The sequence below is a fragment of the Prunus avium genome, chromosome 3 (genome assembly GCF_965620075.1).
Source record: "Prunus avium chromosome 3, drPruAviu1.hap1.1, whole genome shotgun sequence".
Lineage (NCBI taxonomy): Eukaryota > Viridiplantae > Streptophyta > Magnoliopsida > Rosales > Rosaceae > Prunus > Prunus avium.
Genome location: NC_142286.1, coordinates 8,141,263 through 8,268,690, shown reverse-complemented (window position 1 = coordinate 8,268,690; position 127,428 = coordinate 8,141,263). Strand labels below are relative to the sequence as shown.

Sequence of the window (127,428 nt, the reverse complement as noted above, 5' to 3'; positions counted from 1 at the left end):
CTCTGCTTCTTTTGAAAGCATCTTTAAAAAGCAACTCAGAGCCTGCTTTTAAAAGCTGCTGTTAAAAGGCCACTGCTTTTAAAATAATCGGGATATTTTATTTTTACCAACCACCTTAAACTGTTTAACTTTAAAGTGAAGCAGGTTTTTGGCGGAAAAAAGCAATCCCAAACGGGGCCATACTAGCCCCTTGGTGTTGGTGTGTTTTTTTTATAAAAAATTTATTTTATTTTAGAATTAAAAAAGATAATAGGTAGTTGTGTTTGATAAAATGCTTATTTATGTACATGCCCCCTATGCTTTCAAAGTTGTCTCAAATTACCACATGTTTTTTCAAACGTCTCAAAATACAACATACATTTTTAATAACTGTCTCACGTTACCTATTCCGTCAGTATTAAGAGACGTTTCGTTGACAAAAGTAACAAGCTTTTCTCTTCTTCATCGCCTCTTCCCCATCTCCTTCTTCTTCTTCTTCTTCTTTATAAAAAAACATGCACAATTTTTAGACGAACCAATTCCAATAATCTCCTTCTGTCCAAAGTCCAATCCACAATTTCCATATGTGCCCTTTTGGTCTTCATCACCCTCATCCTCTTCACCCTCTCAACCTTTGAACCCACAACCACGCCTCACCCACTCATCATAACAACCTCCAGAAGATTTCTCTCCCAAAAATCTCCACCCACCACCAACACAGACCCCAAATTACTCATAAACTCATCAAGTAATGGAGCGTCTCTTAATACTGACGGAATAGGTAACGTGAGGCAGTTATTAAAAGTGTAGGTGGTATTTTGAGACATTTCAAATAACATGTAGTAATCTGAGACAACTTTGAAAGCATAGGGGGTATGTACATAAATAAGCCTTGATAAAAATAGAACTCATGATATGATTTTGTTTTTAATTTTTAATTTTTTTTAAATATGATAAAGTGTGAATTTACCATGTTATCCTCATTTAATTAATAATTTCAATTCTTAATGTTTGCATTAACTAATGATATTTTCTAGTATTTTGCATGTTCTACCATTCCCTGCTATTTGCTTTTTATACAGATAAGATATATATATATATATATATATATATATATATATATATATATATATATATATATATTGTATTTCTCATAATTTCCTCACTTATTCATTGAATTAAAGGCTAAGGTGCATTTTTTTTGTAGAGTTTTGCTAGATCAATTTTGGTAATGTGTTTTTATCTGTGTCAATTTTGTCATTATACTGTGTTTGCAAATCACACCTATTTTCTTTTTTTGCCATAAATCAAGCCTACTTTCTAACTTATGTTTGTTTATGTGCAAGTGATGTTAGCTTTAGAAAGCAAACTAGTAATGGTGCCGAGCGATGCTGCAGGTTTTGAAATTGTAAGGAAATGTGTATAAAGTGAAAATATGCAAGGAAGATGATACCATTTATATAACCATGGAGATCTAAATAGTAGGATCATGCTTAGTTTAGCAAGCTTAAATTACAAAAAATAAACTAACATGTTTTATGTGCTGCTTGTTATTTGAAAATATCGGGCATATTTTAATAAATTAAGCAGCTATAAAAACATCAAAATATGAGCAGTTTTCAGTTGTTCATTGTTCAAAAGAGTTTGAACAGGTGTTTATATATGGTACTGGGTGGTGAAAGGGGATTCCTCTACTTTGATGTATGTTGGAAGGGGATCTAGGTCTTGTTGGCTTTGCTGTGCAGGTGACTTACGTTCTTTCTCCTTCTCTGCAGAGGTTTTGACTCTGTTGGCATAAATTTGGAAAATAGCAGGTGTTAGTGTATATAAATGGAAAAATTTGGGCGAGGACAATAACTATTATGACATAATTAAGTTTAAAAAATTGAACAGGACAAACAACACTCTAGATACATCAAGCATTCTATTAATCTAATGGACAAAAGTATAAACTCAATCTATTGAACCAATTGAAAACAAATGTAGAACAATTGCAACAATGATTAAATAGGTATAGAACAAAGACTCAAATTGTTGCCTTATGTCCTTGAGTTTGCACAAAAACGCAAGTGCTTTCAATACAAAGTACTAATCTTTTTAAAACTTCAGACAGTTTTATAAGCATAAATAGTGAATTCCTACCCACAAAACAACCATCAAATATTTAAAGAGATGAATGTTCTATTATTTCTGGCATTTCTTAGCAAACAAACAGAGGGTAAGTAGGTTATACATTTTTTATATAGTGTTAAATCAATTTTGTTTTTTGTTTTTTTTAATGATTATATATATATTATTTTTTTTTGTAAAAGTTAGCAGCTCCCTCTCTCTAGCAGACCACAGGTCCCCCATTGAGAGCTTCTCGTGCTGATAACGAGTTGTAAAATGAACGGTATATGCCGGAATATTGAGCTGCATGTAAAGTAAATGAGACACACTATTTAACGAGGTTCGACCATGCCTACGTTCTCGGAGAGCAGCAGTAGTAACTATTCCACTATGTAAAACAATAGGGTTACAACTTTAGTGTTTACAATCTTTGTGGCTCACTGATTTTTCTTTCTATTCTCTTTTCTCTCCTCTCACTTTCCTTTCTTTCTTCCTTCCTCTCTGCCTAGGCTCTCTTCTCAATTGGTTTTTGTGTCTTTGCAAGTAGTGAGGATGGCCTATTTATAGGCTAATTGAATGGAAGCAACCAAGCTTCACGAAAATTCTTCCAAGATGTGACTAACAAAGAATCCAAAATGTGGGCCCCACCCACTATCTTTACTACAGAATTTGCTATTTAAATGGAAAATTTGAATCAAATTGAATTTTTTTTTGTCAAATTGAAATTGATTTATAAGTTTAGGTGACATTTCTACAAATTTTGCATGAAGTCCACCCTAGATATATTTATAGCACAAAAATGTTTTTGTTATCTAAAAAATAACAAAAACAATAGAAATTGTTCAATCAACTTGTCTTTCTCATCTTGATAAAACCTCTTATTTATAGGCTTACAATGGTAAGAAGACATTAACAACTCATAAGTTACAAGCCCATAACTATGGTATTTAGTGTATAGGTTACATAGAATTAGAAAGGGTGAATGCTAAGAGGTATGGTGGTCATCCACCAACTCATGCATTTACAACACTCCCCCTTGGATGTCCACCATACAATTGACATAGTTGCCTCATTAAAAACCTTGCTAGGAAAACCCAGTGGGACAAAACCTAAGCAAAGGGAAAAAGAGTGCAACATTCTTCTGGATCATTGATATGGTGTTGGACGTGCTTATACTGCCTCGTTAAAACCTCGATAGGAAAAACCCAGTGGGACAAAAACCTAGTCCAAGGGAAAAGAGTACAGCGCACATATGTCCTATATGTAGAAAATTGTTGAATTCTCCCCCTGATGAATTACTCCCCCTGATGAGGACAAACTTGAATTATTTGAAGATACAACACAAATGATATTGATATCTCATTTTCCTCTGACAAAGCAAGCTTTGGTAATGCTTTGTGTAAAAACTTCTTCAATATCATCACTGGAGGATGTATGTGTGTCATTCCTTTGAATCCCTGTTGAGGTTAGAGTAATACCAAAAATATCTAGACTATTTTCACAAATCCTTTCACATTAACAATTCTTAAAATAACATCATATTTTATAATATCATAGTAATATAAGCAAACTCATACGTTACCGTTACGAGGACAAGAGTATAAAATTGCATGATGTAATAAGCTATTCATATAAATTTTGTATACTATGCTAGCATGTCATAGGCTCTTCAAGAGACCTAAATATTCTGATAACTTCTTTAAAAATCTGAATACGTTGCAACGATATTGAACTTGATCTTGAACTCATAATTCAATCAAAGTACTCACTGAGGCAATTAGATCACTTTCATTTCATGATATTTAAATACATACATTGAGCTTCGGGCTCCTTAACTTCTTTAGAAATTTTCCTTCAATAATTTATATAATGTATGACATTTTACATCTCTCATAAGTTATTCCTATGTATTCTTCAAAAGATCCCTTTTGGCGATATGCTTAACTTCATAATCTTTTTAGATTTTTCATCTCAAATTCCTTTATTAAATCAAGGGAAGCCTTTGCAAACTCTTCAAGAGTTCTAACAAAATTCTTCATATATATACTGCAATGATGGTAAACTCATTTTCAAATTATTTATATATCCCTTTTGTAATAGATATTCATTAAGACGATTATACCATATTCGTCCACAATACTTTAATCCACACAAGGATCATTACAAGCCATTATATTTTAAATCATTTGCTTCAGGCATTCTGAATCCTTCGGGAATTTTTATACACATAAATTTTTCATAAAAATGCATAACATAGCTGCATATGTTTACCATCATAATCCTATGTCTTTATTGGGAAACGTTGTGCCATATCATCAAGTGATTTATTTCACTTCATCTCAAACACCAATTTGTAACATATACATTTTTATATCCTTTTGGTGTTTTAACTATAGGTTCAATCATTGCACTTTTTTTTTTCCGGAAATATTCAACTTTACTGGACTGCCTCTTCCAGTTGGCCAATCTTTATTTACATTTGTTGACAATTATAACAAGTGGTGCAATATCATCATGTATAGCCCTTGATAACTTTAGTACGTACTATAAACCAATATATCATCAATTCATGATCCCACGATTCTCATGTGCATGCGCATGCATAATTTATAAGCATCTCATTGCTTTCATTATTTCTGGTACCAGTGCCACTTCAGAGGCTTTCATTGTCACTTCATGGACAAATATCTCTTTTAAGACGTATAATTTATAGAATGTGGATCATAACCTCTTCTAGAGTGTTATTTTGAGTAGGGCTTAAACTTTGCAATTAATCTCATCTTCTGAGGAATTAAGTCTTTGTAACCTATATATCTGTCATGCTTCAGGCATCCAACAACTTTTTTTGGGGAGTTCAATTTTTGCAATCTATAAATCTATCATGCTTCAAGCATGCAACAAATTGGTTATTAGTAGTCACTAACTTTGTGTCTGTATTTGCTTCTGGTCATTTGACTTACAATCTTTTTTGTGTTTGAATATGCTTCTGACATTTATCTTTTATACCAATTTGTTTGATGAGACAATAATAAATATATTTCATAATCATTCACGTCGTTTTTTGTTCTTTTAGGAACAACCAAATCTTCCCCTAACGACGGGAATTTTGGTCTCATCAAAATAATACCAAGAATGTCATAAGTATTGTCCTTCGGGGACCTTATTTCATGTCATAAGTATTGTCCTTCGGGGACTTTATTTCATGTCATAAGTATTGTCCTTCAAGAACCTTAATGCATTCGGCGTGCATCATATTAATATTGACATGTTAATGGGTTGTCCTTCTAGGACTTTAATCTATCCAGTGTATTACCAATGTATTCCACTTGCAATCTTCAGAATTTGCATTGTATTTAATCATTTAGAAATATATACATATCAGGATGATTCAAGCCTTTCCTCTAGAATGGTCTTTTGTATATAATCCAAGTCATTCTTCTAGAATGATATTTTGTACATAATGCAAGTCGTTCTTCTATAACACTCTTTTGTACATAAAACATGTCGTTCTTATGGAACGATTTCTTGCATGCCATTCTTCCAGAATGGTCTTATCTTCTCATTTTGTGCTTTGAACTACAGGTTCAAATTAAATATAAAAATAATTAAAATTAAGAACCAAGGAACTTGAAAGTTCCAATTAGAATTTGGTTACAATATTTTGATTCCATTGTGGAAAACATGATAAAGATAAAAGAAACAACGTTTGATTCTGAACTTCAAGTTCAATTTACATCTTATATATGTTATACTAAAACTGCAGGTTCTTGACAGGATATGAACTACAGGTTCATATTAATATTAATCTCAATAAAAATGATGAACTTTGGATATATACTAACATATATCTGGAACTACAGGTTCAAGTACATATATCAAATTTAAAAAGAATATTTGGTTTTGAACTTCATGTCCAAATTTGTATCAATATGATATTTTTCAAGGCAATAAAATAAAACGATAATAATAAAAAATTTAGAAAACATGAAATCCAAATAATGTCGAAACTTCAAGTTCTTGACATGATGTATATTTTTCAACCCATATTCATAATACATATGCACTTGTTGAAATATCAATTTGGAGGTTGACACAATTAGAACTTCAGGTTCTAGAATTTACCTATTTTAATGCACATGTGGCCGAAACTTATAGTTTGGATTAGACTTAATAAGAACTTCGGGTCCTAAGATATTTGAACTTCGGGTCATATGAAGAACTTCACGTCCTTAAATATAAATTATTGAAATGAAAACAAATAACTGAATATAACAATAAAATAAAATAAATTGTTGGAACTTCTGGTTCCAAGTTAGGGAAAAATCAAAGAACTCCAAGTCTTGATTTGCTTTCTGAGAATTGCAGAACTCCAAGTCCTTATACAGATATTATATGGATTGAGAACTAAGAGACTTCGGGTCTTTATAAGAATAATTTAGGGACTTCAGGTCCTTGCATAAAATAAAAATGAAACCAAAGAAAAGAACCAAGTAAAAGTAAAATACAACAACAACAAAATAAATTGTTGAAACTTCTGGTTCCAATGAAAAAAGAATCAAAGAGCTTCAGGTCTTCATTTGTGTTTTAAGAATTGGGGAACTTCAAGTCCACAAATATTTATATTATAAGGATTGCCTTTTAAGAACTGGTCCTTACATATAAAATATTGACAAAAATAAAATACAACAACCAAAGTTAGACAATAATTAAATTACTGTAAAATAAATAGTTGAAACTTCTGGTTTCAATAAAAGTGATTGAAGAACTTCTCGTCTTTTATGCCTTTTGAGAAAAATGAGGAACTTCAAGTCCACAAATAGTTATTTTACAAGTATTGATATGGGAGATCTTCTTGTCCCAATTCATTGAAAATGAATTTAGGAATATGTAAACCTTAATTGACTATAAATATAATATAGTATGCACCAATAATTTCCTCATATCACTTAGAACTTTTGGTTCTATAATTATCACATTTGTTCAATATTTAAACTTCAGGTTTAAATTATTATGATATGGACTTCATGTTCCAATATTTGAATTAACAAAATCCCTTTTTCATTCAGGTACATGGTGCTAAAGTTGTTCACAATAAATTGAACACATTACTGTCCAGTGGGATTTACAGCTCAAACGAGACTACACACAGCTTATGAGTGTCTTCAAATTTATAAACCATAACAATGAGATAACCAACTAATATTTGGTATTGATCAACGTGGTTCACGTTAACATTTAATCACCTTTTCACTTTGTGAACCATAAAATTATATATGTACATACACATATATAAAAGGATTTTCTTGCCTTTTTAGATGTATAGAAATTGTAGCTTCTGGCTCATTCCTTTACATGTATAGAATTTAGGATTTTCAAGTCCTTCATTAAATATATTGAGGATCAAGATCTTCGGGTCTTAATTCCCCCCTTTTTTTCAGCTCCATCATAATACACATAGAGTGTAACCTATATTATCTTTTCGTTTCGTATAAATGGGCATTGATTGCTTCTGGCAATTATGATTTCAGTTATATATATAAAATAACCATAAGTATCAATATTATATTACTATTGTAAAACGAAATTAACTAATAACCCAACATAAATAAAATAAAATAAAATAAAATGAGTAAAGTGGTATAAATGAGGAATAAAATAAATAAATTAAAGACTATGAAATTCTAAGATAATATAATATTAATATGGATTCAATATGTAGATAAAACTACAAGTTTAAGAATTGGATTTCCAACCAATTCAGGTTCATATAGGCACAAATAAGTAATGAACTTCAGGTTCATATATAGTATTAAGATCCATGAAAAACTATGAACTTCAAGTTCATATCAACATATATTCGAAACTTCAGGTTTGAATACATAGATCTAAATAAATTGAATTAATAGTTGTGCTTTGAACTTCATATTCAAATCGATGTATATGCATTCGAAACTTCTGGTTCGGTTTCTTGACATATGTAGACCTCATGGAATTCTGATTTTGATTAATACAAAATCAAGGAGTTTCATGTCCTTATGTGCTCTTTAAATTCACGAAACTTCACAACCTCAATTATTTGGAATCAAAGAACTTTAGGTTTTGATTCAATTAAAAGGACTCTAGGTCCTAATCAAGTTATATGATGAGGATCGAGGGACTTCGGGCCCTGATCTTTTGTATAATACAAACTCATTATAATAATTAAGATCATACTTAAGATCAAATAAACAAACAAATAAAAAAAACATGGCATTATATTCATGTGTAATAAGAATAAGGATTTTTTTTCTTAAACGAGCATGATGAAGTCTGATGGTGAGTACAAAGACACTCTATACCATGTGATGACTGTGGGAACCGAATTAATTCGTAACCCTAGGTCAAATAATTCCTTCCATTTGGGGATTATTTGACCTAATTGGGAATTATTCAATTTAATTGGGGATTACCCAATTAAATAGAATGTTACCTAATTAGGTTGAGGATTGATTTGATTCCTACGAATATTCTCAATTAATGGAGGAGTTACCTAATTAAATTAGGTATTGATTTGATTGCTACCCTGATTAGAGATTTGATTTAAATCAAATAAATCAAATCTCTAATTAGTCAAATCTCGCCAAATTGGGGAGGAATAATTCCCTTTCATCTACGAAATTATTCCTCTGAAACCCTAGCCCCCGAGACCTCTATAAAAGGATGGCCACACACAAGGGTTGAGGTACGTCTAAACTCCTACTGAAACTCTGCAGAAATTATCTCTCAGAAACCCTAGCCGCCACTCTCTCTCTCCCTTTTACACAAGGCCCCGGCCACCACTCACGGCTCCGGCCACCCGGTTTTTACCACACATACATATTCCCGTACCCTATTTTAGCTATCGTTTCTCTTCAGATCGATTGAACTGACTTAGGCATCGGAGGGCCTTTGGCCAACACCCCCCAAGTGTGGTCCTCTTATTTCTATTCGTTTTGCAGGGAGAAAGAGAGGCGGAGAAGACGAAGGAATCTTTCAACCGAATATTCCCGTGGGAGGAAATTTGCTCCCACAAATTGGTGCTTTCATTGAGAGCACGAGATATACTCAAAGCGTGCTCAAGGAATCCGTTCCTCCTATTTTCCAATCCACCGAAGCCTTCCAAATAACCATGGTTGGAAGCCAGATGACGAGAGGCAAAGCCGCCGCAATGGCTCAATCCGCGACGGCCCAAAGCCACTCCACCCATGATCCCGCGATCAACATGGTGGCGCCACCACCTCTCACCACCACGCTGGCTACCGCAGTCGCCCAAGGCCCTTTGGCCGGATCTAGCCACCCTCCTGGCTCCACCGTCGAGTATGGTGGAACCTCCCATCAAGGTGGGCTCGTTACCACCGCCGACTTAGGCCCAATCTTGGAGCAACTTCAAGCGTTCCCTCCGTTGCCTCCACGCTCGACGCACGCTCCCGCGTACACCTCCCAGGAAACCCTAGCCCGTATGCAGTTGGGCTCCACACACTTCTCTCCTCCCAATCCACGAAGTCAAGCAGACCTCAATTTGAGAGTTGACCAGCTAGCTCTGAGAATGGACGACCAAAGCAATTTGATGAGGCAGCTCCTCAACCAAATCAATCTAGCTCAAAACCTTGGCCTTGGACCACTGGGCGAAGAGAGAAGGATGGACGACTACGCCAACAGGCAGATCGACGGGCGCCAAGCAGGTCAAGCAGGCATGAGCAGACAAGGAGAGGGACAACAACGTGATCAGCTCGCCAACATGTCACAAGCATCCGCAAGCCACACTCAGAGCAACGTGCGAGGAAGGCAGGGCCCACGACTCCACGTCCGCGACCGCCTAGGCCTGTAGAGGAATGCTCCTCAAGGGCTAGGCTCCCAGAGAGATCGGCCTGACGACCATCGCAACGAGGATCGTGAAGAAAGGCGCTCTACTGTTCACTCGTCGAGGAACATTCTTCAAAGGCTAGGCTCCCAAGGAGGTCAACCTGACAACCTTCACGGTGAGAACTGCGAGGAAAGGCGCTCTCCTGCTCACTCTCGAAGGACCGATTCCCGTCGACAAGCTGAGGAGAATCACTCGCAAGCGCAGTCCACCAACACGCCGCCTAGGCAACGCAGCCAAGAAGCTCGAACTTTGCGAATCAACGAGGAGGTCAATCAGCGTCGTCCAAATCGCGAGGGTCGCCGACGTGTCCAACCAGCAATGCGTTCAGAGGACGTCAAGAAGCTTGTGAGTGACCAACTACGAGACTTGAAAGCCGGCAGGAACTTCGAAGATGCCCTACGCAAGGAGATGGACCAAGCTAACTCCACTCATTTCATTGTCGAAATTGAGCAGGTCGCTCCCCCGAAGCAGTTCTCGACACCTTCGTTTACACCCTTCAAGGGGGACTCCGATCCCGAGAGCCACCTAAAACACTTCAAAAGTGTCATGATCCTCCACAAAGTCGACGACGCGTTGATGTGCAAGGTGTTTGTGATGACCCTGCGGGGAGCAGCTCAGGACTGGTTCCACACCCTACCATCGGGGTCGATCAGCAGCTTCAAGGAGTTGGCATACGTCTTCGCGAAAGAATACACGTCTTACCGGACAATCAAGAAGAACCTCGACCACCTGTTCAACCTACGCAAGAAGTCCGACGAATCCCTTCAAGGCCAACATCGTAGGATGTGACGACCGGATCGCGTCCTCTGCTTTCAAGAAAGGCCTTCCAGCTGAACACGACTTATACCGCGAGCTAACTATCGCTCCCAGCCAGACCCTGGCAGAGGTCTTTGTAACCGCGGAACGCTATGCGCTCTGGGATGACGATCGAATCACCGCAAAGAAGTCTACTAAGCATGAAGATCAACCAACCAAGCGGGCAGGCCAAAAGAACAACGGGTTCAGCAACAGAAACAAGGACAAGCGCAGGTCACACCCAAAAGAGGACGCGACGGCAGGAGAGAATTACACCAAATTCTCCATCCCCATACACCAAATCTTAGCCCAAGTGAAGGACAAACCTTGGGTAAGGAAGCCGTCGCCCTTGAAAGGAGATCCAGACAAGAGGGATACCAGAAAATATTGTGCCTTCCGCGGGACGCACGGGCACACAACAAACAACTACTTTGCTTGGAAAACGCACCTTGAGGAACTCGTGAGAGAAGGTCACTCAATGGAGTTCATTGCGAAGCAAGCCATCCAGCGGATAGAGGATCGCGACACCACCAAGGAGCCGCCTCAGAAGGTCATAAGGATTAACACAATCCTCGCTGCCTCCGAGGAGTCTGGGTTGACCAGCAAAGAAAAGAAGAGGAAGATCAAACAGGCCACGGTGGTCTCCCAAGTCTCGACCGACCTTCTGATCGGTTCATAATTGTATATCATTTTGTACCCTTCTAGCTTATGATTTGGTTACGTTTTTGAGTTAAACTAGTGCTTTTAATCCTTTTTGTGTTTATCTTTCAGTTCATTGAGCTTTAGGTAATAATGATGGCTTTAGAGAGCATAATTCATGCAATTCAAGCATGTTAAGGCCTAATTTGGATGAATGGATGAAGAGCTTAAAGACAAACTCATTTTGGCTACAGCCCCCTACCAGTCCAGTTCCGTAGGTCATATTGCAAGCTTTGTTTCAACAACCTACATAGCTCGAATGAGGCCACATTCTTCATGAAAGTTGTTCCAATTGGTGTGTACTATAACATATCCAAACTTCAGCCCCATTGGATAAATATGGAGTCCGTTACCTAGCAAACACAGAACCATGCTCAGGATGGATCTTATCAGCGCGGAAAATGAGTTAGCAATTTGTTTCGGCCTTAACTTCTTCCTCCGACCTTGGATTGGCCCACATAACATATGGCTGGAAAGAAGACATTCTGAACTTCAATTTTGAGTGCTTAAAGTCTTAATTTGATTAAGAGAAGCCCAAGTTGTAAGCCCTTGAAGTTGCTGGTCATGCTGACCTCAGCATGTGCTGGTTGGATGCTTGGTCATGGTGAGCTAGGTATGAGCTATCATTTCTGGTTGGAAGCTTGGTCATGGTGACATGAAGATGAGCTAGGGCTGCTTGTGGGATCTATTGGTGAATTGCATCAACCAATTCAAGATTTTCTAATACAAGTGCATCACCCAATTTAGATTTTCTAATACAAGTGCATCAACCATTTCAGATTTTATAAAACAAGTGTTGTATGCATTAGCCATATTGAATTCAGATTTTCACTTCCCCTAGGCCTATAAATAGGGAAGTTCTCTAAGCTTGTAAACACACCCCAAGGGGGGGAGCTCTCAAACACTTTTCTAGAGCTCCCTTCCCTTCTCTCCCTCAAATTCTCTTAGTTTTCCTTTCTAGTTCTCAATTGATTGTAACAAAAATCCTTTTACTAAATTTTCCTTTAAGTCTTTCCAAGTTCTACTTTAATTTTCATTGTTATGTAAATTCTTTTCTTTAGTTTCAAGTTTGATTAGTTTCCAAGTTTCAATTATGGTTTTTGTTCTTATTCATTATGCTTATAAGTTAATATGCTAGTTTGAATGATTGATCACCATTTAGGCTTGCATGTTAGCTATCTTGGTTTGAATTAAGAGTATACACCATGCTTTAATTCGAATTGAACTATGAATAGGAAGAGTATGTATGGACATTCGACAACAGGGATTAGATACATGCTTGGTTGTTTAAAATGTTCTTCTATGCTTAATGTGTTCCTAATGCTTAATTTTAGGTTAGACAACAAATGATCAAATTAGGGAATTAGGAACACAAGGTTATGACCAAACACCATGGCTTAATCATACATTAGCTAGAATCAATCCGTTAATCTAATTGAACTTGGGAACTTATCTACTTGAGTTAGTTATTTTCTTTCTTCCTTGTTTTATTTATTTCCTTTCTTTTTCATTTCTATTTTGTGTAGGAGAAATGAATTGGATCATTCAATCACCAATCCTCGTGGGATCGACCTCGCACTTACATACGCTATACTACCGAACGGCTCGTGCACTTGCGAGTATCACAAGTTGAGGATGCAGCTTAATCCATTTTGGTGCAGCTGTATCTACACAACACCTTCCACCGGCGGAAGACGACCCAGTGATCGGCTTCCAGAAGAAAGATCTGATCGGCCTCGACATGCCACACAACGACGCCCTTGTCGTCAGCATTCAAATCGATCAGGCCATGGTCGACCAAATCCATGTGGACGAAGGCAGCGCAGCCAATATCCTGCAGTTGACTGTCATCCAGCAGATGGGCTTGGAAGCAAAGATCAACAAATCAGCCAGGTCGCTGACCGGCTTCAATGGCGCAACGACAGTTACCGTGGGCACAATAGATCTCGACGTCTACTCCCCACCTGTAATCAGCTCACAAACATTCATGGTCATTGATGAAGTCTCACCCTACAATGGCATCCTGGGCAGACTATGGATTGGTAAGATCAACGCCATCACCTCTGCCATTCATCAGAAAATCCGCTACCCAATTCCTGGGGGCGGTGTCGGCCAGATCAACAGCGACCAGGCAATGGCGAGGAAATGCTCAGCTCAAGGGCTGAAGAAAAGCAAGCCAACACAGTTCCTCCCTGTGAATCAGGCAGATCTGGAGAGAGTAGAACAACTAGATCCCGTTCCTAGCAACCGAGCAAGCCAGAAGGGGAAGGGTTATCCCCTTATAGCAATCAAAGCATCAGGACCAAGTCGAGGAAATCCGTCCGGAGGTCTCCCCTGAAGAAGGATGGAAACCCGAAGAGGACGTCGAGCTAATACCCTTGGAGCTGACCACCTTCCTCCAGAACAACAAGGACATGTTCGCATGGTCACCGTCAGACATGCCAGGCATCGACCCGAACATCATCTGCCATCGACTCCACGTCAACCCTGCCAGCAAGCCAATGGCGCAGAAGAGATGCAACTTCGCTCCAGAGCGGGTCGCAATCATTGAAGCCGAGATCGACAAACTTCTAGCAGCCGGCTTCATTGAAGAGGTCTCCTACTCGGAGTGGTTGGCCAACGTTGTTCTGGTGGCGAAACAAGAGAAGGGCAAATGGAGAGTTTGCGTCGACTACACTGACCTCAACAAGGCATGTCCTAAAGACAACTTCCCATTGCTGAGAATCGACCAACTCGTGAATTCCACCTCCGGCAATCAGCTGCTCAGCTTCATGGATGCCTACTCCGGCTACAATCAAATCATGATGCACGAGTATGACAAGGCGAAAACTTCTTTCATCATCGAGAGAGGGACCTACTGCTACAAGGTCATGCCTTTTGGGCTAAAGAACGCCGGAGAAACATACCAAAGGCTCGTGAATAAAATCTTCAAGGAGCAGATCGGCAAGACTATGGAAGTCTACGTAGACGATATGCTGGTCAAAGCCCCCAAACGTGCAGATCACACCGAAAACCTTGCCGAGGCATTCAGCCTGCTACGCCAGTATCGCATGAAGTTGAACCCAAGTAAATGCACGTTTGGTGTATCGTCCGGTCGATTCTTGGGATACCTAGTGACGCAACGAGGCATCGAGGCACACCCACGACAAATCAAGGCCATTCTCGAGATGAAGTTGCCTTCCACAATGAAGGAAATACAAAGTCTGACGGGCAGAGCAGCGGCCCTCAACCGATTCCTGTCGAAATCTACCGACAAGTGCAGACCATTTTTCAAAGCTTTGAAAAAAGGACAAAGAGACAAGTGGGATGAGGAGTGCGAAGTAGCTTTTCAGAATCTGAAGACTTACCTCACTTCACCTCCCCTGCTCTCAAAACCAGTTCCAGGCGAGGATTTGTTCGTGTACCTGGCAGTGTCCAACTCGGTCGTTAGCTCAGCTCTTATTCGAGAAGAACTAGGGGCCCAACATCCGGTATTCTACACGTCAAAAGCTCTCCTCGATGCAGAGACTCGCTACCCGAAATTGGAAAACCTTATTTTGGCACTTGTAGTTTCAGCGAGAAAGTTACGACCCTACTACCAAGCTCACAGAGTCATCATCATGACCGACTTTCCTTTGAGATCAATACTTCACAGCCCTGACGCTTTCCAGCGACTCATGAAATGGGCTATAGAACTAAGCTAGTATGACCTCCTATACCGGCCAAAGACTGCAATAAAAGCCCAGGCTCTAGCAGACTTTGTGGCAGAATTAACCTCATCAGCCGAAGAAGAGAAGCTGGTCAACCATAAGAAGGAAAGTTCAAAAACAGATAGCACATCCGCCGAACCTGGCCAACCCACAGACATGTGGCAATTGCGCGTAGACGGAGCGTCGAACCAAAAAGGAGCGGGAGCAGACGTTGTCATCATCACCCCAGATGGGACCCTATTGGAGCAGACCATCAGGCTTGGTTTCCCAGCCTCAAACAACGAGGCAGAATACGAGGCATTGCTCGCTGGCCTGCTCTTGGCAAAGGAGCTAGCGATCAAGAAGCTAGCCATCTACTCAGATTCCCAGTTGATCACGAATCAAGCCTCAGGTGAATACATGGCAAAGCACCCAAGGATGATCTTGTATCTTGACAAAGTCCAAGAGCTATTGAAGGCGTTTCCTACCTTCACCATCCAACAGGTGCCTCGAGCAGAGAACGTGCATGCAGATGCCCTGGCAAGCCTAGGGTCCGCGCTAGATACCCAATTCAGACGCTCCATCCCGGTTGAACACCTAGACCGACCAAGCATTGAAGAAATAGAGCCAATCGACGCAATGCAGATTGACGAGGACCCCAGCTGGCAAGGCCCCATCATCGACTACCTGATGAATGGAAATCTACCAATGGAAAAGTCCGAAGCTAGAAAAGTCCAGCAGAAAGCCGCGAGATACTACATGCACGGCAACAAGCTCATCCGCAGATCATACTTCGGCCCTCATCTCACCTGCATAAAATACTCTCAAACACTTGAGGTTCTTTGGAAAATTCACAACGACGAGTGTGACAACCACTCTGGGGGCATATCACTCACCTAGAAGGCTCTAAACATAGGCTACTTCTGGCCTACCATGCGCCACGACTCCTAACCTGCCTGCCGAAGTCTACCATTCGCAAAACAATCCATGGCCATTCATGCAATGGGCCATTGACCTAGTGGGTCTCTTGCCACCGGCGCCCACCAAGAAGGACATGATGATCGTTGCCACCGACTACTTTACTAAATGGATTGAGGTCGAAGCTCTATCCTCTACTAAAGAAGCCGATGTGGAACGATTCATCTGGAGAAACATCATCTGCCGATTTGGCTGCCCACAACCACCAGTTACTGACAATGGCTCACAATTCATCGATAAGCAGATGACTGAGCCCTGCACATTTCTGAAGAAGAGAACCATCTACTGCAAACTCCAGAATGTGCCACAACAAAAGACAGTTGCCCATAAGCAGCGTCCTAAGGGAGACGCAGGGTGACGACTGTTGTGTAAATACAGCTGCACCAAAATGGATTAAGCTGCATCCTCAACTTGTGATACTCGCAAGTGCACGAGCCGTTTGGTAGTATAGCATATGTAAGTGCGAGGTCGATCCCACGAGGATTGGTGATTGAATGATCCAATTCATTTTCCCTACACAAAACAGAAATGAAAAAGAAAGGAAATAAATAAAACAAGGAAGAAAGAAAATAACTAACTCAAGTAGATAAGTTCCCAAGTTCAATTAGATTAACGGATTGATTCTAGCTAAAGTATGATTAAGCCATGGTGTTTGGTCATAACCTTGTGTTCCTAATTCCCTAATTTGATCATTTGTTGTCTAACCTAAAATTAAGCATTAGGAACCCATTAAGCATAGAAGAACAATTTAAACAACCAAGCATGTATCTAATCCCTGTTGTCGAATGTCCATACATACTCTTCCTATTCATAGTTCAATTCGAATTAAAGTATGGTGTCTACTCTTAATTCAAACCAAGATAGCTAACATGCAAGCCTAAATGGTGATCAATCATTCAAACTAGCATATTAACTTATAAGCATAATGAATAAGAACAAAAATCATAATTGAAACTTGGAAACGAATCAAACTTGAAACTAAAGAAAAGAATTTACATAACAATGAAAATTAAGTAGAACTTGGAAAAACTTAAGGAGAATTTCAGCACAAAGATCTCATTATAACAATTGAAAACTAGAAAGAGAAACTAAGAGAATTTGAGGGAGAGAAGGGAAGGGAGCTCTAGAGAAGTGTTTGAGAGCTCCCCCCCTTGGGGTGTGTTTACAAGCTTAGAGAACTTCCCTATTTATAGGCCTAGGGGAAGTGAAAATCTGAATTCAATATGGCTAATGCATACAACACTTGTATTAGAAAATCTAAATTGGGTGATGCACTTCACCAATAGATCCCACCAGCAGCCCTAGCTCATCTTCATGTCACCATGACCAAGCTTCCAACCAGAAATGATAGCTCATACCTAGCTCACCATGACCAAGCATCCAACCAGCACATGCTGAGGTCAGCATGACCAGCAACTTCAAGGGCTTACAACTTGGGCTTCTCTTAATCAAATTAGGACTTTAAGCACTCGAAATTGAAGTTCAGAATGTCTTCTTTCCAGCCATATGTTAGTTGGGCCAATCCAAGGTCGGAGGAGGAAGTTAAGGCCAAAACCAATTGCTAACTCATTTTCCGCGCTGATAAGATCCATCCTGAGCATGGTTCTGTGTTTGCTAGGTAACGGACTCCAGATTTATCCAATGGGGCTGAAGTTTGGATATGTTATATTACACACCCATTGGAACAACTTTCATGAAGAATGTGGCCTCATCCGAGCTATGTAGGTTTCTGAAACAAAGCTTGCAATATGACCTACGGAACTGGACTGGCAGGGGGCTGTAGCCAAAATGAGTTTGTCTTTAAGCTCTTCATCCATTCATCCAAATTAGGCCTTAACATGCTTGAATTGCATGAATTATGCTCTCTAAAGCCATCATTATTACCTAAAGCTCAATGAACTGAAAGATAAACACAAAAAGGATTAAAAGCACAAGTTTAACTCAAAAACATAACCAAATCATAAGCTAGAAGGGTACAAAATGATATACAATTATGAACCGATCAACGACCAAAGCGTCCTTCGGGAGACGCAGCCCATAAGAAGCTTCCTAAGGGAGATGCAGGGTGCGCCAGGAATTTCCTAAGGGAGGTATCCAGGTTCCTATCCGTTTCCTAAGGGAGGCAGGATAGTCACACAGTTGCCCATAAGGAGCGTCCTTCGGGAGACGCAGGGCGACGACCAAAGCGTCCTTTAAGAGACGTAGCCCATAAGAAGCGTCCTAAGGGAGACGCAGGGTGCGCCAGGAATTTCCTAAGGGAGGTATCCAGGTTCCTATCCGTTTCCTAAGGGAGGCAGGATAGTCACACAGTTGCCCATAAGCAGCGTCCTTCGGGAGACGCAGGGCAACGACCAAAGCGTCCTTCGGGAGACGCAGCCCATAAGAAGCGTCCTAAGGGAGACGCAGGGTGCGCTATGAATTTCCTAAGGGAGGTATCCAGGTTCCTATCCGTCTCCTAAGGGAGGCAGGATAGTCACACAGTTGCCCATAAGCAGCGTCCTTCGGGAGACGCAGGGTAATGACCAAAACATCCTACGGGATGCGCAGAACACGCCCGGAGTCCCTCAAAGGGGACCCTGGCCCTCGCCAATTTCTTAAAGGGAAGAACATCCTACAGGATACGCAGAACACGCCCGGAGTCCCTCAAGGGGGATCTTGACCCTGGCCCTCAGCCACGTTCTCAGCAACTCTACCTGCTTGGTACGCGACGTCTGCCACTACCTCATATGCTACATCCTCCTTTGCTTCACTTGCTCTTCAACTACCGCTTCTTTGGCTGCCTACTCTTCAACTCCTTCCATGTTCACAGCATTAACCTGCTCACTTTGCACATGGAGCAAGTCAGAACAAAGCATCTCGATATCTCCATATCCAATGGCATAGAAGGGATCATTTCCATTTGAACAGTCTAAGTAGCCCAACTTGTACGCATTCATGGTAGCTTAGAACCTGGACTTCTCAACAAACTTATGATATGCGCCAAATCTAGCCAAAAGTTTGTTATGACTAAAGGAGACGTCAGCATTCTTGTGCTCAAGACGGAAGTAGGCATCTTTTCGACTAACCAAGTCAGCAGCAGAAGAGGGGGCAATAACAGACGAGTTTTGGATAGTTTCAGCAACAAGAACTACTCCTTGAAGCAGATGAAATGTTGCTTCATTTTGTTTTTCCAAGGAAAGACTCGAGAATGTGCCAAGATCGCCGGCCTGACGGATGTGATCGACCAACTCAACACAGGAGGCCGAGTTTGATAGGATGTTCGTCTTGCGCAGATCAGACATGCATGCATCCCCTGCAGGGCTAGACTTGTTCGCCTTGGGATCAACCGCCGACACTGAAGAAGAACCCTTCGCCTAGGCAGATGACTATCTCATCTTCTTAGCCACCGCCAACCTCACCTCCAAAAGAGTCAATGATATTGAATCAACTCCACGCTTGACTGCCTGTGACTCAACAGCTAGATCATGAGCAGACCTCTCGCTCCGATCTCCATCTTTTGACAGATGTAGACGACTCGAACTTCGAGGAGGAATGTCTGCATCTATTTGACGCTCGGCAGAACTAGATTGGGCACGACCTGCTTCATGAAGCAAATCATGGTTTTCAAGCTTGTCAGCAAGAGGCTCGGGCAGAACACCCCGAACATCGCACATGCCACCAATCTTCGTACTATATGCGTCCATAAGATGTTTGGCCCTGGCGACTCCTCTCTTCGACAAGCAGTACAAATTCTCCAAGATCTCTCTCAAGCTAGAAAGTAGAGAAGTTAAGTTTGCGATGTGAAGAAGAGTGAAGAGAAGCCCTGCATTTACACATGTTCGGCATCCTGGGTCAAGAAAGAATCGCAAGCCCATTCCTACTGGGAACCGAACTCCAAGTGCAAGTCATATACTTCCTCCACTCAGGAGCCCAAATCCAAGAAGGAAGCCCAGTTACAGCTGGATAGCCCAACAGATGATTTACATCTCCTACATGCCACCACGCGCCATACAGAAGCTGGGGGTCATTTGTGGGAACCGAATTAATTCGGAACCCTAGGTCAAATAATATCTACCATTTGGGGATTATTTGACCTAATTGGGAATTATTCAATTTAATTGGGGATTACCCAATTAAATAGAATGTTACCTAATTAGGTTGAGGATTGATTTGATTCCTACGAATATTCTCAATTAATGGAGGAGTTACCTAATTAAATTAGGTATTGATTTGATTGCTACCCTGATTAGAGATTTGATTTAAATCAAATAAATCAAATCTCTAATTAGTCAAATCTCGCCAAATTGGGGAGGAATAATTCCCTTTCATCTACGAAATTATTCCTCTGAAACCCTAGCCCCCGAGACCTCTATAAAAGGATGGCCACACACAAGGGTTGAGGTACGTCTAAACTCCTACTGAAACTCTGCAGAAATTATCTCTCAGAAACCCTAGCCGCCACTCTCTCTTTCCCTTTTACACAAGGCCCCGGCCACCACTCACGGCTCCGGCCACCACTCACGGCTCCGGCCACCCGGTTTTTACCACACATACATATTTCCGTACCCTATTTTAGCTATCGTTTCTCTTCAGATCGATTGAACTGACTTAGGCATCGGAGGGCCTTTGGCCAACACCCCCCGGGTGTGGTCCTCTTATTGCTATTCATTTTGCAGGGAGAAAGAGAGGCGGAGAAGACGAAGGAATCTTTCAACCGAATATTCCTGTGGGAGGAAATTTGCTCCCACAATGACTCTAGCTCATATAAAAAGAAAGAAAATTCAGAGAAAGAATACATACCAAGAGCAATGTCGTGTTGATAACGTGTTATAAAACTAAGGGAAAATTGTAGAGAGAATTGGGAAGTAGAGGAAGACAATAGAAATTGTTCAATCAACTTGTCTTTCTCATCTTGATAAAACCTCTTATTTATAGGCTTACAATGGTAAGAAGACATTAACAACTCATAAGTTACAAGCCCATAACTATGGTATTTAGTGTATAGGTTACATAGAATTAGAAAGGGTGAATGTTAAGAGGTATGGTGGTCATCTACCAACTCATGCATTTACAACAGAATTTAATTTATTATATGATTATCATCTTCAAGCGCGAATAATGGAGTGATAGATCAAATCAAATTCAAGGGATTATCATCTTCAAGCGGGATCCAAGAACAATAGAAAGAAATACCAAATCAATTTAGGGTGATGTATTCAATTAATCAAATCCAATGGGGGTTGTAGTAAAGGCGTGGATGATTTGCGATGAGACCAAGGAGACAACTTTTGTCACATGCTTCATCAAATGCATTGAAACAATTTGAGTGAAATAGTGTGGCGGTGTATGTGGGGTGATGATCGGTTCATAATTGTATATCATTTTGTACCCTTCTAGCTTATGATTTGGTTATGTTTTTGAGTTAAACTTGTGCTTTTAATCCTTTTTGTGTTTATCTTTCAGCTTTAGGTAACAATGATGGCTTTGGATAGGAAATGATGCAATTCAAGCATGTTAAGGCCTAATTTGGATGAATGGATGAAGAGCTTAAAGACAAACTCATTTTGGCTACAGCCCCCTGCCAGTCCAGTTCCATAGGTCATATTGCAAGCTTTGTTTCAACAACCTACACAGCTCGAATGAGGCCACATTCTTCATGAAAGTTGTTCCAATTGGTGTGTACTATAACATATCCAAAATTCAGCCCCATTGGATAAATCTGGAGTCCGTTACCTAGCAAACACAGAACCATGCTCAGGATGGATCTTATCAGCGCGGAAAATGAGTTAGCAATTTGTTTCGGCCTTAACTTCTTCCTCCGACCTTGGATTGGCCCAAATAACATATGGCTGGAAAGAAGACATTCTGAACTTCAATTTCGAGTGCTTAAAGTCCTAATTTGATTAAGAGAAGCCCAAGTTGTAATCCCTTGAAGTTGCTGGTCATGCTGACCTCAGCATGTGCTGGTTGGATGCTTGGTCATGGTGAGCTAGGTATGAGCTATCATTTCTGGTTGGAAGCTTGGTCATGGTGACATGAAGATGAGCTAGGGCTGCTGGTGGGATCTATTGGTGAAGTGCATCAACCAATTCAAATTTTCTAATACAAGTGCATCAACCATTTCCAATTTTATAAAACAAGTGTTGTATGCATTAGCCATATTGAATTCAGATTTTTCACTTCCTTAGGCCTATAAATAGGGAGGTTCTCTAAGCTTGTAAACACACCCCAAGGGGGGGAGCTCTCAAACACTTCTCTAGAGCTCCCTTCCCTTCTCTCCCTCAAATTCTCTTAATTTTGCTTTCTAGTTCTCAATACTAGCTTTCCTTTTGCTTCTTAGTTGTAATTTATTTTTCTTTGTTATGTAAATTCTTTTCTTAAGTTTTCAAGTTCAATTAGTTTCCAAGTTTCAATTATGGTTTTTGTTCTTATTCATTATGCTTATAAGTTAATATGCTAGTTTGAATGATTGATCACCATTTAGGCTTGCATGTTAGCTATCTTGGTTTGAATTAAGAGTATACACCATGCTTTAATTCGAATTGAACTATGAATAGGAAGAGTATGTATGGACATTCGACAACAGGGATTAGATACATGCTTGGTTGTTTAAATTGTTCTTCTATGCTTAATGGGTTCCTAATGCTTAATTTTAGGTTAGACAACAAATGATCAAATTAGGGAATTAGGAACACAAGGTTATGACCACACACCATGGCTTAATCATACTTTAGCTAGAATCAATCCATTAATCTAATTGAACTTGGGAACTTATTTGCTTGAGTTACTTTCTTATTTTCTTTCTTCCTTCTTTCATGTTCTTTCTTTTTCATTTCTGTTTTGTGTAGGGAAAATGAATTGAATCATTCAATCACCAATCCTCGTGGGATCGACCTCGCACTTACATACGCTATACTACCGAACGGCTCGTGCACTTGCGAGTATCACAAGTTGAGGATGCAGCTTAATCCATTTTGGTGCAGCTGAAATCCAAACAACAGGTGACATAATGTGGACGATGGTATTCCTATCACCAAGTGTTTCACATTATTAACAATGCATGTGGAGTTTGATTTTCATCTTCAAGCATTGAATGCTATGTTTGTGATCTCCACATATATAAGGGATGTATGTTGTAATATTGAGACATTCCATTTACAAGTTGAAGAATTAGCCTAAATTCAGATAAAGAAATAGGGATCTTACTATCATATTATGCATATTTTAGAACAATTATCTTATTGTGGTCTCAAGTTTAAATCCCTATAACATCTTGATAGTGTGTATGAGAAACCCTTGTATTAAAAAAAACAATCATCTTACTTTTAAATTTTTATATTTTCACAAAAAATTGGTTTTACAAAAGAGATTAAAGCATTTCCAACAACCGCTTCAACTTCAGTTATCAAAGCTGCAGCATCTTTCTCTCTCTTCGAGACTGGTAAGTGCCAAATATAGTGTAATTGAGAGAGTTGAGAATGTATAACAAGATAGGTTTTGCAGAGAATTCAAATCTGCCAATTGAATTACTAACTTGGAGAGAGTGATATATACAATTGTACATGACTGATTATTAGTTACAAACAATGCACAAAACATGGAGGGAAACATGGAGAGTTTCCATCCCTAAAACATGGAAATGAAAACAGGGAAATATGTCTCTAGGTGGCAGACAAGCTTTTCCTTGTTTGAGGTAAGTTGTCTTCTATGTCTTGACTAACACTCCCCCTCAAGTTGGTGCAAAGATATCACGCATGCCCAACTTGTCCAGTGAGTCATGGAAAACTTTACTTGATACGGCCTTTGTCAGGATGTCAGCAAGTTGGTTTTCCGAGTTTACAAATGGAAACTTGATTATACCCCTTTCTAGTTTCTCTTTGATGAAGTGTCGATCGACTTCCACATGTTTGGTACGGTCGTGTTGTACTGGGTTATGTGCTATCTCGATAGCAGATTTATTGTCACAGTACAAGTTTGTAGCTTTTAATGGTTTAACTCCCAGATCCTTCAGTAATCTCCGTAACCATAGCAATTCACAAACTCCTTGAGCCATTCCCCTAAATTCTGCTTCAGCACTTGATCTAGCCACTACTTTTTGCTTCTTACTTCTCCAAGTGACTAAGTTGCCCCCTACAAATGTAAAATATCCAGAAGTAGAACGTCTATCTGTGATGGATCCTGCCCAATCCGCATCTGTGTATCCTTCTAGGTCCATATGTGTATGTTTGGAGAACATCAACCCTTTTGCAGGGGCAGCCTTCAAGTACCTCATAATCCGTGTTACTCCATTCATGTGTGCCTCACTTGGTCGGTGCATAAACTGACTCACCATACTCACAGCATAAGCTATATCGGGGCGTGTGTGTGATAGATAGATTAGTCGCCCAACCAACCTTTGATACCTTTCTTTGTCTGTGGGTACTTGATCTGGATACATTCTTAACTTGTGGTTCTGCTCAATAGGTGTGTCAGCTGGCTTGCAATCAAGCATTCCAGTTTCTGTTAACAAATCTAACACATATTTTCGTTGGGATAGAAATATGCTATGTTTTGATCTAGCAACTTCTATGCCAAGAAAATATTGTAACTCGCCTAATTCCTTCATCTCAAATTCACTAGCAAGGAGTTTCTGCAGATTCTTCATTTCTTCATTGTCATTACTGGTAACCACCATATCATCAACATAGATGATAAGGGCCGTAAGTTTGCCACCACGACGCTTTAAGAATAAAGTGTGATCTGAGTTGCTCTGAGTGTACCCAAAGCGCTTCATGGAATCGGTGAATCTTCCAAACCAGGCTCGTGGTGATTGCTTTAGCCCATATAATGATTTTCTCAACTTGCAAACGGTGTTGGGACTGAGTGTCATAGAGATCCCTGGTGGTGGTTCCATATACACTTCTTTTTGTAAGTCCCCGTGAAGAAATGCATTCTTTACATCATACTGCAGTAGTGGCCAATCAAGGTTTTCAGCCAATGACATAAGAACACGTACAGTGTTGATCTTGGCAACAGATGCAAATGTCTCATGGTAATCAATTCCATATGTTTGTGTATACCCTTTGGCCACTAATCGAGCTTTGTATCGGTCTATGGATCCATCAGCTTTGTATTTTACAGTGTATATCCACCGACATCCAATTGGTTTCTTCCCTTGTGGTAATTGAACCATTTCCCATGTAGAATTCTTTTCCAAAGCTTCCATTTCAATTGTCATTGCTTCAGCCCATCTAGAATCAGTTATAGCATCCTGCCACTTATTTAGAACACATACAGTAGATAATTGATTCACAAACGATGCATATGACTTTGACAATCTATGAGTTGAAACATGGTTATTAATGAGATATTTTGATTTGGCAGTAAGGTCAGGACAATATTGAGGTTTAGGTTTTCCTCTAGTGGTCCTAGGTGGGAGAGTGTATGGTATAACATTAGGTGGTTCGGGAATTACCTCGAGTGTTTCTTCCTCACGAGACGATTGGTCCGATGGTTGAGAAGGAGGTGTTGTATTTTGTAGTTGATCACAGCAAACATTTGGATTGTCTCCTCCGGGATCGTCACCAAATAAGAACGACAATTTTTCAGTACGTTCATCACTATCCAAATAGCCATCTTCAAGTTCACAGGGGATCGGCGACCGGTCGCATGGTTCTGAGCGACCGGTCGCTTTCGGACAGATTGGTATTTCATCGCTGGAGCCATGCGACCGGTCGCTGAGGTCCGTACGACCGGTCGTTTCCGAATCTGTGCAAAATCGACCGGTCGTTTCTGGGATGCGACCGGTCGTATTTGGACAGATTCGATTTTCAGAATTACTGGAGCCATGTGACCGGTCGCTGAGGTCCGTGCGACCGGTTGTTTCCGAATCTGTACAAAAGCGACCGGTCGTTTCTGGGCTGCGACTGGTCGTTTCTAGACAGACTTGAATTTCTTCTTGAACTTTTTCTTCCTTCTCTTCATTCCTCCTCTCCCCCTGAAGAGAAGGGGATGTAGAAGCTTCAAAGTATGATAAATCTTCATGGAATGTGGCATCCATGGTGACAAAGAGCTTACGAGTAGGAGGATGGTAACATTTGTATCCTTTTTGATTTGATCCATACCCAACGAACACACAACGAATGGCACAAGGGTCCAGTTTACTTCTTTGATGAGATAGAACATGAGCATATACAACACAACCAAATATGCGAGGAGGCAACTTGAGGACTGTAGGAAGAGAGACGTGACGAGCCAAGGTGTTTAGTGGAGTTTCAAACTTCAAAACACTACTAGGCACTCGATTAATTACATAGATTGCAGAAAGAAGGGCATGTCCCCATAAGTAGTGAGGGACCGATTGATCCAGCATGTATGCACGAGTAACCTCAAGTAATTGTCGATTCTTTCGCTCTGCGACACCATTTTGTTGCGGAGTATAAGATGTGGAGGTTTGATGAATGATACCGTGGTCTCGGAAGAATTGTGCCAAGACATTGTTCACATATTCCCCACCATTATTAGACCGGAATACTTTGATGGAGGCTTGGAATTGTGTGGTAATCATAGCATGAAATTCACGGATTGCAGCGGAAACGTCACTTTTATGAGCTAGTAAATATACCCAAGTCATGCTAGTGCAATCATCAATAAATGTAACAAACCATCTTTTGCCATTGGAAGAAACTTTAGCAGGACCCCAAACATCAGAGTGAACCAAATCAAAAGGGAATTCCGTTTTATTATCACTTAAGGGAAAAACAGTTCGATGGCTTTTGGCCAATACACAGGTTTCACACTGAAACTAATGATTATCTAAGCCACGAAACAAAGACGGAAACAAACGTTGAAGATAGCCAAATGATGGATGTCCTAGGCGACGATGCCAAAGCCAAATTTGGTGTTCATTGCGAGCTAGAACCATGAGTATGAGCTGCCCTTGGTGGTGAAGAGACCGTCAAGGAATACAACCCCCCTCTTCGTTTACCATGCCCAATCGTCGCGTGAGTCGTGAGGTCCTAAAAAAGACAATGGGAAGGATAGAATCTGGCATAACAATTATGTGAGTCAAGTAATTTTCCAACAGACAGCAAATTGCAATTGATAGAGGGAACAAGTAATGTATGAGATAAAGATAAGGAAGGGGAAAGTGATATAGTTCCTTCACCAGCAACATTAGAAGGAACTCCATTGGCACTAGTGATGTAAGGATGACGAGACTTAGAAGATAATGTGGAAAACATAGTAGAGTCAAAAGTCATATGATCAGTGGCACCTGTGTCAATTATCCATGTAGTGGGTCGTGTACCTGATTCGGAGTCAGAGAGTAGGGTGGAAGATGGAGAAGCATCGGTAGTTATAACACATGCTGCCTTGAGTGTTTTGTTGCGGGACTTGAGAGCATCCCACCACTCAAGATAACCATGAAGCTTAAAGCACTTCTCAACAAGATGATTACCACCATAATGAGTGCACTTCTGAGTTCCCTTTGCATCGTTAGTTTTGGGACCCCGGGGGGGAAGTCCGGAGGACGTACGGTGTGGTGGCCTATATGGCTTGACCGCCATTGCACTTCCACCGCCAAGCATGGAAGATTGGCGATTATCTTATTCTACCACAAGTGCATAAGCTTCAATGACTGCTGGAAGCGGGTTCATAGCAAGAATTCGACTACGAATGGAATTAAAGTTGGGATCGAGTCCTCCCAAAAAATCGTACACATGTTCAACTTCAAGTGCTTGTTGGTGAAGAGCCACATCATCGGGATTGGTATGTTTGCAGGGACGGAGGCTGTCAATTTCTTGCCATATTACGTGTAATTTTTCATAGAAGACATTCACAGGTTCACTACTTTGAGAGGTGGTGACAGACTGACGACGGAGTTGGTACAACTTGGAGCTATTCTGAGTAACAGTGTATGTCTTCCGAGCTGCGTCCCACACCGCATAAGCCGTTGAGCAATGATCAAATAAGGCACGTACATTTTTTGTCATGGAGTTGAGAAGCCATGATTGCACCAAACAGTTGTCTTCATCCCAAGCTTCATAGCTAGGATTATCAATGGCAGGGGCAATCTTTTTACCATTAATGAAACCAGCCATACGACGAGCAGTAATGGCCAAGCGAACACTACGAGACCATGCAGGGTAGTTGGACACATCCAACTTATCAGGGGTAATTTGAGAGAAGTCATGAGAGGACCGGAGTGGTGGAGTTGTGGAGTCAATCTTGGTGGAGTCGATCTTAGAGGAGTCGGCCGTGGAGTTGATTGTGTCGTTGGTGTCACCCATGATGTAAAATAGATTAAGAGAACAAAAAACTTAGAACTTCAGCAAACAAGAGCACAAATAGGACTTGGGATCAAGACCAATTTTGAGGCAAGGCAAAGTATGAGATAATATATAACAGCAAATTATGAATAAGGATAGGTAGAGATTAGGCAAGAACAAGGTTATGCAGGGGCAACCAAAATCGATTGCTCTGATACCATGCCAAATATAGTGTAATTGAGAGAGTTGAGAATGTATAACAAGATAGGTTTTGCAGAGAATTCAAATCTGCCAATTGAATTACTAACTTGGAGAGAGTGATATATACAATTGTACATGGCTGATTATTAGTTACAAACAATGCACAAAACATGGAGGGAAACATGGAGAGTTTCCATCCCTAAAACATGGAAATGAAAATAGGGAAATATGTCTCTAGGTGGTAGACAGGCTTTTCCTTGTTTGAGGTAAGTTGTCTTCTATGTCTTGACTAACAGTAAGTTGATTTTGACTCTTCAAACATTTAATTTTACTTTGAAAAAACAAAACCTACCTTGCAAAAGTTAAAAACATGCATTTGTTCTTTTCATATAATAAATACATAGACATTTTTCATATATTTTTCATCATTTTTCATGATATTGCATTAATTATAAAGAGTCGGTTGGAGCAAAAATTATTCAAGTAGCCTATTTTTCTTTTTAAATTACCACGTAAATCAATAAACTTCAATTTAAAAAAATTTATTTACTACTATTGTTGCGTTAGGGATGCTCTTAATAAGAATGTGAGGAAAAGATGAATGCTTTCATAAATTAAGTAGGTAGGTACAGAACAAATACAAACAAAAGATACTTATAAAAAATTAAAAAGACAAAACCACCCTTTAAAAATATATGAAAAAAAAGTAAAAAAATCTAGATAATTGGAGAACAGTCCACAGCTACATTTTGCCGCCGTATTAGTATATCGCCTCTTCCGTCTTCAACCTCACATAAACCCTCTCCTTCTGTGCCTCTAAACCCCAAAACCCAAACGTCGCCGTTTTCTCCCATGGCTTCGATATCGGCCGACCTGGCCACGACCCTTCTCGGCCTCACTTCTCGCCACTCAACCCGGCTCCCCCGGGTCGGAGCCGCGGCTCTGTTCCCTCTCACATGGAGACCAAGAACTCCCCCTCACTCCCAAAGCCTACGCTACTCGACGTCGTCGTTTTGCCGAACACTCGTCGCCAAGCCTAAGCTCGGCTGCAGAAGGTTCACCGTGTCTGCGACCGCAACGACGTCGCAGAGCGAAAGCTCCGACGTTTTGACCCAGATTGTCCCCGATAATCGCATTCCCGCCACGATAATCACCGGCTTCTTGGGCTCCGGAAAGGTTCGATATTTTCTACTCATACTCTCTTTTGTGATTTGAGTCGCTAAATTTATGGCCGGTTTTATCCAAAAGTTTCATTGTTTGAATGCCACTATAATCTTCATTATTTACTGAAATGCACTTGTGAAATGAAACTGGCAGACGACATTGCTTAACCATATACTAACTGCGGAGCATGGGAAGCGAATTGCGGTGATTGAGAACGAGGTATGAGGCTGAATTTTGCACTTACTTCTTGTCGTTTCTTAATTTATGTTATGTATGTGAAGGTTTTGAGTTTTTTGTGGATTTTGCAGTATGGTGAAATAGACATTGATGGTTCTTTGGTTGCTGCAAAAACCACTGGGGCAGAAGATATTGTTATGTTGAATAATGGGTGTCTTTGCTGCACTGTGAGGGGTGACCTTGTTCGTATGATTTCAGACTTGGTCCATAAGAAGAAAGGGAAGTTCGATCATATTGTAATAGAGACTACTGGTATGAAGTTTGTTTTGTTTTAGTGCACTAAATTTTGGTTCGTGGTTGTTTGTTTGCAACTTGTTTCGTAGGGTGTATGAAATCGTTAATTCAGTGAATTTGCTTGGCCTTTCTGGTAACTATCGAACTTCATGTGAAATTTTTTTCTTCTTATTTATTTGTAGGATTGGCAAATCCAGCACCGATCATTCAAACATTTTATGCTGAGGATGAGGTTTTTAATGATGTCAAGTTGGATGGTGTTGTCACGTTAGTTGATGCTAAACATGCTGTTTTTCATCTGGATGAAGTTAAGCCAAAAGGAGTTGTCAATGAGGCTATAGAGCAGATTGCTTATGCTGACCGTATCATTGTGAATAAGGTACACATGATTACTATGATCTATTTGTGTATCAGGTTTACTCTGCTCTGCACTCAAATTGAATAGTTATGATTCTTGAAAACTGAAAATATTGTGGCCCTAATATTTCAACATGAACGTTTTCTATGTGTTTGTGATGGTGTGGTTGCTATTTTTTCTTTCTTTTTGTTCTTTATTTTTTTAAGGCATCATTAATTGATAAAAAAACACTTAACTTGAAAATTATTATAGAATATTGGATGAAGAATATGTTCAAAATAGTTACAGTTTTTGCTGTATTGGCTGACTAGTGTACTTGTCCTTTCTTATCCTAGACCGATCTTGTTGGCGAGCCAGAAATTGCTTCTTTGGTGCAACGAATAAGGGTTTGTACCTTGCTGCTTTTTGGTTTTCGTCATTCTTGTTAATGATTATTGTATTAAACAGAATATGTTATATTGAAAATAGAACATCAATGGCATGGCTCAACTGAAGCGGACAGAGTTTGGAAAAGTTAACCTGGATTATGTTCTTGGTATTGGAGGATTTGATTTGGAGAGGTAATTTTTTACACCCATTTCATTGTTGTTGGGTTTAGACAATTCTGACCTTGCTGATGGTTGTTGATTTCTTGTTGCTGCTTATTGGACATTACTCCCATTTATTTAAAATTAGGTTCTTAATGATGATTAATGGCTTTAAATGTTGTGCACAATTTGCATGTGAAAAGAAAGGTGGATAGTATCATAGTATAAGTTTTGAATCATTTAACTATTTCTAACAAGACCATTGAATTATTTGTATCTTTGTGTTTGTCTAAATAGAGGAGGGGGACTTGTGAATCTATTTGTAAAAATTAGTTTACAAACAGATTCATGAGACCATTGGAGTTATATATGAAATATTTATTTCCTTTTCTTTAGATTTTTTTTTGGGTATGCATTTGTTCTAATCTCCTTTTGTATACTGCTTCAAACACGTGTTGTTTACCATTGGTGCTGATTAATAAATGATACACTTATAAATGAGAATTATTTTGGGAGCCCAAGCTCCCTCAGTGTGTTAATTTTCTTTGTTCTTCTGTGATATTGCTCTGTTATTAAATTGATCTATAATGTGCAGAACATGCTTCCATGCTTCATAATTTCTCACCTTGTGTTTGGAATCTTGATATCATTTCCTAATCTTGGCTGTAATCTTGCCAGGATAGAGAGTGCTATTGATGCTGAAGGTGAAAAGGAAGATCATGATCATCACCATGATCACCACCACGATCATCATCACCATCATGATGAGAAGCACGACCACAAGCACGGTAAATCCTTCTGATCATTGAAACACATACTCATCATGACATGTTGCTTCTCTGTGAAAGATCCGCTGTTCTTCTTCCTACACATTGAATATGTTGATGATGGCTTTGTGGGTACTATTGTTTATCTGTTGTCAAATTAAAACTGAAAAGTCTACAAAATCTGTTTGTTGCACACAAACAAATGCATTTGTGGAATCTTGGGTCCCAGAGGGTGTTGTGCTTGGAGTTTGAAAACAAACCATTGTTAGATATGGGTGAGCATTATTGCAGGTGTGGCGGATTTAACTTTTTAGCTATTAAGTTATAGTATCACTTCGGAGCTGAGTCTTCTGCTTTGCTGATACCTACATTACATCTCTTTGTAAGCTTACTACAGGCATATAGATCTTGCAAAATAACAACTAATCTTCAGAACATCTGGATCTAAAAGGGAGGGCATACGGTGGGTCCAGTTATATATCTATGGGGTATTATAAATGGATACTATGGGTGCTATAGTGTTTAGGCAGAACTGGGAACTTGTTCAGCTTCCTGTAGTAAGGAAGTATTTTTGAACTTTACACACTATCACACATGTGGGCATTAAAATATTTCTTTCTTTGCTAGATCATAATGATATCGTAAGAACAAAATAAGATATCTGCTCTGCCATAACATAGTTTCATCTTCTCATTTTCATTTACTTTGGGTTTAGTTTAATCTAGTCTTTGAGGCTTCAGTATTCCCATGGTTTAGAAAATCATTGCTACCATTTTTGGTGGTGTAGATAAAGGGAATGTGTAAAAGCTTGTATGCTTCCCTTGCCCTTTCGTTTCCATTATTCTTATGCATTTAATTTCATATGAGGTTTTCAGTGTGTAATATAAGTCCTACTTGCAACTTGGAGGCAAATGGTTCATGTGAGGGAAAAAGTATTGCAGTGTACTTCTTGGGGGCAAGAAGTAAAGCAAGAAGCATGAGTAGGTTGGAGTTCTGGAGAAGTGATTATTAAGTGTTCTTCTTTGTATTCAGTTTTGCTGCATTGGGTGGAAAAGATTGAAACTTTAACTGCAAGCAGCATGGTGGACAAAAGTGTCCTCCAAATTGTGATGTTGTAGCTATTGTTAAAAAATTTCCATTGCCATCCCTGGATCTGTGGGTGCTGTGGTTTCAGTCCTGAAAGTGGCACTAAGAAAGGTGGCAGGGATAGCTCCCTGTCATTTGTTTACTGTTTGTTTATGGCCTTGTGTGTAAGAAAAGTCGTGGCCAGGTCGGCCAATAGCTTTTACTGGACTGCCTTAACCACTTGACATTGCTTCTATTTTTTATATAGAATTATGAACTGATATCCTTACATTTGGCACTGATACGCAGAACATCATGATGATCACCACACCCATGACCATGTTCATGATCCTGGCGTTTCTTCTGTCAGCATAGTTTGTGAAGGGAACTTAGATCTTGAAAAGGTTGGATCTCTACTTTGTTGTAGTTTATTTGCCCTCATATATGATAAATGGCCTTATGATTTTAGTAGTACCTGTGGACTTTTTTATTGACCTGTTGCTATGAATGACACAAGTACACATTTTATGGCCAGTTGCAGGAATTATATAATTTAGATTCTTTGTCTGGAATGTATAAAAGAAAACCTAACAAAGATTGTACTGATGTTGTCTCAATATGAAATATAGACAAGAAAACCTGACAAAGATTGTACTCATAATTTCTTTCAGGCTAACATATGGCTCGGTACACTGTTGTTGGAAAGGAGCGAGGACATATATCGTATGAAAGGTCTTCTATCTGTTCAGGGAATGAATGAGAGATTTGTCTTCCAGGTGAGTTAAATCCTGAAAGTGTTAATAATTGGTATGAGATCTCCTTATTGTATAAGAATGTCCGTTTCTCTATTTGAAATTTAGCTGTGAGGATATTGAAGTTGGAATTTCTGAGCATTGCTCTTTTCGTTGGCTACATAAATTATTTAGCTTCCTGCTTGATCTAGGGTCATGTTTCCTGTCAACTTTGAAGCTATATCATGCTTGTTTTCTTCTCTGTTTTTTCAAAGCAATGGGCGATCCTTGTATTTGTCTTAGAGTCTTATATGATGCTTTACCTTCAATGCTTTATTAGTGGTCAATGCAAAGGAATAACCAAGTAGAATGGGATTTTATCGTGGAACGGTTCAATTTAAATGGGGGGAGATAAACTTGCTACTAATGTACATTGGCATTTTTTTTTATGTACTGGATTTTGTTAATCATCTCTACTCATTTGATATTCTTCTTGCATGTCAAGTTATGGGTTGGTGTGATGTTGCTGATAAAGGAGTTAGAAATATAGTTCCAAGCAATTTTAGTCAATGATTTTTGTGTGGGTACTGTATATTTAGCGATCGTCTTTTTGTTATGTAACAGGGAGTTCATGATATATTCCAAGGCTCACCTGATCGGCTGTGGGGCCCCAATGAGCCAAGAACAAACAAGATTGTTTTCATAGGGAAGAACTTGGATGCACAAGAGTTAGAAAAGGGTTTTAAAGGCTGTTTACTATGATTACTTACAATTCTCATACTTCTATTTCTCCAACCCCCCCAACCCCTATTTTTTCTATTAAAATTTGGAGGGATGTTTTAACATTATGATGTACATGTGGAGTCTTCGGTTATAGTGAACAAGTCATGAGAATCAATCAATGGTTATATATTTGATTTTTTTCCTCTTCATTGACCAACATTGATGTAGTGGGTTGTTCTAGCTTTCATAACCATGCTCATAAATGCCTTCTTGGCAACAAGACATAATTACTTCTTATTCATATATAACTGAGAAATCTTCTTTGTATTGATATTGTATCGATATTATTGAAAAAGATGATCTCTGATCTGACTCATTCTGAAGAGCTTCCATGTTTGAGTCGTCCGTCTCCAAGATAAAAATAACTTATTTTCTAAATTTTCGTATAATTTTCATCCTCTCTCTTGAAAGTTTAATAAATTGATATTTTCTTGGACCTTTGATATTTTGGGGTCCAATAACCACACCTCACCGCAAAATAAAAATAAAGGTTACACCCTCTTCAAACACTTCAGCACTCATACACTGAATAACACTACCACAATGACAAATATACAAAGCAAAGGATTACATAAGAGGCAGATAGAAAATAAACCTAGCAAAGGATTTACATGAGTTGGTTGGTGCTGGAACTGCTAGCAACTGCCGATAAACTGCCCACGCATGACATCCGGCCAAACCTGACTCCACCGAGCTTGCTGCGCATGCTGGGCCATGCCTTGTCAAACTTGTGTGCCAAGTCTTTGGCCTTTTCCATCTATAATGTATTTGCTGCCACACCAAACAGCGTCAACGCGGCCTTGTCTTGCATCCGTCTTGGCACAGCGCAAGGCAATCACCAAAAATTACTCCTCAGACTGTCATGGTCTTAGCTGTCCAACAATGGCTAAAGTGTAACATGTTAGCACAGGTAACTACTACGACAAGGCTTCGACACATTACAGTTTACTCCTTGTGAAAATATTGCGAATCAATCTTAATCTTGATATATAATGGGCAACTATATACACAAGGAAAAAAAATTACCTCTTATATATATGCATTACAGAAGGTTACGCGGTGATGGAAGATTACAGAAGAAGGATATATCATGCAGCACCTTGACCAGTCATCATCGACATTGCTTCTATAAGAAAATCATGCCAAGGTATTATCTGAAGATTTCAAAGATCAAAAAAAAGAAACAAATAAGTCTAATGATTTTGACGGTGTGGTCGCAACTGTGAAATAAAAAGTAATTCAATGCGGAAAATAAATGCATAAATAAGAAGAGGTATTTTTTTCGTTTTACCAGAAGAGGGAGAGGGGATTGGCAGAGCGCCCGTCTCATTAAATACAGCTTGGATGACTTCAAATAATCGACATCTATTCTTGCACAATCTCATCATCCCCCTCATCAAAATCAGATGTGTCGGTTTCATCATATCCTTGGATCCAAACCCCTTCTTCTCGAATACTCTCATAATTAATACTGATATTTGGGATGTTAGAAATCTTGAGCTGATTTCTGAAACCTTGTTGATGTATAAATACATGGCATTTAGAGATGCTCAACTCAAGCAGTGGTGTCTTCCACAGGAAGTCGGGCAGTGCTTGAAGCTTGTGTGCCTTAGAAATACGGAACGAAGAAAGGCATGGCAATATTATAATTTCAGAATTCTTCAACTTGTACCCTCCCACTCCTTCCCACTCTTCCCAATCCAAAACTCCGCCGAAGCTGAGTTGTTTCAATTTTGGGAATAAAATAGTAGGTGAGTGTGATCTTGATAGTGTTTGAGTTCCTTCTTCTATTCCCAAAAATTCAACTCCAACCTTTTTCAGACTAGGCATATCATATATTTTCAACTTTTCAAGGGAGGCAAAACTTCACAATATCTCCAACCATGAAGACTAAGGCATCTCAGACTGTGTAAAGACATCGACTTGGGAGATGAGGTGCTACAGTAATTACCAATGTCTAAACTTTTCAAATTCTGAGGTCCTTCTAAGACATTCAGAATTTCAACATCACTTTTCCTATCCCCCTCCGCATTATCTCCATTCGAAAAATCCAGTCTCAAATGAAGGATGTGTTTTTTATTCCACAGTCGTGCTTTCTTAACCTCACTTGCATCTGTCAGGTTCCCAAGCTCGCTTATAAAAAGGCTGCCCTCAAGCTTGTCCAGCAGTCTTAGATCACCTAACTTGAACGTGTCATTCTCGTCATCACCACCACATACAGGAAACTGGTCTAGTGCTCGTAGACTTGTTAATCTCCCAATCCCTTTTGGCAAGTACTTTAGCCCATCACAGCACATAACATGGCGATGCTTTAGTTTAATCAGTTTCCCCATGGCCTTGGGCAGTGTTGCAAGTTGCCGGCAATAATCCAGGCACAAGGTTTGCAGATTGTATAAATTGCACTTAGTGTTCGGTAATTCCACCAAAGGATAATTACGAGACAAATCAACATACCTCAATTGTATCAATTCACCAATCTCCTTCGGAAGTTCCTCGATGTCATTTTCACTCAAATTTAATGTCCTAAGGGCTTTCAATTGCAAAATAAAATCTGGGTCTAAAGTACTGATTCTTGAACCAAAAGTTGCAAGGGTACGCATGCTTTTGCAAATTTCAGATGAAACTGGAGCTAATAATGAAGTGCGAGATCCATATGGATCCTCGAGTGCAATTAATGTCAAATGGCGGACTTTATAACCTCGTAGCTCAATTCTTTTGTTAGCATCCTTAACTTCTATAACAAAAGCTTCTTTCTTGGTAAGAAACTGCACAAAGTCATGCACAATATCATGCATTTTGTATCTAACATTCCCGAAATCATCTCCAGCAAAATCTTGAAAAAAAGACCGCATTACCAAGTTATTGAAATAATTTTGACCAACAATTTCTTTGTTTTTGTCTCCTTCCAAATTAAGATAATCTTGTGCCATCCACAACTCAATCAAATGTTTTTTTGTGAACACATAACCTTTTGGAAAAATAACACAATACAAAAGACAATTTCTAATTGCCAAGGCCAAATCATAATAACTTAGTAATAACGGTTGAAAAACTTCTTGTTCAATCTCTTTTAGTTCCCATATCTTGCTATGCAAAACATCTTCCCATTCTTCTCTTGTTTTCTTAAAGCGCATGAGACTACCTAGAGTCTTTGCCGCAAGGGGTAAACCCTTACACTTTTTTACAATTTCTTTACCAATAGCTTCAAACACATTAGACTCTTCTTCTCGCCTATCAAAACATGCAATGTGATGGAATAATGACCAACAATATGTTTCACTCAATTCGTTCAAACGGATCATGTCACTCTCTGCTCCCATCATTATAGCAACCCCCTCTTTTCGCTTGGTCACCAATATTTTACTACCTGTAGAACCATTCTGCAAAGGTAACTTTAATTGTTCCCACTCTCTATGATCTTGGGTCCACATGTCATCTAGGACAAGGAGAAACTTCTTACCCTCAACGGATTTAGACACACATTGCAAGAAAGCTTCCAACCCATCTGAGTTTGGGGTACCATTACCATCAATGATAGCTTTTGCAATCTTGAAAGTATCAAAAGGCTCTGAAACACAGACCCATATTCTTTTTTCAAAATGAGCTTTAATACTTTCATCATTATAAACCAGTTGGGCAAGAGTTGTCTTTCCAATTCCTCCCATCCCTACAATAGGTATAACAAGGGGATCACACCCTTTCACACATCGCTCAACTTGCTTACAATAAAGTCTTTTTCATGTTCTCGACCGAATGTCTTAGAAATATCGACAAAGGATGAACTTTCTGGTCGATGTTCAATGCCCTTTTCTGTGGTCTGAAAGTTATATGTTTGCCTTTCTATAGCAATCTCATTCAACCTATCATTCAGGTCTTTTATCTTAAGAGCAATGTCACGACGGAGAATTACCCGACTGACTTGGTTAAAACAAAAGCAATGACAGGGAATGGAGAAGCATACCTTCTTCTTGGCAACAAGAGCATCTTTACCTTCTTCTTCTTCTTCTTGTTTCTCAACTTGTTGTCTTAGAAATTCAGTGTTCCACTCATCCAGCACGTCGTCCATCTCGTATGAAACATCTTTCAGCTTCTCCAACCAATCTCTCACGGTGGCTTCCTTCACTTGCCTCTTCTCCGCATCCTCAAGCACTGCTTGAATAGCTTTGAGATTGCTGGTGATTTTTGCAACTTCTTTCTTAACATCGAGAACCAATCTCACCTCTTTTTCTATTTGTTGATAAATTATTTCAGCTAATTGTCGTAGCAGCACGGGAATGAGTGCATCAGCCATTGTTGGGATCAGAATTTGGTTGAATATGGAAGACGAAAGACAAGAGATGTATGAAGCAAGAAATGAATGCAGAAAGGCTTTGTTATCACCTTTTCTCTACCCAGTTTATATATTACACTTTCTACCTTGTCCAAGGTCCACTCGAAGTTTTTACTCCAGCAACAACATAAAAAGGGAAGAAAAAAAAATGTCCAAGTCCAAGTCGATCAGACAGGGACACCCTATCTTTTGTGATGGCTCCAGCAACTTGAGCCCAATTATCATAATATTTGTTTCGAGCAGCCTTTGTTTCACAAGTTAAGTAATTATCTGATATCCCAAATACACGCTTCTTGACCTCTCCCTGTAGCAGCTTCCGTTCCTTGTTCTACATTCACTTTCTAATTAAGCTTGTCCTGCCTTCCTTCAGATAAGGCAACTTGTGTCCATGAGTTGTGTTCGTGTCGTGTCGTGCCGTGTCATTTTTTTATTTTTGTTAAAAACTAGTACTCTCACAGCTCATTGGTAGGGAGTGCTAATCATAGACTTTTTTCCCATTTTTGTTTAATTCATTGAGCTACCTGCTTTTTAAATTCTTCCAATGTACCCATCAATCAATTAAAAAGGAACCGCTACGAAAATTTTAGGAGGGGCAAGATTCCTTGTATGACCTTTCTATGTGGTTCAAGCCAAGTCAATACGACAATGAGAAAAGTTAGTGAGCCAAGCCCCCACCCCGGCCTTGTAGCAGCTTCATTTCTTGTCATCTGCCTTCGTTCGGATATGCATATGACATGGTTAAGTTCTATGAGAAAGGTTTTTTTTTTTTTTTTTTTTTTTTTCCAAGGGCGGAACCAAGAATTTTTCAATGGGTGGGCTAGCTAAAGTTATTAGCTTAAAATCTAAGGACCAAGTTTTGTTTGGGTACTTACTGTTTCTCTAGTTTTTCTAGAAATAAAAGTATACATTGGGATAAATAGTAAAAGGTTGAGAGTTAAAATCATGAGTGTTTATTAAGATATTATGTTTCCTAATTGAGCAAACAAATTAAATATAAGATGATTATAGGCCTACAAAATTGAGTGGATAATGAGTTACAAGGCTACATTTGAGTGGGCTACTAAGTTTTTATGGGATGAATAACATTAAAATACATGTGATATATTTTAATTTTATAAAAAGGCTACCTATGATAAAGCCCATGGTAGCCCTCTACCTAGTTCCGCCCCTGTTTTTTTGGTTATGAATTCTATGAGAAGGATGCATAGGAAAGACTTTGTTTACCCCCTTTTTTTTAAATTTTCTTAGAGGTAGGCTACCAACACATAGAGATGATGCATGACACGCCATAGATCAAAGACTTCACATTTTTTTAATTTCATAAAGATACCTTCTCCAATACATAAAAGTCAAATATCTGCTCAAATGTGCATTTTTCTTTTTAAATTCTAGTCATAGCCATACATCTAGTAATTGTATATTGACATTGTCACTCCAAAAACGTAGTTGTATGAAATTGTAATGTAAAATGTTTGGGCCGGCCAATTCCTTGATTAAGACCTTTTATGTGCATCAACTCATCAGAAAAATGAGAAATTCGGTGGCATCAGCGCTGCCTTCCTTCAGATTCGGAGGGGGGAAAAGGGGGGGACACGGGATCCAACTTGTGTTAATGAGTCTTGTTCGTTTCGTTTCATTTTTTCTTCGTGTTGAAAGCTAGTCCAATCACATCTCATTGGTCCGGGAGCAGGCCAAAACAAATGAGCGAGCAGAAGGAGCTTATGAGAAGATGGCATGAACTTCCAGTCCTATTCTGTTTCCGGGTAGAGCATCCAAATCAGCTGCCATGCCATGAAAAGCTTCAGCCGCTGAAATAACAAAATCCCATGCCTATGACATGGGCATTCGATATCACAACCTAGTAACATTTGAATTTCATAATCAGCAACTTTAAATTTGAGCCTTTAAACTACATCATAGGAATAAGATTACAGAAGATACTGAAAACCAGTTACCTAGCTTAGGTAAGAGCCTCATCAATCAGTCAAATGTTTGCCAGAATGCTGGACCAGTTTCCTTGATGATGTTGCACCACTTGAAAATCCTACTTAGGATCTGTTCAATCATAATTTGACAGTTCATCAAACTAGCAACCAACACTTGTAACCATTGGATTGCAGCAAGAAGATGAAATGACTTGTCAAAATGTTAAACCTGTATTAAGGGACTTGTCAACTCCATTGCAGTTTTTAGTTCTTTATGCTTCAGAATGGTCTGTGCATGTAGCATGGTGATGTTCTTCTGAAGAAGATCATTGATTAAGGGAATTGTCAACTAGAATTAAATGAAAATCAATTCCAAACTACCTAGAGATTAATTCGGAATTTCCATCTGGACATGGAGCATATGCAGTCAAGTTTACAATTAAATTTTGCGCATAGGCATAACAAATACCAGAAGGCCATCATGTCTTGGGGACTCCAGCCACTGCAACTTTAAATTCTGCCTCCCAAATGGATGCTTGCAATACTTGCTGCTATTTTAATGACCATAGATAAGCATTTTCTGCATATAGTATTCACCTTAAATTGTTATTATTGGGCAGCTCGAACCCACAGACTACTGAAAAGTAATTAAATATGGTAATCAAGTATATCAATACACAAATAAAAGCTTAGTTTTTTACCAGAAGGAGTGAACAGGGGATTGGCAGAGCACCTATGGAAATGCAGCTAAGATGACTTGTAATACACGACATCCTATTCTTGTGCAATCCCATCATCATCCTCATCAGATTCAGAACTATCAGTTTCCTCGGTTTCATCCTCTTGCTGGATCCAAACTCCGTCTTCTCGAACACTCTTATAATTAATTTCGATGTTTGGGATGTGAGAAATCTTGAAACGCTCCTCTCCTCTGCTTTCTTGGCAACCGCGTTCAAGAAATATAGAGCATTTATAGATAGTCAAATCATGCAGTGGCGTCTTTTGCAGGAAGTCGGGCAGTGTTTGTAGGCTGTCTGCCTTAAGAATATCCAATGAAGAAAGGCATGGCATTATTCCAACTTCAGAATCCTCTTCCGCCAACCCTCCCACTCCTTCCCATTCTTCCCAACTACACATTCCAGAGAAGCTGAGCTTTTTCAATTTTGGGAATGAAACAGTTGGTGAGGATGATTTTAACAATGCTGAAGTTTCTTCTATTCCCAAAAATTCAACTCCAACCTTTCTCACACTAGGCATATCATCTATGCTCAGTGTTTGAAGGGACGGCAATTTCCCAAGAGGAGGCAAAAAATCACAATTTTTCCAAGAACGAAGAACAAGGGTTCTCAAATTAGGTAGAGAAATCATCCAGTTGGGATAGCTGAAGGTGCCGCCACAGTAACCACTAATGCTTAAAAATTCCAAACTTTGAGGTGGTTCTAAGAAACTCAGCATTTCTCCATCTCTTTCTCCTTGTCGTCGCTTATCTCCATTCGAAAAATCTAGTTCCAAACGAAGGATGTGTCTTTTATTCGCTAATTGTGCTTTCTCAGCCTCACTAGTGTCTCTCACATTCCCCAGCCCTTTGATAAAAAGGCTACCCTGAAGCTTGTCCAAGATTCCCAGATCACCTAACTGGAGTGTTTCACTGTTGTCAACAGCACGTACACTAAACCCATCTAATACCTGCAGACTTCTTAATCTCCCAATCCCTTTTGGCAAGTACTTCAACGTATAACAGTTCTTAATATGAAGATGCTTTAAGTTAATCAGCTTCCCTATGGCCTTAGGTAGTTTTGCAAGGTGCCTGCACCCAGTGAGGCGCAAGGACTGTAGATTGTATAAATTACACAGTGTGTTTGGTAATTCCTTCAGATGATTATTACCAGACAAATCAATGTACCTCAAATGTATCAACTCGCCAATCTCCTTTGGAAGTTCATTGATTTTGTTACCACTCAAATTTAAAGTCCTAAGACATTTCAATTGCAAAATGAGATCTCGGTCTAAGATAGTGATTCTTGAATCGAAACATGACAGGGTGCGCAGAACTTTGCAATGATCAAATGAAATAGGAGGAACAGGACATGCAAATCGATCATCCGATGCAAGGATTAAGGTCAAATGGCGGACCTTATCACTTGGTAGCTCAATTCTCTTGTTAGCATCCTTAACCTCCATGATGTAACATTCCTCGCGGTTAAGAAACTGCACAAAGTCATGCACAATATCATGCATTTTGACGGTAATATTGCCGTCGTCATCTTTCTTAAAATCTTGAAACCACGACCGCATTACTAAGTTATTGAAACAGTTTTCACCTACTATTTCCTTTTCTTGGTTTCTTTCCAAACTAAGATAATCTTGTGACATCCACAACTCAATCAAATTATCTTTATCGAGCTCATAATCTTTTGGAAAAATAACACAATACAAAAGACAACGTTTGACCCCCGATGCCAAATCATAATAACTTAGCAATAACGGTTGAAAAACCTCTTGTTCAACCTCTTCAATTTCCCATATCTCACTGTGCAAGACATCTTGCCATTCTTTCTTAGTTTTCTTAAAGCGCATGAGACTACCTAAAGCCTTTGCAGCAAGAGGCAAACCCTTACACTTTTTGACAATTTCCTTACCAATAGCTTCAAACACATTAGATTCATCTTCTTCCTTGTCAAAGAATGCAAGGTGATAGAATAAGGACCAACATGATTCTTCACTCAATTGCTTCAAATGGATCATGTGGCTCATCTTTGCTCCCATCATAATAGCAACTTCCTCTTTTCGTGTGGTCACCAGTATTCTACTACCCATAGCACCTTTCAGCAAAGGTAACTTTAATTGTTCCCACTTTCTGTGGTCTTGAGTCCACACATCATCTAGGACAAGGAGGAACTTTTTCCCTTCTACAGATTTTGACATACATTGCAAGAAAGCTTCCAATTCATCTGAGTTTGGGGTTCCATTACCATCAATGATGGCTTTGGCAATCTTTATCTCATCAAAAGGGTCTGAGACACAAACCCATATTCTCCTTTCGAAATGCGCTTTGACATTTTCATCATTATAGGCTAGTTGTGCAAGAGTTGTCTTTCCCATTCCTCCCATCCCCACAATGGGGATAACAAGGGGACCCCTTATAATTTCTTGACTACTCTCACTCAACAACTTGCTTACTATAATATCTTTTTCATTTTCTCGGCCAAATGTCTTAGATATATCAAGAAACGATGAGCTTTTCTGCCGTTCAGGTTGTTCAACTCTTCCTTCTGTGTGTTGAAACTTATATGCTTTTCGTTCTTCAGCAATCTCAGTCAACTTGTTATTCAGATCTTTTAGCTTAAGTTTAATGTCGCGACGAAGAATCACTCGACTGACATGGCCAAAACAAAAGCAATCAAAGGGAATCAAGAAACATACCTTCTTCTTGGTAACAAGAAGAGTTATATCACCTTCTTTTTCATGGTTGTCAACTTGTTGCATCATAATTTTAGTGTTCCACTCATCCAGCACATCATCCATCTCGTACGATACATTTTTCAGCTTATCCAACCAATATCTCACGACGGCTTCCATCACTTGCCTCTTCTCTGCATCATCGAGAACGGCTTGTATAGCTTTGAGATTGCTGGTGATTTTTGCAACTTCTTTCTTAACATCCAAGACCAATTCCACCTCTTTTTCTATTTGCTGATACGTTGTTGAAGCCAATTGTTGTAGAACCACACAAACGAGTGCATCAGCCATCGTTGGCGTAGGAAATTGGCCTTTGATAATAGAAAAACAAATTCAAGAGATGTATGATGAAGGAAGAAATGCAGAATGGTTTGTGTTATTAGCCTTGGTGTGCAGAGCCAAACTCCAAGTCAACGACTCCAGCGCAACATAAAAAATGAAACTTTAAATACTCTAAAGTCCATTAAGTTAGGTATCCTGATTTCCAACTTCAAGCCAATTAGACTGGGACACTCCATGTCCATCTAATGGAGCTAAAGATCCCAATTATGTAGAATATTAATTTTCAAGCCACAAATTTCAACCCGACTTTGTTTAGTATTGATTTCTATCAAAAAGAGAAGACTATGCTTACCTTTTGAATTTTTTTTGAATTTTTTTTTGGTAAGAAACTTGCACTTTTCATTGCACAATCATACAATGAGAAAGCAAATACAATGCAATGCAATAAGGCAGAGGGGAGAAAAACAGTTCCCAGTGCACACCAAACAAGCACTTACAAACAAGCACTAGCAGTCAAATAAACCCAGAAAAGCAATTGGTGGAAAACGTAACCGTAGGAAAACACAGTGCGACAATCCCATAAGGAAAGTCAAAACGCACCCCAAACAAGCCAAACAAATTATGAATTCCTGGGTGGGGTAGGGGAGCCCATCTGTGGAAGCAAAATATCAACGGATCCTAACTTAGGCGTCGGAGGGCCTTTGGCCAACACCCCCAGGTGTCTTTTCACTCCGTATTGTTTTGCAAGGAGAAAGAGAAGTAAAGTGCAAGACCGAATCTTCAGACGAATATTCTTTGGGACAAAAATTGCTCCCACACCATCTTCGTTAAGAACATGCACTAGTGAGGTGGGTGGTGGTTTACTAGGTCTCCGAGCTCCTCCTAGCGACCCTAAGGGGGGGTGTATTCAATTAAGATTTTAAAAGAGTTTAAAAGAGTTTAAAAATCTGGGTGTATTCAATTCAGATTTTAAAAGAGTTTGTAAAAGTTTGGGTGTATTCAATTCAGATTTCAAAAAAATTATCTTCATATATATATATATATTTCTTATGAACTAATTAAAGATTGCATATATTTTCGTTACAAATCACTTGGACTGGTTCATAAGTTGGGAATGAAAAATGCATTCCTGAAAATGTCACCTAAAGAGCGATCAGAGTGGATACTATACACTATGGAATGAGTGTGGTTTCTGTGAGATTATGTTTACCATGTTAGATTATGTTGAAACTTTGGTTTAAACTATTTTTATCATGTTGGTTTAAAATATTTTTAAAACTTTATTAGTTTGGAATTTGTTGAACTTTGGATCCACAGTGCCAACTAAAATAAGAGAAAGTACAAGATTTTACCCTTATTTTAAGGTAAGTAATGACTACTTCATTCGTTATAGTAAATATTATTATTATTATTATTATAGTTTTTGTATTAGTATTAGTACTGTTATTATTCAAAATACATAACATCTAATGCCTTAATTTATTTTAGTGTTGCATTGGAGCTATTGATGGCACACATATACCAGCAATGGTGACAGGGCGCGAAGTAAGTAGTTATCATGATCGTCACGGTAAAATATCACAAAACGTGCTAGCTGCTTATAACTTTGATTTGGAATTCATATACGTTCTTAGCAGATAGGAGGGTTCAGCTCATGATTACAAAGTGTTAAATGATTCTTTATCAAGGAGGAACGGACTTAAAGTGCCATCATGTATATATTTATTTATTTATGTCTATATTAGGTTGTATTGTAAATATTAATTGGATTTGTGTCGTATATTCAGGTAAATATTTCTTAGTGGATTGTGGATTCCCAAATCGGCGTCAATTTTTAGCTCCATTTCGAGATGTTCGATATCATCTTTAGGATTTTTCCGGTCAAGGTCGTGATCCTGAAAATGCAGCTGAGTTGTTCAATCTTAGACATGCTTCCTTAAGAAACGTAATAGAGAGAATATTCGGTATATTTAAATCACGATTCACAATTTTTAAGTCTGCCCCTCCATTTCCATATGAGACACAAGCAGAGTTGGTCTTAGCTTGTGCAGGGTTGCACAATTTTCTCCGCAAGGAGTGTCGTTCTGATGAATTCCCTATTGAAGAAAACAACAAGCATTCAGCGTCGTCGTCATCACCAAAAACTGAGGGAAATAATTATGACCAAGTTTTTCAAACCCAAGAACAACAACGTGAGAATGCTAACCAATGGAGGATTGGGATATCTTCAGATATGTGGAGAGATGCTATGAATGACGGGAGTCAAAGATGAGCAATGTAACAGATACTTATTTGTTTTTATGCATTTAGAATTATAGTTTACTTATCATTTTTTTTTTGTCATGAAATTACTGCACATTTGAACAAATTAGATGCCCTTTTTTTAATTTTCTTTGGATTTATTGATTTGGAAGTTCTTTACAAAATGTTTTTGTAAAGGTACTTTTTTCTTTCGAAAATCTAGAAAAAACGATAAACAGCCAAAAAAAAATATTAAAAAATAAAAATAAAAATAAAAATATTTTAGAACTCTAATCAACTCTTTTAAAATCTACAATAAAACTCTAACAAACACCATCAAAATCAATCTAGGAATTCAATCAAACTCTATGTGGAGTTGATAGAAATCAATTGAACTACATTGAACTCTATAAACTTTATAACTCCATTTAACTGTTTTAAAATCTTAATTGAATACATCCGCCGTTTGATTTCCTGATCTTCTCGTCCAAGGTCACACACAGGATGCGAAGGATCTGTGGCAATCTTTAATCTTGGAGAGGATAGGGTATAGATGCCATCTACCCCTTTTGATGTTTCAATTGATGCTATTCGCTACTTCTTTAGAATCTGACTCAGAACAAACATGTGGCCAGCCTTTTTCGACTGCGAGTTGGCTCCCACCAATGCCGCCATTGCCTCCGCTTCAATAGTAGAATCCGCAGCCATAGAAGACGCCCTTGCCCAGAGAAACACCCCTCATGCGTCTATGGAGGAAGGCATGGCAAGAGTACCCTTCGGATGAAAATAATGAGAAGGTGGGAAAATATGTCTGAGAAATTTTGAAAACTAGCCAGGTTTTGCACATGTTATCCACACAAAAAATAAATAAATAAATAATACACTCTTTTGGATGAGGGAAAATAACTCGAAATTTAAGTAAAAGTCGGGAATTTAAGAGGAGAAATTGATCATTCCCTTGTTTGGCAACTTAAGCACGGAATTTATTAAATCACGCGCGGAAAAAATCGTGGAAATTTGGGCATCAAATTTCCGAGTTTAATTTCCATCAAAATATACGTCATTGCACAATTTCCATAGTGTCATTTACAAAATTCGACATACATAAATCCAAACACTGAAATCTTCAATTGCCATAAATTGAAATGATGGAAATCAAAATTCCGTTATTTTAGAATTCTATGTCATTTTTATAATTTTAGTCACTCGAGTGCGTTGAGCGTTGCTAATTAAAGGGGTCCAAGCGTTGCCCAAGGCTGCTCAGTGATTATATTTCTAAATCTAGGAAAAAAATAGGACAAAAGTCATTAGGTATCATTTGGTGGCTCGGCTAGACTGCACTATTTCATTTCCCCATTTAGGAAAATCAGACTGCTGTCTAGTCATTGATAAACCAATATTGTGTCTTACCCGTCGAAGACCAAGGGGAGAGACAAAAGGAAGTCAAAATCCTGATCCTTCTTTTAGCCAAACATATCCCTCTATACTCCAGAAGCTCGACGCACCTCCCCAAAACGGCCTCCACCGCTCCTCTCTGTCTTTGATCCCTATACCTTATTATCTGTATTATTTCCTACACATTTATATATACAGTTTTAGTGCAATGGAGATCCAGTGTTTCTGCCACAGTGCTGATGATTTGAAGGGCATTATGCGCTGTTTGGTTGAATCTTTGATGGTGGAGACTGCTCTTCTTGCTCACAAGTCTCTTCTTTTACTACTTCTGCAGGTACTACGTTACTCAATGCCAAATCATCTTTCTCTAATTTTGGCTCTGTGAATTATCTTTACCTTGAAGCTCATACATTGATGATTGATGCAATTGAATTATGAAGAATTCCTTTTTCTGGGTAGTTTTTTGTTCACAATAGTTTGAAGAATGCTTTTGTTCATTAATTGTTGCCCATACACAAGTGTTTGTGAATAGGTTTTGTTATAGTTGTTTGGACTTAAAGTTGTGTAATTTTGGTTACTTTTACTTATTGGGGCATCCTGCTGTAATAGTTTTCTGGGCAGGAGGAAACAGTTTGGACTATCTTAATGCTTAGGTTTACATTAGGATTTCGGTAATCAAATGAAATCGACAATTTATAGAGACTTTTAGGACCCATTTGGGGATCTAGATAACATTGTAAGGTTAAAATGTTTGTTTTAGATTCTAACAATCTACTTATGTCCAAATGGAGCCTTAGGATAATAGAAGGTTGAAATCCCTGTCTAACAGAGCATAATAGCTCTACCGAGGTTAGGGGCCTAACATTTTCAAATTTCAATAACCAAATACAGTAAGCCCTTTTAATTTATATCCTTAGTGGAAATGAATATAAGACTTATCAAATGTAAGTGTTGGATTGAAGTGGCTTCCTTGAAAATTTGTCAAACATAGAAATTATTAAGATTGAGAATATGTATGATAATACGGGCTACTGGTGAAGTAAATGTTCCTTTTTTCTTTCTTATAGTTTCTCAACAGCAAAAAGGAAAAGGATGATAAAATGTAAAGCTTTCAAATTGAACTTTCTTCTTTTCCATAATTGAAGCATTAATTTCTCTTCGAAACGTATCATAGGTGCTTCATTTCTGCTGAAGCAAATTAATTTTGATGAGCAAGTATGTTTGGCTTCATTTTTATGGAAGTAATTTGTTACATGCTCTAGTGGTGATTGGTTTAGCTTTATCTTAGTTATAGTAAGAAAACTAGTAATCAGATGATCCTGCTATCTAAACATGTATTGTATGAGCATTTCTGATGTTACTTCCTGAAAGAAAAATTACTCTCTCTATTTGTAGTTCATTTTCTCTTCGTTTTTTCTATTTTCTTTTAGCATTGAAAAATGCTTATGTTTCTAAGTATTACCATTCTGGGATTACGTAGATAGACATAAGTATATCTCCTAACAGTCCATCTTCTTTCTTTTGAGTTCTCTTCACTAGCTGATGTGGAACTTTTCTGTTGCTTTCAGTGGAGATTTCTGTTTGCCCCTCTGCATGATTTTGAATATTCAGCTTGCTTGTTTTTGCGATTTTTACGCTTCTCTACGCATGTTATGTTTTTTGATATATGTCTCATGTTGGCTTTATGTTTGTTCTTCAACAGATTGGGTCTTTGCTTGACGATCATGACATATTTCAAAACTCAGTGAGAACATATCAGAGGTGGGAACGACATTTTGGGTATTTTTAAAAGTTTGAATTTTTAGATTTCCTTCTTTTATTGTTTTCTATATGTTCACAGTATGGGGGATGGAAAGTGATAGGGCAGTGAGACTGCATTTCAGGTTTCCAATGTCCGAACTTAATAAAGTGAAAGAGCCTGATGCTGAAAACAACGATGCAGGTGAAACAGAGGATGATGATGATGATGATGATGATGAGGACAGTGATGATGATGATGAGGATGATGGTAATGATTCAGAAGAAGAGAGCGATGATGATGAAGAGGATTCGGATGACGAGGTTGAGGTTCAGGCTAATGGCAATGGAGAAAGCGATGACGACGACGATGAAGACGATGAGGATGATGAGGATGATGATGATGATGATGATGATGATGATGAAGAGGATGATGATGATGAAGAGGATCATTACCAGCTACCGTCAACAAGAAAGAAGTGAAGTTAATGGTTCACCATGTTTAAGGCTGCTTCTTTAGTAACTTGGGGCAGGTTGGAAATTTTTTATTGATTATTATGTTATATTTGTTAAGATAAGAGCGATCAATTGCTTTTATGGTGGTGGAAAGTGTCTCTTCTTTTTATTTATTAATTATAATGTGTCCTGTGGCGATTGTAGTTGTCTGGAGGTTATGTTATCCATATATACTGGCTCATGATCATGTATGTTAATGAGTGGCCTGCCAGTTTGTCTCCGCTGCTAAACTTTGTACCCTATTCAAAGTGCAACGTATCTTACCTTATGCAAGTATGTAGTTTCTTGTTCTTTTTTCCTTGTTTTGGTCGCAACTAGCTGTAGAAGAATAACGGACTAGGTTTTGCTATTCGGAGGTTCAAAATTTGCAATTTTTCGGTCTGGGAAGTTGCTGTATCTATTTTCTTTTCTAATCTATTCTTATCATAGATAGTCTTTCAAAATCAGATCGTCCCTGCAGACTGTCATCCCATTTCAGCGAGGAAACTTAAACTTGGAATCATGCCAAAGGAAAAAACAGAACAAGCAAGCCATAATAAATAATCTCTACTATTTTCATGGAGGATGATAGACAATAAATAATCTCCGCAGAAACCACACAAGAAGAATGAAGAGAATCTGCCTTCTCCATTGTCTTCATCCCAAGCTCAATTACACAGTTTTCATTTATCACACAATTTACATTCCAAGTATCATCAAACTTCCAAAGCCTCACTCCGGCAACTTCCCGGACTGGAAAATTGCAAACTTTGAAACCTCCGAATACCGAAACCTAATCCCATTCTCCTCCAACAACTTCTCCAAAATCTTCTTATCCCTCTCAGGGTTCGAGCTCTCACACTCCACCTCATAACACGTCCCGAAATCATAGTTACTCTCGTCCACCTCTATCTTCAACCCCTTCCACTCATACACACCCCTCACATTCCTAAACCCACCCAAGCACACAAACCCTAGCCCTTCCTCTCGGACCCCGTATTCCTCCCTCACGCGCTTTAAGAGCGCGGAGGAGTCGACGACCGAGAGCCGCCACGGCTCCGCCACGCAGGCGCGGCCGAGGACCGGGTCGAAAGGCTCTTCGAGCTCTTGGACGCGGCTGACGCCGTCGGAGATGACGGGTTTGGCCTTGAGGGAGAGGACGCGGGACGAAACACCGTCGCAGAAGCGGAGGGGGAGGATGGCGCGGTTGGAGGAGAGCTCGGCGTTGGAAGCGTCGAAGAAGATGTTCTCTTGGATTAAGGTTTGGACGTGGAAGGGGGAGAGGAGGTCGGTGAGCTTTTGGTGTGCGGAGGCGTCTGAGAGGCGGAGCTTCACTTCCACCTCCATTGTTTTGGTTGCTAAAGGCCTGACGAGTGAACAATGTCGTGTGTGCTTCGTTGATATCTGATATGGAGCTTATGGTGGGAAGATGAGGAGAGATTTTTATTATTTTTATTTCAAAATACTAATTTATTTATCTCTTTCTTGTTTATTTCTTTTGCCTATAGAATAACAAAGCTTTGTAGCTTATGTTGTTAAGAGTAGTTACACTATCCCGAGATTCTGTATTCTCCTTCCGAATTTCGCTTGTTTATAAAAAATGAAAATAGAAAACCAAACGTTTGAAGAAATTGAAAATGGCATTACTAATTTATTATATGGTAAAGGTAAAATAGAATAAAATTACGGTTCTTGTATTCCCACTTAGTACTAGATAGTATGATGGCATGTTTATTAATCCGTAATTGGATTATGAGGAATTGAATTGAGAAGGAGTTGGATTGAGGAGAATTAGATTCCGAATTCTTATTGAAGTTATTTACTAAACCATATGGATTGAAGGGAGTTAGATTCCGGATTCCTATTGAAGTTGCTTACTAAATCATATGGAATTGGAGTAGTAAAATGTTCTCGTTGTTGGGTTAAAGTAGTTGGCAAATTTGGAATTTTAAAAATTGTGTGAGGATATAATGAGTAAAGAAAATGAATTCATAATGGGTTAGTTCTCCAAGAATTAGAATATCATCTCCCACCCAAGAATTGAATTCTTCCAAAATCAAGAATTCAATTCCTAATTTTGTGTGAACCCCACTTACTTTTTAATTCCTTGATATGAAGTAAACGCATCATAGGTGGAATTCAATTCCTGATGAGAATATTAATTCATGATTAGTAAACACACTATGAGTGTAAAGGAAAATCGATCTCAACGAATCCTGAATGTGAGAGGCACGTTATATGTTTGTTTTTAGTACAAGCGATAGTTTAAATTATAGAGGATGAAGATTTCTCACACACACACACAACTATAATTCTATAGGAATTTGAACCTGAGACCTCTGGTCAGCAAATTAAGGTCATTTTTCACTAAGCTAGACCCCGTTGGCACGAGGCACGTTATATGTTTTGATGAGAAAGTGAATAGAACTTGACATATGTAGTAATTAAATGGGTCATGTTAGGGATACCATCTTTAGGAGAAACACTTATATGAAACGAGGATAGCACTATTTGGTTATCCCGATGAATCACGGTATGCCACGTGTGATCACTTTTCCATGTGTCAGTCTGTAATTGGTCAAGAATAGCAAAATAGTGTTATCCTAGTTTTATATAAGTTTTTCTGCATTTTGGAGACCAACTTGTGTACAATCTCTCTAATAGACTCCACTTCTATTAGAGAGATTGTTCTATTAGAGAGATTGTACACAAGTGGGTCTCTAAAGATGCAGAAAAATTTGTATGGAACGGGGATAGCACTGTTATCCTCGGCCAATCACATATTGAAACATGGAAAAGTGATCACGCGTGGCATACCGAAATTGGCTAGAGATAGCAAAATAGTGTTATCCCCGTTTCATATAAGTGTTCCTCCTAAAGATGGTCTCCCTATCATTTTCCTAATTAAATATGTATGACATGGCACATGGCACATCGTTTAGAACTTAAATTTAGTGTACAAATTTGGTGTCTCTAGTATTATTGAGATTTTATATACCTAACATTTTCTTTTGATGGAATAAATCTGAACATGTTATGATGTTCAAAAGCAATGAAATGTTTGAAAGTAAATACTTTTCTTGTAAATTTTGAATGAAAGTCATTGGTTTTCAATTGACCATCATGTTGAGTTTTCCTATACTATATTCTCTTGCTGAAGAGAGAGTTAAGGATAGATGCGGGAACCATTATCACTTGTAAGATTTAACGAACGGTTGAGATGGGACGGGTTTTTCAAGTGGCAAACAGGTAAGTAAAACCCGTAAGAAAATGAAACAAAACAAAACCCTCACTTAAGGGTGTAAGTTGGATTGGAAAATCCGATTCCGACCGATTCCGGTATGAAAATTTCCAAAAAAAATTGACTCTGATATCCGAATATGCCGAAATCCGAAATTTCCAATAAAATTTGGATCGGAATTGGAATGTATCCATAAATTCTGAAATTTCCGAAATTCCGGATAGAAAATTTTTGAAGTTCTCCAAACCCATTTCGATCTGATTTTTCTGATTTTTTTTTCCTAAATATTCCGAGTATATAATAATATTTTCTAAATTCTAATTCTAACTGCATTGTTTTTAGTTTGTAAGTCCTATATATGTTTCAATTCTTATTCGTTATATTTCAATACCTGCATACAAATAATCATATATGCATATATACCAAACATAAGAATATATAACTTTAAGACTATATATTTTTGACAACTATGCTGTTTTTTTTTTTTTGGAAGGCATTGAAATTCCCTAGAATGGCCAATCGATTTGTTTCTTAATACTCAAACACTACAACAGGATTGAAATACTATAACAATCTTGTAAGTAGAATTCCAGAATATGTAGCAGCACTAAACTCAAACAAAAGCACAAGGGACACATGATATGTTGACGTAGTAAAAAACCTCAAGATAAGGAAAACAATTGCGGGCACTATGCCGGAAACCAAATAACTATGAGAAATAATACAAAAAGGTCTTACAAGTCTCAACTCACAAGACTAACACTCACATGGAAAACTTGCCTACTCACCTTTGCTACTCAACCCAATCAGCGATCTTGTCTTCCTTCGTCAACAAGAGATGGCACAACATTGGTCTCGGCTACTCACACCTCAAGGCACGATTGTTGATCACCAACATGCATAATGCTCATCAACTCACACATATATGAAAAGATGATGATTTAATCACTCATGGAGGCTAACAAGGAACAACCACATGAGTTTTCAATATGAACGCTCAAAAAACATTCCCCTGTCATTTTCTTTTCAAAGTCGCAAAGAACAAAACGACTGAAGTTCCTTATTTTGCTCTCTTAAAACTAGGTTAGAGACCAAAAAGGCTACAAAAATAGGCTTTTTCCACAAATATATTCTTTCATTGAAACAAATAAAGCCACTTAACTAAATACCCAACTGAAAACACATAAGAACCCTTTTATCAACACAAAGCCGCGCATAAATAAACACCAACTAAAGAGCATAAACTCATCGTTAAAAACTCACTGATGTCTGGCACTAGATTATGTAAGACTGAAACCATATATCAGTCTTACAAAATTGACAGCCACTTTTGATGAACTTCCAAATATGCAAATATGAATGCGTGGATGCAAAACGTACATTGGCATTGTCTCTGAGCCACACTGATCCAGGATAACAGAACGTCACTTAAAAACTATAGATTACACTCAAAGACCTGCGCTTGTTTATTTTATTTTTTTTGGAATAGATGTTTTATTTATAAAAAAAAAAAAAAAATTGTGCTTGTTACGTAGTAATATATAACTTTAAGACTATATTTTTTATTATTTATAAATATGCTTATTTGAATATAACAAACATACATATGTATGTTTGTTATATCCAAACCTTGTATATGTGAAGAAATGAAACATTGTTAGATAAATTGAGATATAAAAGTTTGGAATTTACTTTGATGTTTTCAGAGTTACTCTGATCAACAATGCATGTAACCTCTTTAAATTGGTATGATCATATATATTTGAATTGAAACTAGATGTCGACTAAATATGCAACTTTGTATCCCAAGTTAGATAGATGGTTTTTGGCGTAATGGCTATCCCAGCTATCCCATACAAGAACTGTGATCTGTAATAAATACTCTCATCAAATCAGAATGAAGAAGCAAGGGAAACTTTAGAGGGAGAAACTGAGATGATTAGTTTTCTGGTGGACAAGACAAGGGAGTGGTTGCCATCCCACGTCGTTTTTATTTAGTGGTTGCGATCCCACATCGCTTTCTTAGATAACCTCATCTGTTTTCTTCTCTATAAAAGCTTCATCCCTGTGTGGTCAGCGCTCGAAAGTCAAACCTCATCTTGTTTTTGGGCTGAACAAATCTTTCTATTTGGGCTTTCTAAATGCCCAGCTGGAGTCTTTCAAATTTTGACGACTTAAAGTTCATAACCATTAACTAGTATTAATCATTTCTGAATTTCGAGATTATTAAAGTTCGAGATTTCCGAAATTGTTATCCGAATTTTCCGAAATTAATAACTTTCCGGAATTTCCGAAATTTGCCGAAAATTCTATTTTGGAATAGGAAATGTTTTTTTGGGTCAGATAATAACAATTGGGTGCCCTACCTCACTTCGATCTTTAAAGCTTCGATTTTGCATTCAAATCAAACCCAGTCTCCTCCTTCGCGGACTCACCAGAATCGGCCTGAACCGCTCTAAACCGCTTTGTGTACAGACTCAACCAAGAACATCAGACCCATTTGGGTTTGCAGAAGCTGTAGCCATCACGCCCTCTAGCGTTCTTCTTCTACTGTAACTGTATGTTTTCTGCCACCTTCTTCTCTTCTTTCTTCTTCTTCTTCTGCAACCCTAATTTCTTTGTCACTTTTTTATTCTCTTTAATTCAGGGGTCTAATTTGGTATTGTTTTAATTAGTTTGTGAATTGGAGTTCTTCTGCCCTTAAAATTAGCTCCAATCAATAATCTACTCACAAAATATGTCCTGATTGGATAAATGTTTCTTTGTTAAATTTTAATACTTTAACTTCTCCTGTGTATATTTATGCACGTATGTCATAATAATTTCGGTATTAGGGAATTGGGTTTTCTTTGGTTTTACTGTTTTGCTTTTGGCAGTTCGGTTTGCTTTTGTTCAATTCAATGATTCCGTAGAATTTTGTTGTTCTATAGGAACTTTAACCATGGAAGAAGAAGATGACTATTCTGAGTATGTACCTGTGGCGAAGCGGCGAGCTATGGAAGCTCAGAAGATTCTTCTGCGCAAGGGAAAGTCTTCCGGGCTTGAAGAGGATTTGGAGAAATCAAAGCTTGCTGAAGCCAAACCTAGTCTACTTGTTAAAGCATCACAGTTGAAGCGTGAAGCTCCTGAGATTACTCCAGCCGAGCAGATGGTGCAACAAGAGAAAGAAATGATTGAGAACTTATCGGATCGCAAAACGCTTATGTCAGTTCGTGAGTTAGCAAAGGGAATCACTTATACGGACCCTATACCAACAGGTTGGAAATCCCCATTGCATATAAGAAGGATGCCAAGCAAGCAATGCGATTTGGTCCGAAAGCAATGGCATATCATAGTTAGTGGTGAAGATGTTCCACCACCTATTAAGAATTTCAAGGATATGAGATTTCCTGAACCGATTCTGAAGATGTTGAAAACCAAGGGGATTGTTCAACCGACCCCCATTCAGGTGCAAGGTCTTCCAGTGATTTTATCAGGGAGGGATATGATTGGTATCGCATTTACAGGTTCAGGAAAGACATTGGTTTTTGTGTTGCCATTGATTATGGTGGCATTGCAAGAGGAGATTATGATGCCAATTATTCCAGGAGAAGGGCCTTTTGGATTGATTATTTGTCCATCAAGGGAGCTCGCAAGGCAGACTTATGAAGTGGTGGAAGAATTTCTCATTCCTTTGAGAGAGGCTGGATATCCAGAGATAAGGCCTTTGCTCTGTATTGGTGGAGTGGATATGCGGTCACAGTTGGAGATTGTGAAGAAAGGCGTTCATATAGTCGTTGCTACTCCTGGAAGGTTGAAGGATATGCTTGCAAAGAAAAAAATGAATCTCAACAATTGCAGGTAAGGACTGTCATTTTACAAACTCTAATTCACATGTCCTTTCCATTGATGGGCTTGTTTGATATGATGGATTTCTTTTCTCCCCTTCTTGACAATCTTCTATCTGCAACTTTATTGATGTTCTGTATAATTACAATTATGATGATATTAAACGTCACTGATTTCTTTTGCAGATATCTGACTTTGGATGAGGCAGATAGATTGGTAGATTTGGGCTTTGAGGATGACATAAGAGAAGTGTTTGACCACTTTAAAGCTCAACGACAAACTCTCTTATTTTCAGCCACCATGCCCACAAAAATTCAGAACTTTGCTAAAAGTGCTTTGGTAAAACCTGTCACTGTGAATGTGGGAAGAGCTGGAGCAGCAAATCTTGATGTGATTCAGGAGGTTGAGTATGTGAAGCAAGAGGCCAAGATTGTTTACCTTCTTGAATGTCTACAAAAGACCCCACCTCCTGTTCTAATATTTTGTGAAAACAAAGCTGATGTGGATGACATTCATGAATATCTTCTGTTAAAAGGAGTGGAAGCAGTGGCCATTCATGGAGGGAAGGATCAGGAAGAGAGGGAGTATGCCATTTCTTCCTTCAAGGCAGGGAAGAAAGATGTCTTAGTTGCCACTGATGTTGCCTCCAAGGGTTTGGATTTTCCTGATATTCAACATGTCATAAATTATGATATGCCACCAGAAATTGAAAACTATGTTCACAGGATTGGACGAACTGGAAGATGTGGCAAGACTGGAATAGCAACGACATTTATAAACAAGAATCAAACTGAGACGACACTTCTTGATTTGAAGCATCTCTTGCAAGAGGCAAAACAAAGGATTCCACCTGTTTTGGCTGAGCTTAATGATCCAATGGAAGATGTGGATGCAATTACTGATGCAAGCGGAGTTAAGGGTTGCGCTTATTGTGGTGGGCTTGGACATCGTATCCGTGATTGCCCCAAACTAGAGCATCAGAAAAGCATGGCAATTGCCAGCTCTAGAAGGGATTATTTTGGATCTGGTGGTTACAGAGGGGAAATTTGATAGTTTCACTTACACCTCTGACTGTTCACTTTACAAGTTGAAAAGGTGAAAAATTTGATCTTTGTACTCTTTTTGTTTATTAATGCATGTACTTTAGCTTTTCCTTAAACACGAGGCTAAGTTGAATTTGTTAGTGTAATTGGATGACCATTTTCTGCAGTATCTCAAGTGGCTGTAAACATTCTGATAGACGTGTACATACATGTTTTTACATTGAATATGGGAAAAGAGTATCTTTGAACATATTTTGCATTTCTTTGATCCTCATCTTTAAAATAGGAGTTAATGTGAAACAAGTTTTGCTTTTTCAACAAAACCCTGTTTAATATAGAGCTGCGCTGCTGCGCAGACAGCTTGAACTTCACAAATCCAAAGCCCCAGGCAGACTGTAAATATTAAGTAATAAACTGAAGTGTCATGTCCATAAAGGATGGTAAATATCAAGTAATATGATATCACAGTGATATTCTGGGCAAAGAAAAGAACAGAACATGGTTGGCTACATATACTATCTGAGATTACATTTTGATGGAGATGGATTCATCTATCTAAATAGTATCTGCATTACATCAGCAGTGCCAAAGCATTAGCTCTAAGATTTCTGGTGACAAGAGATGGATGTGGATCTTGGTGCAAGATATCTAACAAACTAGTTCCCATTCTCTCATCCTGTTCATCCATCAAAACCAGTCAGCCAAAAATCAAGAAAATTATGTTACAAACTTACAATTAAAACCCATAATTCATATGCTTTCAGGATATAGCAAAAGTACTAGGGTTTAAATTACCAAAGTGAACAGCTTAATTACCTGTTTGTCAAAAAAAAAAAACAGCATAATTACCTGTGAAGAGTTGACACTTGTATTTTCATCAGTAGACTTGAATTCTCTTGCTACCAGATATCTGGGGTCAATTTCTAGCATCTGAAACTGCTGATATATATCGTTCATCAACTTCTTTCTCTCTTGTGCACTCTCAAATAACTCTTGCTTCATAGTTTCAGTTTCTTCTTCAAGAATCCTCAACCGCTCATTTAGTTCTTCAACTTCACTGTTGCACACTACAGCTTTACTTGTTGAACAACCAAGAAGCAGCGGTTTCTTCACTGCCTTTTCAGCACCCCAAGTCCTTGAATCCTGCAATGGTTTTTTCCCACTTGACCTGGCCTCCAAATTGTACCGATACGATTCTCTTTCCTTTTCGATCCTTTGGCGCTCCGGCATGGAACCATTGTTAACTCTTTGCTCACTAGTGCTTGCACACTTCCATGTCGACAGCTTCTTGATTGATGAACATATTTCGAACTCAGGCTTGACAGTTTCCATTCCAATATTTATTCGTATTTATGTGTATACACACACAGAATTCGAAGGCCTTTCCTTGGAACTTAGCAATTTGGCCGTGAACTTAATTATATGCGTGCGGATTCCGAGAGGCCATTTAAAGAAGAGCTTTAATGCTCTTTGTAGAAACTGATTTTCCCTTATATTATTTATAAGATCATTATACAATATATATAAAGTTTGTAGAGAATAATCTACAGTTACAACAAGCCATTATCATAAACATAAATATGGAGTTATGGCCTAATAACAACATAACTGACAACTGACCATTTCCTATCATTAGTAGGATTAACTATTGTAACTGAAATACTATTGTAACTCCCTAATACTCCCCCGCAAATCGAGCACACACAGCATAGCAAGATTTGAATGAAGAAACTACATAGTAATGGAGATGACGGCAGCAGTCGGTTGTAGTAGTCCAGTAAGGGGAACCAAAAAGAAGAACTCCAATCTCCAGAGTTGCAACAACAGCATGAGAGAAACAAAGTAAACATAACGCCCATTGAAAGGCAGGAAGTGAAGGAGCGCACAGGCTCATTGAAGAAAGGAATAAAATGATGGGCTGACATACAAGTCAAATGGACCTAGGAAACAACTTTAGGCACCTACGAAACATAACTCTACCTAGGAATCACCCTTTAGGTAGGATAAAGAGCATGCGGTAAGCGAGAAAAGAAGTAGCCATGTAGAAAAGAAAAAAAAGTTACACCCATAGGAAGAGAGGAAGTGGAAACAAAAGAAAATTTATCACATGGTAAGTAGAAAGGGATGTGTGCAACGAAAGCAGAAGGAATATTTGAAGGGAATAATGGGGTTAAGAGAGGGTGGCACAACAATAGGGGATAGGAGGTGAAACCAACTTGGGACACAAAGAAAAGAAAAAAAGAGCATGGGCAAGTTTGAATTTCAAAGCAACATAGAAACAATAAAATAAGGTATGGGGAAGAAAACCACGTGGGAACAGAGAAGTGATAAAGAAAGGATCATCACAAGAGCATAGGGGCCCATAGAGATTAAAATAAAAAGAGATTATTGACCCAAAAAACAATAATAAGAAATAAAGAAAGAAACCAAGTGAGACAGAAATGAAAAGATAGTATGGGCAAAACACATAAAGAGAAAATCCTTTCAAAATAAAGATGGAAAAAGGAGAGAAAAAGAGGAGAAAATTGAACACTCATCAAAAGGAGAAAGTAGTCAAGAGAGGGAGAGAGAACACAAGATGCGAAGGAGCGCATGGGCTCATAGAAGGAAGGAAACTCAAGATGCCAGAAACAACCCATGACGAGGAGAGAGAAAACACAATTGAAAAGAAGAGAAGAAAACATCCCAATAATATAAAAGAATTATAAAGATACGAAGACAATACCAGTAACAGAGAATAAGAAAGGCAGCGCAAAAGAACAGCGAAAGACAGAGACCAGTAGTAAAATCAAAGAAAGAGATTGGGTTTAAGAGGGGAGGAGAACACCGGTTGAGCAGAGATAGAGCGTGAGAGGCCGATACCAAAGCAACAACATAGAGATACCAAGTCGGCAACACAGTGATAGGGCTTGAGTGGTCGATACCAAGTCGGCAACACAGAGGAAGAAACAAGGGCTGTGCAAAGGGAATAGCGGCAGTGTAGCACAGCAAAGAAGGCTCGGCAAGCGTTGACGAGGCCCGCAAAGGAAAGAGAGACAGCTAGGTGAACGATATGGAAACCACGATAGAGAAACCATCAGAAAAACATGGGAGAGGGAAACCACAATCGTAGACTAGGATAAAATCCGGCAAGCGTTGACAAGGCTTGCAGATGGAAGAGAGGCGGCGCGACGGAGACAAAGAAGTGGAGAGAGATTTCAAGAGAAAGAGGGAAACAAGGATAGAGAGGTGTGTTCTCTGAGGGAGAACAGAGATCTGACCATCATGGTAAGAGACGGACATGGATGAGGAGTGGGACTAGGTATCTGAGGAGTGGAAGAGGTACTAAGCAGTGGAGGAGAGGGAAAAAAAAAAAAAACAACAATATTCATCTTTGAGAAGAGGAGATGAAAAATGATTGTACAGAAACGAACACTCTTACGGGTGAGGAGCGCCAACGACTCTCAATGTTGGCAACTAGAGGATCGCTAATCGGCGTTAGCCATTAGCTCTGATACCATGTAGAAACTGATTTTCCCTTATATTATTTATAAGATCATTATACAATATATATAAAGTTTGTAGAGAATAATCTACAGTTACAACAAGCCATTATCATAAACATAAATATGGAGTTATGGCCTAATAACAACATAACTGACAACTGACCATTTCCTATCATTAGTAGGATTAACTATTGTAACTGAAATACTATTGTAACTCCCTAATACTCTTGAACAAAATTTGGGCATGTACCAGACAGAGTTGGTTAGAGAAAATGTGGAAGTGAATAATGATTGCTTCCGTATACTTTGCTTCACTTCCAAGAATGCTGATGTTTGGAGTGTTATCTGTTATGGCCTATGGATGCGTATTGCAGACTTGCAGTGGTGACAGACAGAACTGAGATTTAAGGATTAGCTTCTTCTAAGTGTGTGTGTGTGTGAGAGAGAGAGAGAGAGAGAGAGAGAGAGAGAGAGAGAGAGGAAATTGCTTAGCACTTGCTGAATGATAGTGTCTTTTCTCTAAATTTGCCTCCATTCTTATTGGGAGGCAACATCGGCAGCAATCCAAGCGTAAGTTATAAGTCAGGCCTTCCCTTCTTTTTTTTTGGACGAAACTGATAATTAAGCAACTTCCCTTCTTCTATAAGTCAGGCCTTCCCTTCAGAAACTGATAATTAAGCAGTCGTCAGCTTCAACTTTGGCTCACTGTTGGATATAGTAGGCAAATTTTGGCTCCATTCTACCATTACCCGAGGTTTTTGGTCTTATGCTGAATTTTCAGTGACCAATAGAACCAAATCTTCAGATAATATTACTATCAAGTCCTTCATCACCAACCTGATGACAAACAAAAAAATGACCTTGTTACTAGTCCTTTTTTCCTATTCACCCAATATCTCTTATTTTCTTTGTTTGTTTTTTTTAAAAAAAATCACCTGATATCATCGTTCTCTAATCACCACGCATCATCAGACATGTCTAAATTTAATGAATCACCCTTTGCTACCGATACAATATAATAATATATGTATAATATTCCGAGATAACGCGCACAAATACATATAATGTTCTCATTTGAAAGAAGATCCACCTCCTGTGCATTGAACAAGTGTCATAGTGGATGAGACACCGATAAAAGATAAAAAATCATTTACAAGGAACCTGAGAAAGGCTACTGAAAAAAAAAATATATACCTGTAGAATAGAGGCTTCACATTTTATTGTACTAAATACACAGGTTGCTTACTCTATACTTTTATTGAACTTGATGAAGATTTTAAAAAGACAAAAAAAGGCATTGATACAGGTGTCTGCTTCGAGTTTCATCTCATTTGTGCAGTAGGAATGTAGATGTTGTTTACCCTTCACTTCAGACTTTTCATCTTGAATTGATGATGTAGGGGAAAAAAAGGAAAGAGAATAAGAGAACCAAAGCATCTTAACTTAATCAATTGGCACTTCAACCTCCATTTTTACGCCATAACTGCCAAGAACCTGTATCACATACAAAACCGTAATGAAATATGTAAAATGCCCAATAGAAATTCAGAAGTTAATAAAACCATGCATGGGTATTCACATTAAATGTCACAGGAGCCATCTGAACTTTAAATTCGCTGATAAGAGAAAATGAAACACTGCCATAAACAAATGCCGGCTCTTATAGATTTGCAAGTTCAGTTTCCAAGTGTACAACAAGTAAGGTAATCAGATGATTCTGTCATGGTTTTTAAATGGGAAAGCAGGCAACCAAATGTTTGATAGTTCTGGTATCCTCTTAGAAGTACATAATGCCGGACCCGAGAATCTAGAACTAAAATTACAGCCCGAAAAAATATTAAATACCTATGCATTTGGCAAAACTTCCATCTCTGTGCCTAAAATTCCTATTAACTTCTGGGTGAGATAATTGCTTGCACTAATTGAACATAAATATTCGATGACTGAAAACGTTATTTAACTTTATAACATATGCTTCTGTAATATGGTCAGTCCAAAAAAATTAAATTTATGTGATATGCTACATCCTCACTCGTTTAGCAAACAGGCTGACTGTCTGAGCAACTGTAATGCAATATTCTTGAAACTGCTTTAGGAGGATAGATCATGGAGCAAAACACAAAGAACTGCACTTGCTTTTTGAGTACAGACTGCTCGCTAAGGGAGACATTTGGACCTTCTAAATTGCATGCATCATTGGGTTGTTAAGATGGATAAAGCAATGACGTATGCTTCATTTTCCCTTTTTCCTTCCAAGTAGTGCAGTTTTTAGTTGGACTAAAGAGTACGGCAATTAATTGTAATGCAACTAGAGAATGCCGAAACATTTCAAACGCCTTTCAAACTCTTTAAGGGATAGAAATGCTTAACTTTGATCTCTGGTGAACACCCAAAGATGTACCTTAATATAGATAAGCGTCAATTATCACATATATTTGGGCATAAAATCAGCCATAGTAAGATTCTGTAGCTGGAGAAGTTGTCAACGAGTTGTTCTCGTGCCACTCGTGCTTACAAAGGTATTTCATCCTTAGTGTTTGAAAATAAAAATGATATAAATAATGGCTATATCATGTCAGCCCTCATTTAAAGCCTAAAAAAGTTCTGAGCAAGATATAAGCAAGTGTACCCATGGTCCATCCTGTTCTCTATATGGTAATGGTTGTCACAAGAAATATATGATAGTAAAACATAACATACCTTAACGAAGTCATCTAACGTCAAATAAGATTCCCTTGTATATCCTGCTTCTTGCAAGACTTGAGTCAACACTTTCTGCAAATGAAAGACCAATATGAACATAGGATACAACACAATTCAAAATTAGCTCCTTGACTACAAAAAACATATCAGTGTGATAAGCATGTCAGGAATTGTAGATAACTAGGCTGAGAATTTATCCCAGTCAGGAACTACCAAAAACATGAATAAAAGAAATTAAAGATGCCAGGACCGAGACCTACACCCAGACCCACATATGTAACCGTTATGCATGCCTAATCATAGGTCAGATATGGAGCAACAATGCTCAAATTTATCCGAAATAACTAGTCTAAAAACATTAGAAGTGTTGGCTGAAGAAATTAGGAAAGCAGATTCAATATTTGCAATGACACCAAATATCACTCTATGCAGCCAAACTAACAAGGATAAGAACTTTCAGTTTCTGCATCAGACTAAGGTATTGATAACTTGATGATACTCATGCATAGCTCATGAATTACCAATTGATAGTTTGAGTACAAAACTCAACATACACCAATTAGGTGAGAATCAATCGAAACCATTAACTCTTCTCTTGCAATGTTATGACTGAATGATCAGAGAAAGAGAGAAAATGGATAAAACCTTGATATTACCTCTCTTTGCTCGTCCGACATGAAGGAACCAGACAAATCACGCAGCACTTCTAATATATCATTGAAAGACACCTTTCCATTACAGTCTGAGTCAAATACCTTGAAAATAACTGAAAAAGAGGCCATGTTATGTTAACCCAACACACAAACATGCTAGAAGATTTTCCCTAATTGTCATGAATACTAGAAGAATATATGCAAATTTCAAGAATGGTAGTAGAAGCGATACCAAGTTAGTTGCGAAAGGAAAATAAACAATGATTATAATAACAATATTAAAAAAAATTACCAGCTAACAGAGGTAATGCCTGTATGGCTTCAAAACCACCTACCCAAACTACGTAATCTCATTCACTGGTACCAGTTTTCCTGTTTAGGTTTAGCCGTTTATTTCTTCTCCTTGATAGAGCTTATCCACTGCATCCATGAGCATTAAAAGAACTATTGCAAGTACCCAATACTTGAACAGTTCATATTTTTCACAAGTACTCTGTAGAATATCATACCAACACCTATTTTTTACACACTTTTGTCATCCCTTCAAGAACGAAATGTGTTTACTTTTCTTCCACTTTCATGCATCACTCTTTTCAGTCCTGATTATTTGAGATGATAAAAGACTGATAGCAAAGGTAATTTGATTCATATGCCATAATAAAATTCCAACGCGTAAAGCAACAATAAAGACTGGACCAGAATAAGCAATAACATATACGGAGTTCCTTGACTCTGTTTCAACAACTGCAGAGTTATTTTGCTTCCTGCTTGTCTTCTAAGTGGACTCCTTGTACACAGGGATGCAATTTTTGTCAGTATTAATAAAATTTTGTTCCTTCTCAGAAAATAAAAAAAGTCGGGTTCTTTTGGCATAAAATATAAAAATAAAAATTTACAGAGTTGCACCCATTTGAACAGATATCAATAATCCACACAGAATACACTAGCCACTAGCTTTACCCACTTAGAACATAAAATAACTCATCTAGAACATATTATCTGAGTTCAACTCAAAATAAGCCAAATACATTTCACAATCGTAAAAGAACCAGTTCACTATAAAATATTAAGCTTAGTGGGATCAGATAACTTACGTTCACTTTTCTGCTGCGTACTCGCTCTAGCACTAAATGCAGACAAGAAAGCCACAAAGTCCTTAAAATTCAAACCATCCACCATCTTAAGCAACCTCTGAGGAGAACGAAGCAGAGCCATAAGTCAGAAACTCACACCATGCATTACCAATGAAACAAAGCGCGTGGATTGAACAAACTAAATATAAGCTCATCCTAGCAGTGGACTACCTGAGAGAGTGGATTCATTGCAAACTCGGGGACCGACAAGAATTCATCAGCTGAGATAAAACCCTTTGCATTCCGATCAAGTTGACAAAATCTTTGATATAAGGATACAATTTCTTGCTGAGAAACTGATTTTCAAAACAAAACCAGATCAACTAAGTATTAGCATTGATAACAACAATAGCAAATTGCAACGCGTGAAAGAGAGACAAAGAAAGAAAAAAAAACAAAAAGAAATACCCACACAAATCATTGCAGTGTTCCTGTACTTCTTCAATGTCATACTGAGTTAGCATGGATGAAGCACTCCCCATTGGTTCTCACTTCAAAGCTACAAAATTTGAACAAAGAACAAGAATCCATTCATCACTTACCCCTGTAAGTCAAAACCCAGAAACCAATAAATAAATAAACACTAATTTTACACTTCAGAAGGTTTGGATGCTGTGTTAGATTGCTTAGAAACGGTGGCAGGCAAAAGCAGGAAAAATTAAAACTTTACAAAATCTGAACTTCTCCTGTCGCTTACATAGTCAGTTTTATTCATTTCTTGGGAAGCAGTTCAATAGAGAACTTAAAATTCAAAATGGTCATTACCAGAATTCCTTCAATTCTTTTTCTCGGCAACCAAACAGAAAATGAGAATAAATAGGAAAATGAAAGAAAAGGCACCTGGAATTCTGGGCCAAAAATATGGTTGGAGGCTCAGATAAGATGATACGATTTGTTGGGAAAAATATAAGAGATGAGCTTTACTTTGTCAGCAACGATAACACTTGAAAAACAGACATTGTTTTTGTCTTAGGAACGACTCGGCGAGGACGTTATTTCGCTGGCAAATTCCCGAAAGAGTTCGTCATCGAATGCTTGCCTATTGTATTAAATAATTTTTTTAAATGTCATTTTTTAAAGTTACGGTCTCATCATTTCACTCATTTTTATGACATTTAGCAAAATTTTTTTTTTTTTTTGGGATAAAGCACAACTATTTCTAAATAATCTTAAAATTGCTAAAAATATGACGGTGGATAAATTGCTAAAAATATGACGATGGGTAAATTTCTAAACAACCTTATGTAGATTTATGATCCCGGCCTTTGGGTTAGTTGAATTGGCTCAGGCTTTTAGTGTGGTCCCAAGTGATTATGAGTTTAAACACACATGGTACGTGTTTGTGTGAATTTTCCCCCTTTCCCACCCTAACTTTGGCCGAATATATATATATATATATGGTATCACCGTATCATTCACCTGCTTCACAGGGAATGAGGAATTCCACGATTAACAGACCTGGTTCACATTGTAATTCAATAATCTAAATGAATTTTAAAAAAAATTGAGTATGTTCTTAGACGTACGTTAACTCAATAATCAAAATGAATCAAAAAAACGAGTATGTTGTTAGACGTACATTGTTGAGCATGTGTGTTGAATCAAAAAACAAGTAGCTCAAGTAGTTAAGAGCGTTTACTCCTACATTTAAGATACTTTCTTTGATTCTACCACCCTCAATATCGCTTGTATATCAAAACCAGAGAAAAGGCAAAAGTGTGCAGGCATAGACTATGTGCATGACAGTGACACAGTACAGGCTCTCCTTGTTGCAAATCTCTAAGTTGGATTCATGTATGAAGATTTATCAAGGCCTCAAAGTTGTCTTCATGTATGAAGATTTATCAAGGCCCCAGATCCTTCCAATGTACAACTAAAGCTTTGGCAATTCAGTGATTATAAATGAAAACAAAGGTTCAAGTGGTTTGAGTTCTGGATATCATATAAAGCTGTGAAGCATAGCAGTTTGGAGAACAAATGCTTCAGTGCTCACAGTACTAAGGCAAGCATTCGTCCATAATCTTCCGGGCAAGCCCATGAAAACACTTTAAAAACTGTATAGCTTAAACCACAGCATATTGAAAGATCAAAACATACAGAACTATATCACTGGCAGAACTTATACTGCCACCTCAATACAAAAAATGGTTGAGTATGTAACAACAATTCCAACGAGTCCCAAAGCAAGGGGACACCTGACAGCATCCGAGCTTTGCATTATTAGAGACAACATATACCATAATTTTAACATGCGTCAAGATCCCGGCACGGAGGAGGTTTGGGCTCACCGAGCAACGTAGTATTTCCCCCTTCTGGTCCACACATAATGCGCTTAGGGTTTTGAGTGCCATGCTGTAAATTTGGAAATTATATTACACTATGTTGCAACAATATAGAATCATAGATAATCTAAACAAGAGACCTCAATTAGGAAGAGGGATTAAAAAAGTTTTAGAATATAACAAACCCTGGGAAGAAAACCTAATAAATATCTACACCTAGTTTCCTTACCGGTGGCTTCTCGCCCTTTCTTAACTTCTCAACTATTTCCACAACTCGCTCTGGAGTAACATCTTCCTGAAATTGACATAGAATATAAATATAAATTCCAAAAAAATTCAATCAGTATAGCATCCACGTAATAATGAATAGAAAGTCTTGACCCACGTAGTAATTGTATGTATATCCCTCTGATCCATTGGAGTAATCGGCGACTGTAATCATGGGAGCATTCACACAGCTTCCCTGTAGACAACCAACGACTTAAATCAGACCATGCATCACTCCTTCAAAATGAACAGCAAAAAAATTGAAGAAGAAGAGTATGGAAAACAAAAATGGGTAAAAAGAGAATCTCATAAAAATTAATTTATCCCGATTTAGGATCACAGGTGGTCAACCAAGGAATTATGTGAATATCATGATAGTGAGGGAAACTAGTGAAATGCCACACCAACATTAACTCATAATTTCTCTCGATATGAGCCTTTTGTCTGTTAGAAACTGTAACTTAAGTTTTCAGGCACCTTACAAACTTTATCACCTGACGCTATATTAAAGTTTCATGGACCACCAGTCACCAACATATTAATTTTTTTCTTCCTGTTATTCTCATCTTCATTCCAGCATGAATCAAGCAAAATCAGTGCTAAAGACTAGTCAGAAGCTGAAGGTTCAGATCACTAAACCGTTGAAGAAAAGACTCACCATGCATTCCATTTCTCCAACAGAGAATAATCCATCCTTGGTTACTTCTGCACATTATCAATTCAAAGTTTATTTTCACATGCTCTTTTATCTACTAATACCTTAGAATGGTGTGCATTGAAAATTAGAAGAATTTTAAAACCATTCATAAGACTCACCATTGCGCTTCACTCCTAAGTGATTCAGTAAAGCTGCTTCAATGTCTCGTGAACCACGAATCATACATGGTGTCGTGCCACAAACCAAAAGGTGGTACTTGCCCACCTAAAACCAATCAGAGAAAAACACATGGGTACTGGAATTTGCATAATGACAAAATGATACAACGATATTAAAATGTAAAATTTCTTACCTTCGTCCTATTGAACATTGAATAAAATGTTGCAACTTCATATACACGTATAGGAGCAACTTCGATAACCTTCGCTACCTGGACCATCCATGAAACAATAAAATAACTAAAACTGTTCATGTAGCCTCTTTCATTCTCAATAACTGGAACTTCAAATCAGCACAACAATGAGCTTTTAAAATGCTACGCTGTAGAAAAAATATTATACTTAATGATCAAATTTCATTTCAAGTACAAAGTTTGGATATCACATATCTGTGATGCAAAATAGGGGTAGAACTTTGGTTAGACCGATCTGACCAATCTGAATTTGGGCAATTCAAGTAAAGGATATTTTATAAATAGACCAATTACAAGATAGACACTAACCAACCACCCCTAAACTGCTCATGTCCACCCCTAATGCAGAAAGAATGACACAACATATACTGACGCTCACCATTGTGTCAACAAATCCCCACAATAGATTTAAAAATTGAACAAACACATAACAGAAAGCTTATGCAATAACAAAAGATAAAGAGCTCGCCTGGCAATTATAGACTAAAGGTAATACGGCAACTACAAAATCTAAATATCAGTGTCTAAACGCATTCAACATGTTAAACAAACCAAAAGCAGGAAAGCTCATATACTGGCTCTGCATCATATTCAGAGATATTCTAAATTAAAAATTCTTCTGTCTAGAATTATCCAATGGGTACAGAAATCATGACTTGCAAGCAGAGAACAAAGATTGCTCAAGGAACAAGAACTTCAAATCTTTAACTCTTGCTGATTACTTCTTCAGTACTGATTGCAACATTACTATTGTGAAGTTAAATTCTACAATTAACTATTTGAACCAGTGTGCCAATTCAGTCTTAGCACATTCACTCTGATCTCTACTCCTTTTGAACAAAACACACTTGAATCTTTGTTTGATCTAACTATAATCCATATGATCCAAACTGGTTTTACAAATGTTATATATACTTCTAAGCTAGATGAGATACCAGACCAACATATGATATTATCTCAAGCTGGGAGTAACAACATATTATCCAAACTGGGTTTACAAATATTATTATCTGACAATAATTAAATTATCTCAAACCAACATATGATATAATATTTATCATGTTTCTCTCACACACAGACACCAGACTTGTATAGATGTGTTATATATGTGCAAAAATAAGTACAAGATAAACATAATTTTAAACAACCGCTCATGCCAACATACTGCATTCATTGCTGAAACAGGGAGCCATCCTCCATGCTGCTGCTGTGCAAGATCCAACAGAGGAATCACTGCAGATTGCTTGTAGTTGGATGGATAATGAGATATTATCTCTTTCGCCTACAAGTAAAAGGATGACACTTTTTAGAACTTCATTAATATGAAACAATCTTACATGTGCCAAGTAAGACAGCCTATATTCAAAAGCTCAATTCAAGAACTTCCACAGCAACATCATCATCATCATAAATATGAATCCGTAAGAAAAAATGTGTAAAATGTGGCGCATAACATGGGGGATTTAAACCCTATTGGACAATACAATTCTAGAAACTCAACTTAAATACAAGGTTGGAATCGTTCAACACCCTCTAGGCTCTAGTAATGTGGAAATTTGGAAAAAAATCTTGGTTGAGTTGAGGGGGCGAAGAAAACCTAAAAATGAGTACACATCTTTGCTTCTTGCAATGTTAGAATTAGATAGCTCAGCCTAAAGCACACATTGGCAACCCCATTTTTTAATTTTTAATTTTTCACAAACTATACATGTTTCGCCACATTTACTGCATTGCATTGCCAATGAAGATTATGCTAAAACAATAGAAAGAGGAAACCCCAGAAAGGAAAAAAAAAATCATATTTTTTATAACAAAAAAGTGAGAATTTTATGGATTACCTTCTGTTTGTTAGCTTCGTTGAACTCCCATGGTAAGTCTGGATTGTTATCCGGAGAATCAAGATGCTGCTCAATGTTTCAAATTCCATCCAATAATCCAATCCGTTCAATTAATACAAATAATTTCAAAAGGGCAAATGTAATAATGAAGAAATGAGTAGAACTCACGTAGTTGAGGGCAGTAGAGAAGGATCGGGTAGGCTGCAGAAGAATCGAAAAAGGAAAAACTGTGAGATTATGGGAGTGATTGGGAGGTGAGAAAATGAGAAGGAAAATGGGAGAAAGTAACCTGACTGAAAATCCGACGGATCTCGTGGAGCCGATTGGAAGCGAGGCGAGCCAGCATTTTGGAACAGCTCCGAACACAACTTGCTACTACAGAAGCTGAGAGAGAGAAGGAGAGAGCTTTGGGGCTTCCAATGAACCGGACTCACCTGAAGCTGATGAATGGGATGTCGTAGACGATTATGGACCGTCGGATCTTGTTTCGTTTTGGTTGATCCAGTGCTTCGCGGCAGGAGTACACACTGGTTGAAAGGTGTACCCAATTGGGTTGGGCCAATGTTGGGCAATTGAATGTTTTTGGGTTTGGGCTGAGTAGCTTGGATTAGAAGGATTTCAACACAAAGGAAAGTCGAAATTAAGGATTTTATGTTAATCTATATCTACATATATAAAGCAAAACGCAGAGAATGGTGAAACATTCAAAATACTAGAAAATGTCCTTGGTTAATGCAAACATGAAGAATTGAAATTATTAATTAAATGAGGATAATATGGTAATTTCACACTTTTTCATATTAAAAAAAATTAAAATTAAAAGAAAAATCAGATAATAGATTCTATTTTTATGGAACACAACTACCCATTATCTTTTTTAATTCTAAAATAAATTTTAATTTTTTTTAAAAAAAGCCTTTCGCAAGCGCGGAAGTGCGTGCAGAGAGGCTAGTGACTAATTAAGTACTTCTAATCGTAGTTATTGGATCACATGTATTATGTGCTAGTCCAGTTGGCTAAAGCATTGTACGGCCCTCTTGTCTCATCCTTACGGTTTCGGAAAATTTTAGAGATGTCACACTAGTTTTAATTTGTCACTTTAAAAAATTAGGGTTTTTAGGTGCAAGTGTCCCTGAATTTGTACCCGATTCAAAAACTGCACCAATCACTAAGTGTGAAGAACAAATACAGAAACTTATATTAGCACTCAGTTCCTTGATTGGTCTGATCACTTGTTTCTTGATGTATATCCAGAAGACAGAAGACACCCCAAATTTTGGCCTGGAAGCCCAGCTTGCTTCAGGTGCTTGCACCTTTTCCGTTAATATTGTTGAAATGACAGAAGAAGATTGTCAATAAATCTGAAATTATTGTCCCCAACAAGACTCTTTTTGGCATTTTATGATTGTAATTAGCTGATTAATGCAACTATATTATGCCTAAAGCAAGAGTACTCAGCTCCTCTGTGTAAGTTTCAACCCTTATTTCCCTGAGGCAGGTTTTACCTTTCCATTGATGAGATATTTCAATGGCTACTAAGCTACCTATTTGCAACTGTGCAGGGATGTTTTGGAGGTATGAAGAAATTTATGGAGCTCGTATCTAAATCCTTGGAACAATCTTTGAACTGAGATGGAAACTGCTTGTTGAATCAGGGCTATCTTAATTTTCTGATAAAGTTATTCATATAAACTTGAAAATTTGTTCCAATTATTGAAAGAACGAAGTGATTATGAAAGCCTCCTTTATTATATTTAGATTTAGGTATGTAGAGATAAATGATATTTCTTATGCATTAATTTCATAATCTGTTGTCTATGATCCAAGCTGATAATGACGAACGGAATTTTCGACGAACTCAAAGAGGGAGAGAGTTTTTGTGGCCATGTTCTGTACACCTGAACCCCAAAAGGATAGTGAACCTAAAGAAGGCTTGGTCAGCAAGGAAAGACCAAAGTATTCAAAATTGTGCAGGATTATGCAGATCAAACTGGGAATACTACCAGCGAGGAATAAGAGCACTTCATGCGAACCTAAAAATATAAAATATAAAAGTCCGAAGCACTTTAAACCAATAATAAAAAAACACGTGCCATAATGTGTAAGGCTGAGAAGTGGTGGGCATGAGGATATCAGATTCAGCCAATGGTTGACAACTTGACATTAATAATGAAATAGAGAAATGATTCATAAAAGCCATATATCAATCAATTTTAGGAGAATGCCAAAGCAAATATCTGACTGAAAATCATGTTGCAATGCTGAACAACTACATTCTCTCAAAATTTGAGATCTTCATTACTTTCTTCATACAAACAGAAGAAAAATAGCAACAACAAAGAAACAAAGATCTTCTTCAGCACAGCTAGAATTCTAATTACTTGAGCATAAATAGATGCATAAGCACAACTTCTCCTACTCTAGAAACAGAGCATATTATCTTAGAGACACAGAAGCAGAATCGAGAGGAGCACTATCTTTGTAACCTTCATGAGCACCGTTCCAAGGAGCCTCACCGCTTCGATTTTGAGTAACAACATTGCTTCCATTTTGAGCACCAACTGGAAGCAATTTCTGTGACTTGGCAGGCTCTTCTTCTCTTGGAATTTCAACTGCTTCTGCAGTCCCAAACAACTGCTTCCTACAAACCTCATGCAAATGCCCAAACAACTCTCTCTTAAGAGCCTCAAATGCCATATCCAACCTCTCCAACTGCGCCATTGCATTCTTGTTATACATAAACAACCCATAATACAAATCAAAGCTGTCCCCAGATGTATTCTCCACCAAATTCAACAAAGTCTCATACCCTTTTGTATTAATTGGTGAAGACTCCAATTTAAACTTCTCCAACACCCTCCCCATTGTATGGGTCACAAATTGTGACCCTGCTGCATGCTTGTCATGTTCTGCACATGACATTTCAACCATCCTGCAACCTTCCCTACCAAAAATGTCTAAAAATTTCTCACACCTATTGAACCTAAACCCATTATTTCCAATTCTAACCTTGTCATACACAAAAGGAAGATTAACCCATGAGTTTTTACCACTCTCTGGTCCAAACATTGGGTGTGTGCAAAGAATATCAAACTCATCAGGCAAATACTTCAAAAACAAATCTCTTGGAAATTCTTTGACTGAAAGAACATCAACAAACAGGGTATTTCTTCTCAGCCTCTGAAAAGGGAACGACTTGATTACCTTTTCAGTGGACAAAATTGAAATGCAGAGAAGAACAACTTCTGGGTGTTGCTCACAGAGGTCATGTGGGTCTGTGAAGAATGAAACGCCGACGTTTTCTGCAACTTTGGAGTAGTCAGAGCGAGATTGGGCGAGGACTGTGTGGCCTTGTTGAACGAAAGTTTTGGCCAAGAACTGGCCGAAATTGCCGAACCCAATAATGGCGATTTTGAGGGTGTTGGATTTTTGGTAATGGGTTTTGATTCGGGTCTCGTAGTCAAAAGGCTGAGCTGCGTCGATGGCTCGAACTCTGAGGCGTTGGAGATTAAGATGGGTCTGGATTTTTTGGGGTTTGCGAGTGGAAGAAGGTGTGATAAGAGAGTGAGAGATTGAGTGAGAAGATAGATAGAGATTTGGAGTGAGAGGAGAAGGTTTGGTTTGTGTGGAAGAGAATGAGAGCATTTTTGTTGTTGTTGTTGTGTTTGTGTTTCGTGTTTTTTTTTTCAGAGAGAGAGACGGAGAAGGAGAAGGAGAAGGAGAAGGAGAGGGAGAGAACAGAGGCTGGAATGAAATGGAAATGAAAATATTGGAACTCGATGAAACGATGGCATGTTTACTAATCAGGAATTGGAATTCTCATCCGGAATTGAATTCCGCCTATGGAGAATTCATTCGTTTACTTCACATCAAGGAATTGAAAAGTAAGCGGGGCCCACACAAAATTAGGAATTGAATTCCTGATTTTGGAGGAATTCAATTTCGGAATTGGAGGTGGTATTCTAATTCTGGGAGAATTCACTCATTAGGAATTCATCTTTTTTACCCATTATATCCTCACACAATTTTCAAAATTCCAAATATACCATCTACTTTAACCAAAAAATGTGGACATTTTAGTAATTAGTACCACTTCTACCCCAATTCCATATGGTTTAGTAAACAACTTCAATAGGAATTCGGAATTTAACTCCCCTCAATCCATATGGTTTAGTAAACAACTTCATTAGGAATCCGGAATCTAATTCTCCTCAATCCAACTCCTCCTCAATTCAATTCATCCTCAATTCAATTCCCCCTAATTCAATTCCGGATTAGTAAACATGCCATGACTGTTAAACTAGATTATAGAACTGAAATTGTTGACCAAAAAAAAAAAAATATTATAGAACTGAAATTGGTAGGAACAAAATGTGTGGAAATTTTTATTTTTTTTTACACTAGCGTTGTGAGGTTTTCTTCCAGGTCCCTCAAGGATTATTGTTGCGTTATTAATTTGAGATGGGATCTGGTTTATATGCCCGCGCCATGCTGCCAACTTAATTGCCATGAACAAATTAAGTAAGGTTTTACAATAGGCGTCAACTAATTGATACATGCCTTTTACTTGCGTGTAAGTATAGGCAGCTGCCCACACACAGCTCTATGTAGGTCCACCAATGTTCGTGTCCGAGTTATTGTGTCATGTTGATATCGTGTTGAACTGTTAGCCACACGTTAAGCTAACGTGTCATGTCGTGTAAATTCGCAAATACCCATTAACCTGTTAAGCTCATTGGCATTTTTGTAAATTTATATCTCTTTCTTTTTTCTTTTTTGTTTTTTCTTTTTTCTCCTTCTCTTTCTTCTCTTCCTCCCCCATTACCCCGACTCTCCCACTGTCTTTCTATCTATAAGTTTCTTCTCTTTTCATTATTTTTCTCAGAAACTAAACATAGCTCTCTCTTCTCCTCTCTCTCTCTCTCTCTCTCTCTCTGCTCCTCCTTCAACGAACTGTCTCTCTCATTGGTTGCGTCATTAATGGAGGTTTATGGATTGGGGAAGGAGGAGAGAAGGAGGGAGAGGGGGACTGTGCAGTGGTTCTATACGTGGGTTTTTTTTTTCTTTTTCAATTTTCAATTTTTTTAAATTTTTTTAATTCTTAACAAGTGAAACAGGTCGTGTCGTGTGATTTGTGAATTGTAACGGGTCGTGTTCGTGTTTGACATTTTCCACCCGTTTTCTTATCGTGTCGTTTTGTGTCAATCTGTTAAGAAAAGCGGGTTGACACAAAAACTGCGAACACGACATGAATGCTAGGTCTAATATTGGGGAAGGGGTGGAATATCAAATCTATGCTCCACTTGAACTACGAGTCACTTGCTCTATACAAATTTTTTTTTTTTTTTTTTTTGTCAACCTATATGATATATTGATATTTTGCCCATTTATTATATCTCTTTTACTTGTCATATTGCTATGATTTTGAGTTAAACTGTTGGTTTTAATTAGTTTTGTGAGTATTTTGAAGGGTTTAAATGTAAGAGCAATTTGGAGCTTAAATGGAGAAGAATTGAATGAAAAAGGTCGTTTGGCAATTACCAATTAGGTAGTTCGGTTTCACAAATTGGAATGGCAATTCTCAAGTATTTGCTATGGTGAAATCGGAAGCACTAATGCTCTCACAATCGGTACTTAGTAAATTAAATCACTCTTCGGGGGAACGATACTTTACTTAACAACATCACACCACCAAATGCTCAAGTAGAGATTCAACCAACTATGGTGGACCCTTACACCATTGATCTTATTTTTATTTCTAAAATTTTAGAAATCGCTACTAAATTAAATAACTTTTCAATCCTGAAATTTACACACACCCAAATTTTTAGTCCAAATGCTTATTCTTTGGTAGGGGGATGTGTTGGTGTGACTTGTGGACCATTAACTTTCTTTCCTTACATACCAAGGATTCCCATTATAATTATATTTTATTTACTTTAATTCCTGATTTCCTACTATAAATAGAAATATGAATTTATTATTTACTTGCCCATTAAAGTTCTATTGTATTATAAATAGGGAGTTTCACTAATATACCCAAAATAGGGGCTGAAATTATATATAAAAAAACCCCACATGGAAAACACTTTATAAACACACCCAAAACCCATTTATTAAATAACAAATTAGTATTGAAGTTCCAATAAATTACAACACTGCCACTATCAAGCCCAACATAAAACAAAAACGCAAAAAGCACCCAAAATAACCCCAGCCCAATTTTATAAAAAAAACCCAAAATATGGAATTCACTTTATAAATATACCCAAAAAACATTTACTACATAACAAATAAGTGTTGAACTTCCTATAAATTACATCTCTGCCATTGATTAACTTAAAACAAGCCCAATACAAAAGACACAAAAAAACCCAAAACAAGCCCAGCAAGCCCAGCCTAGATTTTTTTTTAAAAATCCAAACTTAAAAAAGAATCACAAAAACCAAGATTGTTTCTTTATTGCCAATTCAAAGACATTTGAATATTTTAAAAGTATAGCCGAGCGGCTATACCCGTTAAATATATTCCAGACGAACACGAAGCTTGCACTCGCAGTCAAGCCATTTCCCTTCTCTATCAACTCAAGCTTCGATTTGGTTTTGGCTGCTTCGTCCTCCGGGTTCGGCAACAAAAAAAGACCCAACCCGCCTAGCCACCGCCTAGCCGCCTCGCGCCCGCCTAGCAAACGCCTAGCAACTGCGTAGCCACCTCACGCCTTCCTAGCGACAGCCTAGCCGCCTTGAGCCTGCCTTGCGACCGCCTAGCCACCTAGCCGCCCGCCTAGGCTGATTTTTCGAACATTGCGATTGACTGAAAGTCTGAAACAACAATGGCCTCTTTCAGCGTCCTTTGGCTTCTTTTGCAGTCTATGCTTTCTCAGCTGCTTCTGGTTTCATGTGTCCATGATCCATCAGCTTTCTTCAAGATCACTTCCATCATAGCCACTTGGTATATAGTGCTTGGTCTAGACCTATCTGTAAAGTGCTATCTTTGATTTGGATTTGTATATGATTGTTGCTTCAATTTTTTATTTTTGGAATTTTGACATGGAAGGCATGATGGTTGTGGTTTGTAGCTTGTTGGGTATCTTAACAGAAAGCAAGCGGCACTATTCAAAAGAATGATTTGGGAAGCAATGAACAAGGACTATGATAAGGTAATGCCTTTGGAAATCCATAAATTTTATCATATATGTGTTCACAAGGATTCGGTGCAATGCTAGGGCCTTTCTTAGTTTCTGTTTGTTCCATGGTTTCTTTTTATTTGTTGTCTGTATTTTTGGCTTTTGAGTCTTTAGATTGAAAATCATTGAGGTTATGTAGTTAATCATGATTATCAGCCCCTGCATTATTTGCCTCTTCATTCTCCTTAGCTCTGTGATTGTGCAGGAATTCTTCACTTTTAAAACCGACCTCGTTTCTTGTATTTGAGTTTATGTTTGCTGCATGTCATATGTGCATTGTGATCTGAAGCATAGGTGTGGGAGCAAATTTCCTCCCACGAGAATATTCGCCTAAAGATTCCTTCGTCTTCTTCACACCTCTCTCTCCCTGCAAAACAGATCGGAGTAAAAGGACCACACCCGGGGGATGTTGGCCAAAGGCCCTCCGATGCCTAAGTTAGGATGGGTGTTTCAAGGAAAACCGGGTGGCCGGAGCCGTGTGTGGAGGCCGGAGCCTTGTGTGAGAGAAAGAGAAAGAAGATGGTGGCTAGGGTTTGTGAAGGATAATTTCTGCAGAGTTTCAGTAGGAGTTTAGACGTACGTGAACCCTTATGTGTAGCTAGGTATTTATAGGGGCCTTGGAGGCTAGGGTTTCCGAGGAATAATTCCGTAGAAGGAAAGGAATTATTCCTCCCTGATTATGTGAGATTTGATTAATTAGGGTAGGAATCAAATCAATTCCCATTTTAATTAGGTAATTGCCAATTTAATTGGGTAACTCCCAATTAAATTGAGTAACTCCCAATTAGGTCAAATAATCCCCAAATGGAAGGAATTATTTGACCTAGGGTGATTTAATTCGGTTCCCACAAATGCCCCCCAGCTTCTGCATAGCGCGTGGTGGCATGTAGAAGATGTGAATTATCCGTTGGGCTGTCCAATTGCAACTGGGCTTCCTTCTGTGACTTGGGCTCCTACGTGGAGGAGGTCTTTGACTTGCCAATTTTATGAACACCCAATTGGAAAGGGTTTGAGATTCCTTGTAGGTCAAGGAATTTTTGCTCCTTATAAATGTAGGAATCCTCCACATTCTTCAAACCAAAATCTGATCCTCCAATTTTGTTGGTGAGAGAATTGTTCCAGCTTGCTTTGTCAAGGAGGAGAGAGTGCATCTCTAGGTAAATTGGCTTGAACAAAAAATATATATATATTTTCTGTTTTCTTGGCTTGGGGTCCAGCATGGTGAGCTTTGGCAGCAAGGAGGTGTGGCACAAATGGGAGCATGCAAGCCTGGTGCGTGTTGGTGCGCCAAGATGGCAGCAAGGGTTGCTGGCGCAGGCTTGGGTCCGTGTGGAGGTAAGCCTGGAAGGCTGGCAGGTGCATGAGAGCTGCAGTCTGGGCTCGAGCTGGTCGTGCGCTGGGCCTGCGTGCAACGTGGGCTTGCACTGGGCAAGCTAGCCATGTGCGCTGGGCCTTCGCATAGGCAGCGGGCCACGAGCTGGAGCAGGTGCGCTACGTGGACCAGGCTGGAGTAGGAAGCACGTTGGGCTGGAATTGGATGCGAGCTGGGCTGGAGGCACGAGCTGGGCCGCGACGACGCTGGGCTCCTCTGCAGATTGGGCTGCCACTTGTTGGACCTCCCTTTTTTTTGTTGCTGCTGTTTCTTTTTCCTTTTTTTTTGTTGAGCCACGAACTATGAATTTTAACTTGCAATTTTCTTCGTTATTTTTGCAGCTGCTCAACGACCATGTCTTCTGAAGGGAGAAGTCGATCACCAAGCTCGCAAGTGCCTTTGTACAGGTGGGGTGGTTCCCAAGTGCCCAAAAAGAAGTTCGTGGCAAATTTGCACCGCGTTACCACCGATGCCCAGTTCAAGACATGGCGTGCACTTTTTGATTCCGCCATTCCCAAGGACGTGCATGTCAAGTTGGCAGAGCCCTCGTCTAACAGTGTACCTCGTGTGGATCCGAACGATCCAGGAGCTAGGATTATCACGTTCCGTCCCTTCTATTTCTCGCTGGGCTTCACATTTCCACTGTCAAAACTTTTCAGGGATGTGTTCTGCGCCATGGAGTGTGCCCCAAGCCAGTGTACTCCGAACGTTTATCGGGCAATCCTCTGCTTTGAGAACTTGAGTCGCTTTTTCAAGCTAGGTTTGACTGTACGTGAATTCTTCTACTTCTTCGAGGTGAGGCATTTCGAGAAGTATGCTCAAGTTCGCGCGTGCCAGCCAAAGTTGTTTGACAGTTTTAGTCAGGGCGATCATGTGTGGAGCAAGGACGTGCTAGAAGTTAGAGGCAGATGGGAAGGGGAGGTTGGCGACGGTCTACTCGTTCCTCTCACCTACTATGATGGTAAGTTGCATCCCTTTGATCTGCTACATTTTTCCTTCTTTGTTGTGTGTCTAATTGACTTTCGTCTTATGCTTGCAGGAAATGCCATCCGCAAGAGGCTCGTTCTCGACCCGGACATGACCAAGGTTCAGCAAGCTCTGAACATCCCTGCCCAGTTTCGTGAATGGCGCTGGTTGCTGAGTGAATATCGGAAGGAGGTCGATGGCTTGCCCCCTGTTGAGGATGTTGAAAGATGGAAGCTGCATGGCTCGGACCTAAGTGATCTGCCAGTCGAGCAGGTGGAGTCCTCGACCGAGTTTTCTAAGGAGAAGAAGGCTAGCAGCAGATCTGCTCGCGATGAAGCCGTAGTCTCACGATCAAGAGATAGGTCTCCACAGCGAAAGCAGTCAAGACCTCCTTCTGTCACGAGCAAGTCTTCCTCAAGGGTGGTCTCGTCTGCTGAGAAGGTCCATATGGGAGTTGCTCATGCCTCGTCTACCAGGACCAGAAGCCTCGTCAGCGCGAACAGCAACAAGGTCAATGACATGCAGGAGGTCCGAGATATTCTGCTCAAGTCTCCGCCCGTACTACCCAAAACTCGTGATCTGCCTCGTAAGGAAGCCGCTGAGAAGCAAGGTTTGGGGCGTCTGCGCCGATCCGGAGATCAAACTGAGAAGACTGTGCTTCTGTCTAGCAATCATGACTCGTCTGCGAGGCCATGAGCAGTCAAGCCCGGAGTTGACTCCCTATTGCAAGTTGCAGCCAAGAGAGCTAAAGAGTCATCTGCTCGAGCGAAGAGTCCTTCAATTGCGCGAACTGCTAGTCCAGGAATTGGTGATAGCACTGCTAGGGGTGAGTCTGTGTCTAATTTGCTTAAAGCGGGCTTCCTGTCAAGTCCGTCTGCTTGTGCGAAGCTGGTTGACCATGTGTATCGAGCCGGTGACCTTGGCGCTTTCTCGAGCCTTCCCTTGGATAAGCAAGAAGAAGCCGTCATGTATCATCTTCAAAAGGGGATGGTTTTTAGCGTTGGGACCATGCGGAACTCACGTGTTGTTGCCCCATCTTCTGCCCTGCTTGATGAGCTGGTGAAGAAGAATGCTGATCTGGCTGACAAGCTCTTGAACGAGCGGATTTGCCATGATGCGAGGATTTCCGAGATGAATGAGAGTATGTCTGCGCTCAAGAGTTCTGTTGGCCAAAAGGATGGTGAGCTTGAGTATCTTACGACTACTCTGCTCTAACGCAAGGAAGCCTACTTTCGCCTCGAACATAAGCATGCTGCTCTGGCCCAAGATCGTGACAAGCTGCTAGCCAAGTTTGACACTCATGTGGAAGCCACGGAGGCATCTAAACTTGAGATTGCTGCTAACGCGTACAAGTTGGGATACTTGGATTGCCGAAATGGTACTTCTCCATGCTGCTGTTGCTTCGAATCAGCTGCACCAAAATGGTTTCAACTGCATCCTCAACTTGTGATACTCGCAAGTGCACGAGCCGTTTGGTAGTATAGCATATGTAAGTGCGAGGTCGATCCCACGAGGATTGGTGATTGAATGATCCAATTTGTTTCCCCTACACAAAATAGAAATGAAAAAAGAAAATAAATAAAACAAGAAAGAATGAAATAACTCAAGCAAATAAGTTCCCAAGTTCAATTAGATTAACGGATTGATTCTAGCTAAAGTATGATTAAGCCATGGTGTTTGGTCATAACCTTGTGTTCCTAATTCCCTAATTTGATCATTTGTTGTCTAACCTAAAACTAAGCATTAGGAACCCATTAAGCATAGAAGAACAATTTAAACAACCAAGCATGTATCTAATCCCTGTTGTCGAATGTCCATACATACTCTTCCTATTCATAGTTCAATTCGAATTAAAGCATGGTGTCTACTCTTAATTCAAACCAAGATAGCTAACATGCAAGCCTAAATGGTGATCAATCATTCAAACTAGCATATTAACTTATAAGCATAATGAATAAGAACAAAAATCATAATTGAAACTTGGAAACTAATTAAACTTGAATACTTAAGAAAGAATGTACATTACAAATAAAAGTAAAGTAGAACTTGAAAAACTTAAGGAGAATTTCAGCACAAATATTTCATTACAACAATTGAAAACTAGAAAGGAAACTAAGAGAATTTGAGGGAGAGAAGGGAAGGGAGCTCTAGAGAAGTGTTTGAGAGCTCCCCCCCCTTGGGGTGTGTTTTGAAGCTTGAAGGCTTCTCTATTTATAGGGCTAAGAGGGAGGAACATCATGATGAACTCCCACACCATCCTTCATCTTTTGCTGCACCTCAAGCATCTTCACATGGGTTCAAAGGTGATCAGTTGTGGCTGCCTTTGCTGCCAACCCATGTGGTTGCCTTTTGGTTGCCAACCCATGTGGTTGCCTTTTGGTTGCTGAAAAACGAGTTTTCTGAACCAGTCTTGGTGTAGGAAGGCCAGAGGTTTCAAAACGTATCCAATGGTGCTCAAATTTGGATATGTTATACTAGACACCCATTGGAACAACTTCTATGAAGAAAGTATTCCCATCGGAGCAGTAGAAGTGTGCATTTTGGGCCTTGCAAGTTGGCAGCCGAACAGAGACTGGAATTGACTTCATTTCATTTCTTTGCTTTACATGCATGCACATGCTTTCTCTATAATAGCTCCAGCATGTACCAACTTGCTCCTTTAGAATTTCATAGCTGGAATGCCTCCCCACTTCACTCATTATGTTGGATCCAAAGTCAGTTGCAGCATGGGTGAGGCACATGGCTTAAAGGAGGAGACAAGGCTCAAAGCTGGCAGCTGCAAATCCTCCTGAGCATGGTTCAGTGTTGGACGGGCTAAGGACTCCACATATGTTCAATTGGGCTAAAGTTTGGATATGTTATACTAGACACCCAATTGAACAACTTCTATGAAGAATGTCTCCTCATCCGAGTTGTGCAGATTGCTGAAATCAGACCTGCAAGGTGACTTACGAAACTGGACTGACAAGAAGTGTGGCCCAACTTTGGTTTTGTCTTTAAGCTCTTGCTCTTTGCCAATCAGCCCTTAACATGCATGGATTGCATCAAATGTGATCTCTTGCTATCTTAACCTACAAAACACACAAATAGAGGTAAGTGACTCAAAATAAAGAGAAACTAAGCAAAATCACTAAGTAAAGAAGGCAAGCAAGTGTATGAAATTATGGACTTATCAAAACAGAAAATGGATTAAAAGCACAAGTTTAACTCAATAACATAACCAAATCATAAGCTAAAAGGGTACAAAATGATATACAATTATGAACCGATCAGCTGCCCTCTCGAAGATGATGATGGTCAGCCACTCTGTCTTGACCCGTCCCCTGCTCAAAGTGAGCAGATCCATGCTGTGGACGTAGAGGCAGTTGAAGAGCAGGTAGCAGATGAAGTTGCAATGGAGGAAGACAATGCCCAAGGTGGCACAGCTGACGAGGTTAGGGCAGAAGCGGAGGAGCAAGCAGTGGAGGCTGCTGAGCAGATGGCGCCGGTTGAGCGGAGTGATGCTAAGGCAGCTGAGGACGTGATCGGCTGAGGGTCGTCTGCCGAAGTCCCCTAGTAGATGTAGTTCATTTTTGCTGTTTTTTGAACTTTGTAATTTCTTTTCAATAAGTGGCCTTTAGTTGACCACCTTATTTCTTGTTGAACTTGGCCAGTTGGCCACTTTGCTATGAAATTTTCAGTTATCTTTCAAACTTCAATTCTCATTGTATCTTGTAAGTGTATGTCCGGAGACATAGCGCTTGAAAAAGACTCCATTGAAGTTGTACTTGAGAAGTAGCTTGCCTACAATGGAGGTAAGGCTTGTAGCCTGTGTGCGCATGTCGGGGACATAGCGCTTGAAAAATGCTCCATTGAGTTCGTGCTTCGAGGAGCAGCTTATCTGCAATGGAGGTGGGGCTTGTCGCCTGCGAGTGTATGTCGGGGACATAACACTCAAAAATGCTCCATTGAGTTCGTGCTTCGAGGAGCAGCTTGTCTGCAATAGAGGTTCCATTGAGTTTGTGCTTCGAGGAGTAGCTTGTCTGCAATGGAGGTGGGGCTTGTCGCCTGCGAGCGTATGTCGGGGACACAACACTCAAAAAAATGCTCCATTGAGTTCGTGCTTCGAGGAGCAGCTTGTCTGCAATGGAGGTGGGGCTTGTCGCCTGCGAGCGTATGTCGAGGACATAACACTCAAAAAAATACTCCATTGAGTTCGTGCTTCGAGGAGCAACTTGTCTGCAATGGAGGTGGGGCTTGTCGCCTGCGAGCGTATGTCAGGGACATAACACTCAAAAATGCTCCATTGAGTTTGTGCTTCGAGGAGCAGCTTGTCTACAATGGAGGTTCCATTGAGTTTGTGCTTCGAGGAGCAGCTTGTCTGCAATGGAGGTAAGGCTGGTCGCCTGCATGTGTATGTTTGTGGGACATAATGCTCGAAAAAATACTTCATTGAAAAGCTTGCTCTTGTATTGATGTCGGTGTGATTACATCGCTTTATTGAATAAAAGAAATGGACAACATAGATAACATCGAAAGCAGTTTGTCTTCAATGGAAGTAAAGGAGGCCTGTAGCCTGTTAGGAGCCCAGCTGGTGAGCGATGGGCTTCATGGATAGTATCTCCGAAGGTGGTGTGCATTCCATTGTCTTGGAATTTCTTTCCCTTCTAGAGTGTCGAGGGTTTAACTCCCTCTGCCCCCAGGGCGGCTGATCACGTAGGGGCCCTCCCAGTTGGGCTTCATCTTCATTGACCCTTGCCTTGGTGCTGTGATGAAACTCTTTCTGAGCACAAGGTTCCCAAGTCGAAACTGTCTGATCTTGGCCTTCTTATTGTAGTAGGACGTCAGCTGCTGCTGGTAGGCTGCCACTCGAACAATGGCCTTTTCCCGTTCTCCTTCGAGAAGATCAAGGTTGACTTTCATCTGCTTGCAGTTTTGGTCAAGACTGCCCACCTCAATGCTCATGGAAGGGACTGTGATGTGTGGGGGGATGATTGCTTCTGTCCCATAGGCTAGAGAAAATGGTGTCTCGCCGGTTGATCTCCTTTTGGTTGTGCGATAAGCCCACAGGACTCCTGGTAACTCGTCGACCCATTTTCCTTCTGCGCCTTCCAGTCTTTTCTTCAAGCAGTCCAACACGATCTTGTTGGATGCTTCTGCTTGGCCATTGCCTTGCGGGTATCTTGGGGTAGACAAGTGCTGTTTGATGCCATACTTTGCAAGGAATGCAGTGATCTGCCTGCCCACAAATTGTGTACCATTGTCGGTGACTATCGACTGCGAGCATCCGAACCGACAGATGATGTTCTTCCAGATAAATCGTTCGACATCTGCTTCCTTGGTTGAGGATAAAGCCTCAGCCTCGATCCATTTGGTGAAGTAATCTGTGGCGACGATCATCATCTCCTTGTTGGCAGGTGCTGTCGGCATAGGTCCCACCAAGTCGATGGCCCATTGCATAAAAGGCCATGGACTGTTCTGCGGATGGTATTCCTCAGCTGGCAAGCCAGGGATCGGCTTATATCGTTGGCACCGATCACATCTTTGAGTATACTCCGTGGAGTCTTGGCGCATGGTAGGCCAGAAGTAGCCTATGCTGAGAGCCTTCTGGGCAAGCGATTTGCCCCCAACGTGATTTCCGCATTCGCCGTCGTGTATTTTGCAAAAAATTTCGAGCGTCTGCGGGTACTTGATGCAAGTAAGGTGAGGCCCGGAGTACGATCTGCGAACAAGCATGTCACCTTTCATGTAGTATCTCGCAGCCTTCTATTTGATTTTCCGAGCCTCGGACTTGTCCTTGGGTAAGTTTTCGTTAACCAGATAGTCAATGACGGGGTCTCACCAGCTAGGATCCTCGTCGATTTGCATTGAGTTTGGTTGTTCTGCCTCTTCTATGCTTGGCTGGTCAAGGTGCTCGACCGGGATAGAACGTCTGAATTGGGTATCAAGCACTGATCCTAAGCTCGCTAGTGCGTCTGCGTGCGCGTTCTCTGCTCGAGGCACTTGTTGGATAGTGAAGGTAGGAAATGCCTTCAACAACTCTTGGACTTTGTCAAGGTACAAGATCATCCTTGGGTGCTTCGCCATGTATTCTCCTGAGGCTTGATTTATGATCAGCTGGGAATCTGAGTAGATGGCCAGCTTCTTGATTGATAGCTCCTTTGCCAAGCGCAAGCCAGTGAGCAATGCCTCGTATTCTGCCTCGTTGTTTGAGGCTGGGAAGCCAAGCGTGATAGCTTGCTCCAATAGGGTTCCATCCGGAGTGATGATGACGATGCCTGCCTCTTGTTTGCTCTCGAACTTTCCTTCTTTTTGCTGACCAGCTTCTCTTCTTCGGTCGAAGCGACAAAGTCTGCTAAAGCCTGGGCTTTTATTGCAGTCTTCGGCCGGTAGAGGAGGTCGTCTTGGCTTAGCTCTATAGCCCACTTCATGAGTCGTTGAGACGCGCCAGGGCTGTGCAGGATTGATCTCAAAGGAAAGTCGGTCATGACGATGACTCGATGAGCTTGGTAGTAGGGTCGTAGCTTTCTCGCGGAAACGACAAGGGCCAAAATGAGCTTCTCCAATTTTGGGTAGCGAGTCTCTGCATCGAGAAGGGCTTTTGACGTGTAGAATACCGGATGTTGGGCCCCCAGTTCTTCTCGGATGAGAGCTGAGCTGACGGCTGAGTTGGACACTGCCAGGTACACGAACAAGTCTTCACCAAGAACTGGCTTCGAGAGCAGGGGAGGTGAAGTGAGGTAAGCTTCTTCGCACTCCTCGTCCCATTTATCTCTCTGCCCCTTCTTTAAAGCCTTGAAGAATGGTCTGCACTTGTCGGTGGATCTCGAGAGGAATCGGTTGAGGGCCACTGCTCTGCCCGTCAGACTTTGTATTTCCTTTACTGTTGAAGGTGACTTCATCTCGAGAATGGCCTTGATTTGGCATGGGTGTGCCTCGATACCTCGTTGAGTTACTAGGTATCCCAGGAATCGGCCGAACGATACACCGAACGTGCACTTACTTGGATTCAACTTCATGCGATACTGGCGAAGTAGGCTGAACGCCTCAGTGAGGTTCTTGATATGGTCTGCTCACTTAGGGGCTTTGACCAACATGTCATCCACGTAGACTTCCATGGTTTTGCCGATCTGCTCCTTGAAAATTTTATTCACGAGCCTTTGGTAAGTTGCTTCGGCGTTCTTCAGCCCAAAAGGCATGACCTTGTAGCAGTAGGTCCCTCTTTCTATGATGAAAGAATTCTTCGCCTTGTCATCTTCGTACATTAGGATTTGATTATAGCCGGAGTACGCATCCATGAAACTGAGCAGCTGATTGCCGGAAGTTGAATCCATGAGCTGATCGATTCTCGGCAATGGGAAGTTTTCTTTGGGGCAAGCTTTGTTGAGGTCGATGTAATCGACACAAACTCTTCATTTGCCCTTTTCTTGCTTCGCCACCAGTACAACATTGGCCAGCCATTCTGAGTAGGAGACCTTTTCAATGAAGCCGACAGCTAAAAGCTTATCGATCTCGGCTTCGATGATTACAACTCGCTCGGGAGAGAAGTTGCGTCTCTTCTGCATCACGGGTTTGCTGGCAGGGTTGACATGGAGTCGGTGGCAGATGATGTTCGGGTCGATGCTAGGCATGTCAGATGGCGACCATGCGAACATGTCTTTGTTCCTTTGGAGGAAGGTGGCCAGCTCCACCTTCTCGTCTAGGCTTAGGCGCGAGCCGATCCTCGCTTTTTTGTCTGGCTGGTCAGGATCGAGGGGTACTAACTCAACGTCTTCCTCAGGCTTCCAACCTTGTTCAAGGGAGACTTCCGGGCGGATTCCCTCGTCTCGATCCTTCTCGTTTGGATTCTAGCACGAGCCGATCTGCGCTTCTTTGTCTTGCGGGCCAGGATCAAGGGGTACTAACTCAACGTCATCCTCAGGCTTCCAACCCTTTTTAGGGGAGTCTTCCGGGCGGATTCCCTTGCCTTGATCCTGGCTCCTTAATTGCTATTTTAAGGTAGCAACTCTCTTCCCGTTCGGGCTTGCTTTTCTGCTGGGAGTGTTTCCTGCCATGTCAGTAGCCTGCATTACTGGTGTGAACTGCAGTTGTTTGCTCTTCTTGAGCCCTTGGGCTGTACATCTCCTTGCCATGGCCTGATCACTGTTGATCTGCCCGATACCGCCTCCAGGGATGGGGTAGCGGATCTTCTGGTGTAGAGCAGATGTGATGGCTTCGATCTTGCTGATCCATGGTTGGCCCAAAATCCCGTTGTAGGGAGAAACCTCGTCGATGACCATGAAGGTTTGCGAGCAGACCACTGGGGGTGAGTGGACGTCTAGGTCAATTGTCCCAACAGTGATTGACGTGGCCCCATTGAAGCCGGTGAGTGATCTGGCAAGTTTGCTGATCTTGGGCTCCAACCCCATCTGTTGGATAACAGATAGTTGCAGGATGTTGGCTGCGCTGCCCTCGTCCACGCGAACTCGCTCGATCACAGCTTGTTCAATTTGGATGCAGATTACTAGGGCGTCATCGTGCGGCAGATCAAGCCCGATCAAGTCCTTCTTCTAAAAGCCGATGATGGGTGTATCTGCAATGACTGGTATGCCTGTTGTGACTTGGGAGACATAAGTCGCCTACGCGATCTTTCTCTTGCGCTCCTTAGTGGTCAACCCGGACTCCTGGGAGTCAGCTAGAATGATATTGGTCCGTATGACCTTTTGGGGAGGTTCCTTGGCAGCCGTATCACGATCCTCGATCTGCTGGATGGCCGTCTTTGCAATGAATTCTGTGCAATGGCCGTCTCTGACCAGCTCCTCAAGGTGCCTTTTCCAGACGTTGTAGTTGTTTGTGTAATGACCTTGCTCCCCATGGAATGCGCAGTACTTACTGGCGTCCCTCATAGAGGGATCTCCCCTCATAGGTGGTGGTCTTCTCACCCATGGCTTGTTCTTCACTTGTGCCAGGATCTGGTGGATCGGGATAGTGAACTCAGTGAAGGTTCCTGTTTCCGAGCCTCCCTCTTGGGGCCACGATCTGCGCTTGTCTCGGGCTTTATGCTCGAACTTGTTGTTTTTTTGGCTTGCCTGCCTTGTCGGGTGATCAGCCTGCTTGCTAGCCTTCTTCGCCGCAATACGGTCATCGTCCCAAAGTGCATAGCGCTCTGCCATCGCGAAGACCTTTGCCAAGGTTTGGCTTGGAGTTATGGCAGCTCACGGTATAGCTCGTGTTCGGTTGGCAAGCCTTTTTTGAAAGCTGAGGATGCAACTTGGTCATTGCATCCTATGATGTTCGCCTTCTCAACCTTGAATCGTCTGAGGTAGTCTCGAAGAGACTCGTCTGGTTTCTTGTGCAGGTTGAACAAGTGGTCTACATGCTTTTTGACCGTCTTGTAGGAGGTGTACTCCTTTGGGAAGATGAGGGCGAACTCCTTGAAGTTGCCTATCCACCCGGACGGTAGAGTGTGGAACCAGTCTTGAGCTGCTCCTCGCAAAGTCATCGCGAGCACTTTGCACATTAGGGCGTCGTCAGCCTTGTACAAGATCATGGCACTCTTAAAGTGCCTCAAATGGCTCTCAGGGTCGGAGTCTCCCTTGAACGGAGTGATGGATGGGGTTGTGAACCGCTTCGGCGGTGCAGCTCGTTCCAGCTCATCTGTAAAGGGTGAGCAGTCGACTCGATCAATTTCCGTGTGCAGGGCCTCATCCGTGCTTCCTTTAAGTTGGAGACTTTGGAGTCAGTCATTCACTAACTTCTCGACATCTTTTGCCCGCAGGGCTAGTGGTTCGGGTCGATGTCTTCGGTGTCTCGAGCGCCGCTGGTTAACTTCCTCCTCGATTCCTAAGGGTCGATCCTCTTGGTTGTTCTGCCCGTGGGGCAGATTAGGAGATTGAGCTTCTGAGGAGTCCTCTACGGCTTGTTGCCGTGTGTTGGTCCTTGAGCGGGCTGGTGAGCGTCGATTGTTGCGCCCGTCACGCGATTGTTCACAAACTCGATCTCCTTGTAAGCCCAGCCTGGATTGGTTACTTCCTTGTGGGCCCAAGCGAGCATGGACATTGGACTGTGGGCCCAAGCAGGCATGGACGTTGGACTGTGGGCCCAGCCTTTCGCGTACATTAGTCCTTGGACCTAACCTCGAACGGATCATCGACCGGCTCAGAGTACCACTTGCAAATGTCTGTGTCTCGCCAGCACGATCTCGTTCTCTCCCCTGCCCTCTTGCCCTTGCCTTACCAGCTTGGGACCTCTCGAACTGCTCGCCGACATGCTCATGTGTCCTCCTCTCCTCGTCACGGGGTCCAAGGTTAGGGCCTTGGTTCAAGTTGATCTGCCTGAGTAGATGGCCAATCAGGTTGTTTTGATCGTCGACTCTTTGTGTGAGCTGATCAACCTGTGAGTTAAGGTCCACCTGACTAGAGGCATGCATTAAGCCTAATGGCATATGGGCTAGGGCTCCATTAGACACATACACAGGTGCATACGTCAAGTGTGGTGGCAGAGGAGGGAGAGGATGGATCTGCTCCAAGACTGGGGATGCGTCAAAGTAGCCATAGGGCTGTGCAGCAAATCCGGCAGTTGAGTGGTATGGCTGCTGATGTGTTCCAGCAGCAGGAGGGGGCGGCAGAGCAGCTCCGGCAGCTGGAGCTTGCAGCTGCAAGGCTGTGCAGGTCACAGGACCACGTAGTGGCTGTTCTGCAATTCTGGCAGCTGTCTGCGGCGGCTGTTCTGCAATTTCGGCAGTTGGAGGTGGCTGCGAAGCGCTTGGAGGCGAACGCAAGGCGTTGGCAGCCACGATTCCGTGAGGTTGCAAAGAGGCTTCCACCATGAAACCATGAGACGGGCCCGTCGTGGTGGTGTTACTCTTCGAACGTCTTGTATCGACCATGGTTGATTGGAAAAAGTTGTGGAAAATGAATTCGGAGCACTCTTTGAGTATAATTTCGCGCTCTCAATGAAAGCACCAATTTGTGGGAGCAAATTTCCTCCCACGAGAATATTCGCCTAAAAATTCCTTCGTCTTCTTCACACCTCTCTCTCCCTACAAAACAGATCGGAGTAAAAGGACCACACCCGGGGGGTGTTGGCCAAAGGCCCTCCGATGCCTAAGTTAGGATGGGTGTTTCAAGGAAAACCGGGTGGCCAGAGCCGTGTGTGGAGGTCGGAGCCTTGTGTGAGAGAGAGAGAAAGAAAATGGTGGCTAGGGTTTGTGAAGGATAATTTCTGCAGAGTTTCAGTAGGAGTTTAGAGGTACCTGAACCCTTGTGTGTAGCCAGGTATTTATAGGGGCCTCGGAGGCTAGGGTTTCAGAGGAATAATTCCGTAGAAGGAAAGGAATTATTCCTCCCTGATTAGGTGAGATTTGATTAATTAGGGATTTGATTTAAATCAAATCCCTAATTAGGATAGGAATCAAATCAATTCCCATTTTAATTAGGTAATTGCCAATTTAATTGGGTAACTCCCAATTAAATTGAGTAACTCCCAATTAGGTCAAATAATCCCCAAATGGAAGGAATTATTTGACCTAGGGTGATTTAATTCGGTTCCCACAATAGGCTTGGAAGTCTCATCCAGCTTAGAGTTCTTGCCTTGTTCTGAGCTGTTATTTGAGTCACACACTGCATAACTGTGTTGAAAGTTTTCACTTCAATCTTATTTGCATTTGACTTTTTTTTTTATCTTTCGACTATTTGTGTATGTTCTACTGCCAGCATTGAGTCTTATGTATTGATCTCTATATGCAACTATAAAATTAGCAGGAAAGAGTAGAAAACGAGCCAGAATGGCCAAGAAAGCTGCTCCTGCTAAAAAGCCAGAAAAGGCTGTCAAAGTTTCTACTGTGATGGATACTAAGAATGTAAGTTAATCATAAACTGGTTTATGGGATTTTTGTTCTTGCAGAGGCTGAGTTCAAAAATCAACTATGAAGCTTTGGATAAATTAAATGAAGAGCTTGTAAGCATCTTTTATATGTATTATTTTAGAATGAATTTTGCTTTTATTCATGCTTTGCAAATCCCATATTATGTTCTGTCAACATCCAAGGTCTTGTTAACTGATGCACAGACTACAAGCGACTAAAAGCCAATCAAATCTAATGGCACGTTTAACTTTGATTGTCAAATAATGTTACTTGTTCAATATATTTTTTGTTTTCTTAATGTCTGGTTAGTGTGCAGACACCAATTTCCTGTTTAATGGAATAAAGGTATATCCAAGTCACACAAACTACTCCAGGATAGAACTTAATACATAAAAGAATAATCTTTGGAAGATGGTATATATTATTACTAAGCATGGATTAAGACATGAAACTGTGACATCTGAAAATCAATCTGGTGGTTTACTAGAATGATCAGTTAACTAATTGGGCAGTTATATGGTTCAAAGTTTTTTTTTGGTTGTTGTCATTTTATAATGATTTTGCAATGTAGTTCCTAGTTAAAAGTCCTGGTAGGTTTTAGAAAATGGAGGTATCTCTCTGCGATTAATTGCCTGAACTTTAATAGATACCGAATTTGATTCATCTGATCTTTTTCTTCATGTGTAAAATCAGGGTTATGCACCTGCATTTGAGAAAGGCACAAAGTCTAATTGTGGCACCCTTGGTGATATGCAACTGTCAAATGAGAAGAACAGTCGTGATGATGAGTTTGAGCATGGAAGTAATGGTTACAGTGAAGAGGCTGAAGCCAGACAAGGCCAAGATGACGATTCATATGTTGCAAATGACAAATATAATGGATACAATTTGCTCCGATTTGTTTTGCAGGGAGAGAGAGGTGCGAAGAAGACGAAGGAATCTTTAGGCGAATATTCTCGTGAGAGGAAATTTGCTCCCACAAATTAGCCTCACCTCCATTGCAGACAAGTTGCTCCTCGAAGCACGAACTCAATGGAAAAATTTTCGAGTGTTATGTCCCCGACATACGCTCGCTGGCGACAAGCCCCACCTCCATTGCAGACAAGCTGCTCCTCGAAACACGAACTCAATGGAGCATTTTTTCGAATGTTATGTCCCCGACATACGCTCGCAAGCAACAAGCCCCACCTCCATTGCAGACAAGCTGCTCCTCGAAGCACGAACTCAATTGAGCATTTTTCGAGTGTTATGTCCCCGACATACGCTCACAGGCGACAAGCCCCATCTCCATTGCAGACAAGCTGCTCCTCGAAGCACGAACTCAATGGAGCATTTTTTTGAGTGTTATGTCCCCGACATACGCTCGCAGGCAACAAGCCTCACCTCCATTGCAGACAAGCTGCTCCTCAAAGCACGAACTCAATGGAGCATTTTTCGAGTGTTATGTCCCCGACATAAGCTCGCAGGCGACAAGCCTCACCTCCATTACAGACAAGCTGCTCCTTGAAGCACAAACTCAATGGAGCATTTTTCGAGTGTTATGTCCCCGACATACGCTCAAAGGCGACAAGCCCCACCTCCATTGCAGATAAGCTGCTCCTCGAAGCACGAACTCAATGGAGCATTTTTTTTAGTGTTATTTCCTCGACATACGCTCGCAGGCGACAAGTCCCACCTCCATTGTAGGCAAACTACTTCTCAAGTAAAAACTCAATGGAGTCTCTTTCAAGTGTTATGTCTCCGGACATACACTTACAAGATACAATGAGAATCGAAATTTGAAAGACAACTGAAAATTCCATTAAAAAGCGGCCAAAAAAATATAATTGAGAAACGTCTGGGGTTTGAATCCAATTTTGCGGTGCAAAACGTGATGTTGAATGATATTCCAAAGATTATTAGTTGTTTATGGTTGGTATCACGAATTATTAATTGATCATGGGTAGTACAACAATAATACGGATCAGACCCATCATCTTGACTTTAAACATTTGTGTGCTCTGAATTGAAAGGTAAAGATGGCACATTTCTGACCGGATATAGCTTTTATAATTTTATTTATTTATTTATTTAACAACTATTGTTTATGATAATTTTTTATTTTTTTTAATGTTTCATTTGTTAAATTCATCCTTGCAAAAATCAAATGATAAACTTAGCTCAGGTGTGTGCTAAATATAAATTGGGTATAATTCATAAGATGAAGCTGCTCTTCAGAAAATTTTATGAAGTAACAACCAAACTAGGATTTCAAACGGAGGCACCATAATTTGGGGGAAAATGAAATTTAGAGTCCAAGTTAGAACCCATTTTCTTAAAAACGTTTCAATTGGTACATCTAATTTTCGTCATTAAAATTCTCAGAGTTGACAAATTAACAGAAACACTAACTAAAAGGGGGAAGAGGGAAGAGGGATACTGGTACAAGAAAAGGAAAAGTTAACAATAAAACCTCAGCCCGCCAGACCAAAAATAGAACCAAATGATATTATAAGGCCATTTTCCCCTGATACAATGGCCATGGCAGAAAACACACACTCCTTCCAACTCCAACTCCTCAGAAGATCTTGAAAAGTAGGCCACCATGAGTGGCAAAGAAGGGAGCAAACACAAGGGACTCCACTGCCATGAGCTTGATGAGGATGTTGAGTGATGGGCCTGAGGTGTCCTTCAGTGGGTCCCCAATGGTGTCACCAATCACCGCTGCCTTGTGTGGGTCAGATCCCTTTGGCCCAAGGGTCCTTGCATGCTCTGAAGCACCAGCCTGAAAACCATACACCAAGATCATTTTAATAAACAGATAACCTATTTACCCCAAAAAATAATAATTAAAAAATAAAAACCTAAGAGAACCTGGCTTAATTAGAAAGAATGAAATGTTTTACCTCAATGTACTTCTTAGCATTGTCCCATGCACCACCTGTGTTGGAAGCAGATATTGCTACCTGATAAGACAAAAACATACGTACATAAAATCAGTAATTGGAGATCAACACACATTCAGCAAATCAAAATTCCCATTTGTTCAAAACCAAGTTGGAATATCCACTAGTATCCATTGTATTCTATGTTCAACATTACCTGCACACCGGAAACGAGTGAACCAGCAAGAACACCAGATAGGGTCTCCACGCCAAATAATGTTCCAACAATGAGAGGGGTGAGAATGACAAGGGCACCCGGTGGAATCATCTCCTTGATGGATGCATCAGTGGAGATCTTGACACAAGTAGCATAGTCGGGCTTAGCGGTACCCTCCATGAGACCTGGAATGGTATTGAACTGCCTGCGGACTTCCTCAACCATTTTTAGTGCTGCACTTCCCACACTCTTCATGGTCATGGCAGAGAACCAGTAAGGAAGCATTGCACCGACAATCAGTCCAATAAAGACCTTTGGGGTTAAGACATCAACTGTTGAAATTGCTGCGCGGCTGACAAAGGCACCAAACAGGGCCAAAGACACCAGAGCAGCAGATCCGATGGCAAATCCCTAGAACCCAATAATTCATTGATAAGTCAAAAGGACCTTTTGCACATGTAAAGCCAAGAAAAGTAAAACGGAAACAAATAAGCAAAATAAACTCTTATAGGGTGCACTTCGAGTTAGCCAAGCACTCTACTAGCGCTGAAACACTAGGCTCAATAATGCTAAGCCAAGGCAACCAGAACATGAAGCAGCTAAAGAATATGCGTCCAACCATCAATAGACAAAAAGCAATTTATGGAGGCACACCATTATCCTTCTCAAAAAATAAAATAAAAATACAGAAACAGTCAAATATAACAAGAAAGGTGAACTGACGAACGGTTTTCAACTCACATGATTTATGCTGACTCTGCACAACTCAAATAGACGACAAGCTACATCTAAATAAAACAATAGGCAGATTCTGAAAGAATGTCAATTACCTTCCCAATGGCAGCAGTGGTATTGCCGGCAGCATCAAGAGCATCAGTTCTCTCGCGGATTCTATGGCTCATGCCTGCCATTTCAGCAATGCCTCCAGCATTGTCACTAATGGGCCCGTAAGCATCAATGGCCAAACCTGTGGCGATGGTACTCAGCATCCCAAGTGCAGCCACTGCAATGCCATACATTGCAGCAAAGCTAAAACTAACAAAAATGCTGACTGCAATGGCAAAAATTGGAATGATGACTGATTTGTATCCCAGTGCAAGCCCAAAGATAACATTGGTGGCAGCACCGGTCCTGCAGGAATCAGCAACATCTTGCACGGGGCTGGGAACAACAGAGGAAATGGACAGGTCAGCAGAGGAAGGGAAAATAGTAAAAGAGGAACAATTTTGTGATGTATAAGTGGTACCTGTATGCATTGCTAGTATAATACTCAGTGACGAACCCAATAATAAGTCCAGCCCAAAGACCAACAGCCACACACAAGAACAATTGCCTGCAAAGTTAATCACATCAATGCCATACTTAAATAATGTGCCATATCAATTACAGAACAGCCAGCGAAATTGATGCAGATCCAGGTATCCTCACAATTCACAAGTAGTTACAACTTGAAAGATCAAATGGTGCACCATCTCTAAGTACAAGGTCTTAAGTAGTCTAATTTTGTTATGACATTGACAAATTCACATAGCAAATAAAGTCCACATAAAATTCACAACATCAAATGCAGAATAGGATGATAGACCAACATGGAAAAAAGGTACTCAAGCCAAAAAACTCACACTTAACCAATACCATGCAAGAACATGAACTTTGACTGTTTGCAATGGTCAATTGAATGCAAGATGTGTGTGTATGTGTCTGCATGAGGGTGTGCGTGTGTGCATGTGAGAGAGAGTACAAATGAAGATTAATGCAAGAGAGAACACATATGAAGATTGATGCATATCAGAAATCAAGTCTACTATAATTTTGAAAGGGGAGAAAATGAAAAAGAAAACATTTTTCCTCTACAAGTTAGCAGAAATTATACAACTAAAATACCTTATTTTGTGGCTTGACAATTTAAAGGAAACACTTGACCACACAAGATTGGTAAAAGAGTTTTACACAGATCTTACCAGTTCTTTACAACTTTCTGAACCCCAAAGTTATAAATTGTGAAGGATGACGGCAGAGCAATCCAGCTAATAATTGCAATTCCAACAGTCATGAGAACAGTGGAGATGATAAGCTGCTTTTTCAAAGCTGGTTCAATTTCCTTGACAGCCTTGATCTCAAAGAAATCAGTGGCAAATAGGGTTGTGATTAAACAAATAATGATGCCCATAGAACTGATGAGGAGAGGATACAACATAGAGGTGAACTCATGGTTGATTCCAAATGAGGAAATGGAAGCAACGACTAGGGCAGCACAAGATGATTCAGCATATGAGCCAAAAAGATCAGATCCCATCCCAGCAATGTCCCCAACATTATCACCAACATTGTCAGCAATCACCTAAATTCAAACCAAAATCCTGAATGTCAAAACACCATATATATCTTTAACAACCAAGTTTAAGAAATTTTGATATTGCTTACAGCTGGATTTCTTGGGTCATCTTCAGGAATATTTCTTTCGACCTTTCCTACCAGGTCAGCACCAACATCAGCAGCCTTGGTATAGATACCACCACCAACCCTTCCAAAGAGAGCCATGGCTGATCCACCAAGACCATAGCCAGTAATTGACTCAAAAAGGCCTTCCCAGTCATCACCATAGTACACCTTAAAAACATTGATAGTAATGAAAAGTACCAAAAGACCATTTGCTGCAAGGAGAAATCCCATTACTGCACCAGACCTAAATGCAACAATAAAGGCCTTCCCAACACCTTTTCTTGCCTCCAATGTTGTCCTAGCATTGGCATAAGTGGCAATTTTCATGCCAAGAAAACCAGAAAGGATCGAGGTAACACCACCAAGTACGAAAGCTACAGTGCTGAAAATTGCAGTTGCAAGTGCTGGCTTGCAGGTCCTTTGCGCATCATAAGTGCAGGGTTGGCTCTTTGTGCTGAAACCCTCCACAGACCCAAGGAAGAGGAAGATCAAGATTGCAAAAACAACCATGAAGACCCCAACATACTGATACTCAGTGAAAAGAAAGGATGTTGCACCTGTACAACCATGCATACCGCTTTTTAATAAAATGGAGACTTATAAAAAGTGATGTGATATAAATATGAAAATGAATGCATCCATTATCAAACCTTGTTGGTCATAGAAAGTACAAAGGAAAATACGATAGTGATGTGATATGAATACAAAAACAAATGAAACCGATACCAAAACTTGTATAGAAAGTGCAAAGGCGACATCATATTGTCTTAATCTATCAGTACTGGATAAGTAAAATTAGGATACCATCATCTCATGTTAAGTGTAACGCTCAAGTTACTAATCAAATTGATGTCATGTTGACTCAAATAATTTATGCCCAGTTAAATTTTCTAATAAGCCAGTGCCATCATTCATGTACATTTCCATAATATATTTTTGGTTCGTACACTATACTTTAAATGGGGAATGCTAACAACCTTCTCCTTTCTTTTCATAACACGTGTCACTTTGCTTACTCTTAAAACAATGTTATTAATGCATTACACAAACTAATTTTTGTTTTCCAAGTTTATTCCAATTACAAAAAGAAAAATAAGACTTTTATTTTGGGCAGAAGGAAAATAAGACTAAACATCAATAAAATAATTTTTTTGACCCACCATCCCCATCCATACGCCCTCTCCATCTCTCAAGTCACCACCACCACCTAATGTCACAACCCTAATCAACATAGGCCCACCACAGCATTCTCTCTCCCCTTAATGTTTTAATTTCAATTTCTTAAAACTGCTGTTTATAAAATAAAAAACTTTGAAATTTTGTGCTTAAATGATTAAATATTTTTTATTAATTTAAATAACATTTATTAATTTTTTAACAGTAATTTAATCCCAAAAAAAAGAACACAACTGTCTATAAACAAACATAAACAAAGCAATACATAGGGACAACAATGCATTTAATAGGGATAAACTTGGAAAATAAAAATTAGTTCGTGTGATGCATTAATGACATTGTTTTATGTGTAAGCAAAGTGACATACGTAATGAGGAGAAGGGAGAATGTCCAAAAGAGAACGTTAAAAAGAAGGTTGCTAGCATTTCCCACTCTTAGAGCATCCACAATCATGCTCTCTATTTTTTAGTTAAATTTTAGCTTAAAACATATAAAAGTTATTTTAGGAGCTCTCTATAAAATTTAAACTCCAATCATGCTTTCTACTTTAGGGAGTCATAAATGCTATAACTCTTTCTTCAATTGGTCCATCTCAATTAAAAAATAATATAAAAAATAATTAACATTAATTAAAGGTTTGAAATACTCATTAAATACAGCAACATTAAATTATTATTTAAAGGTTTGAAATTCTCATTAAATAAAGCAACATTAAATTATAGAGAGCCACTAGGAGTGCTTTCTCTCTCCTTAGATTTAGGAGCTCCTAGAGATCTCCCTATTTTAGGAGGTGGATAGGGAGCATGGTTGGAGTTATATTTTTCCAAATCCTCCCTAAAATTTGTCTAAGGAGGTGGTTTAGGGAGCCCATTGTGGTAAATAGTCAGAATGTGCTCAACTGCATTAGCATATGCAGTACCAGCAGTTACACTGGCATTCTGCTGCTAGTGGAAGTAGAAAGTAACTCACTATATAAGACAAAATCAATTCAAAGTAACTAGCACAGTAATTCGAGTAATAAAAAATAAATCAAACTTTAATTTAGATACGACAAAAAAATTAAATCATGCTCTCGACAACCACACAGTATACCCATACAACAAAAATATAAAAATAACCTTAATTTATAATCAAAGATGCCCTACCACATGACACATGATATATCACTCACGTGCAAGACACGTGCGGTGCACACTAGTAATAATAAGGACACTGATAATACCCAGAAGCCAAAAGACTCTATTGATACAGGACAAAATAATTAACTGCGATTTATCACAATAACAAGAAGGACGAGAGGATAAGCTGTATTATTACTCTATTCTTCCCAATATTAAACTAGATCTAAAAAATCTAAATGAAGAATAAAGAATAAATATATGTAAAATAAACGCAAAAGCAGATCTTGAACATGACCCAACTCAGATATGCAATCAAAAGCTCAAGCTTGAGCTAACATAAAACTTAGAATTCCTTAAAAAGGCATTATCTTCAACCAGATGCACGTCAAAATACACAAAGACAGGAGGAAAGAAAAATCAGAGTTTTCTGGGTTTTTCTACCAACCTTAGACTTCGTTTGGCTGCTGAGAAATTGCAAGGAAAAATTGAACTTCTACCGCTCAAATTAAGTTTAATATAACCATTTGATTGAACCATGATATAGTTTCCATCCAATTTCTCCGTTTTCTCAGCAACCAAACGCGAGCTAAACTGAAAAGCTTTGAACTTTCCTTTCATTTCCTGTGTTTTCTGAGCAAACAAACAAAAACAGTCTAAAGCTCCAACACTGTTGGAGTTCAAAGAGTGAAAATGAAGAGAACCACCAGATCTAACAAAAAGCTCAAAAGATCTAAACAAGCACAGAGAACTAAGATATACCTTCAGAGATAGCGGTCTGTATCTCAGCGCACTTAGCGACGACGTTTTGGTCATTGAGGCCTTCCTCCTCCTCAATGAGGTAGTCGTTGAAGCCGTTCTTTTTACTGTTGGGCCCAGCAGGCGGCGCGTGGCGCTCTGGCGTGACCTTCACGCGCGATACGATGAACCACTGGACAAGCGAGAACACGATCCCGATGACGGCGGCGACGGGGATCACAATCTCCGTCGCGAGGGTAGAAAGAAGAACCGCCATCCTCGCCGGAACTCTAACTTCACCGGTGACCGTACGCCGGAGAATTCAGAACTCAGAAACAGAGAGACTATTCGAGCTGATGAGCTTCGGAGAGTGAGTGAGATGAGAAGATGGAGAGCCTTTCGCGAAGGCTCGGGTGGATTTTATATTCGGAGAAATGAGAAAGATCAAAAATTCGAGGAGCATATGGGCATTGATAACACAATGTCGCGGTCGCATGGTATTATGTAGCGTCAGGGATCTGGACCGTTGCTTAAAATTTTGTTGCTTGATTGGACGGTGTGGATTGAGGAATGTGGGATCAACGGTGTATGAGAAAGCGGGAACGGTAGATAAAAAAAGCTTATCGCATATTTTCGACGCATAGATGTCGGAATCACTTTTATTTTACTCAATTCTTATCAAGTGATGAGTTGTTGTTTGCATCTCTTTGGGAAGGTATGCCCTACTTTGCAACTTTAGGCCTCATGAATGCATCCAAATGTGATTTACCCTTCTGATATGATCACATCCCATCAAATTTGTTTTAGCGTGAGATTAACATTACGCACACGAAAAGATAATTCAAATCATATACGTATAATTAATCTCATGTTGCTATGTCGTTTAACGAAAGAGATCGTTTTAATGAATAAGTATACATTTATGTTCTATCGCGCTTTTGTCGCACAAATAAATTGAGTAAATGTAACGAAAGTAATGACTAAATATGCCCTAGATCAAAATGGTCATTTAAAAGCCTAAAGATTTAGATGGTACAAGATCTAAAATGTGAATGTGTTTTAGTAGGTGGTACATTCACTCAGTCTCCCTAAAATTATAGGTGGAGAGTGCCTACATTTGTGGTCCCCACCCCATAGTGGAATGAAGTGGGCCCGTTCCTTAATTGATGATAGATTATTTTTCTTTGTTTGTCAATTGGAGTGTGCTACACCGAATCGGGAAATTTGCCATCCTGCATGTGAAATGCGATGTGCCGATCTGTCATTAAGTTGTTTTGGTGGGGAGCGAAGCAGAGGATCAGTGCCCCCATCCCAAGCTGCATTTTAAGTAGGTTGAGGATATTGTGGGGTGGGTTTTCGAGCGGTTGCAGAAACTCCGAACGTCGCGTGTGTTGAATGGAGTGCAAAGCATCCTATCGGATAATTCTAATTTTCCGTCCTTTTTTATATTATTTTTCCAATCCTTATTCCTTCTACATCCACTCAAACAATATCTCTCATTACACTCCAACAATATAGCGGTTTAGATTAACAACTGACGGATTACAAGATAAATTATCCAAATATCTGTTGTGTTTGATTCTTTAGATATGATGTTTATATATTCTTATTTGAGTGATGCTATTTGTATTATATTTACTGATGACAGCTTGGTGTAAGGAAATATTCTAAATTAGTGGAGTTACAAAAATTCCGCAATTTTTACGTTAACTCGTTATATCGTTGTAATTTAATCCAGTATAATTGAGTGCGCACCCTCTGTGGGGACATAAGATTTGTTGATATGTTCCGAAACACTTTTTAATCGTATGGACTTCATAACAAAATAGTTTATGATAATTGGACATCATGTGTCTCATTATTTGAAACTTAGATCTAATTATTTATTCTTCAACTAATAAATAAAGTAAAGTTTTTAAGTTTTCAAGTTAAAGGTTTCTTAGTTAACATGCTAATGCACCAACTGTAAATTTGCCAACTCATATTTCTTATATTATTAGTAATTAAGTAAGTTGTTCCATCCCAAATATACAACATCACACTCTAAACCTAAAGGATTTAAATGATATAATAATTTAGGATATAGACATCTAACCAAAAATAATGATCCATAGAACCAAAAGGTAATTAACATTACAAACAAAATTGATTCAACCTTACTCCATGCAAACTGTACTCAATTCAAATATATTTTTTTAATAGTACAAGGAGAAAGGGGGCTAATGTGAATTGAGGGTTCGATTATAAAACCACTCGCCTGCAAGTCGATACCATTTTCCACTAAGCTATATCTCGTTGGCCTAATCTTATTATAAAGAAACATTAAAATAATGATTAGAAGCTGTCACAAATCACACGAAGCCAAACCCTAATAATGCAAAAGAAGACAAATCAAGAGGGGAGTGGCTTGAGCAAAAGTGGAAGCGCACGCAATGGGGTATGGCAAGAAGGCTTTTGTGACCTTTTTGTAAGCTTACAACCCAAACGAAACAAACAGACAAACAAGTAGTGGGGTGGGGGGTTGGGGGAAGGAAGGAAGTCATGTTATTATTATTGTCTTCGTTTTTGCTTCATGAAGAAGTGAAATTTTTGAGAAGAGTGTGGGCCGTACAAAGTTTAAAATGAGATAATTGAAGAGCTCTCTGGTCCCAGAAATGTGCTGGTTTGCGATAAGTTGATTGGTTTATGATTCTTACTCGTGTCCAATAATATTCCAGTTATATTCCACGTTGGCATTGCTGCTGTTTGGCTGTAATTTAACCTTTAACCTAACCCGGACATGCCACCATCCAATAGCTAGTTGGGGTTGAAGCCTCAACACTTGGGGACACTGTACCCTACTTATAAACAAAACCCACCTAGCAAGGAAAGCGACCACTACTTACGCTAATATGGCAATGTTGGAAAAACTTATGTGGGGTTGTTTTTATTACGGGAAATTGAATAGTCATAGAATAATTCCGTTGAAAATAAAGGCATGTATGTTTAGTAAGTAAGAACTCATCATCAACTTTGCACATGTGTTATATTTTAACGGAAATGTTCCGCTATTATATACGTACTGTACTGTCACGTGATAAGAATAATCTCACATAAATTTCAAATAATTTTTTATCCGATTCTAGCATGTTCTCGTATCAAATGATTTGGTATCATATGTATTCAAATCATCAAATTGAATTTCGATTAGTTTTTATTGAATTAAGTTCAAAATTAGATTGGATTGGACTATGATTTACTAATTGAATTGCAAACTTTCTGAAGATTAATGGTTTACAAACAAGCTCATTTAGATTTTTTGTTGTAACTTTTACAGAAGTTGAATTGGGTAATTTGAAGATATATCATCATTATTAACCAAATGTAATCTACTTTAGCACAAGTAAAACTAGAGCAAAACGCCAATGGGTTCCCACCACAGTGGTGGTGGATTCCCCCTTCCCCCCATGGCACCCAGGATCGAACCCCAGTGGGTTTTCTTTCCTCCAATGTAACCAAAAAAAAACTAGAGCAAAACACATTCATCTGCTTTACAATTGGGTGCATTTTTGCTCACCACTTTAACCATAGGTGTACATTCACCACCATCCTCAATGCTTGACACGTGTCCATAGACATAACCATAGTTAACTTTTGCTTTGTATTTATGGAATCATGATTACACCTATGGACACGTGTCAAGCATTGAGGATGGTGGTGAGGGTATACCTATGGTTAAAGTGGTGAGCAAAAATGCTCCCCTTTACAACCTAACGTTATATTTCCTTCCGCTCTTCCTTTCTCTCTCTCTGTTCACACTCTCCTCCTCGCATGCACCTTTTTCTTTTTCTCCCTTCCTCTTTTGTGAATGAAGTTTTTCATGTGCCATGGAAAGTGTTTGTATTGTAGTGTTAAGCCAAATACAAATTTGGGTATATCCCCTTCTGATTCTCACCTCAAAACCCACCCCATATCCCGAACTCTTTCTTTCTCAGGACCCACAAAAAACTTACCTTTGATTGTTCAAAATTTCAAACCTCTTATAGGACCCAAATTCAATATACAAACAAAGTGAAGTTCCCTCCTCAACTCTTTATACAATTTGATTGTAGTCTAGGGAAAGTTTCTCCAAACGCATCTCTAGTAAACTCCCTCGTTAGTCGTGGACTCAAAATTTTGTCTACATAAGGGCATGGTGGGTTGTTGACTAAATTACATAAAAGAATATTTTGTTTCCATATAGTAGGCTAAGTGGGACTTTGTGAGGCTGAAGCTATTAATAAGTAGTAAAACGGGCAATCATATCTCTATCTCTATCTCTATCTCTCTAATCACGCGACGTGATCACGGGAGAAGAGAAATTGACACATATGTGCGTTACACTTGTAACATGGAAGTTAAAAATAACAATAATTAAAATTTCAGATTTTGATCACATATAAAATTATCCAAATATGGCAAAGGATGTGTACTTACTAGGGAAGGCTTATCCACGCACGAAAGAAACAAAATTTCGCCAATGGGTTCCCACCACAGTGGTGGTGGATTCCCCCTTCCCCCCATGGCACCCAGGATCGAACCCCAGTGGGGTTTCTTTCCTCCAATGTAACCAAAAAAAAAAAAGAAACAAAATTTCCTGAGAATTCCTCTGAGCAATAAATTATCAAATTGAAAATTTCCTGAGGATCGCACGTGTATTTAGTGTACTTGATTAAAAAATTCAAACAAACATGAAGGAAAAAAACAAATTATCACAGTCAACTCTATCTCTTTCTCATGGAAGATATTTTGTAAAATTTCCTACGGAGGATGTTCATCCTAAGAATGCTTTCAAACAGGTCAATTTTAGGCAAATATTTGTTTCGCAAATTTCGTTTTGTTTTGGAAATGTCATTTTCATTCTTTTAAAGAAGAATCAAAATGAATGAGGGATTCTCATTTCCCTGTTCGAAAATGCTGAAGATTCATTATTTATAAACCTTTTGGAATATAGATGGATGACAAACCCAATAAGGCTCTGGGGTTTTTCATTCTCAAATTTCATGTTAAAACTAGCTCATTTATAAAGTGTTCATACCAAACATCGAAAAGAAATCTTGTATATGAATTCTCAAAGTTCAAATTCTCACAAAACTAATATTATCTTACGGTTGATGTTTCGACTTGTTGGAAGAATGGGGTCATAACCTATGCTCTAGAAGAAATTATAGACTAGTACAAATACATGTATGTGTTTTCCTTCGGTGTTTTATGCATTTAGATTTTAGCACATTTAGGGAAAAATTTGCATTAAACCCCAGTTTTAGAGCCAATGAGGTTTAGCTCAATGGAAAAGGGCATTGACTTGCAGACTAGTGGTTTTAGGTTCAAACCCCTAAGGCACATTGGTAGTGTGTGTGTGAGAAAACCCCTCCCCCTTTTAGTTTAGTCAAGCTAGCTAGAGCGGATATGCTCCCCACTCTGCATCCGAATTCGAATCCCTCTCCATGTTGTTTAAATTAGATTAAAGTTTTGAATGCTAAAAATGTTGTATATGTTGGGCCTATTACAAAACATTGGGCTTGATCCAAAGTTGTACATTGACAAAAGAAAACCCAAAACCCTTTCTAACTTCACTTCTTTTTTATTCCTTTTTTTGTCAGACATTCTATTATCAATCACTATGACTTGACACCTCTACACCTCTACACCTCTACACCTCTTGTGGGAAAAGTTAACCACACAAAAAACAAAGGAAGATAAAGCCCCAACATAAAATGCCAACAATTCCTTGACAGCTATACTATTCGTGCAATTTTATCTAACAAAATGGTTCTGATGCATCCTACGCAACAATAAAAATAAATAAATAAATATATATATATATATATATATATATATATATATATTCGGCAATCGGCATCTTTGCTCTGTGAAAGACAACTATTGTGTGCTGCACAAGTTCAAGTTGGCATGTAATTACAAAGTAGCTGCAGAGAAATATAGATCATTTGGAATCTCTCTCTTATTTTATGGAGTGGTGATATTAATTAGGATTTGCTTAGTGATAGTGATTATGGTGAAGATAACAATTTCTGTTTTTTTTTTATTGCTTTAACTTCAAATAACTTTGTGCTTGTTTCTTGGGTTTAATATTTGTTGGGGAAGCTTAAGGAGAATATGGTTAATAGTGACTTGTAATCTCCTTGGTATTTTTGTATCTTCCTTTTTAGTACAATGTTATTGATTTATCCTGAAAAAGAGAGAGATAGAGAGAGAGAGAATGTATTTGACAATCAGTATAAGTAGGTGCAACGTGAAACAAACTGTAATTTATTCAGATTCACTCATATTATAACGCATGTACATCTATTGATATTATACTCTAAAATCTAAAGTATAAATGAATCTAACGTAATTCTACTTATTTAAAAATTGGAAAATAAGAAATATGATAAATGTAGAGATGTGCATATTGAAATAGAATTGACAACTACTTTGGAGGCCCCTTTAATTTCCTCGCTCTCTTTTTTCTTCTGAAAACTCTGTCAACATCTAATGACAAGTCTTCCTTCAACTGAAAAAGAGGATCATATTAGACAGAACTAAACAACTCATAAAAAGACATTGTTGGCAGCGCAGGTAAGACTATCAAATATTGCATCTGAATTTTATGGGAATGTGGCTAAGCTGCTCATTCCTAATTTTCTAGTATTTGGCTGCTGGCCAACTTGGATTTGATTTGAAACAAAATCTCAAAAAGTAGTTTTCTATCAATCGGAATAGATCACATAATTTCAAGTCAAAGTTCAACATCATTTGATCATCAGATATTTGTTTCCTTGACTTTATGCACAAAATAATGCAGTCAGTTGGGTGACTTCCAAATCATTAGTCCTTCATCTATTAATAGTTGTGTATACTTGGTTGAAGGTTCTTGGTTGGTTTAACTAACGTGGATGTGAGGACGCTATATATTTTGATTGAGTTTGACACGTAATTGTGATTAGTTTAGTTATAATGACGTTTTATATTAAATGTATGCAAAAATAAACCTATATGAGCTCCTTAATGAACTCGTATAATAGTATTAGTAATAATAATGAAATATAGCCACATCAGTTGGATCATATATTGTACGTACGGTATTATCCGAACTATGAATTAATATGCCAAATCAACATGTCACGTGATGTATCGAATACATCCAAAACAATTTCATTTCATCTCACATGCATCAACCACTGTCAATCCTCGACTCGTAGCAAGCCTATGTTAGTAAATCATTTTGTGTAGCAGGGGCCAATAAAGTAATTTCAGTACCAGCATGCACCGACCGTTGAATTTAAAGTTGCATCATCAGCATGTCCCCCGTGAGAATATGCACGAGGAGGCGGTGCACCAAGTCAAACGGCGAGAGAGCACCTCATAAAAAGTTGCCACGTGGCAATAAATGGCGCCCAAAGTTGTTCAGCGGACCAAGAACTCCGGAGAAATTACATCACAGACTTAAATTGCAAGGCACCAAAAACCTCACACTCTCCGCCAACAAAGGACTTTGTACTAAATCCCAACCAAAAACCAACAAAATTATGTCCCTAAAAAATAATTAAAAAAGTGTGACTTAAATTTATTTGCATAAAACCCCATTAATAAGATTCAGAAAAAAATTCAAATATTTGGATTAATTGTCAATCTTATCCAGTAAATATTATGTTAAGAATTAATTACATATTTTTAATATTGATCGATAAATTAGATGTATGTGTGTATTAAATCTACCAATACAATGCAATCAAACGGCCGAAATTAGAAACCCCTAACTTCATACCTGTTGAATAATCAACGATACAAAAAGAAAAAAGCCTTTGCAATTTCTGAGTTTGACCAATTTGGTATTTTGTTTGCATTTCTATTTCGGTGATTGGATAAACATTGTCCACAATCCCAAGAACCACTATCTTACTTAATACCATTTTGCTAGTGTTCTCTTCCTCTGTTTCTCTCTCTCTCTCTCTCTCTCTCTCTCCCTCTCTCTCTACCTCTTCAGAAACCAGAACAAAAAGTTTGGATCTTCAAGACAAGAAACAAAAATGTCGAAGAAACCAGAAGCCTCAAAGAAAACAGAAGCCTCAAAGAAAACAGATGATGTGTTCGTTGGGTCGATTGACCAAGGAACCACCAGCACCAGATTCATAATCTATGATCGTTCGGCGCGCGCAATTGGCTCTCATCAGGTCGAGTTCACTCAGTTTTACCCTGAAGCAGGGTAAGCAATCAATCAAAGACTCCACCTTTCTTCTCTTTTTTCTTTCTCATTGGGTTTTTTTTCCTCTAATTTTGATTTTTGTTGTTGTCTCTGTTGTTTTTGTGTGTTGAGGTTAGATGGGTTGAGCATGATGCAATGGAGATACTGGAGAGTGTGAGAGTGTGCATGGCTAAGGCGCTGGACAAAGCCACGGCTGATGGGCACAACGTGGACAGTGGGCTGAAGGCTATTGGGTTGACTAATCAGAGAGAGACCACTCTGGTTTGGAGCAAATCCACTGGCTGTCCTCTCCACAATGCTATTGTTTGGATGGATGTACGTACTAGCTCTATTTGCAGGTACTGTTTCATTGTTTGTTCATGTTTAGGATTTTGAATATTTGAAATCAGGATCTTCAATTGCTCAGTTTGTGATTTCTCATACATAGTAGATTGAATTTTATTGATCCTGAATTGGGATTTTGTTATTTTTGGATTTGGATGAATATGATTGATAGTGTTTTTTTGGTCAATGTAGGAATATTGATTATTAAGATATGTAATTCTGCACTGATTTTCCTGCTAATGATTTGGTTTTGTGTTTTCTTTATTTATTTATCAATACCCCTTCTTGGATTATTTGAATGGTAGCTGGATTTCCTTTGTTTTCGAATTTTGATCCATGCCCATTTGATGGAGTATTTATGGTAAATTGGGTTTCATGTTGGGATTGTTACCATGTTTTGTTTTTGTCAAATTTCGATTTGCCTGTTATTATGATCATGTGTTATGATTGTAAATTTTCTTGTTATTTTTCTAACAGAAAATTGGAGAAAGAATTATCTGGGGGAAGAACTCATTTTGTGGAAACATGTGGGTTGCCCATAAGCACCTACTTCAGTGCATTGAAGTTGCTTTGGTTGTTGGAAAATGTGGATGATGTGAAAAAGGCTGTGAAATCAGGGGATGCTCTCTTTGGAACTATAGACACTTGGTTAATCTGGAATTTAACTGGTGGTGTAAAGGGAGGGATACATGTTACTGATGTCTCAAATGCATCACGGACAATGCTTATGAATCTGAAGACCCTTGAGTGGGATAATCCCACATTGAAAACCTTAGGAATTCCAGCTGAACTTCTTCCCAAAATTGTCAGTAACTCTGAGATTATTGGAAAAATTACCACGGGATGGCCAATTACTGGAGTCCCAATTTCTGGATGTCTTGGTGATCAACATGCAGCAATGTTAGGGCAAGCTTGCAGGAGAGGAGAGGCCAAAAGCACATATGGGACAGGTGCTTTCATACTTCTCAACACGGGTGAGGAGATAATTCGGTCAACACATGGGCTTCTAAGCACTGTGGCATTCAAACTTGGCCCTAAAGCTCCGACAAACTATGCCATAGAGGGATCAATTGCTATTGCTGGAGCTGCAGTTCAGTGGCTTAGAGACAGTCTTGGGATTATTAAGAGCGCAAAAGAGATCGAGGATTTGGCATTACAGGTTGAGTCCACTGGTGGGGTTTATTTTGTGCCTGCCTTTAATGGATTATTTGCTCCATGGTGGCGTGATGATGCTCGTGGGGTTTGCATTGGTATTACAAGGTTTACAAACAAGGCTCACATTTGTAGAGCAGTGCTTGAGAGTATGGCCTTCCAGGTGAAAGATGTGTTGGATTCAATGCACAAAGATGCTGGAGAGAAGGGAGAGGTTAAGAATGAGAAGGGGGAGTTCCTGCTCAGAGTGGATGGTGGTGCTACTGTTAATACCCTTCTAATGCAGATTCAGGTTTGGGCATTGTTCTTTTTCTTTTGTTGCTCTAATTTGCACTATGTAGCTCAATTTTTATCAACTTTACCTCCTTTTCATTTTTGTTTTTCTGTTCATAATCTATAAGTCTTCTCTGAGTTCTCTCTTTAGTTTTTGAGTCATCTATAGCGATATATGTTTTTGTAACTTTCTATGATTTACAGCTGTGCTTTCCATGGCATCCACTTAGGTATGTTGTTCACGTGTCAAAGTGAGTGTTAGTTGTGTAATCCAACAACTAACCAGGAAAATATATGTTTGACCTTTTCTCCAGTATGTGAAAACTTGCCAGATTGTGGTGAGGTTTTATCTAATGAACTATTTGCTTAAGCATCTTCTAGCTTTGCATGTCTCAACTAAAAACTGGGCCCTTGAAGGAGACTATTTGGGATGAAATTTGAAACTATCAATAAACCGTCTACCTTTTTTTTGTATTATGGTATTATCAATATAAGGCACATTATCAATCCTTTCCCTTTATTCCTGTATCAACAACAAACCATCCTCAGCTTTCCTCAAAGAACTATATATAGATATTAGTACTACTTACCCTGCAAACATGCAGTACTGCAAGTTTCTTACAGGAAGTGTTCCATTTTCTTTCGTATTAGAAATGGATAGCCTTTTAGTAAAGTATCTTCCACTCAATTTGATTGCAGATTTTTTAATTTATTTTTTCGCACCTTTCCTTACCTTTTCTTTTAACAATTTTGTAAAAGACCATTTCTTTTGTTATAACCATATGCTGTTCTCTTGTTATTGCTGTTCTGTAGGCGGACCTGTTGGGGAGCCCAGTGTTAAGACCAGCTGACATTGAGACAACAGCTCTTGGAGCAGCCTATGCTGCTGGATTAGCTGTTGGCATTTGGACCGAAAAGGAGATTTTTGCTGGTGAAGAAAGGGCTAAGATTGCCACCACCTTCCAACCAAAATTAGATGAAGAGTTGAGGAAGAAGAAGTTGGATTCATGGTTCAAGGCTATTTCGAGAACTTTCGACTTAGCTGATCTTTCACTTTGATGTACTCTCCTGACTTCTTTTTTTTATCCTTAAGTTTTTTTTTTCTCTTCCTGTGTTGTTTAGTTCTGGGATGATGTTTTCTCCCTTGTGCAGATTTTCATAGAATATTTGGGAGCAAAATAATCGCTGACTCTGACTGTTGTTGGCACGAGGATCAAATCTTTGTTGGCACCAGCACGAAAGGACTAAAAGTTGGAATGTCTTGCTCCTGACCTTCTGCACTTGTCAATACATAGTTCATCTATTGATATTTTTCTGCAAGTCCCTATTGGTTGGCGCTTTCGGTGATTTGATTTGCTCAAAGCCATCTGATGCTTCCTACTAGTATAGCAATAATGCCATAGTTTGGCTTCAAAGAAATTATGTGATAGTTGCTCAACTGAAGATCTTGATTGTTTGGTATCAAATTGGTGAACCGCTTTTAGTGTTTCCTATTAGAGAATTACTACAGTACTGTGATATATACAGAAAATTTACACCCCAAAAAAGAGGCACTTCAATCTTGACATTGCCCAACATCCATTTCTCATTCTCTCCTTTTTAGATTGGCAATTGGTCTTGCTTGTGAACATTCTCAATTATCTGATTCCAAATTGTTAGACAATTGAGTTGGATTCAGAGCTAAATTGGAAAACTCAGAATGAATATCTGTCTAAGCATATAAACAGTACTTGGACTATGAGTTGGATTCAGATTGTTAAGAATTAGGTATATTGCTGAATTGCCCCATGAACTTGTACATAACTCTCAATTTACACCATGACCTTATTTTTTAGCGAATTAAATGCTCGAATTAAATTTTATTATCAATGTTGCCCCAACCATCAAAATTTGAACATTTCATTCATTAATCCGTCTATTTGACTCACGTTGACTCTTTGTTGAGGGTTATTTTCATCATTCAGTTCGGATTGAATTTCCAATCTCTCTCACACACTTCGCACATCTCTTTCACATTGATAGGCTTAGAAAGGGACCGAATCGAGGGCGGGAAAAAGGACGAAATCGAAAGTTAGAGGGACGAAATCGAAGGTTGGAGAGAGAGAGAGAGAGAGAGAGAGAGAGAGAGAGAGAGAGAGAGAGAGAGAGAGAGAGAGAGAGAGAGAGAGAGAGAGAGAGAGAGAGAGAGAGAGAGAGAGAGAGGACGAACTTATCTGGCAGAGTTGATGGGTCACACAGGGGGAGTTCAGAGTTGGAAGATGGCAATTCATGGATGTTGCCATCACGGGTCTGCTACTGTGGGAAGGTTGCAAAAATTCAGACTTCTTGGACCTTTTCACATCCAGTATGAAGATTTTATATTTGTGCTCAGGTGAGTTGAATTTTGAAGTTTGGGTTTCAAATTTGCAGTTTTGAGTTTCCACCTTTTAAAACTCTGTGTTTGCAGAAACGTTGTCAAATGTGGAAGTGGGGTGACCCTGTTTTGTGCAATAGATCTAAGCAAATAATTCCAAGACTGCTGAGGAGAATTAACAAGTTGGAAGCAGAAAAAAAGAAAGGGAATTCGAAGCTGAAAAACCCATGGTTTTGGGTGTCATTGTGCATGTTCGGGGTTATTATGCGCTTGATTTCGAATGAAGATAAAGGCACCAATGGGCAGGTGTAGAAAGGGATGGGTAGTTGGCATTTTGGTTTAGGGTTATAAAGGGATGGGTGCACTGCTTGGCATTTTGTAAGTTTTTGTAAGGGTTAGAAAGGGATGGGTGGTTGGCATTTTGTAATGGGTAGAAAGGGATGAGTGTTTGGGGTAGAAATAGATGGGTAATTGGCAATTTGTAATGGTTAGAAAGAGATGAGTGATTGGCTTTTTGTAAGGGTAAGAAAGAGTGTGTAATTGGAAATTTTGAGTGTTGTGACCATTGTAATCACTGTAAGAATTATTTTGGTGAATGAAAATGCAAGCTGTCATTTTGACCATTGAAATAGTAACTATCACACCAAATGAACTGCACTTCAAAGTATGCCAAAATATAACATTTGAATTCACATGTAATTACATCAAAGCTTGTCCAAATTCAGTTTCAAAAATACATCTTCATCCATTCACTTCAAATAAAAATCAGTTCAACAATATACTAGCAAATAGATTGCAAACCAAAATGATCTAGAACACCAAAATAAACATCACAACTCTTCAACCATTCACTTCAAATTGCTGACTAAACTCTCCATGGCCTTATTCGTTTTGCTGGAGATTTTAACCTAGGCCTTTTTGGAGAAGTTACCATTGGTTGAGATTGTGAACTTGAACCTTGATGAGCAAATAATCTTTGGGCAGGTTGTGAAGGACCTTGTGAACTTTGGGCAAGTTGTGAAGGAGCTTCTGAACTTGAAGGTTTCACAGGTTGGGAACTTGAACCTTGGGCAGGTTGTGAACCAACAAATAGATTGGTCATCCTTATGACATGGGGGGCATGAGCTCCTCTTTTCACCTGTTGCAAGCATAGATCCCTTAAGCCTTCAATGATGCAATGATTGATTCAAAACATACCACAATAATCCAAGAACTTACATTAAACTTTGGTCTTGCCTGAGTTTGTTGTTGTTCACTCACAGCACCTCTGCCTCTCATAACACCTCTGCCCCTGACAGTTGTTGTTCCACTTGCATTGACACTTGCAGTATCAACACCTCCATTACCAGTTGCAGCTCCTCTTGCCCTTGCACCTCTTCCCCTCACAGCTCCTCTTCCCCTTCTACCGCCTCTTGCTCTAGCACCTCTAGGTTGCCCCTTCATTGTCAATAACAACAAATCACATGTTAACATTGCAAAAACAGTCCAATCACATGTTAACATAGCCATTTTCAACAAACGAAATGTGTAAACAAATAAATCAAGAACAATTCTAACCTATCCATTTTGGGGACAACCAGCAAAATTGTGACCTTCTTGTCTACAGTTGCAACATGTCATTACAATGCCATACCTTTTAAGTTTTGTTGCCCCTTTTGGTATTTCATCAAGTTCTTTATTTCTGCTAAGTTTGGGCCTTCCTGGTTGGAAGCGATAAAGAGGTGGCTTGATAGGTACATGCCCTGTTTTTTTTTCCAATATGCTTGACTAGGCATTGGAGATATATAGCTCTCATAAGCCCTATCATATGCCGGTCTTTTGTAAAGTGCATGCACAAAATCCAGAGGTCTGTGCTCACTCTTTGCTATTGCGGCCAAGGCATGTGGACAAGGAATTCCACTTAAGTCCCATTTTCTACAGGTACATGTATGCCTTTCTAAATCCACAACAAACATAGCTCCCAACATGCTATTAACTTGATACTTCCCCCCACCAACATACGAAGCTATGCAGTGGCCACTTTCAATTGAATTCTTCTCCACAATAGCAAATATCCTTGGACCAACCTCATGGGGCCACACTGTCTCTCTAAGTCTAGCCATTCTAAGCATCAAGTAGGTTCTAATTCTCTCCAAAAGAGTAACAATGGGCTTATCCCTTGCTTCTAGAATTGCAGCATTAAAGCACTCACACAAGTTGTTTAGAAGTATATCACACTTTGGGACTGTAGTAAAGTGTGATATACTCCAATGAGCAGCTGGTCTCTCCTCAAGCCACTTATAAGCTGCCTCAGATTGACCCAACATCTGCTCCATTTCAACTTCAAATACAGGCTGCTGCCCACAACCTTTGCTTCAAAGCATTACCAGTATGGCCTGCAAGCTTGAAATTATTGTGCAAGTGCCTCACACAATGCCTGTGCTCAGCATTGGGCATCAAAGCATGAAGGGCATTCCCTAAACCCTTTTGCTTATCAATAATGAAAACCCACCTATTGCCATTTTGAATACGTACATCTTGAAAGAATATGTCAAAGAACAAACTCCAAGTCTCTGTGTTTTCAACTTCGACAACAGCAAAAGCAATTGGATACATCCTATTATTTCCATCAACCCCAACCGCACTTAGAATCTGTCCTGGATGAGAACCCTTAACATGGCACCCATCAAAACCCACCACTGGTCTACATCCTTCCACAAATCCTTTTTTAAGTGCTCCAAAACATATATAAATCCTCTTAACAATAGGATTCTCACCCTGCAAATCAGTCTTCACAATGACAGTACTTCCAGGGTTATTGCTCTTTAACTCATCACAATAATCCCACAACTTACCATATTGCTCTTGAATACTACCTTGAATTCTGAGTTTTGCAAAACTCTTGGCTTTATAAAATTGAGCCTCAGTTACATCTATGGCATATTGTTTCCTTATTAACTTCATGAAATCTGTCACTTTCATATTGGGATTATCTCTTAACTCCTCATCAAACCTCTTAGACAGCCATGATGAAGTGGCATGCTTGGTTCTTTGCCTCCTTCCACATGTATGCCTTAGAACATATGTCTTAATCCTTGTAGTTGGACCTTTCCCCACATGAGAAGCATACAGCATCCATGGAAGTGGAACCTTTTGTTTATTATCTCCTTCACATTTGAGCCTCACCCTATTCGAATCATTCCTCACCCACTTCAATGGCCTTGCACATGAAACTGCATAATACCTTATTGCTTCCCTACACTGCTCCATGTTCGTAAATTCCATTCCCAAATGAAATGCTGGCTTCAGCAAATCAGATTCTCTAAACTGCTTAAACCTAGGAGCTTTTCTTCTGCGGCTACGGTTTTTCACAACTTCATCCTCATCAGATTCTTCATCAAGACTTACAAGTTCGTCGGTATTGTAGTCTTCACTGTCAACCTCACCAAGTTCTTCATTGTATTCTTCATTTTCTTCATCAACTACTTGTTTATCAAACAAGTTATCATCCTCTTCCAAGACTGTCTTCAACCCTTCTTCATCTGACTGCTCAAACTCAGAGTCAATCAACTCAATGTCTGTCTCACTATCATCATCTTCAACCTCATCATCTTCACTGTCATCCGCCTCATTATCTTCCTCATTATCTGCCTCATCATCACCATCATCATCTAAATCAACATCCACTTCTACAAACTGGTTCCCCAACTCACTAACATCAGTTTCAGTTTCAACTTCTACTTCCAACCCCAATTGTGGAGTATATGCAGATGCCTGGCTCTCTGGGAAATGTGGTTGATGCTTATATGAGAGATATAAAGGTTGAACTCTAGAGGTAGGTGTATGCTCCACAAACTCAACTACATGGGCATCTACTTCAATTGGAACAAACCCCCTTCTTTTGTTCTAGTAGTGGTACTGTATTTTTTTATGGTCATATCCTAAACAAATAGCAACATCAAACAGGTCATGCATTGACAGGTGGTCAACATTACAATTGTCTGCCCATGTAACCTTACCCCGAACATACTTCCCTTCTAAAATATAACCCCCATGGTGAATTTCTAGGGAGAACAAATCTGGATCACCTAAAAAAAATAGAAAATGATATATAAAACCACTATTTTATCACACCAACTTATCTTTACTACCCAACTACCATTCTAAACTTGAAATTGACTCAGGTCCACTGACAATTATGCAGACAAAACAACACAAATGCTTCGGGACCACAAGTATTTCCTATTCAAAATAGCATATCAGACAACACCACAAAATGTACAAACAACCGACAGACCAAGGACCACACAAGCTTAAACAATTTCAAATTGGGAAAAGCGATTACTTACTGTACTTGGGAGGAGGCCCTCTGTTCTACATCTGCAGAGGCAACACATCCAGACTCATGTTGCGTCGAATCAATAGAGCCAAAAGAAGCTTTATGAAAAAGCTTTTAGATTCCCTCGATATCATCCCTACCCAATCTTCGATTTCGTCCTTTTTCCCACCCTCGATTGAGTACCTTTCTAACCCTACCAATTTTAAAGCGATGTGCGAAGTGTGTGAGAGAGGTTGCTAATTCAATCTGCGCTGAATGACAAAAATAACCCTCAACAAAGAGTCAACGTGGGTCAAATAGACGGATTAATAGATGAAATGTTCGAATTTTGACGGTGGGGGGAACATTGATAATAAAATTTAATTCGAGCCTTTAATTCACTAAAAAAAAAGGTCGGGGGTAAATTGAGAGTTATGTACAAGTTCAGGGGGCAATTCAGCAGTATGCCATTAGGTTTTTTTAACCCTGCCTTGTTCTTAGACCAAGACATATAAAAGCCCTTATTTCCCCGTAACATGATTTATATTTCACAACAGTACTTCCCTTCTTTTTGGGTTAACACCCTCTTTTGGCCCATTTAAAGTACGAACCTAGCTCCCTTCTCAAGTCCCAGAGCAAGGAAATAAACAGCAAAATTATATTAATCCTGATGGAGTCATTCTATAGTGAGGGTCTAATCTAAGGTCCTTAGATGAGGATCTATCTCTTATTCATTGGATTAAACTAACTAATTTGATCCAACAGTTAAGACATAGGGCCTCATTTAATGACCTTAGATAAGAGCCTCACTATAGAATTCTTGCAACCTAATGTTGCCTTATCCTCAAGCACTGATTCATAATAATCTATTGTTGAAAATGAATTCTAGTCCAATTTTAATTAATTCATGACCTTAGGACTGTTTTTGTTGAAATCACTTATGCTCATAACCATTTTTGCTAGAAATGCTTTTATTGGAAGCACGTCAAAATTTTTATTGAAAATCTAAGTACTTTTTGGAAAAGCATTTGAAAGTGCTTAGCACCTAGCCTGCGCTTCTCAAGAAAACATTTATGCCAATCTTGTCATAATCGAATTTTAAATATTACAAAAGCAATCCCAAACAAACCCTTAATTTTTCTTGTGTAACAACCTCTAATTTAATTATTATGTATGTATGTTTAGAATAATCACTTTAATCAAGTGGGTTGCTTGGCAAGACCAAACCAATAAATAAATTACCTTTGGTTAGTTACCAACCCACTCAACATTTCTTAGTACACAGTCCACCTTGCAATGATATTGTTTTCAACCCATCAATTACAATTTACACATGGCTCATATGATTAAATTGTTCCCCTGGCAAGCATCCACCATGCTTTCTGGGAATCCAAACAGATGACTTATGATTAGTGACTTTTTAACTAATGTAAAAGCATAATGTATTATGTATATGTAAACTGTTCTTTGGAAATTGAGGAGTATCAAACTCAAAGTCCCCTCATCAAATCTCCACCGTTCGATCAATTCATCGACGGCCATAATCTAGACACGTGGTCGGTTGTTATTAAGATAATAGGTAACTTTAGCAAATGAATGATGGGTGGGGACAATTTTAATGGGAATTTTAGGAAACTCAAGACATCTTGTTTTCATTTGAATTGAATCTTTGGTTTAATTAGATTTAGCTAAAGTAATTTATGGCATCCATCCTACTCTAATCATGAGATGCCACTATCCCTCCCTAATTTTTCTTCTTTTCTTTTTGTGTTTTACCTAAAAAGATATGAATTGAATTGAGAAATAGAGGGGTTATAAACAATCAAATGCCAATCCAATCCATTGACATCATCGGCATATAGCTTAAATTAGTAGCTAGATTGTACAGAAAGAATGGATGCTTAAAGGCGGAGAATCAGCACATTTTTTGGTTGTCAATTGAACTTACGAAAGCTAAAATGCTATTTTTTTTTTCTTTTTTTTTTTTTCTCAAATTAGTAGTTATTAATAATTCTGAGATTAATCACTGTAACCCACAATCACAAATGAACTACTTTAAAGTCACACTTCCACTAACTTATGCACATATACTATTCGTTTTTAGTGCCATTTTATTGCGGAATGCTACATTACCCTTCCATTTTATTCATTCTCCTTCTCATCCTGCAACGTGGTTTGATGATCGAACCATTTATTTTTAAGGTTGTCTTTTAAAGATCTACAATAAAAGTCAACCAAATCAGAAATGGTTTAGCCATCTAACTATTATTAGACAAATAGACGAATATGATGTTTCAATACTAGAGTTTTGAAACAATTTTCAATATGATTGATTTACTAGAGTTTTGACAATAGTTAGTTAGCACCCCATCGTTACATGGACACTAAATCTTGTTACTAGAAAAAAAAGTTCATTAAAATATCAATGGTATTAGTAGAACTCAAAGTTAGTTATCGTCAATCCACTATATTTGTTGTTTAACGAGTTTACGTTGGGATATCTGGCTTATTATATTGAGTTTTTATTCTAAAAGAAAAGAACATAGTGAGTTTAATCACATTTACTGAATAATGATCATGGCCATCATCATATACTGAATAATTGTTTTTGTAATCATACGAAATAGAAAAGTCATCACTACGATACAATATTGTTCACAAAATATGTTACACATTGCAAGCATGTGAGCTTATAATTTTAACAATAATAAAGTTTCAAAGGAATCATGACGACGCTAACTAGCAATAGTCTCTCAACTATACCCCGTTTTACATTTCAATCGGTCTTCTTCGGCTTTGTTCGTGACAATTTCATACTTGATATAAAAAACAAAAAACAAAACTTAGGAGAGGAATAGCTCAAATGAGGAGGTGGGTGGGAAAGGAAAAAGGGAAGACTTCCAATGAAGCACGAAACTACAAATGTCAAAAAGCACACAAAACAAAACCATCACAGCAAAGCAACCCACCACGTTGGGAGAGAAGAAGGGGAAGAAGAAGAAGAAGAGTGAAGAGAAGAAATTACGACGAAACCAACCCAAGCCAAGCCAAGCCAAAAAGAGATAGACTTAAAATGAGAGAGCAGAAAGCTGAAGCAAACTTTCACTGCCAAGATTGTCAAAGTGCAATTCCCTCACGCAAACAACCAAGAAATCTCAGAGACCAAAACAGAAAGAAAATGTACAAATAGGTCAATAATATCCACAGAATCCAATTAAAATCCAAGAAAATTTGAAAAAAGCTTTTCTGCAGAGTCAGACTGTAAAGTCGTCTCGCATCCTCGTTTCTTGTTTCAATGCCCCGCTGACCTCCATGACTCATCATTCAATGCCAGCTACACCATGATTATTATTTACCACCTTTTCTCCTCCTCCCATTTTCAAAAGTTCAAAAGCACTTTTTAACTTTTTTTAACAGTGATTTACCAGACCACACAGTTATTATTGCTCTTAATTATTGCAAAGTCAAGTTTTCTTGGTGCTAATTATGAATTGATCACATCAGGGTTATGTATGTTATGCTTCTGCTTCACTTAATGGGAAACTTTAGTTGAAGTTTCGAAAACGTACAGAGAGTGCTTGACTTTCATTTGAGCCCATAAAGCGAAAACGCGGAATGCTTGGAAAATAGATAGAAAATACACAGTGGGCTTCTCTCTCTCTCTCTCTCTGCCTAATTCACACAAGAAATAAATAAACTTATATTTTGGATTCTGGCTCTGCCTTTCGCCGTATTTCTGACATTTCCACCTCACATCACCCCATAAAGCAAACAGGAAAAAAACCAGAAAAAAATCTCATACAATACAAAATAATTCAAAAGCAAACCCAAAAAGAAAAAAACCCATCTCTCTCTCTCTCTCTGAACAAGAATAAAAACCCCACATTTCTCTTCCCGCTTTGTTCCTCATCTTTCTCTCAGAAGAAAACCTCTTTGGCTCTTCCACCATGAACACGCCCGCTTGCGGACCCGACCCGGTTTCACCCAACACCACATACGTCCAAGCCGACCCGGCAACTTTCAGGGCCGTTGTCCAGAAGCTGACCGGAGCACCCGAAGACTCATCAGCCCAAAAGCTCCCTCTCACCCTCCCAGCCCGCTATTCCAACCCAAAACCCACCGCCGCCACCGAAATGGGACCCCGGAGACCCGCTTTCAAGCTCCACGAGCGCAGGCACGCCACCAAGAAGCTAGAGCTCAACCTCAACACGGCGAGCCCGTCCGCCTCATGTGGGCCCCACGGTAGGCCCAGAGGGTTTGTAGGTTTTGGGAGCCATCACGAGATGGTGATGGTCTCGCCCGTTTCGACATTGGACTTTCTCGCACGTGGGAGCCCGAGGACGCCCGCGTCACCGTGTGAAGATGAAGACAGGGCCATTGCTGAGAAGGGGTTCTATTTGCACCCAAGTCCTCCGCTAAGTACACCCAGAGGCTCTGAGCCTCCTGAGCTATTGCCTCTGTTTCCCCTCCATTCTCCACGAGATAGCCAGAACTCTTCTTCTGCTACTTAATTAGCAACCCAACCAAATTTTTTCTTTTAATTTTAATTTTTGATCATTTTTATGTTGTTCATGAGGTTCTTATTATAGTGGTAATTATGGGTTTGGATATTTTTCAAATTTTCCCCTTTAATCTTTGTGTTTTTTATTTTTATTTTAAAAACTTTTTGTCCATGATAATAATGTAGGCTAGAATTTTTTTGGGAAGAATGAGGAGCTGTGCTTCTTGATCTACTGCTTGAAAAAAATGCTGTAAAATGTCAATTTGGAAAACAAAGAACAAAAAAAATCAAAAGCCGTTCATGTGTGAGGCTATGTCAGAATGACAAAATAGAGACAAGACCAAAAAGCCGTAAATGTGTGAGGTTTTTTTTTTCTTTGTCAGAATATGTGAGGCTCTATCAGAATGGAATAATGTGGCCAAAATAAAAGTGGCATGGTGTTCCTTGTCAGCAACTCTATTTCTCCAATTTTGTCACCCCACACACGAGAATAAGATGGCTAAGGCCATTTACAGTCATGTCATGGGTCATAGGTTAAGTATAGTCTTAAAATAATGTAAAATTTAGGGTTAATTACAATTTAGTACCCTATACTTACACCCTTAAGACATGTTAGTCCCTGTCTTTTCAATTTTAACAATCGCATACCCCGATCTTTTAAATTTGTTACAATGTAACTCCGCCGTTAGTGTTTCTGTCAAATCTCTCCGTTAATTGCCTACGTGGCACTGTGGGTCCCACATTATTTATTTTTTAAAATTTAAATTGATTAAAATATGAATAAAATATTATTTTTTTAGGAAAAGTTAAAAAGAGAAGAAAAAAAAATATTGGGACCCATTGACTCAAAACCAGCGGCCCCTTCGATCCTTTCTCCCCCCCCCCCCCAACCCTCCCCAGTTTCTTTCTCCCCCATTACTACCACCTGCACCACCTCTCCTCGCAGCCTCCACCGTCCACCCTCCCCACAGCCCCAACTTCCACCAAGCCACCTCTCCCATCACCGCAGCTCTCCCTCGCTTCCCCCACCCTCTCTACAGCAAGCCACCACTCCCCTCACCACAACTCTCTCTCTCTCTCTCTCTCTCTCTCTCTCTCTCTCTCTCCAGCACCCACAATTTCAAGCCCACCATTATTCCCTCACCCAAAAAAACAAAGGCACACGTTTAATTCCAATTCCAATTCCAACCCAATCAAACCCCAAAACCTACAACAACAACAAAAATGTATTTTCAGGAGCTGAGACTTCAGAAAAAATGTCGGAGATGGCAAAAATGTCTTAGCCGTTCCCCCTCTCTCTGTTTCTTTGTTGCCTCCACCATCCAAAGTCGCATACCTAGCACAGATTCGAGCGACTGCCATCTGCATCCACATGGATCTGCAACCACACCCAACCCACCCAACCCACATTTCAAATTGACAACTGCGAGAGATCGTGAGTGCAGGGTTCAAATTTGAGGTGGGTTTAGAGGTTATAATTTGAAGTGATGGGTGTCTAGAGAAGATTTGGAGGGAGACGGAGGGAGAGAAGGCACTGTGCGGAGATTGATGGTGGTAAGGCTCCAATCTCGGGCAGGTTTTGAGGCTGCGATCTAAAAACCCCGATCGGGAGGAGAAAGAGAGAAAGGAGGTGGAGATGGGGGAGAGAGAGAGGAAGTGGATGGTGGAGGGATATGAGGTGGAGGTGGAGAGAGAATGGTCGGCGAGTATGGTTCTGGGTTCCTTGCATGCTGGGGTTTGTTGGAAGCTAGGGTATTCTCTCAACAACAAAGGGAAATCGGAGAGAGAGGGGGTGGTTGCTGGGTTGGGGTTCTGGGTTCGTTGGGGGTTGGAAGGCGATGGTCATGGGGGAAGGGGGCGCTGGGTGGTTGCGCTGCTGTGGAGGGTGGCTGTGGTATGGGTTTGAAGGTTGGGTGTTGGAGCTTCATCGGGAGAGGGAGAGGGAGGGAGTCTGGGTGGTTGCCGGCTGGGGTCTTGGTTCGTTTGGAGGTGGGGGTTTTGGAGGATGGCTGCGAGTGGGCATGGTGGAATGAAGGGGAGAAGAAAATCGCAGCGGTTTGGGAGAATTTTTACACAGAGAGAGAGAGAGAGAGAGAGAGAGAGAGAGAAATTTTTTGATTTTTTGATTTTTAATATTTTATTCATATTTTAATCAATTTAAAATTAAAAAATTAAAAAATGTGGGACCCACAATGCCACGTAGGCAGTTAACAGAGAGATCTAACAGAAACCCTAACGGCGGAACCACATTGCAAAAAATTTACAAACTAAGGGTATGCGATTGTTAAAATTGAAAAGACAGGGACTAACATGCCTTAAGGGTGTAAGTACAGGGTACTAAATTGTAATTAACCCTAAAATTTATCTCCATCTATGGGTTAAATTTTTTTTTGGCCAAATTTGGATTAACTTCACAATATTAAGCCACCAAACAACATTATAGATTCAAGGGAATTCCTCGAACTTGTACCCAAAAAGGAACAAGACAGGTATCAATTTTGTCCACCGCCAACGCCAATGGCCATCTTTTAACCGAGAAGCATTGATGCATGACAGACCATGGGCCTCGCTCCAAAATTTTCCCAGACATGGCCTCATCCTGGTCAGTAATAGCAAACAAGTTTTCTCTTATCCAGGTGATTTTTGCTTCTCTGAACTCTTGCCAAGCGGTCTGATTGAGTATGAGAACCCCAACCAAGCCAGAGGCTTCCTACGCCTCAAAGTAGAAATAAACACCACCCATCCCTTTCCAATTGGTTTCTGGCTCCCCAGTGTCGACGGCTCAAAAACTTGGCAAAGCTGCCGTACGAACGTCTCTTTGATTTTTGTTATAATTGTGGAAGACTTGGCCACAGCAACACCGAGTGCTCATAGGAGAAAATAGAGAAGGGAGCTGCGGGATATGGTACTTGGACGAGAGCCAGGGTTATCAGAGAGCTATATGAACAACCCAAACCAATATCGGTGCCGGAAGGTGAGAGAAGAGCAGCGACAACGCCAAACCAGAGAAGAACCAATGGAAGTGGATGGCACGTGCACCAAACGCATGAGCCCAGGGAGGAGATCGTATATGAAAGAAGAGGTCAAACCAGCGAGATGAACAGTCCTCTCATGACACGCGGCCAAGAATCCAGTAGTTCCTAACAGATGGGACTGACGATGTAACTCAGTTTGAAGGAGACAAGACACAACAGTTGGTTATGAGCAACTTAGTAAATGCCTCGAGCCACGCACTAATGGCAGTCCAGAATCAAGGAGAAACAAACCAGATCTTGGGACAACATGATAATCCTAAAGGAAATCAATTTGCCCTCCAAGTTTGTTTGGCTTGCAGGCAGAACTAAGCCCATTTCAGAAGAAGAGAGAATGGAACTATTGAAGGCCCAAATAACAAAATGAGCATATTTTATACATGATTGGACCAGACCAGGCCCACGCCACGGAGAAGACATAATTGATGAGGCCCTATTGGACGAGATCTCTAGTTGGAGCCTCAGTTCTCAAATCCATTTGGACCTCGGCCAAAGCACAACTCCTCCATACTAGTGGGCCAGATAAATAGAATGTTTACTAGCATGAGACTCAAAAGAAATGCTAAGACAGAAGAGGTTTGCAACTTCAAATCTCCTGATAAGAAGGCAAAGTGTTCCCAACGTGAAGAACACTTGGGGTCGTCAAAAGGAAGGAAAGTTAAGTCTTATGGAAGTGCAAATCGTAGGAGGGGTCAAGCCTTGAGAAGAAATCTATTTTGGGAGGATAGTCTTCAGGAGGTAAAGGTTACGAAAACTGAAGACTGGAGGAAGGTGAGACAACAAGCAACTAATAAAGTGGGAGGAGACTCCTAGGCGTTGACAGTTGGCCTGAAATAGCCACACGAGAGCCATGATTTACCTCATTTGGAATTGTCAGAGCCTAGGGTCTGACCTGACAGTTCGAGCCCTTTATGGGTTTACAAAAGAGTACAGACCCTCTGCTGTGTTTTTAATGGAAACTGATGAGCACATAAACTATCACATTTATTATCCCTAAATATATTTGTTAGTAATTGATTTTCTTACAATTTTAGTTAATTAGGTTTGTTTTTCACTTTTGCACTTGCTTACATACCCATTACATAATTGATGATGATTTCATTATTTTATCTTAAGGTTGAAGAATTATCAAATGGAGACTTGGTGGCATTAAACAATTTGTAGTTGGGAATGACCAAATGAATGATGAAGAATTAGTGCCACACCAAGGCATAAAAGAAAGGAAAAGAAGCAATGGATGGAGCAACCAAGAAGAAAAGAATTGAAAAGAATGCATGAAGTGCCACACCCATGCCAAAAGAAGAAACAATGAAGAGATGGGTTACGGTTGTGCATTGAACAAGATGAAGAATTTGGAGAATGGAGTCATCAACACTATGGAATAAGTAATGGAAGCAAATTGGCAATTGGTTTGATGGCAAGTGGAATACATATTAAATTCATGAATGGAGGGATTTGATGAATTTAGAATTGCTCCCATTTTCCTATAAATAGGAGGAGATATGGCATTGTAAAATCACACCAAGCCTCACAACTTGAGCTTTCTCTCCTTCCT

The 127,428-nt window shown here is 39.4% G+C and overlaps 12 protein-coding genes and 3 pseudogenes across 20 annotated transcripts; 5 read left to right on the top strand and 10 right to left on the bottom strand.

Annotated features, from left to right (window-relative positions):
- Positions 1–29,271: 29,271 nt before the first annotated feature.
- Positions 29,272–34,553, top strand: PTAC17 (plastid transcriptionally active 17). Its single transcript, XM_021957640.2, has 10 exons — positions 29,272–29,714; positions 29,856–29,921; positions 30,011–30,191; positions 30,356–30,552; positions 30,867–30,917; positions 31,000–31,091; positions 31,737–31,846; positions 33,200–33,294; positions 33,562–33,666; positions 34,246–34,553. The coding sequence occupies exons 1-10, from the start codon at positions 29,391–29,393 to the stop codon at positions 34,381–34,383; spliced, it is 1,359 nt and encodes a 452-aa protein (XP_021813332.1). The 5' UTR covers positions 29,272–29,390; the 3' UTR covers positions 34,384–34,553.
- A 239-nt stretch (positions 34,554–34,792) lies between these two features.
- Positions 34,793–38,749, bottom strand: LOC110756232 (disease resistance protein RGA2-like; annotated as a pseudogene). Its single transcript, XR_015834367.1, has 3 exons — positions 35,696–38,749; positions 35,431–35,558; positions 34,793–35,290 (listed from the first exon to the last, which is right to left on the bottom strand). The product of XR_015834367.1 is annotated as a disease resistance protein RGA2-like (transcript).
- Positions 38,750–40,082: 1,333 nt separating this feature from the next.
- LOC110747580 (putative disease resistance protein RGA1) lies at positions 40,083–44,663 on the bottom strand. Of its 2 annotated transcripts, none has more exons than XM_088249902.1 (5): positions 41,361–44,663; positions 41,129–41,239; positions 40,889–40,975; positions 40,690–40,789; positions 40,083–40,592 (listed from the first exon to the last, which is right to left on the bottom strand). In XM_088249902.1, exon 1 carries the CDS (start codon positions 44,407–44,409, stop codon positions 41,434–41,436), a length of 2,976 nt encoding a protein of 991 aa, XP_088106028.1. In that variant the 5' UTR covers positions 44,410–44,663; the 3' UTR covers positions 40,083–40,592; positions 40,690–40,789; positions 40,889–40,975; positions 41,129–41,239; positions 41,361–41,433. The 2 variants fall into 2 exon arrangements, with proteins under 2 accessions (XP_088106028.1, XP_088106027.1); XM_088249901.1 differs by having other exon boundaries at positions 40,083–40,564.
- Positions 44,664–47,976: 3,313 nt separating this feature from the next.
- LOC110756228 (uncharacterized) lies at positions 47,977–50,562 on the top strand. Of its 4 annotated transcripts, none has more exons than XM_088249794.1 (3): positions 47,977–48,370; positions 49,739–49,797; positions 49,899–50,562. In XM_088249794.1, the coding sequence occupies exons 1-3, from the start codon at positions 48,245–48,247 to the stop codon at positions 50,254–50,256; spliced, it is 543 nt and encodes a 180-aa protein (XP_088105920.1). In that variant the 5' UTR covers positions 47,977–48,244; the 3' UTR covers positions 50,257–50,562. The 4 variants fall into 4 exon arrangements, with proteins under 4 accessions (XP_088105920.1, XP_088105919.1, XP_088105921.1 ...); XM_088249793.1 differs by having other exon boundaries at positions 49,893–50,562; XM_088249795.1 differs by having other exon boundaries at positions 49,739–49,815; positions 49,920–50,562.
- Positions 50,563–50,822: 260 nt separating this feature from the next.
- LOC110756238 (triphosphate tunnel metalloenzyme 3 pseudogene) lies at positions 50,823–51,727 on the bottom strand (annotated as a pseudogene).
- Positions 51,728–55,709: 3,982 nt separating this feature from the next.
- Positions 55,710–58,630, top strand: LOC110756229 (DEAD-box ATP-dependent RNA helicase 35). The gene is made up of 3 exons (XM_088249880.1): positions 55,710–56,067; positions 56,440–57,349; positions 57,523–58,630. Exons 2-3 carry the CDS (start codon positions 56,451–56,453, stop codon positions 58,385–58,387), a joined length of 1,764 nt encoding a protein of 587 aa, XP_088106006.1. The 5' UTR covers positions 55,710–56,067; positions 56,440–56,450; the 3' UTR covers positions 58,388–58,630.
- A 170-nt stretch (positions 58,631–58,800) lies between these two features.
- LOC148295551 (uncharacterized) lies at positions 58,801–59,845 on the bottom strand. Its single transcript, XM_088249881.1, has 2 exons — positions 59,230–59,845; positions 58,801–59,056 (listed from the first exon to the last, which is right to left on the bottom strand). Exons 1-2 carry the CDS (start codon positions 59,710–59,712, stop codon positions 58,952–58,954), a joined length of 588 nt encoding a protein of 195 aa, XP_088106007.1. The 5' UTR covers positions 59,713–59,845; the 3' UTR covers positions 58,801–58,951.
- A 3,076-nt stretch (positions 59,846–62,921) lies between these two features.
- On the bottom strand, positions 62,922–67,393 carry LOC110756230 (uncharacterized). Of its 4 annotated transcripts, XR_015834333.1 has the most exons (8): positions 67,195–67,393; positions 66,767–66,853; positions 66,526–66,650; positions 66,316–66,412; positions 65,225–65,334; positions 64,566–64,640; positions 63,060–63,359; positions 62,922–62,958 (listed from the first exon to the last, which is right to left on the bottom strand). XR_015834333.1 is itself a non-coding variant. In XM_021957635.2 (7 exons), the coding sequence occupies exons 2-7, from the start codon at positions 66,834–66,836 to the stop codon at positions 63,309–63,311; spliced, it is 528 nt and encodes a 175-aa protein (XP_021813327.1). In that variant the 5' UTR covers positions 66,837–66,898; positions 67,195–67,393; the 3' UTR covers positions 63,035–63,308. The 4 variants fall into 4 exon arrangements, 3 of the variants coding, with proteins under 3 accessions (XP_021813327.1, XP_021813325.1, XP_088106008.1); XM_021957635.2 differs by lacking the exon at positions 62,922–62,958 and having other exon boundaries at positions 63,035–63,359; positions 66,767–66,898; XM_021957633.2 differs by lacking the exon at positions 62,922–62,958 and having other exon boundaries at positions 63,035–63,359.
- Positions 67,394–68,269: 876 nt separating this feature from the next.
- LOC110756227 (NADH-ubiquinone oxidoreductase 24 kDa subunit) lies at positions 68,270–72,269 on the bottom strand. The gene is made up of 10 exons (XM_088251293.1): positions 72,101–72,269; positions 71,980–72,012; positions 71,812–71,877; positions 71,139–71,255; positions 69,914–69,991; positions 69,720–69,825; positions 69,562–69,608; positions 69,022–69,099; positions 68,866–68,931; positions 68,270–68,706 (listed from the first exon to the last, which is right to left on the bottom strand). Exons 1-10 carry the CDS (start codon positions 72,155–72,157, stop codon positions 68,599–68,601), a joined length of 756 nt encoding a protein of 251 aa, XP_088107419.1. The 5' UTR covers positions 72,158–72,269; the 3' UTR covers positions 68,270–68,598.
- Positions 72,270–74,047: 1,778 nt separating this feature from the next.
- Positions 74,048–75,606, bottom strand: LOC110756235 (prephenate dehydrogenase family protein). The gene has a single exon (XM_021957639.2). It carries the CDS (start codon positions 75,454–75,456, stop codon positions 74,248–74,250), a length of 1,209 nt encoding a protein of 402 aa, XP_021813331.1. The 5' UTR covers positions 75,457–75,606; the 3' UTR covers positions 74,048–74,247.
- A 19,822-nt stretch (positions 75,607–95,428) lies between these two features.
- On the bottom strand, positions 95,429–102,144 carry LOC110767435 (pyrophosphate-energized vacuolar membrane proton pump). The gene is made up of 8 exons (XM_021970974.2): positions 101,739–102,144; positions 98,665–99,239; positions 98,202–98,581; positions 97,487–97,573; positions 97,071–97,401; positions 96,241–96,651; positions 96,045–96,104; positions 95,429–95,923 (listed from the first exon to the last, which is right to left on the bottom strand). The coding sequence occupies exons 1-8, from the start codon at positions 101,989–101,991 to the stop codon at positions 95,717–95,719; spliced, it is 2,304 nt and encodes a 767-aa protein (XP_021826666.1). The 5' UTR covers positions 101,992–102,144; the 3' UTR covers positions 95,429–95,716.
- Positions 102,145–109,576: 7,432 nt separating this feature from the next.
- On the top strand, positions 109,577–113,267 carry NHO1 (Actin-like ATPase superfamily protein). The gene is made up of 5 exons (XM_088251049.1): positions 109,577–109,941; positions 110,058–110,279; positions 110,743–111,709; positions 112,504–112,750; positions 112,843–113,267. Exons 1-4 carry the CDS (start codon positions 109,766–109,768, stop codon positions 112,747–112,749), a joined length of 1,611 nt encoding a protein of 536 aa, XP_088107175.1. The 5' UTR covers positions 109,577–109,765; the 3' UTR covers position 112,750; positions 112,843–113,267.
- A 1,496-nt stretch (positions 113,268–114,763) lies between these two features.
- LOC148295549 (uncharacterized) lies at positions 114,764–118,520 on the bottom strand. The gene is made up of 3 exons (XM_088249790.1): positions 118,372–118,520; positions 115,262–115,480; positions 114,764–115,181 (listed from the first exon to the last, which is right to left on the bottom strand). The coding sequence occupies exons 1-3, from the start codon at positions 118,417–118,419 to the stop codon at positions 114,909–114,911; spliced, it is 540 nt and encodes a 179-aa protein (XP_088105916.1). The 5' UTR covers positions 118,420–118,520; the 3' UTR covers positions 114,764–114,908.
- LOC148295550 (uncharacterized) lies at positions 115,601–117,649 on the bottom strand (annotated as a pseudogene).
- A 3,453-nt stretch (positions 118,521–121,973) lies between the features above and the next one.
- LOC110767436 (VQ motif-containing protein) lies at positions 121,974–122,959 on the top strand. The gene has a single exon (XM_021970975.2). It carries the CDS (start codon positions 122,288–122,290, stop codon positions 122,849–122,851), a length of 564 nt encoding a protein of 187 aa, XP_021826667.2. The 5' UTR covers positions 121,974–122,287; the 3' UTR covers positions 122,852–122,959.
- The last annotated feature ends 4,469 nt before the right edge of the window (positions 122,960–127,428 follow it).

What these genes read in the sequence shown, in the direction of transcription:
- LOC110756227 (XM_088251293.1), bottom strand. Translation starts at nt 72,157, where the DNA reads ATGCTGGCTCGCCTCGCTTCCAATCGGCTCCACGAGATCCGTCGGATT. An exon ending in TCCGTCGGATTTTCAGTCAG is followed by an intron (nt 72,013 to 72,100) that starts GTTACTTTCTCC and finishes ATTCTTCTGCAG; the next exon opens with CCTACCCGATCCTTCTCTAC. An exon ending in TTGGAGAAATGGAATGCATG is followed by an intron (nt 69,100 to 69,561) that starts GTGAGTCTTTTC and finishes GGTTGTCTACAG; the next exon opens with GGAAGCTGTGTGAATGCTCC.
- PTAC17 (XM_021957640.2), top strand. Translation starts at nt 29,391, where the DNA reads ATGGCTTCGATATCGGCCGACCTGGCCACGACCCTTCTCGGCCTCACT. An exon ending in GGAGGATTTGATTTGGAGAG is followed by an intron (nt 31,092 to 31,736) that starts GTAATTTTTTAC and finishes TAATCTTGCCAG; the next exon opens with GATAGAGAGTGCTATTGATG. An exon ending in ATGAGAGATTTGTCTTCCAG is followed by an intron (nt 33,667 to 34,245) that starts GTGAGTTAAATC and finishes GTTATGTAACAG; the next exon opens with GGAGTTCATGATATATTCCA.
- LOC110756230 (XM_021957635.2), bottom strand. Translation starts at nt 66,836, where the DNA reads ATGGGGAGTGCTTCATCCATGCTAACTCAGTATGACATTGAAGAAGTA. An exon ending in TGTCGGACGAGCAAAGAGAG is followed by an intron (nt 64,641 to 65,224) that starts GTAATATCAAGG and finishes TTTCATTTGCAG; the next exon opens with AAAGTGTTGACTCAAGTCTT. An exon ending in CGTTAGATGACTTCGTTAAG is followed by an intron (nt 63,360 to 64,565) that starts GTATGTTATGTT and finishes TATGTGATACAG; the next exon opens with GTTCTTGGCAGTTATGGCGT.
- LOC148295549 (XM_088249790.1), bottom strand. Translation starts at nt 118,419, where the DNA reads ATGTGTTGCCTCTGCAGATGTAGAACAGAGGGCCTCCTCCCAAGTACA. An exon ending in AGGGCCTCCTCCCAAGTACA is followed by an intron (nt 115,481 to 118,371) that starts GTAAGTAATCGC and finishes TTGACAATGAAG; the next exon opens with GGGCAACCTAGAGGTGCTAG. An exon ending in AGGCAAGACCAAAGTTTAAT is followed by an intron (nt 115,182 to 115,261) that starts GTAAGTTCTTGG and finishes TGCTTGCAACAG; the next exon opens with GTGAAAAGAGGAGCTCATGC.
- LOC110756229 (XM_088249880.1), top strand. Translation starts at nt 56,451, where the DNA reads ATGGAAGAAGAAGATGACTATTCTGAGTATGTACCTGTGGCGAAGCGG. An exon ending in ATGAATCTCAACAATTGCAG is followed by an intron (nt 57,350 to 57,522) that starts GTAAGGACTGTC and finishes TTTCTTTTGCAG; the next exon opens with ATATCTGACTTTGGATGAGG.
- LOC110756235 (XM_021957639.2), bottom strand. Translation starts at nt 75,456, where the DNA reads ATGCTCTCATTCTCTTCCACACAAACCAAACCTTCTCCTCTCACTCCA.
- LOC110767436 (XM_021970975.2), top strand. Translation starts at nt 122,288, where the DNA reads ATGAACACGCCCGCTTGCGGACCCGACCCGGTTTCACCCAACACCACA.
- LOC110747580 (XM_088249902.1), bottom strand. Translation starts at nt 44,409, where the DNA reads ATGGCTGATGCACTCGTTTGTGTGGTTCTACAACAATTGGCTTCAACA.
- NHO1 (XM_088251049.1), top strand. Translation starts at nt 109,766, where the DNA reads ATGTCGAAGAAACCAGAAGCCTCAAAGAAAACAGAAGCCTCAAAGAAA. An exon ending in CAGTTTTACCCTGAAGCAGG is followed by an intron (nt 109,942 to 110,057) that starts GTAAGCAATCAA and finishes TGTTGAGGTTAG; the next exon opens with ATGGGTTGAGCATGATGCAA. An exon ending in CGTACTAGCTCTATTTGCAG is followed by an intron (nt 110,280 to 110,742) that starts GTACTGTTTCAT and finishes TTTTTCTAACAG; the next exon opens with AAAATTGGAGAAAGAATTAT.
- LOC110767435 (XM_021970974.2), bottom strand. Translation starts at nt 101,991, where the DNA reads ATGGCGGTTCTTCTTTCTACCCTCGCGACGGAGATTGTGATCCCCGTC. An exon ending in CCACTGCTGCCATTGGGAAG is followed by an intron (nt 96,652 to 97,070) that starts GTAATTGACATT and finishes ATTGGGTTCTAG; the next exon opens with GGATTTGCCATCGGATCTGC. An exon ending in CACTCGTTTCCGGTGTGCAG is followed by an intron (nt 96,105 to 96,240) that starts GTAATGTTGAAC and finishes TTGTCTTATCAG; the next exon opens with GTAGCAATATCTGCTTCCAA.
- LOC110756228 (XM_088249793.1), top strand. Translation starts at nt 48,245, where the DNA reads ATGGAGATCCAGTGTTTCTGCCACAGTGCTGATGATTTGAAGGGCATT. An exon ending in TTCTTTTACTACTTCTGCAG is followed by an intron (nt 48,371 to 49,738) that starts GTACTACGTTAC and finishes GTTCTTCAACAG; the next exon opens with ATTGGGTCTTTGCTTGACGA. An exon ending in TCAGTGAGAACATATCAGAG is followed by an intron (nt 49,798 to 49,892) that starts GTGGGAACGACA and finishes GGGGATGGAAAG; the next exon opens with TGATAGGGCAGTGAGACTGC.
- LOC148295551 (XM_088249881.1), bottom strand. Translation starts at nt 59,712, where the DNA reads ATGGAAACTGTCAAGCCTGAGTTCGAAATATGTTCATCAATCAAGAAG. An exon ending in CAAGTGTCAACTCTTCACAG is followed by an intron (nt 59,057 to 59,229) that starts GTAATTATGCTG and finishes ATGGATGAACAG; the next exon opens with GATGAGAGAATGGGAACTAG.